The sequence below is a fragment of the Lactuca serriola genome, chromosome 3 (assembly GCF_051521515.1).
Source record: "Lactuca serriola cultivar US96UC23 chromosome 3, Lser_US96UC23_V15, whole genome shotgun sequence".
NCBI classification, from domain to species: domain Eukaryota; kingdom Viridiplantae; phylum Streptophyta; class Magnoliopsida; order Asterales; family Asteraceae; genus Lactuca; species Lactuca serriola.
Window position 1 is genome coordinate 213,184,316 of NC_136410.1, and position 144,179 is coordinate 213,328,494.

Consider the following 144,179-nt stretch of genomic DNA (forward strand, 5'->3'; position numbering starts at 1 on the left):
TATATATATATATATATATATATATATATATATATATATATATAATACGGGACTTGACAAGTATTTAAGAGGATGTGAATGACGAGGGGATAGAGCCCCAATCCCATCTTTTTGGGTGAGACAGAGGATTGCATTGACATCTGCCTCAATCCTAGTCCAATGTGCATATAATACATACAACCATACTTGATTGGTTATAGTTAAAAATGTTTGGTTGGTGTTGGTGTGATTAAAAATATGACAGGTTCTTGAGGGAAGATCCTACAAGCTTCAACATCCATGGGTTGGAATTGTAAACCGTTCACAAGCTGATATCAACAAGAATGTTGACATGATGGCTGCTCGACGAAAGGAACAGGAATATTTTGAATCTAGCCCCGACTATGGACACCTGGCACATAAAATGGGTTCAGTATATCTTGCAAAGCTTTTGTCCAGGGTCAGTCTTCACTCTTTAATCTTCATTCATACATATTTTCTTAGCTTACCCTAGCAGTCCAAAGGTGGTAACCCGTAAGGTTTTACTGTATGTCTAATGTCTTACTAGAATTAGGGGTGAAATTGGTACGGTACCAATTCATTTTTCTGTAAACCGTGTACTGTACCAACTATAATTGGTATAAAAAAATTGCTACCGCTACCGTACCAAGTATACTTGGTACCAATTTATTTGGCTACCGACATGTTTGGTTGGTACAAATTGGTAATGGTATATACCAACTTCTTTTAATTTTCTATTATAAGATTTAAAAATAAGCAATGACATCGGGATTTTGATGTGTAGTATAGAAATTAGTTGCGTAGTTCTTTTAATTTACAAAAGAATTTTACTGAAGTAACGCTAAAGTAACGTTTTAATATTGTGCTTTAACGTGGTAATAATTATTGACCAATACGACCAAATGACTAATATAATGTTATTAAACACTAAATACAATTAATGTTGATATATATATATATATATATATATATATATATATATATATATATATATCAAATGAATTGGTTGGTACGGTATTACCATGGTATTCCAATTTTTATACTATTACCGTACCAACATCGATCAATTGGTACGGTACTACCAACTAAACATGTTAGCTACCAAATATCTTGGCTACCAAGTTTCTTGGTTCGGATGGTAACATATTGGTTGGTTTTCCATGGTACAGTTTTGTGAGCCCTAACTAGAATAGATATATTTATTTGCATATGGATTTTACTGTTTGACAAGTTTGCGGTGGTGTTTCTGTTTTTCCTGAATCAGCATTTAGAGAGTGTTATCAGGCAGAAGATATCAAGCATAGTTGCTTTGATAAACAGAAATATTGATGAAATCAATGCAGAGCTGGACCGTATTGGCAGGCCAATCGGAGTAGATGGAGGGGTATATTATTTACTTTTTTTTTTTTTTTTAATACTTGCTAAATATTCATTTTTGTTTTTTGTTTTGTTTTTCCTCAACAGGCACAACTTTATACTATCTTGGAAATGTGTCGTGCATTTGACCGCGTGTTCAAAGAGCACCTTGATGGAGGGTAATGCATGAATGATATTTACTTGACATTTTCTGTAGTTGTTAATTTAGTCGACTGCAAATTTCAAAAGTGATTATTATTATTATTCTGGGAGAATTTCAGGCGAGCAGGTGGAGATAGGATATATGGAGTGTTTGATCATCAACTACCAGCTGCTTTGAAAAAGCTTCCTCTAGAGCGCCACCTGTCTACCAGTAATGTGAGAAAAGTAGTTTCAGAGGCTGATGGTTATCAACCCCACTTGATCGCCCCTGAGCAAGGATACAGAAGACTAATAGATGGATCTCTTGGATACTTCAAGGGACCAGCTGAAGCTTCTGTGGATGCCGTATGTACATTTTCCATCTTATATACCTATTGCTGTTTCTTACACAACACAACACAACACAAGCTCGGGGTTGCTTCCCTCTCATTGAATTAACTTATTAACTGTATGTAGGTACACTTCATTTTGAAAGAACTTGTGAGGAAATCCATGGCAGAGACGGTGGTAAGTAAATCGTATACAGACACGATCTAAACCCTAAAACCTACCATGTATAACCTGAGTGAAATATTTGAATTTAAGTTATTTATGCCACTGCACCCAAATTTAGCTTGCTTGCATCTAGAAAAAGCTCATAGCTTGAACGATAACTCATGGGATGAGGTTGAGGGGTCGTCTTTTGCATATGCAAAAGATCAAGAGGGAGTTTCTGCCTTTACTTTTCTATACCTAATTCTTTTTGGGTGGGACACAAATTGTCGAGTGTCCAGTATAATCACAATCACAAACACAAGCACTCTTGTTTGCAACCAAAGAGCAAGCAAATATTATTATATTCTCAGAAGTGAATAATACTTGATGATATGAATATGATGTGTGTTGAACACAGGAGTTGAAGCGGTTCCCATCACTCCAAGCGGAGATAGCAGCTGCTTCAAATGAAGCACTGGAAAATTTCCGTGATGAAAGCCAGAAAACAGTTAGCCGCCTCGTGGAAATGGAATCAACTTATCTGACCACCGAATTTTTTCGTAAGATTCATGCTGAATCAGATAACAACCCCAGAGACATCCATAATAACAAGCATTCAACCACATCCCACCCAAATGCAGATCGTTACAATGATCATCACTTCAGAAAGATTGGTAAACACCCTACCCTATCCATCCATGTTCCCATTTGATCTATATATATTTGACTTTGACCTGTAGTGTTGTTATTTTTCAAATGAATGATTGTGATCAGGATCAAATGTGTCTGCTTATATTGGAATGGTTTGTGATACTCTGAAGAATACCATCCCCAAGGCTGTTGTTTATTGTCAAGTCCGAGAAGCAAGGAGATCTTTGCTCAATCTCTTCTATGCACAAATCGGTAGAAAAGAGGTAGATATCTTTTTTTAGCAAACATTTGTTCCAATGCCGTAATATACTGTATTAGGTGGATCATATGGCAACCTATATATTATAATCAAAAGAAAAAAAGTCCATGATTGTTAGTTAAGTTGGTTATAATAAGCATCATACCATTTAATTTACTAAATGGTGATGAATGTTTTAATGCAGAAAGAGCAACTTGGTAGAATGTTAGACGAAGATCCAATGCTCATGGAAAAGAGAGAGACTTTATCCAAGAGACTTCACCTCTACAAGTCAGCAAGAGACGAAATCGATTCAGTCTCATGGAAGTGAGAAAGTAAGCGCCTTGCCTCGTCACGTTTACAAATCTGTACAACTAACTCTCTCTACTTTCACACAAGTTAATGTTCATTTGTACGTCATCATCTTATGTTGTGTACTAAGGTTGAAAAGACAAGAACTTGATTTGCTAAAAAACAATTTGTTGTGTTACGATAGTTACTGTTTTCAGCTTCAAATACATATACATATCAAAGTTTTATAAACATACAACGGAAAACCTGTGGTAATTATAAAACTTGGAAACAAAATCCTATATTATAGTAATAATTAAGAAAGATGAATATTCATTGGTCCACATCCTGCCTGCTTGCCAAACACAACTCATGCAACTCATTAAGCACCCACTCTTCACCGGTATGACCACCCAACACAAGAACCCTGGTACCCCCAACAACACAAGTACTATGACCCCAAGCAAACTTGGGAGGTTGACCAGGCACATTCAAAATTCTCCAAGATGGTTTCTCCTCGGCAGGGTCCAACAAAAACACCTGAGAAGGGGAGTGCAGCCCCGCAATGGAACCACCAAATATTATAACCCGCCCGCATGGCATACTCATGGCTACGTGGTCAAGCCGTGGCGGTGGGACAACAGCACTCTGGGTCCCAACACCTGTGAACCCATTGCACTCCAAAAGCCTCCATTCTGGCTTCTCATCCATTACATCCATCGTATATGCCTCACTTGATCTTAACCTTAAGTGACCACTGTTTGCCAGACCCCCATACATGAGAATTTTTGTTCTTCCGAAAACAGACAGCGAGTGTCCCAGTCGAGAGGGTGGGACCGGTGAAGCCGGGATTTCTCGCCACATCGGTTTTTCCATTGTCAGATCAAGGATAAACGTGTCATTCAGAAGGACTCCTGCGTCTGTGCACCCGCCTGAAGATAAAGATATAATAAGAAACCAACTTTAACAACATGTTTAAAATAAAATTAAAATTAACTGCGGACCTGAAACAACTAATTTTGATCCTTCTATGGTGCAAGAGCTGTGCCAAGATCTTGGCGGGGGTGGACCAGCGCCAAACACTTGTATCCAGGTTGGTTGTTTGGCATCCAAGTCAAGAACAAACACATCATTCAACAATCCTTGTTTCCCACACCCACCAAACACCACCAACCAGGAGCCATTAAGTGAGGAAAGTGTGTGCCCCCATCGCCCTGGCGGGGACGACTTGACGCTCACCTGCCGCCACTCGGGATTGACAGCATCAAGATTAAGAACAAACGTATCGTCCATTGGCTCCATGTTAACTCCTTCACCACCAAATAAAACAAGCCGGTTTCCAGCTGCACATGCGCTAAAATTACAACGAGAAGGCTCGACTGTACCTCCGACTCTTAGTTTCTTCCAACAAACAGCCTCAAGAGTGGTGAGCTCACGAGCAAGACGGCCCCACCCTAATTTATTATTAGTCATATGTTCTAATGCACCTGTCACTTCTCTTCCCCAAGCATTCTGACAAACCATTTTTCTAACATGCTCGTTCTTTGTAAGTAGGCGGATCCGCCTACAAACAGATCCGATTGAAGCAACATCTCTGGGTGTCAATCGAGACAGAATGTCTTGAGCCATTACTTCATCTGAAAGTTGAAGAATCCCACACTCGATTTGTTGTTGTTGCTCGATGTTTGGGGAGTGGAATTTATCACTTACTTGTTGATTAGATTGAGAGTGAGACAGAGATTGAGATTGAGATTGGACGTCGTTGTTGTGAGTCTCTTTGAAAACAGGGTAGGATATGGAATTTAGATCGATTTTGGCTTCTGTGAATACTTGGATGCCTATTACGTGTGTGACTATGCCATCATCACCATGAATTGGAGCAAGTCTTAGTCGGTTGACCAATGGAGTTCCGTCTTTTCTGAAATTGAGAAGCTCTCCCTGGAAATCGATTCCTTCTTCCAGACATCTTCTGATCTCTGATACACACACAGGGTCCACCAACGGGTGCCGTCTTTGGGCTCGGGGGTCTCTGTACTGCAAGAAACGACTGAGGCAAAACATTTCCAAATAAGTACATTTCTCAAACTACAAATAAAAAGAAATAAAAGTGAAAAATACATTGCATTTAACTCTATTAATTATGCTTTTCAACTATCATGCAAAATTTCTCCCTAGAACTCCTACTGTTGGATTCGATATCAATCAACCTAATTGTAGCCAACTCTCAAGTTCCAGTTGGAAAATAACTGAAATTGGGAGCCAGATCCAACAATTTGATACAAATGCAAAAATAAACCAAGCGACGCATAGATTCAATAAGTAAATCTAAAACACAGAGCTCGTTAAACCTCTTTTCTATGAGATCTACAAGAAGAGCACATGTTTTCCGTCCACTCTCATATGAGCGTCTAATTTGATAACCGGAAGGGAAACTTTGAACTAAAAAAAATAACAAGCAGTAAATCGGAATGAGAAAGTGGAAATATACCAGTTCCGACCAAGGACTTCATCGGCACGATAACCGGTGGTGGATTCGAATACCTTATTAACGTAGATTATAGGAAAATCTGGTTCCATAGCATCCGAAACCACAATTGAAGTCGGAATCATCGGATTGAAAAACTCGCCTAACCTCAACGAAAATCCACCACCGCTCTCCTCCTCCTCATCGTCTATGTCGTCGTAGCAGTAGTCGTCGTCATCGGTGGCGCTTTTTAGCCTCTTGATCCTCTGAAGATCGTCTGATTCATCGTCTATAGGCATCCCCATGGCTAGTCAAGCAAGGAAAAGATAGAATGGTGAATGGAAGGTGAGAGATAGATATTTATTGAACTTTCAAAAACCCATCAAAATATCCCACTTTTAAAATATCCGCCGGAAGACATACATAAATAAATTAACTTTTTTGTTTTTTCTTCCTTCATGTTACCGAAATTGACGCGTCGTAAAACAGGACACGTGTTGCTTTATACATCACTCTCATATCATAATACTATTTTATTACCAAAGTCATCTTACATACATGTCGATCGTTCGTTTTATGACATAAAACAATAAATGCAATACTTGCAATGTATTTATTTATCAAGAAGAGCATTATATATTTTTATCATTTTGATAGCAGGCTTTGAATTCAGTTTGTTTATTAATAATGATTTTTTGTTATCTTAATTGTACTTGATCTATATCAAAATTTAGTAGTAAACAATTTGTAACAGTTTTATCATATAACAAAATAAAAAACGATTGAACATGAAGATATTTAGGGTGTGGGGCGGTGCAAACGCAATTGACAAGATGTGACGTGTATCGTAGCCGAAGATATTTTTGTATGTCTACCACAAAATATCTAATTTAAACAGCGAATTATCTTCATCTATATCACCTTAATATTTCGATATTTAGATATTTCGATCGCGAATATTTGTTTGCGATTCAGATTCTGTTTTGATACTTGAAGCCCTAAACCCAATAACAGATTCTGTTTTGATACTTGAAGCCCTAAACCCAAAAAGACTTTTGGCCCAATAATATCCCAAAACTTAGGGTCTAATAGTTGCCCAAAACCTAAGACCTAAAATAGTTCATGGTGATGACCTTAAGCGTACCACCTAAGTACGCCTAACGTACAACTTGTTGGCATCAAGGGAAAATGTAACATCTTAACGATATAACTCAAAAAATTTCAATTTAAAATTAATAAAATGGTAATCGGTTCGTCGAGAACCTTCTCTCATAGATTCCCTTTACCAAGTCATCGCCAACAATTCGCTCTTATCCCTTGGTGTCAAAGGGCGAGTTCCTTTCTTGTCTTGCCCAAAAACTTTCTTTATTCTCATTGGAGAAAGACTCTCCCTCTACTTTCTTTAACAGGGGTGGAGAATATCACTCTATCAATAACAAGAAAAAAGTAGCAATTTTGTTTTAAATGGTTTGAGCTTGGAAGCAACCTGCTATCTATCGATAGGTGAGAACAGACTGCTATTGGCTGCTTCGCCTATCGATTCTATTATGTCCGGCTTGGATACATTAGAGGAAGACTATCATCTCTATCCAGGTACGATCATACATGTACGCTGTAGTTACTTCTGAGAGTCAGCTTGTCATTATCCTTACCACTTAACAATTATCCAAAATAAAATCATCCTTCAACTATGTTTCATAAGTGAGTCCCTTGCCAGCTTTTTTTATGTCTTTCAAGCTAAGCGTTGACAACATTTTGTTGGATTAATGTCTAAGTCCATAACTATATTTGGTATGTACTTGACCCGACCCGGCATGGTCCATTTGGGTTGTACTTTACCGACATAATTTATATGGATAGTCTTTTGAGAATAATATATTTATGATTTATATTAATATATTATAAGTTCTAATATATTAATATATAATCATATTATTTAATTAGTATTGTTCAAGAATTAATTTATAATTAATTAAGTGATCAAAAGGAACTAATTAAATATGGACTCTTAGATATATGTGTAGTGGGCCAAGTTCATTTAGGTTGGGCTAAGTCTTCATGGATAGTCCATGGAGCTTTAACCCATGGATCCTAGGAATTGAAAGGTCATGGGTATTAGGGTTTAACCCTAATCCTCCACACTATATAAAGGGTCTTATGGTTCATGAAATTAGGCTAGTGGCTAGTGTGGATACACTAAAGAGGGCAATAACCGATTTCATAAGTGTGAGCCAAGTATCCATATTCTCTAAAGTCTTCCAAGGTGTTTTGGTGATTTGTGATTCCACTTGAGGCTTCCATACTATTGGGGCTAAGCTCTTAAAGTTGGAAGACATCATGCTACATCAAAAGATATGTCATCTATCTAGAACTTTGTAGTATAGGTGCTTCATAGCATGCTAGTTAGGATGAAACCTAGGATAATATAATATTTGTATGTATAATAGAGAAAACATAGATCCAAGGTTTATAGAGTTGCATGTACACCATAGGAGTGTTAGTGTCACACCCCCGAACCAGATGGCGGAAACGTCCGAGGGCTCGCGTGAGTTAAATTGAATATCATCACAATGAATATACATGAATCATAACATAAACATCACCATGCACCAATATATTACAACTGACGTTGTTCACATCAAGTACATTGTTTTAACATTACAAATCCATAACATAAAATGTTTGATAGTTTTCAAAAGCACAACACACTAACATACTTGGTACTACTCCTCAACCTACCTGTTACCTGAGAATACAAGTTATTTTGAAAACGGTCAACATATGGAATGTTGGTGAGTTCATAAGCAGGTTTGATATGAAAATGTTTTGTGTAGTTTGAACGAAAATAACCCAGAAAATCTGATATTTTCTGAAAAGACCATTATTTATATAAAAGTGTGAAGATCCGTAAATATATGCATGATGATTTCAAAACGTGTATAATTGAAAAGCTTTGTATTAAAAGTACCAGTGAAAAATGTTGAACTTCCCCAGAAAACCAGATGTTTTCCAAAAATAAAAATATCATATAACGGTTCGAATTGTTATCCCATCGCGTGAATGATTTTGACTTAGTTTGATTACTTGATTTATATTGGATTTATTTATGTGAGTCGTTATAACCATGCATGATAATGACTAGTTCGTCTATCTTGGCACTCTGGTGAACGCCGTAATTGATCTTAAGATTTTGTCACCCTAGACTGACCGAGTCTAACTGTAGCGAACAGCTGAGGTGTGGGGAGTCAACCTTGTATAGATCTATACACAAACTCTCGCTCTCCCTCCAGGAGACTTTGATTATAACTACAGACTACGACCGACACACGTTGGTGCCACCCGTTATTACTCACTAAATCCCAATTGACTTTGATTACTATTGATTATCGACCTGTATTTGTTTACTTGGACCTTACTAGCAATACTAATGGGCCACTAAGGCCCAATAATACTTAAAAGCCATTGAGGGTCCCTTAAATATGAAATTGGGTCGTAGAAGGCCCAATAACATTTATTATTATCCCTTGGGCCCAAAAATCATGTTAATGGGTCACAAAGGCCCAACAAGCATGATTGGACTTTCAAGCCCAAAGTTTTGAATGTTTACTTGTTTTAGGAATTGTATAATTGTTGGAAGGTTCGATTGAACGATTGTTATTTTTTTTGTATCGATACGAGACCGGTCGATTTATTTATAACGATATTTGGATTATACGTATATTCATCTCTCTATTTTCATGAGTTGTAACTTTTGGTATTTTTTTTTACTCAAATATCTTAAAAATAAAATAATTGGTTCAAAATGTTGGTTTGACTCCTTTTCAGCCATTCTTTAATAAAATAACAATTTTAGTCTTTTATACAAAAAAAAGACATTTTAAGCCCTTAAATCATTTTCTTGACACATTTGACCTATATACTTGTTCAATTGATATTTTTAGCTCAAAACTTATTCTTTGGCAGTTTTAGCCCTTCCAGAAAAGTGTTTTTCGGTTAAAGCCCAAACTTTTTGCAACTTTTACAATTTTGGCCCCAAATCCAAAAACTTTACATTTTTTATCCTTTTTGGAAAAGAAAAGTATTTTAACCCTTGAAATAGTCTTGTTTAACTTTTTATCCCCTGTTTTGAAGAATTTATCATTTCAGCCCCTTGAAAATCATGTTTTTCGCAATTTTGGGCTTAGTGGGCCAAAAAGCCCAAAAATTAGCCCTTTAAGCTACAATTTACATTTCAAGTCCTTTGAAGAGCATAATATTCATAAAAACATTTATTGTAACTGTTTTGACTCTTTTGGTCCTTAAGAAAAACCATGAATGGCAAATTTTAACCCAACTTTTGTTTATTTGACAATTTAAGCCCAAAAATTGGTTTTATGTTACAATATGTTGATTTTAATCATAGAGGGTATTTTTCTTAACTTGTTTAGTGTAGTATACCTTATATCATGTTTTTTTTCCTTCTTATGTCATAGATCTCAAGATTTCTTTCCTTTTTGTTTACATAATCAACACATAAGCACATAAATTCACACATACATACATGAAATCATACACAGCATACACATACACATAAATATACACATTTTACTTGTATTCTCCTCCATAAAACTTGTAAAAACCGAAAAGAGATAGGTATGAACTCACCTTTTCTAGTTGATCATGGTTTTGAAGAAAAATGGAAGAAGTTTGATGCTATTCTCGGCCTAGTAAGCTTCTTGGAGGATCTTTGGCTTAGATGTGTTCTAAGAGGCAAGATTCACGAATTTTATATGAGTTAAGGAGATATTTTTAAGGAAAATAAGAAGTTAGAGTATGGATCAAGCAACATCTTACCAAAGATTTGTGATATTAAGAAAAGATCTTCTTGTAGCCCTTGTGATTCTCGAAATTTTGAGGGAAAATGTGAGAGTGTTCTTGTGAGTGTTTGAGAGAATTTGGAAGAGCGTGGGTGTGTGTGATGTGTTCTCGGCCGAAGAAGAAAAGAGAGGGGAGAAGAGAGAGTGTGAAGTGATAGATGCTTGGAAGTATGGGATAGTTGCATGGATATCCCATGTAGGTGGCAAGTAAAAAGTCAACTCATCCTCCCTTTGTTTTGTGGTTGGGCCAAGAGAGAGAGAGAGAGAGAGAGAGAGAGAAGGAAAAAAAAGAATTTGGGCCTTTTTGTGCTTAAGCCCATATTATGGCCCAATTAGATGATTTTGGCCCACTTGGTCTTTGGAGAGGGTTTACGGCCCAAAATAGATTAAGGGATGGGTTTTATGGCCCTTTAGAGCTAATTAAGTTTGTTATGGCTCAATAAGGGTATTTTATTTTATTCTAGGCCCATTATGGCCCAAAATGTTAAAATAAATAAGGGTGGGTCCAATTAGAGCTCATATAAGAGTTTTAAGCCCAGAAAGTCAAATTGGAAGCTTATTGGTCCATTAGGCCCAATAAGAAAATCCTAGTCCATAATGAACTTAAACCAGGGTTTCTAGGGTTTCCAATTCTTTGTTGACTATTTGAAGTGCCTGCACAGAGTGTTTGATGGAAAATTTGTTGTCATTGAATAAGCATCATACATGCTTTCATATTTTTGGTTCACAAATGTTATCATTGTTGTTGTTACAAAGCATCAAAATTCCTAGTTGTGACAGTTAGAGTGCTCAAAAACCCAACAGTGGTATCAGAGCCAGGTTGTTTTCTGTTATATTCATGCAAATGTTTGATTTTCAAAGTTGAAAAAAAAAGAAAAAAAAACGTGTAGTTTGTCAAATTTTAAGATAATTACTTGTTTTGTGAAAACTAATTATTTGTAAAATTTATATCATTTGCTATATGAGTTGAATTAGGTCAAATTTAGTAAAAGATAAAATAATATGATTATTTTATTAGTTTTAAAAGTTTGATCTAAATGTTTTAAGGAGTTACAAATTTTGTCATAAAATTTTGGATCTCAAAAGTTTTTTTTTTTTTTTAAAGTTGTGATCTTAAGTGTTTTGAAACCTCCATAAGTTATGGATATGAAAAGGTTTTAAAAAAAATTGATTCAAAGTTTTTATGGAGTTACAAAATTTGGTGTTAATGTTTTAAAGACTTCCATAACTTATTCTTAAGTTATGGAACATGAAAAGTTTCATCATAAAACAAGCATTTAACTCCATAAGTTATGGATTACCAAAAGTGTTTATGTTTCCTTGATTTATGAGTTAGTTTAGATTAATGAAAAAAAATTATGTTTTAGTTGTTTTAAATCCTAATTAATCTAGAGGTGGTTCATAAAATGTGTTTTTGTAACTTGTCCTCAAGTTACATAAAAGGTCACATTTATGAATCTTAAAACTCATAAAAGTGCCATAGGTTACATAAAAAAAATGAAGAGTCTTTTTCATTAAATAGTATTATGACTTCATAACTTTTCCTCAAGTTATGGATGTTTAAGAGTCACTTCTTTAAAAGTGTTATTAAAGAATAAGAGGTTACATAAAAAATGAAGAGTCTTCATTTTAATGAACCATTAAACTCATAAGTTATGAAATGAAAAGTTTTGAATAGTTTCAAAAACGTGCCCTCAAGTTTTGGAATTTGTAAAGTTTTCACTTATGAATACGTTAATTCCAAGTTAAGCCCTTAGACTTTTAAAAGTTAAAATTCAACCCTTATACTTTATTATATTATAAGTTAATAATATATATATATATATATATATATATATATATGTGTGTGTGTGTGTGTATGTATAAGAGTAAAGTCGTCTTACCATTAGTAGGCCTCATTCACGAAGCCGATCTATAAGGGGGTATAAGCTTACTGCCTATAAAATGGCAGTTTAATGGGTGTCCACTCTCACCCACCGCTTCCTTGACCAGTGGAGGGTCGTGAGCCGAACGGGCAGGACAAGGACTATAATTCTCCCTTCATTATAAGTATAAATGATAAATACTAAGTAACTAAACTCTTAATAATACCTAATCTTAGTTACTTAGGAAAATGTGAATTTGGTGCTAACCCATGAAATTACCCTTTGCACTTTGCTTAAGTCAATTAGTAGAGTGTGTGTGGTTAACCGTCACACTAGCTTGATTTAACAAGGTAGGCAAAGGGTAACTTAATGTTTATCATAGTATCAGTGGAGCGTGTGTGGTTAACCGGCACATCGATTGAGGGGTAAATATTAAGGGTACCAAGTATATTTGCATGGTTATTCACACCTTGTTTTGTGATCCTCGGCATCCCAGTCACAAAACCTGAAGGGCACACTCAAGATTAAAACATGCCTTTGAAAAGTTCAATGAATCTCAAAAGAATCTAGGAGTTTCAAAACCAATTAAAACCTAATAATACATTTCGTTTCTCTTGGTGGAAATTGGTGAATCATCATTCACCTACCTTCAAATACTTTATAGCTTGGATTACACATCCCTCTTCCAAGTTATAAAATAGTTTGTTGGGTCCTAGCCTTAATATTTCATATTGGGTGTTATATTAAGGACTTTAGATCAACTATCTTGAATATCTCCCAAAAAGATGTCTGGTTCAGACATCTATGATCCTCCCAAATCTCTTGGAACTTCACTTCCTCCACCTCCTCCAATTATTCTCCCTAACCCATAAGTTCAAGGTCACTCAAGCCCTATTGGCAAGCAAGGTCTATGTGTGATTGCATCTTGGAGATGAAGTCACATATTGACAAGCCGGGAGAGTTGGGTGTCAAACTCTTGAGAAGGTTGGTGGTTCAATCACTTTCTAAGTCACATAGTGAATTCCTTTGGGACTACTATGAAACAGACTATGACATGAACCTTAATGATCTTATCTATTTTCTTGGTGCTGCTGAATCAACAATAATTTGGAGCACTGGGAGAGCAAATTTGATTAGTAGATCAACTTCCGAAACTACCATGGACATTGACAATGGTAACATTGGATATCTAGAAAAGCCTTCTCTTCCCAAGGAAAGGGATTGACCATAGTCAACTAGGTTCACCAAATGGTAAAGAGAAAGACTAAGTCTGTGATAGTCCCATGTACCATTCCCAAAGAGTCCCTATGTTTCTCTTGCCAAAGGAAGGGGCATTGATTGCGAAGCAGCCTATTTACCTGAAAGATAATAAGGTTGATCAAGTCAAGAAGATTGACTTTACTTCAGGTAAAGTCCACTATCTAACTCTGTTAAGTTTCTATTCTGAGATTCTTGTTACATGATGTGACTGGGTTACATGTTGATGTTTTAAGAATCAAAGAAAAGTGAAGAATCTTAAAGGAAGTATATGCTGATTCTGATCACGAAGATGGATCTCGATCGCATGGTTCTGTGATTAGAATTTTGAGCTGTTGCTTAGGAGTTATGATATATTGCTTAGGAATAGATAACAACAAAGTTTTTCATGTGCTTTTGCACTGTAAGGATAGTTTTTCCGCAAAGTTTTTAAAATAAAAGAAAAAAAATTGATTTTATTTATTTTAAAATATCCTTACAATGGCATTTGTGAAAAGGAAAAAAATTGTTGCTTATATGATTCCATTAATAGCAAGAGTGGAAATATGAATTTGATTCTTTCATTTGTGGTAGTGTCTAAATTTTCAAAATAAGGAAAGATTCTCATCACCCAAGTTTCAGTTGGATAGAAACTTGGAATCATGAAAGCTGTATAAGTATGATGAATGAGAACTTTCAAGCATTGAAAAATTAAGACTAATTACTTGTTCACATGGATATGTGAGTCAAGTAAAGGACTAAGGTATCGAGTACACGTTCTTGTGCACTGATCAAGCCCACCACAAATGTAACTTGAGTGACACATATTAAAGAAGATTTATTAACACCAGTGAAATGTAAGAGTAAAAGGTTTTCTACTCTTGTACATTTTAATTTGGTAAGTTGTGATGTTTTGGATAAGACAGAGACCAACTTAGGTCAATTGTGTTAAGTGTTTGTCTTGATTAGAATCCACACTATCTCTTGAATATTTGGAAATAAAGTCTTATAGGTCAAGGAGACAGAGGGAGTCTAAAAGATCCTGAAAGGGTTTCAAGAAGTAATCAAGAATAAAACCTGTATTTCATCACTAGCACACAACTAGAGGTTTATAAACTATCGTGTTGACATTTCTGTACCCATTCCAGTTAAGTTGGCTATATATATATTTGAGTTCTACATGTTCTCAATTATTTCCATAACTACTTAGAAGCAATGGCAGACCCTTGTGCTGCCAGGTGGCAAGAGGTTAAGATTGCACAAGTTCAATCCATATGAGTTAAGATTTGTCACTAACCTAGTCTTGTGATTATGGTTTGACAAATTCACATGGATAAGAACACATACACCATAAAATCTAAGTGTCATAAGGTTTCTCTCCGATTCATGAAATTGATGGTGAGGAAATTCTTTCACTAAGTAGATTTTAAGTAGATAGCAATTGTGATATTTGCAGTTCTCAAAGTCGTTAGTGGAGCGTGCGTGGTTAACCAACACACTAACATGGACTTATGAGAAATGGAAAAGGTCTAAACAATTGAGACTATGATTATGGTATCCCTTTTCATAGTTCTAAAATTATTTAGATACACCTGTGAGCTATCTAAGATAAGGTGTGTAATTTTGATAAAACCTTATCAAAGCAATCTAGTATCAGAAATCTGAACTTTAGTAAGAATGTCAATAAAGTATTGACTTCTAGAGGTCCAGCTGTTTTCTGGATACATGTCAAAGCTAGTGGGAGCATAAGTGTTATGCTAATAATCATCATGTTAGTGGGAGAATGATAATTATGATAAGTATTGCAAGTTAGAAATGTTAATTATAGAAAACAAAAGTTTCAATTCGTGAGGTTGCAGGGGTTGAAAAAGTAGTTTTGCTATAATTAAGGGAGAGGAAATTATACTTCATTTCAATTCTAAAAAGCTTAGATTGAGTTTATAATCATTCTAAAGAGCTTATAAAATTATTATGGCAAAAGAGTGGTCTAGAACCATGTCTTTATGTGAAACATCATGAATCGTGTCCCATTTACTTTGGGTACAGGATTGATTACATGTGCTATAATATTTATTCTTTCTGAATTTTCCAAATGCCTTGGGGCATTAAGGAGGATAATGTTTAGAATTGGATATGACTAAAGTGATTAAGAAATTGTCGAGGACAATCTAAGGTTTACCAAATATTGGTTGCTCAAGGACAGTTGAAAGTATAGTGTTAATATTGGAAGGACCATATTGACATAGTCTGAAAAGAGGCAACTCTTGTTCAGAAGTGGTAGTCAAAATGGGAATATAGAGTTGTCTTCATAGGTGGAAGCAATCTGTGTAAGGTTAAAGAAACTTAATGCAATAAGCATGTTCAAAGCAATGCGCTTCGAATTTGAGACATCGTTTCCATGGAATTGCTCTCCATTGGAACACTCTGTAATGATTGTTGCCAAGTCTTTGTGGCTTTGTGCATAATCATTACAAGAGGAACAATGCATATAAGTTTAAAATCTAAACAGATTTTGATAAATGATAGGAATTTGGAATTCTTACATTTAAGACAAGGATTTGGGGTGTGAAAAGAGAATCATTGAAATTATGTTCAACTGATCTAGTTCACAAAGAAAAGGATCATAGACAAACATAGAGTGCATACTTGGTGTATGGCAAAGCTATTGTTTAGAAAAACATAGTGTACATACTTGGAGCATGGGACAACTAGTGTTTTTAATTCAGGTATAAAGTTGATAAAACCGAAACAATGATTAATGTGACAACCCAAAAATTTCCGTTAATTTTAAAGTCGAAATTAATTACGTCAAAAATTAGTCAAATTTATCCCGAAAATATTTTTGACCGGATATAAACCCGTTGGAATATTTTAATTAATATTCGTCAAGCGAAAATAAAAACACGTAAATTATCTTTCCATTTATTTGGAAAAAATTTATTTTTATTCGCGGCCATTTAACCGGGTAAAATTTTAAACCTCGTTAAACATAAGTATCGGGTAGTCGTATACCGGGTACAACACCCAAGCCCTATATAAGGGTGGGTGGACACTCCTTAGAAGCCTTTTTACCACCTTAGAACTCTCTCTCTCTCTCTACAAACGGGTTTTGGTCAAAAATCGCCCCTCCGAGCCTCAAATCGGTAAGTAAACCTTCCTAGCTTGTTATCTAACTTGTTTAGCTTGCAAATTCGTGACTTAATCATCCAAAAACCCCAAGAACATGAGTTTACGGTCTTGGGAGCATCCCAAAACCGTAAACCCCTTGGATGTGGGTTTTAATGCTCAAAAACCCTTCTAAAACACTTCTCATGCTTAGCAATGGCTTAGAGGCTTACCCGAAAGGACTTAGAACACCAAAATTGGACCAAATGGGGAGTAAACATGAGTTTACGGTCCAAGGATGTTCTTAGACCGTAAACCCATCTTTATGGACCATAAACAGTTGTTTAAGTGTTAAACTACCCCTCAAACACCTCCAAGAGCTTCCATGAACTTCCTAGAGTGCATAGAACCTTATTTTCCTTCATTATATGCACCAAAGCATACAAATATGTGTCCCACTTGAGTTTACGGCCCAAGAAGGGTCTTGGACCGTAAACACCCATTCTTAGACCATAAACACCCCAAAGGGTGTTAAAGTGCCCTTAACACTTTGTATGGCTTGGAATTGGACCTAGAACTTCGTATGCTTAACCTACAACCACCAAAACATAGGATTGAGTACCACTTCGGTACTCCCCATAATTCGCTGACCGACCTCAAACCAACAAATCAGGGTCCTGTATTTCCTCCCACAAAGTATCTCAAGAGGAGATCGATCGAGGTTGGCGAGATAGCTATTGTTATACGAAAATTCCTCTAATGGAAGATACGTATTCCAACTCCCACCGAAATCCAGAACATATGTCCAAAGCATATCTATAAAGTCTGAATAGTCTGCTCTCTCTGACCATCGGTCTGCAGATGGAATGTTGTGCTAAAATGGAGACAAGTGCCCAAATCATCATGAAACCTCTTCCAAAACCTGGATGTATACTGGACATATCTGTCTGAAACCACCAAAACCGACACCCCATGTCATGCCACAACCTTCCCGATATACACCTCATCCAATTTATCCGTAGAAATACTCTCCTCAATCGGGATGAAATGTGCGCTCTTGGTCATCCGATCCACGATGACCCAAATAGAATCCACTAAGCACACGGTCTGAGGCAACTTCGTGATGATATCCATGGTGATCTCCTCCATTTCCATACGGGAATATCCATTGGCTACATCTTGCTGTGAGGTCACTGATGCTCACATTGACTTTCCTGTAAGTCAAGCACCTCTCCACATACCAAGACACATCCCGCTTCATATTGGGCCACCAATAATCAGGACGTAGATCTCTATACATCTTCATCGCCCCCGGATGAATGGAGAACCTATACTTGTGCGCCTCCTCCATTAAAACCTGACCCACACCACCCCCAATACGGAACATATACCCTCCGATGAAGAGTCAACAACCCACGACTATCATAATCAAAAGAAGCCACATAACCCATAATACACCCACTCTTCCGGTGCTCTTCCTTCATAGCCTCGATCTGAGCCTCCCGAATACGCTCTAATAATGGAGTAATCACGGTTATCCTAAAGCATATATCTCTCATTGGAACCGCGACAGCCTTGTGGCTGAGAGCTTCGGCCACCACATTGCCCTTTCCCCGGTGGTATAAGATCTCACAATCATAATCCTTCACCACATCCGACCACTAGCACTGCCTCATATTTAGATTTGGCTGATCCATCAGATACCTCAGGCTCTTGTGACCCATGCAAATAATATAGCGGACCCCATTGAGGTAATGATGCCAAATCTTGAAGGCGAAAACCACAGCCTGCAGCTCCAAATCATGCATTGGATAGTTTGCCTCATGAGGCTTCAACTGCCTCGAAATGTAAGCGATCATGCGACCCCTCTGCATCAACACTGCCCCCAAACCTGTGATCGGCGCGTCACAATAAACCAAAAAATCCTCAACACCCTCTGTTAGGGTCAAAATCGGCGCCTCGCATAATCTCTGTCTCAGGGTCTCAAAAGTTGCCTGATGCTTAGGCCCCCAACGAAAAGTGACCGCCTTCTTTGTCAACCAAGTCAAAGGAACAACTATATTGGAGAAATCTTTGATGAATCTCTGATAATAACCTGCTAAACCAAGGAAACCATGAATCTCAGATGGAGACCTCTAAAGCACTCACCACATCACGACCTCGACCTTGGTCGGATCAACCAGAATACCATTGTGGTTGACAAGGTGCCCCAAACACTGAACTTCACGCAACTAGAACTTACACTTGGAGAACTTTGTGAAAAGTGTCTCCCTCTTCAAACTCTCCAGCACCTCCCTCAAGTGCTCCTCGTGCTACTCTTGAGTCTTGGAATAGACCAAGATATCATCAATAAATACAATCACAGACCGATCCACCATCAGCCTGCATACGCGGTTCATGAGATCCATGAACGTAGCTGGAGCATTGGTGAGCCCAAAAGGCATCACCACGAACTCGTAATGACCATAACGAGTCGAAAATTCGTCATCTGCACATCCTCGTCTCTAACCCTCATCTGATGATAAACAAATGCAAATTAATCTTGGAAAACCAAGATGCATCCTGAAGTTGGTCTAACAAATCATCAATCATCGAGAGTGGATATTGATTCTTCACAGTTACCTTATTTAGCTCTTGGTAGACAATGCACATATGAGGAGACCTATCCTTCTTCTTCACAAACAAGATCGATGCTCCTTATGGCGAACTGCTCGGTCGAATGAATCCCTTGTCTAACAGCTTCTGCAGTTGTGTAGACAACTATTGTGTCTTAGGAGGAGCCAACCAATATGGTGCTTTGGCTATTGGAGCAGCACCTGGAACCAGATCAATCATGAACTCAACTTGCCTCTTCGGAGGCACCCAGGCAAATCCTCTAAAAACATATCTGGATACTCCCGTACAATCGGCACATCATCCACCGTCACCTTACCCTTATCCCGGGTATCCATAACATAGGCGACAAATCTGGAACAATCTTGCTGAATATAGCGTCTGGCCCTCATCGCTGAACGAAAACCGGCCCACGCTAAGCTCTCTCCCCCTGAACCACTAACTCTCCCCCACTTGAGGTTCAAATCCGAACTAACTGCTGCTTACACTAGATCACCACCCCATTGGGTATCAGCCAATCCATACCCACAATAACCTTGTTCAAATGCAAAGGAATGGGAACCAAATCAATCGAATACTTCTTGTTGAACATCTGAAGAATACAAACCTGATGAACCCTCGCTACCCGGACATATCAATCATCTGTAATCTCGACATCTAAAGGACAATCCAGCTCCTCTGGAGCTCCAGTGCAACCTCTTGCTCCACTGAATCAAACAATACCAAAGCAGAAATACCATTCATGAGGAACGATACTAAAATAAAACACATACATATAAGCAAGCAATTCAATATAAATAAAGAGATAATAAGAAGATACATACTCATCACCACATCAGTTGTCGCGCGAGCCTCCTCGACCGTCAACTGAAAAGCCCTGCTCTTCACCATAGGTGCATCCGCCGTACCCTAGCGGCCGTCAGTGATCCGAATAGTCGCAGGAGCGAGTGCTAATACCGACCCTACTGCAGCTAAACTCAAACATTGGGCCTTCTTGTGGCCCCTTTGATTGCAATGAAAGCAAATCATATTAGATCCGATCAAGTTCATGTCAAAAAATATTGTTACTAGGTTCGGGATACCCAAACTGCTTGTCAGCGATAATGGGATGCAATTTGCTGAGAATCCGTTTCGGGATTGGTACGCTGACAAAGGGATCAAACAACGATTTATATCAGTGGCATACCCCCAAGAGAACAGCCAAACAAAATTATCTAAGAGAACACTAGTGAATGGGATCAAAAAGCGCCTCGGGAAAGCCAAGGGCAAATGGGTTGAAGAGTTGCCAACCATGCTCTGGTCATACAGGACGACCTCGAGAGTAAGCACGAAGGAAACATCGTTCAGCCTAACCTACGGCATGGAAGCAATGGTGCCAATAGAATTGACAGTGGGATTGTTGCAAACAACCCATTTTGAAGAAGGAAGTAACAATAAGGATATGAGGGCGAATTTGGATCTCATTGAGGAATGATGCAAACAATCAAACATTCGATAGGCTGCTTACAAATATGCCGTTGAAAAATACTACAATCAGAGGGTCAATGAGAAGGATTTTAGAGTAGGAGACTACGTTTTAAGGCGAAATGAGGCAAGTCGAGCCCAACCACAAAGGAAGCTGGGCCCTATTTGGGAAGGATCGTATATGATCATTGAAGCCAACCGTAGTGGTGCATACACATTGGAGACGATAGAGGGCAGATGAATCCAAAGAACCTGGAACGCAAGAAACCTAAGGAAGTTCCATTTCTAACGCATATCCAGGCCCGACCATCCTAAAGACGCCAAACGTCGAAGACTCAGAGTGGTGAGGCATGCAACTTTATTTCTTTTTTTTTACCGATCAGTGTACCGTGGCGCCAATTAGCCTCCTCCCTACTTAAAAATACTCCGTGTATGTGAATAGTCTTTCTATTATAATACTCAATGTATTAAACTCAAATACTTAGCGTATCCACAAGGCTGAGAATAGCCATAGAATATGAACACTTAATGTATTCAGAAGGCTCGAAACAAGCCATAAAACCTAAATACTCAGTGTATTTATAAGGCTCAGAACAGGCCATAAACGATTAAATACTTAGTGTAGTTACAAAATTAAAACACCTAGTGTTCTTATACGGCTTAGAGTCGTACTTGAAGTAGCCACAAAGCCAAAAAGGCCTAACAAAGGGTAATAAGGAAAAACACACAAACGCATAAACGTCGTTCCAATTACAAAAGATAAGGTTATTACAAACAAGACCTGAGAGACCACTACCATCAAATCTATCCAAACACAAGACAACGGGTCACAAAAGCTTCAAGTTTTTTTTCACACCCTTAAGGGGCAGCAAAACGGTACAAAGTACCCTATGAAGCAGCGGGCTCGGCGCCACCAACGTCGTTCCTTACCACTACATCATCATCACCACCAACACCATCACCACCAACATTACCACCGCCACCACCAACACCACCACCGCTTGCAGCATCGTCATCACCACTGCCACCATTTCCCTCACCACCGCCACCAGCTCCATCAACTAGCACGCCTTCATAAATTTCATCAGCATCCTCCAGGGCACAAGGATGTCGCATTCCTTCCATATCCAAATTCCCCAGGCCCAGAAGAGATGCATGACCCATGGTAGCAAACGCCAACAGAGCCTCGTTAACACTCATAGTATGGCCGGATTGGGAGTCGCTGGCATCAGGATCGTAGGAACCAAACTCCATCGTAGCTTTCAAACTGTTGCAGGCAGATTCCTCCCCAATAACAAAAACTGGATGCCTAATCAGACTCACAGCGCTAATGAACTCAGGATGCTCGATCAACTTGTCCATATGCGAACGACCCCAACATGCAAAAGCCAATCCTAGTCGCGCTGGGCAGCCTACACCTCTGCCCGAACATCCATAATTAGCTTATCAGGGTCACCAACATCTCGCTCAAGGATTTTGTTATGAATCATGTGTTGGATTAGTGTCTAAGTCCATAACTATAAATGGTATGTACTTGACCCGATTTGGCATGGTCCATTTGGGTTGCATGGCATCAGAACAATTGGATAGACAAAATGAGAAAAAGGATACTAGTGATTTATATTAATATATTATAAGTTCTAATATATTAATATGAAATCGTATTATTTAACTAGTATTGATCAAGAATTAATTTTGTGATCAAAAGGAACTAATTAAATATGGACTCTTATATATATATATATATATATATATATATATATATATATATGGTGGGCCAAGTTAATTTAGGTTGGGCTAAGCTTTCATGGATAGTCCATAGAGTGTTTAACCCATGGATCCTATGGAAATGAAAGGTCATGGGTATTAGGGTTTACATGAATGTAACCCTAATCGTCCACACTATATAAAGAGGTCCCTAGTTGATGAAATGGGTACTAGTGTATGTACACAAGAGGGCAAAACCAATTTTGGTGTAAGTATCCTTACTTTCAAGTTAATCCAAGAGTTCTTGGTGTTGTGTGAACCATTTGAGGTGTAACACTTGGGGCACTAGGCTCTTAAAGATTCAAGACTTCAAGCTCCATAAAATGGTATGTCATTCTACTAGATTCTTGTAGTTTAGTTGCTTCATATTATGCTAGTTAGGATGAAACCTTGGAATATTGAATATTTGCATGTGTAATAGAGAAAACATAGATCCAAGGTTTTTCAACCCGAAATTTCTATCTTATAAGCCAAACAAATCATTCAAAGTTAGACGTGTTTCTGTTACCTTTTAGCCGTGCTAAGGGTTATTCTATGAGTCGTTAAGCCTTGAACACTTAGGATTTGATGCTATGAAGTTTGAGTAATGGATCTAGGGTTTTAAGTCAAGCCAAGAACATCAACAAAGGATGTTCACAGCCATAAATTAGGTTCACGACCGTGAACACCCTTCTAGCCGTGAACCCCTCATTACTTAGATATATTTCCTTCACTTTTCTTCATTTCTCACTTCTTTCATCCAAGAAAACTCAAACTCTCTCAAGTATCATCAAGGGAATCCATACTTTCTCTTCTTGATCATATGAATCCTATGAATCACATCCTTGAATTCATCACTTTTTCTTCAAGATCTTCAAATCTTCATCCTTTCACCAAGAACACCAAGAACACACACTTGTTCTTGGTGGCCGTAAACACCCTCAAGGCTTCCAATTAGTAAGTATCCTTTCCATATTCTTATTATCCATTAAGAGCTCTTGGGTCCCCATGAAACAAACACCTTTTAAAGCATCATATAGGCATCATCTTCAAGAGTTCACGACCGCAAACCCTTCTTATCCCTTCAAGTGATCTTGTTAGGGCCGTAAACCCTCCTTAGTTCATGCCTTGGCCATAAAAACTTAAGCATTTTTGGCCGTGAAAACACTTGGTGTGCCTTGAACTCCCTTAAATCAATCACATATGATTGGTACACTCCATTGTGAGTGATTCCTAGTCCTTAGGGGTGTTTCCAATACATGATTAGTTGTTATACACTAATTGTATGCCTATATATGTGATTATATTTGTAATAGCATCAAACTGTGCTTCGGGACTCCTTTTGTGATCTCCAGCATTCTATATCTACCACCATTCGAGTCACTCACTGCAGGTGAGTTCATACCCCTAACTTACCTTTTAAATGATTTTAAATGCTTTTATGGAGGGGGGGGGACACAAGTAGAAAACCATATAGTTGTATAATCAATCACACGTGATTGATAACTATCAAAACAAGAGATTTATTATACTTCAAACTGTGTTATCAAAAAAACTATTTCAAATCATTTTATAAATTGACATCAAGTTATTAATAACCATTCAAATGGTTAAAACTCCTTTATATAATAAAACTCTTTATCGTTTTACAAAACTCTTTTAAACTTGTATATTGTCAAAAATCATGTCTACCTAGATATAGTTATATAAATAAGGTTGAAAGGACTTAGGGCTGATAACTAGCTTTATTTCCTGTTCCTTGTTTGTTGTGGACTTAGGGTATCAGTTATTTATCCGATTGCCGTTTAAATCTTATATATATATATATATATATATATATAATGTATAATGTATGTAGATATAACAATACTTACAATCAGTTGAATACCTTTGAGTAGCAAAGGTGTTAAAACATGAACAATCATTCAATTATAGAGCTTATTAGTAAACTATAATAGTTATAGTTTAGGAGAATAATACTTACTATTTCTAGAACAATGAAACTTACAAGAGTCAGTTCATACATGAGTCATTTCAAACATACAATAACAAGAACAGAAAGGAACATACGATAACAAGAACAGAATGGAACATACAATAACAAGAACATAAAGGAATATACAATAACAAGAAACAGAAAGGAACATGCATCCTTTTACAAGAACAAGATAACATTAATGTGAAACTACTTCACGGCTTAGCAATATACTTGTTAGGTCGAGTTTTGTAACCAGAGTCTACTGGAGGGAGAACGGACATTGTGTGTATAGATCTATACAGGACTGACAAGCCCGCATCCTGACTGTTCGCTACAGTTTGGCCGGCAAGGCGAAGGGGTGACAAATGTCACATCAGTTTCGACGCCAGTAGGTCATCGTGTTAAACACTTGTCAATCAGTATGGTTACAACCACATCACATTTTAACCTTAATTAAACAAATTTGTTTGAAGGTATTTAGTGTTTTAGTAGTTACTTACTACAACATCACTGTACACTGTTATTTTTCCCATTACATTCATATAGTGATATTCTCACATAAAAGGTAATGTAAACTATTTTCAGGTAATAATAGTCATATAATTGGGAAAATTCTCACTTTTACAAAAGAACAAACATACGGAACAGTTGGGTCTTGGTAGAAGACTACTCTCCATTTTAGTAGAAAATATAGGATTTTCTAGGAAGTATACAAACTTTACATTAAATACTTACAAGCTTTACATCAAACATTTAGAAACTTTACATCAAACAATTACAAACATTTTCTTCAATCTTATACACACATTTGACACTAAAATAATTATGAACTCTCCAGCTTTAATGCTGATCTACTCTTTCAAAATAACTTGTATTCTCAGGTCACCAGTAGACAGGTACATTGGACCAGGTTTTGAGAAAACGGAGCGTGTCCAAGATCCGTCTTTTATTTTGATATATATATTTTGGTGTCTTACATATACATTCAGAACACACTTGTATTAACTATATTATTAATGCAATGGATGATGTTGTTGCTTGTTTTACTATTGTGCATTGTTATGATACTGAACATGACGTCCTCCGCCCCTAAACGTTTCCTCTGTTCCGGTTTGGGGGTGTGACAAATTGGTATCAGAGCTTTGTTTATAGTGAGTTAAGTATATCAACCCATAAAAGATATACAACTATAAATACATCGGGATTAAAATAATCTGACCAAGAGTTTATACTTTTAAATAATAAAATATTTAAACAAAGTATACATACTTGCATTCATACTAAAATCAGTGTCATACTAGAACAAAACAAAAGTATTGCGATTGTTGGACAACATAAGTAGGCGTGGGGACATATGATCAAATCTGGGAGTGATATAGCCTGATCAACTATATATTTCCAAGAAGTGATTAGCATGTGCCTAGGAATGGTTGTGGTGTTGCAGCAAGTAAAAAAAAACTTACCAACACTACTACAATGAACATTCTAGAACAAAACATAAACTTAAAATACTATATGAGTATTTTGTGTTACTATAATTACTTATTTGAGAACTAAAAGGTCTTTATTAGTAGGTCAATAATTGTTGAGTGGATACGCTAAGGTTATATGTGACTAGGGTGTCATAGACTTAGAATTTGTGATCTTTGCTTTACTTCCTGTTCCTTGTTTGGTTGTGGACTTAGAGTTAGGGTCACTTATTCGAAGGTCTATTCTGTTTTTGTTACATATGACTGGTATGCACTACGCATGTATTGAAGTAACTGTTAAGGATCACCCTATAATTATCTTTAGTAGTATGTCTACATCCCTTTTCTCGCTTAGATAACATGGATGGATTCCATCTCCTTGGCGACCCGTACTTCCCCGAGCAAGGAGTCGGTGGATGGCTCGAGGTTGAACCCAAGAACGAGAACCCGGTGGTCCCAGCTGAAGAAGACCCCGAAGAGAGTTCTGATAAAGAGAACGAGGAGGAAGTCCAAGAAGACTCGGACTCAGAACCGGAGGTCTACAATCCACCCCAAGTTGCAGAAAATCCTAACCCTCGTCTGGCTTTTCAAGGCCCGACGCCTCTGTGGGCGGTTGTGACAACCATCAAAATTCGAGTCGGTTCTAGATTTGATAAACTTAGTTGTACGTGTAGGGACGACACATACTAGACTTAGTAACTAGAAACTAAGTTATAACCTACTAGAAACTTGGATACAATTAGAATCAATGGATAGTATACATAGACTTCACATTGATATGTGAATTCTACAACTACTTAACTATAGTGAATATCCATATTTAGGTCTCTCTTTGACTCGAACACCTTTTCATGAATCATATACACACATCATGCACTTGACCTAGTGGTAGAAATTAGGTCTGAGTCTCATTGGAACTTAAGTCAGAGTTGAAAACTATGACTAGTATACTTGGTTCCTCCATCAAGGAAAACAAAAATTAAGTTAATAACATTTACCCTTAATTTATAAGTCAAAAATCAAGGTTTCATGAATAAAAACTTGATTAGGTTGTATATTTTATTAATAGCTTCATATTTTTATAAAAGAATTGAAATTTTTATAAAAGTAAAAGAGATGGAGGGAATTATACCCTCAAAATTCGTCCACCCACTCTCATATCTCAAAAATTGGGTTCCCAAAACAAGTAATCACTTTATACAAATTTACACTCTTCCCTCATCTCTCTCATTTCTCTCTCACACACTCTCTAACACCAACTCCATTTTCTCTCTTCCCCTCTCTATAACCACAAATTTTTTTCCAGAAAATGAAGCCGAAAACACACCTTAAACTCTAAATCTTCATCATCTAGGGTTGTTCTTCAAGGTAATCACGAAAATCCTTCAATCTTCCTTCCAAATCTCAAGTTTTCTTACACTTTCTCCTTCTTCTACCCCATTCTATTGTAAAATCATGAACACTTGCCCACAATCATGGTTTTGATGATGATGGTGGTAGGATTTCACCCAAAAACAACATTCATGTTGTAAATGGTGAAATCCAAGGACCAAAACTTAAGTCAATATCAACATAATGCACTTTTCTACAAGTTTTGGGGGAAGATCACCACATACACCCTAAGTTTTCATTCCAAAACGATTTTTGACCATTTCAAACTCATGAATGGCTTTCAAAACAACATATAATAGGGCAATGAATCATATAAAATAATTTCTGACGTCTATAAATCCTAGGTAAATTTGTGGATGACCCCTAAAGTAAATGATGACATGTCAGTGAGTTTCATCGATTTTGGTTACTGTTTGGTATGGTTTTGAATTTTCTTTTTGTTTAATTCAAATAAATCATAAAACCACTTTAGGGAATGTTAAAAGGCTACCTAATATTTTTTTCAGATCCTACTTCATGTGGAGTACTAATAAAATTATTTTCAGAATGTTTCATAATGCATACCTGTTTTTCCATGATTTTTGTATGTATAATGGACTAATAATAGGAAAATAGTTCTACTAATCCAAAATTTATGAAAATTTACCAGACGACCTTATAATATATTAGAACACTAAATAAAAATTTGTATGATTTTTCAATTTAGTATGTTATTTGTCTTCTATTTTCTAAGATTAAACACACTTAAATCCACAAAATCGGATTACAGTATATGAAAATCGCCATTGGTATTTTTCCCGGATCATGTACACTGCAAATGAAGTTTAAATTTTTTTTGGTGATTTACTTTAACGTTTTAATAATTATTCTCCAATTAATTATTATTTAAGAGGATAAAACAAATAAAAATATCAAGACTAATTAAAAAATATCTTTTATATTTTTTACAGCTTCTACTTACATAATAACTGTGTTAAAAAAGGTTTGGGAAATTTTAGTAACTGTTTTCTATTTATTTCAAAATTTATTAGAGAAAATGTACAAAAATCATAAAATTTGGTTAAACAGTTTAGAAATTCATTTTTATATTTTTCCCAGCTTAATAACATTTAATAAAAGTAATACAAAATTTTTGGGAAATTTTGGAAACTAGTTTCTATTTATTTCAATTTTTATTACAATAAATGCACAAAAATCATAAAATTGGGTTAAACAGTTTAGAAATTCATTTTTATATTTTTCTCAACTTAAGTATCTCTAATGGCAGTATTATAAAAAGTTTGGGAATTTTTATCATCCGGATTCTATTTTTCACGAATTTATATTGTTATGAAGGCAAAAAAATTTGGAAAAATAGTTAATCCCATCACAAATTCAAGGGAAAATTTATTGAAGACCTGTATTGTGTTAAGAATGAAAAAGAAAAGTTTGAGAACTTTTGGTAACTGTTTGATAATATTTTGGATTTTTAGGAGCTTAGAACACCTTTAAATGTATTGAAATACCCTCAATTAATATTACAAAAATCTGGAAAATAATATCCAAAATTATCTTAATCACATGAGTTATAAAATTTCACCATTTTAGAAAAATGTTGTAACTTATCAATATTAAATTTTGATACAATATTGGAATAATTCTATAGTAGTAGTAAGTATACTAGTGTTAGATTTCGATTAGAGACTCACTAGCGAATACCATTATTGTAGGGATCGATAGTGGTACGAGTGGATCGTAATCAAGGCACCATTTGCATCATCTCAATGCCAAGAGATTTATTATACTTCAAACTGTGTTATCAAACAAACTATTTCAAATCATTTTATAAATTGACATCAAGTCATTAATAACCATTCAAATGGTTAAAACTCTTTTATATAATAAAACTCTTTATCCTTTTACAAAACTCTTTTAAACTAATATATTGTCAAAATCATGTCTACCTAGATATAGTTATATAAATAAGGTTGAAAGGACTTAGGGCTGATAACTCACTTTATTACTTGTTCCTCGTTTGGTTGTGGACTTAGGGTATAGTTATTTGTCCGAGTGTCGTTTAAATCTTATATATATATATATATATATATATATATTATGTATATGTATGTAGATATAAAAATACTTACAATCAGTTGAATACCTTTGAGTAGCAAAGGTGTTAAAACATGAACAGTCATTCAATTACAGAGCTTACTAGTAAACTATAATAGGTATAGTTTAGGAGAATAATACTTACTATATCTAGAACAATGAAACTTACAAGAGTCAGTTCATACATGAGTTAGTTCAAACATTCAATAACAAGAACAGAAAGGAATATACGATAACAAGAACATAAAGAAACATACAATAACAAGAACAGAAAGGAACATACAATAACAAGAATAGAAAGGAACATACAATAACAAGAAACAGAAAGGAACATGCATCCTTTTACAAGAACAAGATAACATTAATGTGAAAATACTTCACGGCTTAGAAATATACTTGTTAGGTCGCATTTTGTAACCAGAGTCTACTGGAGGGAGAGCGGACATTGTGTGTATAGATCTATACAAGACTGACAAGCCCGCATCCCGATTGTTCGCTACAGTTTGGCCGACAAGGCAAAGGGGTGACAAATGTCACATCAATTTCGACGCCTGCAGGTCATCGTGTTAAACACTTGTCAATCAGTATAGTTATAACCACATCACATTTTAACCTTAATTAAACAAATTGGTTTTAAGGTAGTTAGTGTTTCGGTAGTTACTTACTACAACATCACTTACACTGTCATTTTTCCCATTACATTCATATAGTGATCTTCTCACATAAAAGGTAATGTAAACTATTTTCTGGTAATAATAGTCATATAATTGGGAAAATTCTCACTTTTACAAAAGATCAAACATACGGAACAGTTGGGTGTTGGTAGAAGTCTACTCTCCATTTTAGTAGAAAATATAGGATTTTCTAGGAAGTGTACAAACTTCACATCAAACACTTACAAACTTTTTCTTCAAACTTATACAAACATTTGACACTAAAATACTTATGAACTCACCAACTTTAATGATGATCTACTCTTTCAAAATAACTTGTATTTTCAAGTCACCAGTAGACAGGTACACTGGACCAGGTTTTAAGAAGACGGAGTGTGTTCAAGACCTGTCTTTTATGTATATATATATGTATGTATATATATATGTGTGTGTGTGTATATATATATATATATTGGTGTCTTACAAATACATTCAGAACACACTTGTATTATCTATATTATTAATGCAATGGATGATTTTGTTGCTTGTTTTACTATTGTGCATTGTTATGATACTAAACATGTCGTCCTCCACCCCCGAACGTTTCCGCTGTTCCGGTTTGGGGGTGTGACAAAGGTTTATAGGGTTGCATGTACACCATAGGAGTGTTAGAATGCTCAAAACCCATCATCAGGAGCCCCTCATTGGCTTGGGTTAGGGCATCCAACTTCATCTCCAGGGCAGATAGAAACTCCTCAACAACAACTTTCTCTGATGCAAGCAGTGTATACCTTTGCTCCAGACCATGAACATCATTCTCAAGCTCGGCAATCTGGCGCTTGAGGCTAGCCTCACGAATGCTACAGCCCAAGTAGGCAACCTCCATCTAGTTGAGTAATTAAATCCAGCGAGCATCGGCAACCAGATAGAACATAGCCTGAGAAACAACATAAGACATATTATGAGATAAAGCGGGAATACTAATAGCTTCCATATCAGAAACAACAGCGGGCGGGAATGCACGATAGGAAAATTCCACAACATTAGCACGAACGAACAAGCGAGATTCATTCCGTAGACTCCAATCAGGGACAAAAGCATGGGAACGAGGATCACCTCTAGAAGTTTCCTCTCAAGGAGGGGTCTGATACAACCCAGCATCCCCAAAACCCCTAGGGGGAGAAAAAACAAAAGAAGGCTAAGAAATAGGTTGAGTAAGAACTATGGGTTGTTTGATCACCCCGGATCCCCCTCGAATTGTTGAATGTCGTCATTAGGGATCACAACAATGGCCTCCGACGTCGAAGATATCGAGTTCATAACACGAGCAAAGTTACGCCTCGATTGAATCCGCCTCCCAATATTGAAAGCACCGGTGGATGCCTCACCCATAGCCAAGTCAACTTTTCTCTTGGCAATTACCCGAGGAGCATTGGAGATAATACTATACTTGCTATCCTCAACTATCTCTGTGTGACCAGAACAGGAAGCGGAGGAAGGAGCCACGATTGAGATCGGCTGGGGAGCCAAAGGAGATTCTCCGGTAGACGCCAACGAACCTTCCGCTACCGGCGATACGGAAGTGGAAGAAGTTAAGGCAAGATGATCAGCCCGATAAGGAGAAGGAAGAGTCTCGACTAGATCAGTTTCTCGATGTTTCAACTTCCCCTGATAACACTTGTGCAAGACCTCATCCATGGATAACGAGGATTCCATACCCATTCAAACAACAATGAATCAGAAACATAAATAATAAAGCAGGCTCATTATCCCTTCCCTGTTAGAAAAGGGGGGGGGGAGAAAGAGAACAAGAGGACTAGTTACCATCAACAACAATATAGAAGATAGGCATTTTCCCTCGATGCCTCCAAGAGGGACTCATTCTTACACCAACAAGCAACGCCTCAAAGTATTCTTCAGGAGCAACTTGGACGCCTTTTAAGAGATTAGCAACGGCTTGATTATGGGGATACAGCTTAGGGGTGACGTCAGCAAGAGTGTTAGCCCGATACCGACCATTGCCAATCAAACCACAGTTAACCCACAACGATTTATCCTACTAGTTGTTAGGGGTTTTCCCATCGAGAACCAAGGTATGCCCCCACACCGGACAGAGAAGGTGTACTTATCACCGGTAGCACAAAACCTGAAGAAGTACTTGAGGACAAAGTAGTATGGGAGTAAATCATTAGCTCAACAGATCATCTCGAAGGCTACTACCTTGTTCACAACGTTGGGAGTAAGCATTTGAATGCTGCCCCACTTTTCTATAGAACCTCTTCCTAAAAGTCTGAAAGAGGAAGACACAAGCTAGCGTCAAGGGTCTTCAAGTAGATGCCCACCTTTCCCGGTGGAGGAGACAAGATCATCAATTTAGGTGAAGGAAACTCAACCCCATCTGCCGGCGAAAGACCATAAGCATCTCCAAGAAGCTTAAATTCGGCCTCAAACGGAGTAGAACCAGATTGAGCAGCCATGAGGACGAACGGGGGAAAACCCCTAGAAGAAAAGAAAAGAAGATGGGAAAAGATGGCATAGAAAAGGAGACACTTTATAACCTTATAAATAATGGGAAAGGGCGGGATATTCAAAATCCCTGAGATAATGATGTAACTGACTACCATGATGGGTAGTCATGTCGCCGTAAAAATCGAAGCGACAATTGAACTAGGGACTGACACGTGTACTGAGCACTTGAGTCCAAAACATCATAGCTAGCCTAGAAACTCTATGACTACTGGACTAGGGAACTTGATGAAGTGTAACAACCCGAAGTTGTCCATCGCCGAAATCTGTTCCGCGTGTAAAAATCCGCCTTTATCGATTCATCCCGTTTTCGTTTTTGGGCTAAGATATATAAACTTATAAGTTTATTTTAATCTCGTGAGTGTTCAAATCCATTTAAAAACTCATGAAAATGGCCCAAAATCATTAATTTGAAATTTCTAAATTCTATCCCGTCGAATTACGAAAACTTAATCGGGTGCGACCAAAAGCCCCGTTTAATGCCGGTATCAGGTAGAATTTCACCATGTCCATGTTTTGGGACATATATAAACGTGTTCAAGCTTTCATTTGAAGCTTTTGCTTCATCTCTCTACTCTCTCTCTAACCTCTCTCCTAAATTCAAGTTTAAGGGTCCAAATCTCAAATTTAAGGCTTCTAATCACCAAGGTACCTTCCCTAACTTGTTATGCAACCCCTCTAGCCTTCAAATTCGAGTTTAAACCATGGATTAGGACCATTATCATGAGTTTACGGCCCTAGAACTGTCCTAGGCCGTAAACTCATATAAATGGGGTTTTTGGAGCAACAAAACCCTTCCAAACCACAATTAGACCTTAGATATGGCTAGATGACTTTACGGAATGGACTTAGAATGCCTTAAACCATGATTTAGAGCCTTGTTCATGTGTTTATGGCCCTGGAGCATGCTTGGGCCGTAAACACATATAAATGGGGTTTTTATGCCCTTAAACTCTTCCAAAACACCAATAAGGCTTAGATACGACTTGTAGAATTATGGAATTGGCCTTGGAACACCTTGAACATCAATTTAGAGGAGTAAACTTGAGTTTACTGCCCAAGAACATTCTTGGGCCGTAAACTCATATTCTTGGGGAGTAAACTCCTCTAAATGTGTTAAGATGCCACTTAAACACACCTTAAGCCTTGGGATAAATTCTAGAAATGTCTACCATCAATTTAGAAGCCTTAAAACATAATAAAACACCCATTTAGGGAGTTCATGGCCATGAGGGGGTTCATGGGCCGTAAACTCCTAAAGTCATGCCAAAAGTCCCCCAAAAATTGATATAAGGCTTGGGAAAAATCATTGGAATCACATGTGATTGTTTAAGGACCAAAACTTTAAGGATTGGATGTGAGGGGGGAGTTTACGACCGTAAACTCCATGTTTACTGCCGTAAACTCCAATAAATGGTATTTAAGTAAGTCTAAATTCATCCTAATGCCCTAGATAAATTCCTAGCTAAATTATCCTTGTATTTTGAAGCCATTTTGCATCCAAAAGCACCCTCCATGAGTTCATGGCCGTGAACTCATGTGGATGGGGTATTTAGGGCAGTAAACTTCTTAAGGAGTTTACTCTTGAAGAGTAAACTCCATTCCCTAGTCATACAAGTCCTTAAATGCCACCCGGGTCCTTCCAAACACTTGTAATGGGGTGTTTCCGCAACTAGAAGTGTATGTCCCTATCAAATAAATTAATCATGTCCTAATTAGATAAAAATATATATCATTCATAATCCACAGGAATCTTGTGCGTTCGCGAACCCAGAACTGACGTTTAGGATCCAAACTGACACATTTCTCAACCGGTGAGTTCATACCCCTACACTTTTTCAAATGTTTCCAGGGGGAATACAACCAAAAGTACAAGGAAATCTTGTACTTAAACTTATTTTCATTTCAATGTTTCATTTTATGTATGTTTCAAATTTCAAAATTTGTGTTAACTAACGGTTCGAATTGCAGGGTAAACAGTTAGACTAAAGTCATATTTCTTTAAAAAGTATTCTAAACTATATTACTTTTTGTAAAAGAAATCATACTAATCATAACTAAGATTAATACTAAATGAATACGAATGCGAATATGAATATAACCAATAGGATAGTACGAATACGAATACGAATATAACCAATAGTATATTACAAATACGAATACGAATACGAATATAACCAATAGTATAGTACGAATACGAATATAACCAATAGTATAGTACGAATACGAATATAACCAATAGTATAGTACGAATACGAATATAACCAATAGTATAGTACGAATACGAATATGAATACGAATATAACCAATAGGATAGTACAAATACGAATACGAATACGAATACGAATACGAATATAACTATTAGGTTAGTACGAATACGAATGCGAATACGAATATAACTAATAGGATAGAACGAATACGAATACAAATAGAAATAGGACTACGAATGCGAATTAACGCCTTTGGATGACACCAAGACTTCGAATATACAGTTAGTGTACGCCTTGAATGTTACCAGAGTTTCGAATTTAGTACGAAAGTACGCCTCTGGACCTCTACTGAGTTTCGAATACATCCGCCTTAGAATGTCGCCAGAGATACGAAAATACAACTAATGTACTCTTTTGGAAATCATCAGAATAATCGAAAATACTGTAATGTACGTTTCTGGTGAATCCAGATATTCGAAAATACAACTAAGTTAGTAGATGATAGACATTCGAATGTAGGATAACTAAGAGTTTAGAATACTTAACTAATACTGCAAGTATGGTAATCATTAGTACTTCGAAATCAAACTGAAGAACCAACCTCAACACATAGGAAAATATGGGATTTTCCTGAAGTAACATAACAACTAGTAACGAAATTAGAAACGAATAGACAACACATCACATAGGAAAATATGGGATTTTCCTTGGGTAACATAACCACTCATATACGAATAAAGTAACAAACGAATAACTAAACTATTAGGAAAATATGGGATTTTCCTGGAATGATATAACAAACCGTTTTCGAATTTGTAACAAAAGATAACTAAACTGTTTTCATAAGAAAATATGGGATTTTCTTGAACAACAACTTTTTCAGAATGCAAAGGAAACTCGTTCTTTTCAAAACTAAACCGCTTATGAACTCACCAGCTTTATGCTGATTTTCAAACTGCTTGTATTCTCAGGTCAGCGTTAGACAAATACACCACCATCTTTTGGAGAAGACGGAGCGTTCCGAAGACTCGTCTTTTCTTTTGTTCATATGATATATGTATATAACACTTGTATAACCTTTCTTTAAAACAGATGTAAACAATATTATGTAATGTAATGTTTTGTGTTTATTGTTTTACTATGTGCATTGGATTTGATACTCAACGTGGAGTCAACCCCGAAAATGTTTCCGCCTTTGGTTTTCGGGGTGTGATAGATTGGTATCAGAGCCCTTGTTTATAGTGAACTAGTATACCAAAGCTTACATGGTATAAGACTATAAACATTAAGGGGCCTAAGTGCTCTGAACTAAAAGTATATGCTACAAATACAAGTATTTTCTAAAGTATATAAGTAGACCGAACCGTCGAAATTTGTAACTACAAGTAGAACAAAATATAAGTAAATGGGTGTTGTACGCTGCGGTTAAACCTGGGCAGTTATGTAGTCGTGTCTAGGATCAATATAGCCTGGCCAACTATATTCATTCGAGACACGGCCAACATGTGCTTGGGAGTGACTGTGGTACGCAACATACCTAAAACTTACCCAATACCCCAAACAACGAGCCGTCGTTGCAACGAATCATGAAATAATATGGGAGTATTTCTCGAGCCGATCCATTATAGAAGTCCTCGTTCAAGCATTGTTCCTTGATCATTCCTTTAGCGATAAATTATCTGCTTTGATAACTCCTTCCTGTTTTATCGCTTAATAGAATATCTGTCTTAATGAGATATCCCCTGTTCCGTATCTCTTGATTCAATTCAGAGGACTTATGATCCTCTATTTCCTGGTTATTCTAGATCAACATGCCTCCAAGGAAACGACCCAGCTCAAAGACCAACAACAGTCCACCGCCACCACCTCTTATTCAAATTGATCTGGAAACACTTCAGGCAGCCATTACTGCCACAATATCAGCCACCCTATCTCAACTAAACCCTAGTGGTTCAGGGGGTAGTACCCAAACCCAAAACCTGGAAGGTAATCAGGGACACCGGAAGGAGTGTTCCTATAAAGAATTTATGAACGCAAAACCCACGTTCTTCGATGGCACAGGAGGTGTCATTGTTCTAACTCGATGGTTAGAAAAGATCGAATCTATCTTCGAGATTTGTGCCTGTTCGGAATCCGACAAGGTAAAATTTTCCGCCTGTACGCTCACCGATAAAGCTTTGACTTGGTGGAACGGCCGAGTCAAATCCCTGACTCTACCTGTAGCCAATGCTATGGGATGGGAAGTTATGAAGGAACTTCTGCGTGCGGAGTATTGCCCTCGGGGTGAAATCCAGAAGCTGGAGCATGAAGTCTGGAACCTAAAGATGAAGGGTTCCGATATCGCCACCTACACATCCAGATTTGATGACTTAGCACTGCTTTGTCCGGGGTTAGTTACACCGAAGAGCAAAAAGATCGAGAGGTTCATCTGGGGATTAACCCAACCAACAAAAGGGAACGTTTTAGTTGCGAAGCCGGATACCTATGACAGTGCCAAATGTCTAGCTCAAACCCTGATCGATCACAATGATGACCAAGAAGAAGCAGAAACCACTCCCGAGCTAACAGAAAAGAGTGGAGAGAAAAGAAAGTTTTGGAAAAAGAAGAAGAAGAGTCAGTCTTCCCCAGAACCCTCGAAGAAACAGCAGATAGTGGCAGTCCATGCTGCCACTACCCCTGTTGCTGTATCTGTTGTAGGTTCCTCAGCCCAAGCACCTGTCACCGGATATGCCGGTATCCTCCCGTGGTGTAACCGATGTAGCTACCACCATTGCATCCCTGGCCCCTGTCGTGCAAAGTTTTGTAAAAGCTGTGGCCAGGAAGGTCACCTCGCGCGAAGCTGCAAAACCCCAACCCAACCAACTAGTCAAGCTTCTGGAGCTGGTATCGGTCAAACCTGCTACAGTTGTGGAGAGGTAGGGCATTATGGGCGAAACTATCCTAAGGCAGTAATATCTGGCAACACCAGGAGAGTCTTAACTATGGGACAAGAAAGGACAGCCGTTGACCCCACCGTTGCCACAGGTGTATTGTTTCTCGATGAATCTTATGTCTGTGATCCTTTTGATTCTAATGCCGGAAGAATTTGCTAACCATTCATTCAAATATCCTTCTAAACTAAATCCTTCATTAGTAATCGAAACGTGTACCGTCGAGATGACCAATCAATGAGAAAGAGAACGTTAACGTCATACCCTTAGATCGTATCCTCAATTCGGATGATTATTCCTTTCCATTCGATCTAATGGTAAACTTTTCGTGAAAAGCTTTGATACGATCATTGGCATGTAATGACTGAATCTCATTCATGCTGTTATTCTTTTCTTCAAAAGAGTCGTCCGTCCGAAAGTTTCCTCTGACCCAACTGTCATGATTTTCGGCATCAAACCTAAATCCAAACTTCGCATCTTCGTACATCAAAGCTTAGGAAGTTTCCCATGCATTCCCCGTCCGTGTGATATTCGGGAAACTGGAAGTTTGCAACTCTTTCCCCGATGCCTTTCTCAAAAATTCTCAAGAATTCCTTCCGAACGTCTAGTCAAGTCTAGTATCAACCTAATTCCTGGAACTACCTAGTAGCCGAACCTCCGGGAGGATGATGTATCCAATACAGCGACCAGGACCTTGCATGATCACCACGAGTTTGTAGTGGTGCCCTTTGGTCAACCATCTTCCCTGGTTATGTAGATAAGCAAGGCCATTATACCCTTGGACCTTTCCAAAAGCTAAGACGATAGGGAACTAGTCGGCACCAGAGATACCTATAGAAACCTGTAACTTAGTAACATTAGACCCTTCGCGATACTTGTAGGAACGATTCCGTAACCTTCAAACTCCGGTTACCCTTGGAAGTTATTAACACCCATATGATACTTCACGTCTCGGTCCTTAAGAAGTATCTACCCAACGAAACCAAAATGCGTCCCGATAGTGAGGGTTCGCTGGAACATCAAGCGGAGACCCGATGTCACTTGGGAGCGTGAAAACTCAGAGCAGCTGATCCACCCGCATCTCTTTTCATTTCATGAGCTGTATCGTAACCTTTGAATTTCGGGACGAAATTCCCTCTAACGGGGGGATAATGTAACAACCCGAAGTTGTCTATCGCCGAAATTCGTTCCGCGTGTAAAAATCCGCCTTTATCGATTCATCCCGTTTTCGTTTTTGGGCTAAGATATATAAACTTATAAGTTTATTTTAATCTCGTGAGTGTTCAAATCCATTTAAAAACTCATGAAAATGGCCCAAAATCATTAATTTGAAATATCTAAATTCTATCCCGTCGAATTACGGAAACTTAATCGGGTGCGACCAAAAGCCCCGTTTAATGCCGGTATCGGGTAGAATTTCACCGTGTCCAAGTTTTGGGACATATATAAACGTGTTCAAGCTTTCATTTGAAGCTTTTGCTTCATCTCTCTACTCTCTCTCTAACCTCTCTCCTAAATTCAAGTTTAAGGGTCCAAATCTCAAATTTAAGGCTTCTAATCACCAAGGTACCTTCCCTAACTTGTTATGCAACCCCTCTAGCCTTCAAATTCGAGTTTAAACCATGGATTAGGACCATTATCATGAGTTTACGGCCCTAGAACTGTCCTAGGCCGTAAACTCATATAAATGGGGTTTTTGGAGCAACAAAACCCTTCCAAACCACAATTAGACCTTAGATATGGCTAGATGACTTTACGGAATGGACTTAGAATGCCTTAAACCATGATTTAGAGCCTTGTTCATGTGTTTACGGCCCTGGAGCATGCTTGGGCCGTAAACACATATATATGGGGGTTTTTATGCCCTTAAACTCTTCCAAAACACCAATAAGGCTTAGATACGACTTGTAGAATTATGGAATTGGCCTTGGAACACCTTGAACATCAATTTAGAGGAGTAAACTTGAGTTTACTGCCCAAGAACATGCTTGGGCCGTAAACTCATATTCTTGGGGAGTAAACTCCTCTAAATGGGTTAAGATGCCACTTAAACACACCTTAAGCCTTGGGATAAATTCTAGAAATGTCTACCATCAATTTAGAAGCCTTAAAACATAATAAAACACCCATTTAGGGAGTTCACGGCCATGAGGGGGTTCATGGGCCGTAAACTCCTAAAGTCATGCCAAAAGTCCCCCAAAAATTGATATAAGGCTTGGGAAAAATCATTGGAATCACATGTGATTGTTTAAGGACCAAAACTTTAAGGATTGGATGTGAGGGGGGATTTTACGGCCGTAAACTCCATGTTTACTGCCGTAAACTCCTATAAATGGTATTTAAGTAAGTCTAAATTCATCCTAATGCCCTAGATAAATTCCTAGCTAAATTATCCTTGTATTTTGAAGCCATTTTGCATCCAAAAGCACCCTCCATGAGTTCACGGCCGTGAACTCATGTAGATGGGGTATTTAGGGCAGTAAACTCGTTAAGGAGTTTACTCTTGAAGAGTAAACTCCATTCCCTAGTCATACAAGTCTTTAAATGCCACCCGGGTCCTTCCAAACACTTGTAATGGGGTGTTTCCGCAACTAGAAGTGTATGTCCCTATCAAATAAATTAATCATGTCCTAATTAGATACAAATATATATCATTCATAATCCACTCCAAGAGTGAGTCAAGGAGGTCATCAACCACTCCAAGGACTCAAAAAAGGTTAAAATAACAACATAACTAGATCTACCATCATGGATCATCAAGATATGAGCTTTTTACCTCAAAAGCTTGCAAAGAATGAGCTAAACTCGGATCTTCAAGCTCAAGACACTTCTCCAAATGGTCGTCTTCTTATTCTCCTTCACAAATCATTAAAAACACTCTTTAAGGCTCGAAACTCACAAATACACACTAGGGTTTCGATTTCTGGACAAGGGAGGGTGGAGGCTGGCTAGGGTCCAACCACTAAAAATTAGTGTTTCATTAATGCTCATGTACGCCATGCGTACTCCAAGTACGCCCAACGTATGTGGATGAGCTCCACAATCATGAATCAGGCTAGTACGCTAAGTGTACCACCTAGTATGCCCAACATACTAGCTTAAGGACCAAATTGCAAACTTTTTAGATAAAAGAGGTTAAATTCGAAACTTACCAAATTCAAGTGTTACAAAATACGGGGATTCAGCCGTGTACGCTCAACGTACACTTAAGTACACCCGACATTCACTCTAGCATGCGAAAACATCATTAAGCACTTAATGCTTTAAGTTGAAACGTCCATTTTGCGGATCTAGCTCTTGGGGAATGTCATAAACGATAAAGTCACCAACTTGATGCCTTTTCATGGCTTAAAGAGACTCAAATACTAGATTTACCATTCTAATTCCATCAAATGATCATTAACTCATTCATGGTTAAGCTACAACCATCAAGATGCAACAACTCAAAACTTCTGGAGCAACATTTACTCACAAGAACTCATTCATGGGACAAAAATATGCTCAAATCTCAACCAGTCCTAGATCTAAGCATCGAATAACCAAACTCGAGACTTTATACCTTTATGAAGTTGAGAAAGATGAATAAACCCTAGATATACAAGCTCCAACTTGATCAATGCTCCTCCAACAAGCTTTTTATTCTTCAGTATGCACCAAACACACACCAAAACACACACAAGGATCAATGCTCTCTAAAAATGGGCTAGGGTTGCAAGATAATGCTTTTAGGGACAACTCAAAACTTCTAGAGTAACATTTACTCACAAGAACTCATTCATGGGACCAAAATATGCTCAAATCTCAACTAGTCCTAGATCTAAGCATAGAATAACCAAGATCAAGACTTTATACCTTTATAAAGCTGAGAAAGATGAATAAACCCTAGATCTACAAGCTCCAACTTGATCAATGCTCCTTCAACAAGCTTCTTCTTCTTCTTCTTCTTCAATATGCACCAAAACACACCAAAACACACACAAGGATCAATGCTCTCTAAAAGTGGGTTAGGGTTGTGAGATAATGCTTTTAGGGACAACTCAAAACTCCTAGAGTAACATTTACTCACAAGAACTCATTCATGGGACCAAAATATGCTCAAATCTCAACTAGTCCTAGATCTAATAATAGAATAACAAAGATCAAGACTTTATACCTTTATGAAGCTGAGAAAGATGAATAAACCCTAGATCTACAAGCTCTAATTTGATCAATGCTTCTTCACCAAGCTTCTTCTTCTTTAATATGCACCAAAACACACACAAGGATCAATTCTCGCTAAAAATAGGTTAGGGTTGCGAGATAATGCTTTTATGGACATTGGAGGATGGTAATGAGAGAGGGCATAAGGTTGCTTAAATAGCGTCCAAACCCTAAAATTTAGGGTTTGCATCTGGCTTAGGTATGTCCAACGTACTAAGGGAAAACCCTATGTCGAAGGCTCGCCATGGTGTATCCGGCATACTGGGTCAACCCACAAACTCAATAACACTTGTATTTTTAAGAAATTTTACATGGCAACCGAGTGTTATAATTCTCCTCCACTTGAATCAGACTTCGTCCTTGAAGTTTTCCTCCGCAAACAACTCTGGGTAGTGCTCTCTTATCTCCTCCTCAGGCTCTCACATCCATTCTGACCCTTTTTGTGCTGTCACTGCACCTTTACTAGATCCACATCCTTGTTTCGTAGAGTCTTCGTCCTCTGGCCTAGGATCACAATCGGTCTCTCCATGTAATTTATGCGATCATCCACCTGAATGTCCTCCAATGGAACTACTAACGAATGGTCAACCAAGCATTTATGGAACTGAGAGATATTAAATTTATTGTGAGTCTAACTGAGATCCTTGGGTAGATCCAAATGATACACAACCCTGCCCAACTGAGCTAAAACCCTGAAAGGACCAATATATATGGAGCCCAGCTTACCCCACTTCCTGAATCGTATGACACCTTTCCAATGTGACACCTTCAGGAGTACCATGTCGGGGTCCTACACTTCCTCCTAATGCCTATCAACATAACTGTTTTATCGACTCTGCGCTGTTTGGAGTCTACTGTGAACCTGCTGAGTCAATTTTGTTGTCTTGAGTACCACTTATGTACTCCCCATGATAACTATTGTTATATGAAAAATCAACCAAAGGGAGATACCTATCCCAACTCCCACCAAAATCGAGTACACATGCCTGAAGCATGTCCTCCAAAGTTTGAATTGTCCGCTCACTCTGATCCATTAGTCTGTAGATGGAAATTCATGCTGAAATGCAGAAAAGTACCCAAATCCTCATGAAATCTCTTCCAGAACCTGGAATTAAATGAAACATCCCTATCTGAAACAACCGAAACTGGCACCCCATGTCGTGCCACAACCTCCTTGATGTAGATGTATGCTAGCTTCTCCGTAGAGATACTCTCCTGAATTTTAATGAAGTGCGCGATCTTGGTAAATCGATCCATGATGACCCATATCAAATCCACTCCTTGCGCCGTCTGTGGTAACTTCATGATAAAATCCATCGTAATCTCTTCCTATTTCCAAACGGGAACACCCAATGGCTCCATTTTTCCATGAGGTCGCTGATGCTCGACGTTGACTTTCCTTCAGTCAAGCACCTCTCCACATACCAGGACACATCCCGCTTCATGTAGGATCACGAATAGTTAGATCAGAGACATATGTATATCTTTGTTGCACCCAGATGAACAGAAAATATCGACTTATGTGCCTCTTCCATCAAGATCTGATGCACACCCCTGTAGTATGGAATCCAGACTCTCTGATGAAGGGTCAACAATCCTCGACTATCATAATCAAAAGAAGAAACATGACTCACTATACACTCACTCTTCCTGTGTTCCTCCTTCATAGCCTTAACCTGAGCCTCTCGAATCTGCTCTCAGAGTAGGGTAATCACAATAATACTCAAACACACATACCTGATCAGGGTGGTAGCCATCTTGCGTCTGAGAGCATCAGCCACCATATTGGCCTTCCTCGAGTGATAAATGATTTCATAGTTATAATCCTTCACCACATCCAACCACCTATGCTGCCTCATATTCAGATTCAGTTGATTCATCAGGTACCTCAAACTCTTATGATTCATGTAAATGGTACAACGGATCCCATATAGGTCATGTCCCTAAATCTTAAGGGTGAAAACGACATCCTCCAACTCCAAATCATGTGTAGGGTAGATCGTATCATGTGCCTTCAACTGCCTTGAGGCGTAAACGATCACATTACCCCGATGAATTAACACTACACCCAAACTTATGATCGACGTATCACAATATACTAGAAAATCCACGACACCCTCTGGCAGGGTCAGAATCGGTGCCTCACACAATCTTTGCCTCAGGTTCTCAAATGTTGCCTACTGTTCAGGAGCCCAACAAAAGCTAACAGTCTTCTTTGCCAATCGTGTCAAAGGAATCACTATCTTGGAAAATTCCTTAATGAATCTCTAGTAGTAATTATCCAATCCAAGGAAACTATGAATCTCGGATGGAGACCTCGAATGCTCCCACCTCATCACTGCCTCAGCCTTGGCTGGATCGAGTAGGATATCGTTCTAGTTGACAAGGTGCCCTAGAAACTGCACCTCATGCAACCAAAACTTACACTTGGAGAACTTCACATATAGCTTCTCCCCCTCAAAGTCTCCAACACCTCTCTTAGATGCTCCTCATGCTGCTCCTGGACGTGGGATAGATTAGGATATCATCAATAAACACAATTACAGACAAGTCCAACATAGGTCTGCACATGAGGTTCATGAAATCCACGAACGCTGATGGAGCATTGGTGAGCTCGAAGGACATGACCAAAAACTTGTAATGACCATAACGAGTTTGGAAGGCCGTCTTCAACATACCCTCCTCTCAAACCCTCATCTAATGATAGCCCGAACACAGATCAATCTTGGAAAACCAATATGCGCCCTGATGCTAGTCAAACAAATCGTCAACCCTCGGGAGTGGATAACGGTTCTCCACCGTTAATCGATACACATATGATGTGACCCATCCTTCTTCGTTACAAACAACATCGACGTTCCCCATGGTGAACTACTGAACACCTTTTCCAATAGCTTCTGCAGCTGGATGGACAACTTCTCCATCTCTGGAGGTGTTAACCGATAAGGTGCCTTGACTATCAGAGCCACACCTGGAACCAAGTCAATCCGGAACTCCACCTGTCTCTCTGATGGCACGGCAGGAAAATCCTTCGGAAAAATTTCTGAGTGTTCCTAAACAATTGATAAATCATCCACAATCACCTTATCCTTTTCTCGGGTATCCATCACATAGGCCACAAACCCGGAACAACCCTGCTGAAGATAACTTCTGACCCTCGTTGCCGAACAGAGAGTCGGTCCATACTGAGCACGCTCATCGTGTATCACCAACTATCCCATACTTGGGATTCGAACACGCAACAACTGAAGCCCACAATCAATCATCGCCCCATTGGGCTCAAACAATCCACCCCCACAACGACCTTGCTCTCACGCAGGGGAATAGGGACCACATCAATCTATTACTTCTCGTTAAGTAACTCCAAAGTACATCCCCGATGAACCCTCAACACTCAGGCAGGGCGATCTTCGACAATCTCCACCTCTAACAGGTAATCCGTCTCCCCCCAAAACATTGTCAAACCTCTTTCTAAGCGCGAGAGATGAAAAGGATCGGGTAGCCCCTGAATCAAACAAAACCAATGCATGAATACCATTCACAAGGAACGGATCTAAAAAATAACACAAATATATAAGCATGATAAACACTATAAATAAAGAGATAAGGAGCAGATACATACCCGTAAGAACATTAGGTGTCGCATATACCTCCTCGACCGTCAGCTGAAAAGCGCTTCTCTTCACTACAGGGGCCGCCTGCTTGCCTTCTCAGCCATTAGTGATCCTTAACGTCGCCAGAGCGGGTGCTGCAACCGCTCCTATAGTCAAACTCGGGAAATCGACCTTCTTGTGGCCCTTCTGATTGTAATGAAAGCAGATCAGGCCTGAAACATAGGTGGTGGTGGCAATACAATCCTTGCCGAAGTGCTCCATCTTGCTGCACTTATAACAGCCCGAACCACCCACCCTGCAAAATCCATCATACGTCTTGCCATACTTGTCATAGCGGCCCCGATCCTGCTGGCCCCTCGATCTAGAGTTAAAACCATTGGGTTTCTTCGCTGAAAACCGAGCGTTTGCACCTTCTTTCCCTTCCTCTTCCTTATGTGCTCCAAATCAATTTCCCATTCCCCGACCATAGATATATTGTCAACCAATGTCGGATAGACTGAAAAACTGACAAACTCCCTGATATCTGATCTCAACATGTCATGGTACCGAGTATTCCTTATCTCCTCTTCTACACAATACTAGGGTACCAATAGAGATCTCTCTCGAAACTTAGCGGTGATCTCTACCACGGTCTCAGTCGTTTGTCACATATCCAAGACCTCCCTCGCCAACTACTATACCTCAACAGCCGATGCAAAATTCACTCGGAACCGGGTCAAAAGCTATGACTAGGTCATGGCCTCAATGGTTGGGGCTCCTAGGGCATAACCAACATCCTCCCACCAATCCCTCCCTCCCTCCCTCAGACCGCTTGCAGTGAATCTCACCTTCGACCCCTTGGGGCAGAAGTTAGTCATCTGGGCACACTCAATATCTACTATCCATCGTATGGTGGCAATGGTGTCCTTTTCCCTAAAGATGTAACATCCCCAAAAGCAGGTATAACTTCTTAAACCTTAATCTTTTATGTGTATGTCAAGACTAATCCTTATTGTGAAAAAGGTGGCATCTAAGTATGCTGGGCATACGCTTGTGTACGCACAGCGTACTCATGTATGTGGCATGGACGCGGAGGCCAGCTAGTACGCTGGACGTACTAGCGGGCACACTAGGCATACTAGGCTCAGAATAGAACCCGGATATCTTCTTGTGTCCCAATTTAAAGAACATGATGGCCTAATTTCTAGCCACCATTATCAGCTTCCAACCTCTTTCAAACCCTAATCTTGTTTTCATATCTTGTGTGAGTGCTTGTGGCTCATTTAAGTGTTCCTGTGAAGCTTTTGGTGGAGAAGGAAGCTTGAATGAAGGATAGGTTGTCCTTTTAGCTTGTGGATACGAGTTCTAATTTAGCTTGCGCATCTTCCAGAGGTATCAAGCTCAAAAACTGTTCATTGTATGTTCTAGTTCTTGTTTTTGGGTCTTTTTTAAGGTTTTAGGTCCTATGTTTGGAACTTTGTGAGTTTGGTGAACTCCAGAGCTATTCTTCTGTCCTTTTAGGTGTATTAGAGTGTTCTAGCTCATAAAAATGAGTGCTTGGACGTCTTAATCTCTTCATGCATGAGTTGTATGACCTTTTGTGTTGAGAAAAATAGAGTTTTTGAGATTGGGTCTTGACTAGCCATGCAAAGGCTTAACGCCAGTAACTTTATGAAGGAATAGGTCTTATTTAGCCCAGATCCATGGTTGGAATGCTTGTCTTAAAGAGTTAAGAACAAAAGAAGTGAGAAGAGGGAGATCGAGGAGAATATCGTGCGTACTCCCAACTATGCGCAACGTAGGGTGGAGGATCCCTGTTGCATGCTTAGCCAGCTGTATGCCCAATGATCTCTACTCGACGAGTTGGAGCTCCCCAACTCGTCGAGTTTCAGTCAAAACCCTAAAATTCTGAAAAGAAATTGATACCTGAAACGAGCGTTACAAATCTCTCCTACTTTAACTAGACTTCGTCCTCGAAGTCTGCTGATCCGAACAAATCCGGGTAGTGCTCCCGCATCTCCTCCTCCGGATCCTAAGTCCATTCAGAGCCACTTAGGTGCTGCCATTGCACGTTTACTAACTTCACATCCTTGTTCCGAAGAACCTTCGTCTTCTTATCCAAAATTGCAACGGGCCTCTCGATGTAGTTCAGCCTCTTGTTGACCTAAATGTTGTCTAGAGAAACAACCGCGGCCTCGTCTGAGGCACAGTTCCGAAGTTGGGATATGTGGAAGATGTTGTGTATCTGACTAAGCTCTGATCTAAGCGATAGGCCACCTTGCCCACCCAAGCAATAATCCTGAACGGTCCAATATATCGGGACCCTAACTTGCCCCTCTTTCGAAACCTAATGACACCCTTCCATGGTGACACTTTTAGCATGACGAAATCCCCCACCTGAAACTCAAGATCTGATAGGCACCGGTAAACATAGTTTTTCTGACATCTCTATGTGACTCATAGTCTATCATGCACCTACTGAATCAACTCAGTCGTCTTGAGAACCACCTCGGTGCTCCCCATGAATCGGTGCCCTACCTCACCCCCAACAAACAGGGGACCTACACCTCCAACCATACAACATCTCTAACAGTGGTCGGACGATACTAGCATGATAACTATTATTGTATGAAAACTCTGCTAGTGGGAGGTATGTATCCTAACTCCCTCCAAAGTCCAACATGCATGCCTGAAGCATATCCTCGAGTGTTTGAATCGTCTTCTCACTCTAGACGTATGTTTAGGGGTGGTACAACGTGCTGAAATGTAACTGAGTGCCCAGTTCCTCATGGAACTTCTTCCAGAACATAGATGTAAATCGAACATCTCTGTCAGAGACTGCCGACACTGGCACCCTGTGTCTAGCCACCACCTCTCACACATAAATATCTGCCAATTTTTCAGCGGAGATGCTCTCGGAGATCGGAATAAAGTGGGCACACTTCGTCAACCTGTCCACAATCATCCACATGGCATCCACACCCCTCGCTGTCCTTGGTAACTTCGTGATGAAGTCGATGGTGATCTCTTCACACATCCACATAGGAATGGGTACCGGCTGAAGCTTGCCATACGGCTGCTGATGTTCGGCTTTGACCATCCTACAGGTCAAGTACCGCTCCACGAACCAAGCGATCTCCCGCTTCATGCAGGGCCACCAATAGCCCAGTCTCAGATCTCTATACATTTTGTAGCTCCCGAATGTATAGAGAACTTGGACTTGTGTGCCTCCTCCAATATCTTCTGTCTTACTCCCCCGATGACCAGTACCCACACCCGACCATAATGTGTCAAGAGCCGCAGACCATCCCGAACAGATAAGGGAAACTACCCCCCGGATCTGCTATATCTTCCAATTCATTTTCTTCAAAACCTCCATTTGAGCCTTCTTGATCATATATATAGTAGTGGAGAGACCACCGACGTCATCAGACAAACATTCCCGATCGGAGAACCTGCCGTCTTGCGGCTCAAATCATCGGCCACCACGTTGGCCTTCCCTGGATGGTATAAGATCTCGCATTCATAATCTTTCAGCACATCCAACCACCTCCTCTATCGCATGTTGAGGTTCTTCTGATCCATTAAATACTTCAAACTCTTATGATTAGTATAAATGGTGCACCATACTCCATACAAGTAGTGTCTCCAAATCTTGAGGGCAAACACCACTGCCGCCAATTCCAGGTCGTGAGTGGGCTAATTTTCCTCATGAGGCTTCAATTGCCTCAAAGCGTACATGATCAGAGTACCTGCCGTATTACGGCTCAAAGCATCGGCCACCACGTTGGCCTTCCCTAGATGGTATAAGATCTCACATTCATAATCTTTCAACACATCCAACCACCTCCTCTCGCATGTTGAGGCTCTTCTGATCCATCAAATACTTCAAACTCTTATGATTAGTATAAATGGTGCATCGCACTCCATACAAGTAGTGTCTCCAAATCTTGAGGGCAAACACCACTGCCCCCAATTCCAGGTCGTGAGTGGGGTATTTTCCTCATGAGGCTTCAACTGCCTCGAAGCATATGCGATCACATGCCCTCTCTTCATCAATACAGTGCCTAACCCCGAGATTGATGCATCACTATACACTACCAAATCATCCAGCTCCTCAGGTAGTACGAGAATCGGAGCCTCACATAACCTCTGTCTCAAGGTCTTGAAAGCCAAATGCTGATCCGGGCCCCATCGAAATGTCACATTCTTCATGTTCAATTGGGTCAAATGCACCGCAATCTTGGAGAAATCCTAGATGAATCTCCGATAGTGGGCTAGACCCAAGAAGCTACGAATCTCAGATGCGTTCTTCGGTACTTCCCACCGCATCATTGCCTCAACCTTGGCTAAAACCACTGAAATACCCTCCTGGTTGATGATGTGCCCCAAAAACACCGAACAACCCTGATGAAGCAATCTCCTAGCCCTCGCAGCTGAATAGAGGGTTGTCCCCTGTGAGGCCCTCTCTCCATGAATAACAAGTTCTCCCTTAATTGGGGTTCGAACCCTCACCAACTGGCGCTTGCAATCGAACATGGCCCCATTGGCTCCTAACGATTCCATCCCGATGATCACCTTCAACCCTCGCAACGGTATCAGGACTAGATCAACACGAAATGTGACAACCCAAAATTTCTATCTTGTAGAAATCATTGACTTCAATCGAAGTAAAACTCGTTTCTGCTAACTTTTAGCACTATTTAGAGTCTGTTTGAGCATTCTGAGCTTAGTACATCAAAGGAATCAGTATTTGGAAGTGTCGGTTTAAGTTCTAAACTACCTAGGAACCGTAAACCTCCTTAAAAAGGAGTTTACGGTCGGGACCTTGAGTTTACGGTCAAGGTGGCTGTAAACGCCATGCTATATATATGACACTTAGTTATTTTTCAATCACTTTTACAATTCCAAGCCTAGAACTCGATTTCTCTGCCAAGGATCTTAAGGTTTTGCTTCCAAACTTCAATAATGTAAGTGATTCCTTCCCTTTTGGAGTTAATACTTCTCTTCTTCTTGATTCACTCTTGAATTCATCCTCAAATCTCATCTTTTGAGTCTAGATCTTCAAGATCCTCAAGAACATCAAGAACACTTAAGTGTTTTGGGCCGAAAACACCCTTCTTTGCTTCCAAATTGTAAGTATCTATCTTCTATACTTATTATCTAATTAGGATTCTTGATTAAGGCCTTGAAATCATCATTTATCCAAGAACAAAAGGTGTTTACGGTCTAGTGCATCTCCTTAGACCGTAAACCTTTATAAATGGTGCATTGTGACCATTAAACCCTCCTAAAGCCTAGAATGGAACTTAGAACCCTTCGAAATGCTTGGAAAATCATCCTATGCACAAAAGGAAGTGAGTTTACGGTGGTAAACTCACTAGACCATAAACCTTATGACCCTAAGGTCATAGGACCATAAACACATGGGACCGTAAGCCCATTGAACCATGAACTCAATGAACTGTAAACCCATTGAACCGTGAACCCATTGGACCATAAACCATTGGACCGCAAACTCACTTGGTCATGCCATTTGGACTGTAAACTCTTTAGGGTGGCCATACACCCTAAGTGTGCAATCATATGTGATTGTATCCCTTCAATCTAAGAATTTCCTAGTCTATTAGGGTGTTATCCCTTATAATTAGTTGTTTAAAACACTAACTAGATGCTTATATGTATCATTATTTGATAAATAGGATCCGTGTGTGTGCTCAAGTCTTCACTAGGCACTTATCGTCCTATACCACTCGTTCATCCAAACCACTCACTACAGGTGACTTCATACCCCTTAATATACCTTTTAAATGATTTTAAATGCTTTTAGGGGGGATACAAGTTGAAACATTACAGTTATTATATCAATCACATGTGATTAATAACTATCAAACAAATGGATTTCCTATACTTTTAGCTGTTTTATCAAACAAACTACTTCAAAATGTTTATCAAACTCTTTTACATGTTAAATTTTTTATCAAACTTGTTCTTACATACCAAACCTTTTCTTTTAACTCTTTTAAACTTATATATTGTCAAAACCATGTCTAATGCGTATATACTTATATATGTAAGGTTGGAAGGAGTTAGGACCGATAACTCACTTTATTCCCTGTTCCTTGGTTGGTTGTGGACTTAGAGTACCCTGTTGTTTGTCCGAGTGTCGTTTAATCCTTATTTATATATTATGTATATATGTTTAAGACATAAAAGCTTTTGTCTCAGTTCAATACACATAGTTATACAAACAACTTTAATAGTAAACTAAAATAGGTATAGTTTAGGAAGTCACTACTCACTATTTCTAGTACAATGAAACATACAAAGAGTCAGTTCATACATGAGTCAGTACATACTATAACGAGAAACAGATAGAGAATACTATAACGAGAAACATTACATACTATACACTATACAAGAGAACATACTATGATGTGAAACAAAGAGAACATACTACATACTAGACAGAGAGACCATACATTACAATAGTACATACAATATATAAACAAGAATACTATAACATAAATGTGAGCCACGGTTTCGGGGCATGGCATCACCTGTCATGGCTCGTTTTGTATCCAGAGTCTCCTGGAGAGAGAGCGTGAATTTGTGTATAGATCTATACTGGATTGACTATGCTACACCTTGTTGTTCGCTACAGTGGGACTTGCAAGTCTACGGGTGCCAAATGTCATTTCTTCCGACGTCTTTCATCGTCGTGTTTTTAGTCGATAGTTTGGTACAATTATATCACATTATACCTTAATTAACAACCGATTTAAGGTAGTTAGTACATCAGTAGTTACCATAATACAACACTACAGTACTTTATTATTTTCCCATTGCATTCACATTGTGATCTTCTCACATAAACGGTAATTTAAAAACTATATTTTGGTTAATGATAGTCACACTTGGGAAAATGCACACTTTTACAAGAAACAAACATACATAACATTTGATGCCTTGGTAGAAGGCTACGTTTAGTAGAAAATTTAGGATTTTCTAGGAGATACAAAAATTTACTACAAACATTTACAAACTTATACATTAAGCACTTACAAACATTTTCATACAAACAATGACACTAAAATGCATATGAACTCTCCAACTTTAAAGCTGATCAACTCTTTCAAAATAACTTGTATTCTTAGGTCATCAGTAGACAGGTACCGATGCCAGGTTTTGAGAAGATGGAGCTTGTTCAAGACTCATCTCTTATTTTGATTTGCATTTTTGGTGTCTTATAAACTTCACAGAACACACTTGTATTAAATTATATTATTAATGCAATGGATGATGTTGTTGCTTATTTACTATTATGCTTTGTTGTGATACTGTACATGACGTCCTCCGTCCCCGAACGTTTCTGCCGTTCTGGTTTTGGGGTGTGACACGAAACCACTCCCCAAGCACATTCAGGACACATTCCCAATACACTCTCGTAGCACTCACAGCGCGGTCATCTACAATCTCAACCTCAAGCGGGGACTCCAAAGTCCCCGATGCATCCCATAACTTCTTGCTAAGCGCAAGAGTTACAAATGATCGGGTAGCACCTGAGTCAAATAGGACGTGAGCCGACATACCATTAACCAAAAACGTCCCTATACATGGGAACATATATATACATAAACAATACAAATCAATATCAAATAAGAAAGATAAAACACATACCAGCCACGACGCCTGGCGCTGCCCGAGCCTCCTCTGTAGTCAACTGAAATGCGCGACACTTTACTACAGGAGCATCTACCTTAGCAGGGCATCCATCGGTGATCCTCATTATGGCGGGCACAGGCGCCACCACTGCTCCTCCCCCTCCTTCCAACCTCGGACAATCGGCCCGCTTATGGCCGGTCTGGTTGCAGTGAAAACAAATCAAGACCTTCTTGGGGCAGTCCCTACTCACGTGGCCTGGATGACCGCAAGTATAGCATACTGTGCCTGTCACCCGACATACTCTACTGTGTGATCTCCCACATTTGGCACACCGGCCACGACCCTGGTGTCCCCTACCAGAAGACTCCGAGGTCTTAGGCTTTTTAGCCTAACCTACAGCTGTCTGACCCTGCTCTGGTTTCCGCTAGGTGTAGAACTCCAACTCCATCTCTGTAGCATACTGCGGGATCAACAATGCTTGTTCCTGAAAATTGGCGGTGATCTCTGCCACGGTCGCGATGGTCTGCTGGAGCTCCTCGAACTGCCTCTCTAACCGCTACACCTCAATAGGTGGTGCAAACTCTAGATCAAACCGTCTGACATACTCTGTCCATGTCATCTTGTCACACCCCGAAAACCGAAGGCGGAAACATTTCCGGGGTTGACTCCACGTTGAGTATCAAATCCAATGCACATAGTAAGTAAAGTAGAACAACCATTACATTACATATAGAAAAGTTTTACGTTTGTTTCAAAAGATATAGTTATTAAGTTGTGATACATAGTATAAACATAGACAAAACGAACGGGTCTTGTACACACTCCATCCTGGATCAAGTGGATCTTCGGGTACCTGTTCTATCAATGACCTGAGAACACAAGCGGTTTGAAAATCAGCATAACGCTGGTGAGTTCATAAGCAGTTTTTATTTTGTGAAAATGTTCATGTTTCCTTTCTGTTTCTGAAAATGTAACACACGCCAAGAAAATCCCACATTTTCTTGAAAAGGTTGATTGTTGTTTCACAATATGTAATGTAAACTTGTACACTGAAAACATGTTTACTCTTGTGAAAATGTACATTTAGGTTATCTGTTTTGTTATTCTGTTCTTATTATGTACCAATGGATCCCCAGGAAAGTCCCATACTAACCTGATTGTATATTACCAATTGTAAAAGATGTAGGGTTATCCAGTTTGTTACATTTTTCTAGTTATGTAAATGTTTTCCCCAGGAAAGCCCCATGATTTCCTGAATGTTGGTTACCGTTTGTAAAAGATGTAAAAGATGTATTCTGGTTAGACCTGGTTATGTACAAGATTTCCTAGGAAAGTCCCATAATTTCCTGAATGTGAGTTATCAATGTAAAAGATGTATACCAAAAACCTGGATATCTTGTGAAGTGTATGAAGTTGTTCATTATTACTATAAGTAAATCTCTGTTATCCTAATTGCGAGTTCCATAACCATACGATAGACTGAACCTGTGGCAATAAGTAGTCCACATCCTTATGACTTTCGTCACCCTTGAACCATTTTGGTTCAGATGTAGCTAGCAGCCAGGTGTGGGGTAGTCAGCCCCGTATAGATCTATACACTCAAGTCACGCTCTATAAATTCCAGAGATTCTGGTTACGGGTGTAGTCCTCCACTCGCATATCTCTGTGGAGTGTTCGCCGAGGACGTGTCTCCAATCATACAGGAATAACAAATTTACTAGTAATAATATGATAGTCCTCCACTCGCGTATCTCTGTGGAGTGTTACCGAGGACAAAATAGTGTACAAGTTTCATGTTCATATGTTCTAATGTCATGCTTTTAACTGATAAAATGTGGAAAACCATTTGTGAAATATATAAAACATAACAGTTTATAAAATCCATTTCACAAATAATATGTTACGTAATCTGCATGTTCATACGGTTATCAGTTGTGTATATCAGTGTTAAAAGCATATGAAATGTGAAACACACACACGAAAATAAGTTTTGAGTACAAGAAACCCTTGTACTTTGCTTGTGTTCCCCCCTGAAAACAGTTAAAAACAGTGAAAAGGGTAGGGGTATGAACTCACCAGACTCGGGAATGCGACAGTTGCGGACACTAGATGTTGGTTTGGGGCTTGATTACTTGCGATGTCCCTATGTAAAATGTAATAATATCCATATATATCCAATTAGATTTACAATTACTAATTATATGGAACATTACACTCCAACGAGGTTAAACACCTCAAAACGAGCGTTTGGAGTGACCCGGGTGACATCTACGGACGTGATATGGTACTAGGGACTTGGGATTTGAGTTTACTCCCCAAGAGTAAACATTTTATGGAGTTTAAGGCCATATAACACACACATACATGAGTTCACGGCCGTGAACTCATGTTTGGGTAGTTTTGGGTGTTTTATGGCTTGAATGGACATGGGGATTGCTAGAATGGATTTATCAAATGCCTTGGATTAATTTGTTTGGACTTATACACCATTTATGGGAGTTCACGGCTGTAAACATGGAGTTTACGGCCGTAAACTCCCCTAAGCCTAAACCAAAATTAATTTGAGGTGCTTAGGACAATCACATGTGATTCTAGTTAATTTTCCAAGCCTTGGTATGAATTTTGGGCATGAAATGACATATAATTAGGAGTTTACGGCCTTGGAGTATGTTCTATGGCCGTAAACTCTTATATATGGTGTTTTGTTATGTTTAAGGTCTCCAAACTATTTTTAGATGGTTCTATGATTTATTCCAAGGCTATTGGTTAAGTTTCAAGGCAAACTAACATGTAAAAATGTGTTTACTCCCCATGTTTGAGGATTTTACGGCCCAAGCACATGCCTTGGCCGTAAACTCTCTTTTGTCCCTCAAAATTCATGTTTAAGGTGTTCCAAGTCCAAGATTGAAAGCCTCAAAGTCGTATCTAAGTCCCAACAATGATTTGGAAGGGTTATTTGGCTCAAAAACCCCATTTTTAAATGTTTACGGACCAAGCTTGATCCTTGGCCGTAAACACATGTTCCAGGTCCTAAATCCTTGTTTAAACATCAATTTGAAGGCTAAAGAGGTTAGATAACGAGTTAGGGACGTTACCTCTTTGATTTGGAGCCTTAAATCTTTGTTTTTGGACCTTTGATTATGGATGAGGAGAGAGGTTGGAGAGTGATTAAGGAAAGATGGCCAAAAGCTTCAAATGGAAGCTTTGAGTCCTTTATATTAGTGCTTGGGAATTGGACACGACGAAATTCTACCCGATACCGGCGTTAGGCGGGGCTTTTGGTCGCACCCGACCAAATTGCCGTAACCCGATATGGTCGATTCTAGAATTAATCCGATAACTATTATGGGGTGTTAGAATGATTTCAAATGGCATTAAGACACCCATTAAGTCATTTTAGGTCGATACAATTTATTGACTTAATTAAACGGCGAAATCGGAAACGGATTTGGAAACGGCGTTTGGTTGTTCGAATTGGATTACAATTTGAGTTACAAGAAGTGATATGGAATTTCGGGTTGTTACATTATCCCCCCCGTTAGAGGGAATTTCGTCCCGAAATTCAAGACAAGATACAAGACAAAATACAAATCATGGATCTAGAAAGAGTTGCGGATACTTCTGCTTCATCGAGTCTTCCCGCTCCCAAGTGAACTCCGGTCCCCGCTTGGCATTCCAGCGAACCTTCACTAACGAGATGCGAATTTGTTTCGTACGTTTGACTTCTCGATCCATGATTTCGATCGGTTCCTCCACAAAGTTGAGGTTTTCATTGACCTCGATCTCGTCTAAAGGAATCACTAGAGTTTCATCGAATAGGCACTTCTTGAGATTTGAAACATGGAAGACAGGGTGGACGTTACTGAGCTCGTGAGGTAAACTAAGTTTATAGGCTACCGGACCGATCCTGGCGAGGATCTCGAAAGGTCCAATGTACCTCGGATTAAGTTTCCCACGCTTACCAAAGCGTACAGTGCCTTTCCAGGGCGAGACTTTCAACAGGACACGGTCTCCAACCTGGAATTCTAGTGGTTTTCGACGGTTATCAGCGTAACTCTTTTGGCGATCACGTGAAGCTTTCAGTCGTTCTCGAATTTGGATGATCTTCTCGGTGGTTTCACGGATGATTTCAGGACCAGTGAGAGCACTGTCCGGGATTTGACTCTTGGCTATCTATGTATCCCCCACCTCGGCCCAGCACAGATGGGATCTGCACTTTCGACCGTATAGGGCTTCAAATGGGGCAGCCCTAATGTTGGTGTGGTAACTGTTGTTGTACGAGAATTCAATCAAAGGTAGATGTGTGTCCCACGACTTTCCAAAGTCAATGACACATGCCCTAAGCATGTCCTCCAGGGTTTGGATTGTTCTCTCACTTTGTCCATCAGTCTGAGGATGATACACCGTGCTCATGTCTAGTTTGGTTCCAAGAGCTTTCTGGAGAGACTGCCAAAATCGGGTGGTAAACCTACTATCTCGATCAGAGATAATGGACACAGGTACACCGTGCAGTCGGACTACCTCTTGGATGTAAATCCGTGCGAGTATTTCCATCCTGAATGATTCTTTGATCGGAACGAAGTGAGCAGACTTTGTCAAACGATCGACAATTACCCAAATGGCATCATACCCACTCGAACACTTGGGTAGTTTGGTGACGAAATCCATGGTAATCATCTCCCATTTCCATTCGGGTATGTCGGGCTGCTGGAGCAGACCCGAGGGTTTCTGGTGCTCAACTTTAACCTTGGCGCAAGTCAGACACTTGCCCACGAACGTAGCTATCTCAGCTTTCATGTTTGGCCACCAGTATTGTTTCTTGAGATCCAGGTACATCTTGTCAGACCCCAGGTGAACATAGTATCTGGTTTTGTGCGCTTCCTCCATAACTATTTCTCTGAATCCTCTGAACTTGGGAATCCAGATCCGATCCATGAAACAATAGACTCCATCACCTCTGATCTCAAGTTTCTTTTCCATTCCTCTCAAGGTTTTGGTCGACATGTTCTCGGGTTTGAGGGCTTCTAACTGGGCTTCTCGGATTTGTATGGGTAAGTTGGAATGGATGGTCATCGTCTGGTTCTTCACTTTGTGGCTTGCACCCTCCTTTCGGCTAAGGGCATCTGCTACCACATTGGCCTTGCCGGGATGGTAACAGATTTCACACTCATAATCACTGAGTAGTTCTACCCATCTTCGTTGTCTCATGTTCAAGTCTTTCTGGTCAAAGATGTGTTGCAGGCTCTTGTGATCAGTGAAGATTGTGCACTTGGTTCCGTAGAGGTAATGTCTCCAAATCTTCAACGCAAAGACTACGGCTCCTAGCTCCAAGTCGTGTGTGGTATAGTTGGCCTCGTGTGCTTTCAACTGTCTAGAAGCATATGCAATCACCTTTCCTCTTTGCATAAGCACACGGCCTAAGCCTTGAGTAGACGCATCGCAGTAGACAACGAAGTCCTCTGTCCCTTCAGGTAGGGACAGAACAGGCGCGCTGCATAAGGCTTTCTTCAGCATCTGGAATGTGGTTTCTTGTTTATTACTCCAACAAAAGGGTACACCTTTCTGTGTTAGAGTGGTTAGAGGTTTGGCGATTCTGGAAAAGTTCTGGATGAATCTTCGATAATAGCCAGCGAGACCCAAGAATTGCTGGATTTCTGTGGGTGTCTTCGGTGCTGACCAATTCTCTATCGCCTTTATCTTGGAAGGATCGACATGAATACCCTCCTCGCTTACTACATAACCGAGGAAAGTTACCTTCCGAATCCAGAACTCGCATTTGGAAAATTTCGCGTACAGCTTCTCGGATCGAAGGGTTTCCAACACTAGTCTCAAGTGCTGTTTGTGATCTTCTTCGCTTCTGGAGTAGAAAAGTATGTCATCAATGAATACAATAACGAACTTGTCCAGATAGGGATGAGACACCCGGTTCATCAGGTGCATGAACACCGCCGGTGCGTTGGTTAGACCAAAGGGCATCACTACGAACTTGCAGTGTCCATATCGAGTCCTGAAAGCTGTTTTGGAAACATCACTCTCATGAACTCGTAGTTGATGGTACCCTGATCGAAGGTCTATCTTGGAGAAGTAACTGGCTCCCTGGAGTTGATCGAAGAGGTCATCTATTCGCGGAAGAGGATATCGGTTTTTGACGGTCAACTTGTTCAGCTCGCGATAATCGATACACATCCGAAAGGACCCATCTTTCTTCTTGACAAACAGTACCGGAGCTCCCCAGGGTGAGGAACTCGGTCTAATGAATCCTTTACTGAGAAATTCATTGAGTTGACTGGATAACTCCTGCATTTCTGCTGGAGCTAAGCGATACGGAGACTTCGCTACGGGAGTAGCTCCAGGAATTAGGTCAATACGAAACTCGACCTGACGCTCGGGAGGGATTCCTGGAAGCTCTTCGGGAAACACATCAGGAAAGTTACAAACTTTGGGGATGCTCGCGAGGTCTTTAACTTCCTGTGTCTCGTTGATTACATGGGCTAAGAATGCAATGCACTCCTTTTGCAGGAGCTTTTGAGCTTTGATGCAGGAAATGATACGAAGGTTGGAACTGAGTTTATCGCCATAGATTACGAGAGTTTGACCCGTGGGAAGGTTGAGACGGATGGCTTTTTCAAAAACAAAGGATATCAGCATGATTGGGACTCAACCAATCCATGCCAATGATGACATCAAAGCTCTTTATGGATACCGGCATGAGATCGATAGGAAACGAATGGTCGTTCAGAGTAAGGGTACAACCTACGAACACTTCGCTTGCGTTTTCTTTCTCACCGTTCGCCATCTCGACGGTAAACGTTTCGGTTAAAGGTTTGGAATTATGTTTTAGGTTATGTTTGAATGCATGACTAATAAAGCTCCTCTCAGCACCCGAATCGAAAAGAATATTAGCATATGAGTTGTTGAGAAGGAACGTACCCGAGACAACGGTGGGATCGGCGACCGCTTCCTCCCGTCCCATGGCGAGGACCCTTCCAGTGTTGTCAGCTGTAGACTTCTTAGGGCAATTTCTTTTAAAGTGCCCGACCTCACCATAGTTGTAGTAGGCTTGACCAACGCCTGCTCCCGAAGATTGATTGGCCGATTGGGCCGGAGCTTTGCAGAATCGGACGGTGTGCCCCTTCTTACCACAATTGGTACACGACAGTTCTCGACAGGGGTCGGGGTTGTGGTGATACTTGCACTTGTCACAAAGGGGAAGATTACCAGCATACTGGCTGGTAGGAGTTGGAGCTGTGGATCCCACAACAGAAGCAGCGGCAACGGGGGTAGTAGCAGCATGAACTGCTACTGTTTGCTGTCTTTTGGAGGATCCTTGGGAAGATTGACCCTTCTTTTTCTTCCAGAATTTTCTTTTCTCACCATTCCTTTTGGTCGATTTAGGAGCAGTAGTGGTTTCCTCGACATCATCATTGTGGTCAATTATGGCTTGGGCTAAAGTCTTAGCACTATCATATGTATCCAGGCGAGCAGCTAAAACATGACCCTTTGTTGGATTGGTTAACCCCTAAATAAACCTCTCGATCTTTTTGCTTTCAGGAGTGACCAGACCAGGACAGAGAAAAGCAAGATCATCGAATCGGGAAGTGTATGCAGCAATGTCGGAACCTTTCATCTTCAGGTTCCAGAGCTCGTGCTCTGGCTTCTGCATTTCACCACGGGGACAATATTCAGCAAGGAGGAGTTCTTTCATGGCGTCCCAGCCCATGGCATTGGCTACGGGTAGGGTCAAGGATTTGACTCGGCCGTTCCACCAAGTCAAAGCTTTATCACTGAAGGTACATGCTGCAAATTTGACCTTATCGGACTCAGCACAGGCACAGATTTCGAAAATGGATTCGATTTTCTCGAACCATCAGGACAAGGAAATGACACCACCAGTGCCATCGAAGGATGAAGGCTTCGCATTCATGAAGTCCTTGTAGGAACCCTCCTTTCGGTGTTCCTGGTTACTTTCTTGATCTTGAGTACCACCTCCCGAACCACCGGAACCACCGGTGTTCAATTGGGACATGGCAGCTGCCACCGCGGCGGTAACAGCTGTTTGGAATAACACGGGATCAATTTCAGGAGGAGGTGGTGGCGGAGGGTTGTTGGTCTTTGAGTTGGGTCTCTTTCTAGGAGGCATCTTGATCTAATAAGATCAAGAAAGAGAGGATGATAAGTCCTCTGAATTGGATCAAGAGATATGACAGATATTTATTCCAAATAAGCGATAAAGCAGGAAAGAGTTATCAAAGCAGGTAAACTATCGCTAATGGAATGATTAAGGATCTATACATGAACGAGTATTTCTACAAAGAATTGGCTTGAGAAATACTCCCATAGTATTTCATGATTCGTTACTACATTGGCGCGATGTTTGTGGTATTAGGGCAAGTTTTAGGCATGCCGCATACCACAGTCACTCCCAAGCACATGTTGGCCGTGTCTCGAATGAATATAGTTGGCCAGGCTATATTGATCCTAGACACGACTACATAACTGCCCAGGTTTAACCGTAGTACACAACACCCATTTACTTATGTTTTGTTCTACTTGTAGTTACGGATCTCGACGGCTCGGTATACATATATATTTTTGAAAATACTTATAGTTTGAAGATACTTTTATTTCAGAGCACTTAGGCCCTTTAGTGTTTATAGTTTTATACCATGTAAGGTTTGGTATACTTTATTCACTATAAACAAGGGCTCTGATACCAATCTGTCACACCCCGAAAACCGAAGGCGGAAACATTTCCGGGGTTGACTCCACGTTAAGTATCAAATCCAATGCACATAGTAAGTAAAGTAGAACAACCATTACATTACATATAGAAAAGTTTTACATTTGTTTCAAAAGATATAGTTACAGACACAAAAAAGGATCAAATAGACTTTCGAATAATAGATTCTACCCCATTTTTAAGTGTTTACGGCCCAAGCTTGATCCTTGGCTGTAAACACATGTTCCAGGTCCTAAATCCTTGTTTAAACATCAATTTGAAGGCTAAAGAGGTTAGATAACGAGTTAGGGATGTTACCTCTTTGATTTGGAGCCTTAAATCTTTGTTTTTGGACCTTTGATTATGGATGAGGAGAGAGATTGGAGAGTGATTAAGGAAAGATGGAAAAAAGCTTCAAATGGAAGCTTTGAGTCCTTTATATAGTGCTCGGGAATTGGACACGACGGAATTCTACCCGATACCGGCGTTAGGCGGGGCTTTTGGTCGCACCCGACCAAATTGTCGTAACCCGATATGGTCGATTCTAGAATTAATCCGATAACTATTATGGGGTGTTAGAATGATTTCAAATGGAATTAAGACACCCATTAAGTCATTTTAGGTCGATACAAGTTATTGACTTAATTAAACGGCGAAATCGGAAACGGATTTGGAAACGACGTTTGGTTGTTCGAATTGGATTACAATTTGAGTTACAAGAAGTGATATGAAATTTCGGGTTGTTACACATCTCAACTACACCGGCTGCCCCACCTGGTTAGTCACCTCTCCCCACCAGTCTCGGTCCCGATCACTCAGCATGCACGAAGCAAACTCAACCTTTGCCGCATCGAGGCAAAAACTCGTGCGATGGGCATTCTCCATGTCTGTCACCCAGCTTCAGCTCCCCACACACATTGAACTCTTGGAACGAGGGAGTTTGAGCCCTGACTTGGCCCGTAGCAATCTCGACTCAGAATGACCTGAGCCTCTCCTCCATAATCTCCATCATACCTTCCTTGACTGTCCCAAAAATCACTGGGGTAGCATCAAGGATGCCTCTCGTAACCTCGACGGCAATAAGCTCGCACAACCTCTCATCAATAGGCTCGGTAGTGTCGCCCGACCCAGATCCGGATCCGGATCATGATCCTGATCCCCGTCCTCCAAATCGTGTCACCACCATACTGAACTGCAATGTCATAAATCATAATGATCTAGATGTCCAAAAAAGGGGATCCTACCACACCGGTTCTCCTTAGAGCTTCCAGATCTAACATCAGTTCGGGTACATGTTATTGTTGGATAAGGTGTCTAAGTCCATAACTATTTCTGGTAAGTACTTGACCCGACCCGGCATGGTCCATTGTGGTTGCATGGCACCATGGAATTGGATAAACTAAATGAGAGAAATAACACATATGATTTATTAATATATTATAAGTTCTAATATATTAATAATATTGTTTAATTAGTTTTGATCAAGAATTAATTTAGAATTAATTAAGTGATCAAAAGATAACTAATTAAACATATGGGTAGATTATGTAAATCTACCATATCTTATATAGTGGGCTAAGAGGCTCCATGGATTATCAAGTTGGGTTCCACCCATAGGATGCTCCATGGATGCTCCATGGAGTTAACCCATGGATCAAGAAATGAAGAGTCATGGAACATTAGGGTTTACCTAATGCAACACACTATATAAGCAATGTAACTCTCCCTAAAATCTGCTACACTAAGAAACAAGAGGGCTTGGCCGATTTTGCATGTGTTAGAGTATTCTCTCAAGTTTATTCTTTGAATTTGGTGTTGTGTGAAGCATTTGAGGCATCACACTTGAGGTGCTGGGCTCACAAGGTTTCAAGGAACACTTTCAACAAGGTATGTAGTTCTATCTTTTATACAAAGAAAATTGTACCCCATGTATGGTAGATAGGTTCATAACCTTGGTAAAACAACTTTGCATGATTATTAGACAAACATAGATCCAAGGTTATTAGGGTTGCATGTACACTTAGGAAGTGTTAGAATGCTCAAAACCCATCAGTCATATCAGAGCCTAGGCTTGCTTGTTTGATTTTTTTGCAAACTGCTTGAAAAATTGAGTTTTCTGCTTTCTGCCCATATGAACTCGCTGAGTCCATGGGGGGACTCGACGAGTCCATGACCAAATGCAAGCTACTTGTCGAGTCAGTTCGTGCACTCGACGAGTAGAGGCTGCAGTTTTCAGAATTTCGATTTTTGTTGCTGGAAATGGACTAGGAACATTACCCTAAACTATTTTGGTGTTTTAAAATTTGTTTTAGTTGGTGTAATGTTCATGTTAATCCATTTACAATGACAAATCATCAAAATTACAAGTTTTTAAGTGTAATTTTTGATTCATGAAAGTGTTCATATTCATGTTCTTGATCTTATGATGTTTAGATGATCATAAGAATTGTTTGTAACCTATGTGGTAGATTAATTCATGATCATTATGTGTTTTAATGGAGTCCATAACTTGTCCTCAAGTTATGGAAAACCAAAAGTCACTTTGCTTTAAAACCATTAAAAGAACACATGGGTTATAAAAAATGAAGAGTCTTCATTTTTAATACTCTAATTAACTCATAAGTTACAAGAAATGAAAAGTTTTGAAAGTTTACAAAACTTGCCCTCAAGTTTTGGAACAAGTAAAGTCATATTAAAAACTTTAGTTCCAACCCTTAGAATTTTAAAAGTTAAAATTCAACCCTTATACTTATAATATTATAAGTTAATAATAATATATATATGTATAAGATCAAATTCATCTTACCACTAGTACGCCTCATTCACAAAGCCAGTCTATAAGGTGGGTATAAGGTTGTTTCCTATAAAATGGCAACTTAATGGGTGTCTACTCTCACCCACCGCTTGCTTGACTGGTGGAGGGTCGTTAGCCGAATGGGTAGGACAAGGACTTATAAATTCTCATTAAAAGTATAATGATAATTATAAAGTAACTAAATGATTTATAAATTCCCAATCTTAGTTACTTTAGGAAAAATGTGAATAAGGTGCTAATCCATGAAATTACACTTTACACTTTGTTTAAGTCATTAGTGGAGCGTGTGTGGTTAACCGGCACACTAACTTGAACTTAACAAGGTAGATAAAGGGTGACTTAATGTTTATCATAGTATCGATGGAGCATGTGTGGTTAACCGGCACATCGATTGAGGGGTAATACATTAAGGGTACCAAGTGATTTGCATGGTTACTTCACACCTCGTTTTGTGATCCTCGGCATCCTAGTCACAAAACTTGGAGGGCACACTCGAGATTGAAACATGCCTTTGAAAAGTTCATTGAATCTCAAAAGAATCTAGGAGTTTCTAAGAACCAAATTAAACATGTTTAATATTTCTTCTTTGGTGGAAATTGGTGAATCGTCATTCACCTACCTTTCAAATATGTTATTACTTAGATTACGTCATACCTCTTCTAAGTATAATATATTGTGATTGGGTCCTAGCCTTAATACTACATTTGAGTGTTTTATTAAGGACTATCTCTATTTCTAAGCTAAACTTTTCTTCACTTCAGATGTCTGCAAACACTACTGCTTCTGGCTCTAATCCTAATGGCTCCTTTTCTCTAATGAACTTGTGTGGAAAAGTCACTTTCGATGGATCCAACTTTAATGAATGGATCAGAAACATCCGAATGATTACTCGCTATGAGGAAAAAGAATATGTACTCGATAAGGAGCTTAAGGAGATTGATGAGACAGTTGCTACTCCTCAAGAGATCGCTGACTTTAGGGCACATGAAAAGGATGCCACCAAGGTGGCATGCATCATGATGGCCACTATGACAGCCGACCTCCAAAAGTCCTACGAGGACTACTACCCTTTTGAAATTCACCAAGATTTGATGGAAAGATACCATCAAATTGCAAGACAAGAGAGGTATGAAATCATCTCCTCCATGATAACAACCCGAATGAAGGATGGTGAACCCATCACGGGCCACATGCAGAAAATGCAAAGATTGGTGAACCGCTTGCTGAAGCTTAATGTGAATTTCCCCGAGGAGCTAGCAATAGATATCATTTTGCACTCCTTACCTTCATGTTATGATCAATTCCACATGACATACCACATGAACAAGGAAGAGGTCACTCTTAGCAAACTTCAAGGACTCTTAAAGACCGCGGAAAGTGGTCTTAAGGGTAAGGCGGTTGTTACTACTCCTACTCCTACCAACTCCGCCCCTATCTTGACAATCGGGAAAGGACGAGGGAAGAAGAGAAAGAGTTCTTCGAAGGGTACCAAGGCTAGGACCCTTGAAGGCTCTTCTTCAAGTGGAAACAAGAAAGGTTTCATCACTCCTTCTTCTGGCCCAAAAGAGCCTGAATGCTTCTATTGCCATGAAAAGGCACATTGGAAGCGGAACTGCCCAAAGTACCAGCAAGATGTGAAGGATGGGAAAGTTAAACCCAACCATGCAGGTATTTACACTATCTTATCTAATAACTCACCCCATTCTAACTCATGGGTCCTTGATACCGGTTGTGGTATTCATATCTGTTCTGATGTGCAGGGACTAAGAAGAAGTGAGAATGTGGAGCAAGGAAGAATAAACTTGATCATAGGAAACAGGAAAGCTTCACCTGTCACCAAGATTGGAGTTTATACTTTACCGCTAAGTAGTGGGTTTAGCTTAGATTTGAAAATGTTGTTATTCGCCAGAAATGGCAAGAAATATTATTTCCTTTCATGCATTGTATAAGCAAGGTTTTACCTTTTCATTTGATAATGAAGTTGGTTCGATTAATGCTTTCTTTAATAATATTCTTTATTTTAAAGCATTACCTTGTGCTGGTGTGTATGAAACTGTATCTGTGGTTGATAATTTAGGAAATAATGTTTTTTGTATTGATTCTCTTAATAATAATAACTTGGATAAAGCATCATTATGGCATTGTCATCTTGGACATATAAGCAAGAAACGCATAGGACAACTCTAAAAGGATGGAGTCTTGGAGTCATTTGACATAAGGTCAGATGATAGTTGCGAATCATGCTTACTTGGAAAAATGACAAAGTCACCCTTCACAGGTTCTTGTGAGAGGGGTGAAGGTTTGTTGGACCTTGTACACACGGATGTGTGTGGACCATTCAAACATGCCACAAGAGATGCTAATCGTTATTATTTGACTTTTACTGATGATTACAGTAGATATGGATATGTCTACTTAATCAAGCATAAGTCAGAGACTTTCGAAAGGTTTAAGGAATTTAAACAGGAAGTCGAGAATCAGTTGGGCAGGAACATTAAGATGCTTCGATCCGATCGAGGTGGTGAGTATCTTAGTTCAGAGTTCCTCGACTATATTAGGGAATGTGGGATTGTCTAACAATTGACACCTCCCAGGACACCGCAGTTGAATGGTGTAGCTGAGAGGCGTAATCGAACTTTGTTGGATATGGTTCGTTCCATGATGAGTCGAGCTTCGCTACTGATCTCATTCTGGGGGTATGCCTTAGAGACTGCCGCCCATATCCTTAATCTAGTCCCTACAAAGAAAGTTTCCAAAACTCCTCACGAGATGTGGACCGGTAAAGTACCCATACTAGACCACATCAAGATTTGGGGTTGTGAGGCTTTCGTGAGGCGCGAGTCTCATGATAAGCTAGAACCCCGAAGAGAGAGGTGTATTTTCATCGGCTACCCACAAAGATCCTTTGGTTACCTCTTCTACAGACCTAGTGATAATTTGGTCTTTGTAGCAAGAAGAGGAGTCTTCTGAGAGAGAGAGCTTATAAGCCAAGGAGACAGTGGGAGGCAAATTGACCTTAAAGAACTTCAAGAGTCAAGTGGTGAAGGAACTTCAAACCCTAGCCCTCAACTTGAGGAGGAAACTCCTATTGAGCCAATTGACAAGTCTGTACCTCTGAGGCGTTCCACGAGAGTTAGGAATGCACCTGAGCATTACTATGGTTTCCATATTACTGCGGAAGGTGAGACACTTATTAGTGATGAGACACTAGTAGGTCTGGATGAACCTAACAGCTACGCGGAAGCCATGGTAGGCCCTGAGTCTGCTAAATGGAAAGAGGCTATGGATAGCGAGATACAATCCATGTATGACAATCAAGTTTGGAATTTGGTTGAGAATGTAACAGGTCGTAAGACTGTAGGGTGCAAATGGATCTTCAAGAAGAAGACCGACATGGATGGCAATGTACACACTTATAAGGCTCGACTGGTTGCAAAGGGCTTCTCTCAAACTCCTGGAGTGGATTATGATGAGACCTTTTCTCCAGTAGCCAAGATTAAGTCTATTAGGGTTATGTTAGCCATAGCCGCATTTCATGACTATGAAATATGGCAAATGGATGTCAAAACTGCTTTCCTTAATGGAAAGTTGACTGAAGATGTTTGCATGAGTCAGCCAGAAGGTTTTGTCAGTAATGAGTACCCTAATAGAGTGTGTAAGCTTGAGAAATCCATTTATGGATTAAAGAAAGCACCTCGCAGATGGAATCTTTGCTTTGATGAGAAAGTCAAGGAATTTGGCTTTTCTAGGAGTGAAGATGAATCTTGTGTGTATGTCAAGGCTAGTGGGAGTATAGTTAGCTTTTTGGTATTGTATGTGGATGACATACTACTCATAGGAAATGACATCCCAACTTTGCAGGAAGCTAAGTACTGGCTTGGGAAGTGTTTCTCTAAGAAGGACCTCGGAGAAGCTACCTATATTCTAGGGATAAGGATCTTGAGAGACCAGAGTAAAATACTAATTGGACTTAGTCAGAGTACCTACTTGCATAAGGTGCTGAAGAGATTCAGCATGCATAACTCCAAGAAAGGAGAGTTACCCATCCAGAGTAATGCCAGATTGAGTAAGACACAAAGCCCTAGTACTGAGGCTGAGATAGCAGAAATGAGTCGAGTGCCTTATGCTTCGACAGTAGGCTCGATCATGTATGCTATGACTTGTACTCGACCTGATGTAGCCTTTGCCTTGAGCATGGTTAGCAGGTATCAGGGGAACCCTGGCAAGGCAGACTGGACTATGGTAAAGAATATCCTCAAGTACCTACAGAGGACTAAGGACTGGGTCCTTACCCTTGGTGCGAGTGATGACTTGAGAGTTGTAGGGTATTGTGATGCTGGCTTCCAGACTGATAGGGATAATTTTCGCTCTCAGTTGGGCTGGGTCTTTACCCTAAACGGAGGAGCAATCACTTGGAAGAGTTCCAAGCAGGAGACAGTGGCTGATTCCACTTGTGAATCAGAGTATATAGCAGCGAGCGAGGCAGCAAAGGAGGCTATATGGCTGAAGAACTTCATAGGAGACCTTGGAGTAGTACCAGCTATAAAGGAGCCCATGGAAATTTTCTATGATAGTGAAAGTGTTGTTGCCTTAGCTAAGGAACCAAGGGATCACGGGAGATCTAGACACATCGATAGAGAATATCATTTTATCAGACATCGCCTAGAATAAGGAATCCTCGTGGCAAAGAGGGTATCATCGGATGAGAACCCAGCAGATCCCCTCACAAAGGGAATGAGTAGGGTTAAGCATCTCCAGCATGCTCGGAGCATAGGGCTGAAGGATGATATAAGTTTTAGTAGTTAGATAAATTATGAAATTTGTAAAGTGTAATTGACATTTGATGATGAATAAAAGTTGTGTTTATTTATGAGTAAAGTGTTACTATCTTTTGTCAATCGTTTACTATAATTTCTTTTGCATGTTTTGACTTCCATAATTGTATGTTGTGGTTTCACATATTATTCAAATTTTCCACAGTTAGTCATATGTTGGAAGTAGATATGAAGTAAGACTGTCATGAAGTTGGTTGTAGGTGTCAGGATATAAGACAACACTTCATGAGTGCTCATAAGTTCTGAGTATTGGAATCAACCCACGCTCACTGGAATCACTTCATGGAATTTTATCTCGAGTGATCGTGAGACGGTAATATCATATAAGTCTTCAAACCTAGAGATATGATTTGTTGCCTATGAATTGGTTATGCATTGATTGTACGAATACGCATTAGTAACTCGATGTTATAAAACGTGATTTTGTGTATAATTCAACTAGTAGTAGAACAAAACATATGAGTCGAAGTTTATCTGTTCCTTCTTGGATTAGAAGCTGATATCTGGGCCCCTTGATGATTTTGTTTTGACCTATGTACCGGGCCCGGTCGGAACTAAGTTGATGTGTTCAATTAAGTTCTTTGTCAAACAAATCGGAAATCAGGAAACTAACTGCTGGACAATAAGTCAGACATTGTTCCATGTATTTGTCTGGCTGATATCTAGAACAGAGGATTATATGATCACTTATCTTAAATGGCGTATCAACATCTTCTCAGTTCCGAGAGACCTTGAAAGAGCTACAATTGCCGATCGGTTCCTGAAGTATTGCAGTTATAGTTATTAGACTTATCCAAGTGGGAGACTGTTGGATAAGGTGTTTAAGTCCATAACAATTTCTGGTAAGTACTTGACCCGACCCGGCATGGTCCATTTGGGTTGCATGGCACCATGCAATTGGATAAACTAAATGAGAGAAATAACACATATGATTTATTAATATATTATAAGTTCTAGTATATTAATAATATTGTTTAATTAGTTTTGATCAAGATTTAATTTAGAATTAATTAAGTGATCAAAAGATAACTAATTAAACATATGGGTAGATTATGTAAATCTTCCATATCTTATATAGTGGGCTAAAAGGCTCCACGGATTATCAAGTTGGGTTCCACCCATAGGATGCTCCATGGAGTTAACCCATGGATCAAGAAATGAAGAGTCATGGAACATTAGGGTTTACCTAATGCAACACACTATATAAGCAATGTAACTCTCCCCAAAATCGGCTACACTAAGAAACAAGAGGGATTGACCGATTTTGCATGTGTTAGAGTATTCTCTCATGTTTATTCTTTGCATTTGGTGTTGTGTGAAGCATTTGAGGCATCACACTTGAGGTGCTAGGCTCACAAGGTTTCAAAGAACACTTTCAACAACAAGGTATGTAGTTCTATCTTTTATACAAAGAAAATTATACCCCATGTATGCTTGATAGGTTCATAACCTTGGAAAACAACTTTGCATGATTATTAGACAAACATATATTCAAGGTTATTAGGGTTGCATGTACACTTAGGAAGTGTTAGAATGCTATGTGCTTTTAGTAGTACGATCCCAATACTATATTCCCCAAGGTTCTACCTGATAACTCTAATTTGTCCAGAAGAAAACATATTCCATAGGCTACAACATAACTCAAATCCTAGGTTATCCTAAGATTTTCTCTACCCACGTCAAACCAGAAATCAGACCAATCATAACAGGTTGCCTTTATGCATGCAAATTATACACAAAAAAGGATCAAATAGACTTTCGAATAATAGATTCTACCCTAGGACCACAACCAAATAAGGAACAAGAAATAAGGCCAAATCAATCATTCTAAGGCTATAAGCTCCTAACCGTATACAATTTTAGAAACATACACATAGCAAAATCCATCCGAATATCGTAACTCAAATATCAGTATAACATGGCTAACATATTGGGGAACTACTTACTTGGCTCGGCCGATCACGTGCATTGCACTCTCCCCTTTTCCATTTTAAGAAGTTTTTAACTTTTATTTTTGAATTTTTTTTTTAGCATTTCCTTAGTTTGAGTCCTGACACACCCAAGAGTGTGCCCGAATCCCTCAAACCAAGGCTCTGATACCAACTTGTAACGACCCAAAATTTCAAATAAAATTTTCATTTTTGATTAACCAATACATTTTATTCAAAACATCAGAGTGTCCTATAAAATCAAATATCGGAGAGTGCATGCCGCGCCATCAAGCCTTGCCCTTGCCCTTAGGTTCAGAAGTACCTGAAACAAATCATCAAACTATAAGCTAACGCTTAGTGAGTTCCCCAGAGCATACCCCACACAGACCACATAATCACATAATCCATATTAGCTTAAAAGCTACATAAACCATATAAGCCATGCATACAACATATAAGCATGGCCTGGAAACCCTCCAAGGTCTTACTCCAGGTGCCTCGAGAACCCCTCGAGGTCTTAGCCCAAGGATGCCTTGGAAACCTTCCAGTGTCTTACTCTGGGTGCCTCGGGAACCCCCCGAGGTCTTAGCCCAAGGATGCCCTAGATATCCTCCAAGGTCTTACACCTAAATGCCTCAGGAACCCCTATAGGTCTTTACTAAGGGTTCCTTGGAAACCCTCCAAGGTCATACACCTAAGTGCCTCGGGACACCCCCGAGGTCTTTCATGCGAGTATCACAAATAAATAGCTTACCACATATACCATAACCAACTAGCATATCACATTGCAAAAAATGGGTCGGCCTTGGTGCCTTAGACCCATTGGTTTGGTGAGGAGACTCACCTCTCAAGAATGTTGAACTGATAAGACCGGATCAAATAAATCCCAACGCGCATCTCCAACTCAACTGCCTATAACCACCATGTGATTAACTTGTCAAAATCCTAAAATACCATAATTACCCTCAAAGTCAAACTTGGTCAAATTCCAAGTCAACAGTCAAGGTCAACAGTCTATGTTGACCCTAACTCGTCGAGTGCATCTAGCAACTCGTTGAGTCCCTTTAGAGTCCAGAAAACCGTGACAAACCCTAGCCAACTCACCGACTTGTCTCATCAACTCGATGAGTTTACTCGATATCCAGAAGACGGGGAAACCCGATCCAACTCGTCGAGTTGTCAGAGCAACTCGTCGAGTCCCCTCCTTTGCTTGCTTAATCCGATGACACGTCAATTACAGGGACTCTAGGGCTTAGATATGAAACATAAAGGTGTCTAGAAGGATAAAGTTTCCAAATTTATCCTCTATAACCACTCCAAAAGCTCTAAAGCCCTTAACAAAGGTTGGAAAGCTCAAAAGTTTAGTCATGTGGTTCAAGACTCTAGGGATCTGGAATCCCTCCTTTCCAGAAGAGGTCCTAGTCCTCAAAACATTCCAAAGAGAGAGGTTTTATGGACATGCATGTCCAATGCATGTTTTAAAGTAAAAAATGGCCAAAAAGAGAAAATATACTCTAAGATCCATGCATGGCATCCGTGCTTGACCAAAAAGCTAGATCTAGCCCACCATGGGACCATTTTTCCCTGGAGATTCATAAAGTTGCAAACTTTATGAATACCATGCATGCAATCAACAAGAATGATGGGAAATGAAGAGTAAAATCAAGATCTAATCATATTCTTAGATAAAAATCGAATCTTGAATGCTTACAATAGTCCACAAGATGGTCAAGCTCAAGAGTGAAGGCTTTGTTTGCTGGATCTCCTCCTTCTCCTCACTATCTTCTTCTTCTATGCTCCAAAAGTCACTCTAGCTCACAATATGAATGAAAATGGGGATTAGGGTTTAGCATAGACGTTCTTAGGGTTTGGAGGCTGGTGAAAGGTCAGCCTCAAGGTTTTAAGGAGATTATATAGGGTGCCAAACCCTAAAATTTAGGGTTTTCCTTTACAACGCCTACTCGTCGAGTTGGGCCTTCCAACTCGTCGAGTAGGTCCTAAATTCTATGTCCCACAATGATCTATACTCGACGATTTGGAGCTCCACAACTCGTCAAGTTCCAGTCTAAAACCCTAAAATTCTGAAAATAAATTGATACCCAAAACGAGCATTACAGTATGTTGTAGCTTGGGAAACTCACTAAGATTTGTGATTACAGTGTTTGTGTAAAAGTGTTTCATGTACATCTCAAGATCGTAGGAAGGCGCCGACATGATTGTACATACTCGTTTGCTGATGGGGATATTTATGGATTCTGGGATATTATAACTTTGTTTTGTGCTGTTATCTATTTTACAATTATATTCAAAATGAGATGGTATTATAAACTATGTTTTTGGGAATTTTTAAAATGAAAAATTTGGTTAAAAAGTTCGAGTGTTACAAGTTGGTATCAGAGCCTTGGTTTGAGGGATTCAGGTACACCCCGGGTGTATCTGGACTCAAACCGAGGAATTGATTAAATTTTTCAAAAATAAATGAACTTTTTTCTTAAAAAGATTTTTTTTAAGGACTAAAGAACTATAAGAGAAAAGTAGGGTGAAGCAGTGTGTACAATCAGTCAGTACCGGTTCGGTGATTTCGCAAGATACCCTTACTTGATTATATTATGAAAATGAGTCATTCTTGAGTTGTTAGAACTGCATGCTATATATTAGGATAGGTATCTCCATGAGTATGAACTAGATTTGCCTGATTCGTGATGCCTTAGTCTAGGAGGTCGTTTCTTTGATTGAACCTATCCTTGCTATTTGATCTATGTATGTTGCTTAGTTGTACATGGTTAAGACTTTATTTCCTTAGAATGCATGATTTAGCCTTTCTTCCTGTTCCTTGTTTGGTTGTGGACTTGAGTAAGAATCATTTATTCGACTATCTATCGAGCCTAATACCATGTACGATTGGTGTGCGTGGAGCAAATGGCGAGGATGGCAGAGATCCTTGCGAGGCGGTTTGGCGATGAGGAGTAGTCTAGTTTGAGTGCCTAGATATCTAGTTGAGAAGTCCGTTGAGCGATTAGTTAGATATCCATGTGGGATAGAGTACTTGTGATTTAGGATCTTAAGAGGACGACTTGGGACCAACACAGGTTGGTATGGAAGGTAGTATTGGGTTGTACTACGGAAAGCACCATATCCATACGCGACTCAAGAAGGAATATTAGAATGCTAAGGAGATTACAGGGATGTATAAGTGTTGTGCATGTGTTTTACCCTATCCCTAATGATTTCCGTGTTTCTGTTTCAGAGAATATGGTGGTTACCCGAGGTTTAGGTTCTAGTAACCCTGAGAGGTCGAGTACTAGTGATGATGAGATCTACAGGATCATTGTTGACGAGGTGGCTGCAACAATCAGGGAGGCCATCCCAAAGATGTTCAGGTCTGTTAAGACCACGCTTATCGAGACTTTTGACTAGCGCTATGCTTCCGTCACTGAGGTTGTCGCTGCCTCAGCCACCGCCACCCTTGTAGCTACGAGGCCTCAGGGAGATGATTCTTTGATGTTCTGAGAGTTCATCAACACGAAGCCACCAGAGTTTGATAGGATCCAAGACCCGATTGCTGCGATGAGATGGATCTCTGATGTTGAGGGATGTTTTTATACCTGTTCATTATGGCAAGTGCGGTAAGAGTCACGAGGGACCTTACCGATCAGGGATTTGTTTGAAATGCTGAAAGGAGGGGCATATCGCAAAGGATTGCCCCAAGGGATTTTCGATTTGCTTTCATTGCAACCAGACTGGCCACATGAAGGCTAAGTGTCCTCTGCTCACTCAGGATTCAGCTTAGGCCTCTGCTCCTGCTACCTTGTGTATTACTGATGGTTGGCCAGGGATGGCCGAGGCTCCAAGAGCTTGCAGGAGAGATTTTCAGCTGACTGCCGAGGAGGTCCGCGCTTTACCTTATGTTGTTGCCGGTATGTATTCATGTAACAACGGAAAATTTAAAACAAAATTTTCATTTCTTAAACTATATTTCCATCACATAAGTCATCAAGATCCAATGTATCATGTCATAATACAATCATATAAACCCCAAGATCATAAATCTTCCATCAGTGTGTACAGATCATGCCGGCGCCTTCCCACGGTCCTCGCTAGTACCTGAAACACATATCACAAAATCCGTAAGCATAAATGCTTAGTGAGTTCCCCAAAATACAACTTACACACATACGCCTTTCCAGGCCCTGACCTTCCGGTCCATGTGTCTCAGGGGACTTCCGTCCCGACTGGGTAAACCTTTCGGTCCTACCCACGCCAACCTTACGGTTCACAATACAACGCCTTCCGACCCACAACATATTCGCCTTCCGGCCCATAACATAATGCCTTCCGGCCCATATCAAGCATATCATACATGGCACATATAACAATTAACTTATCACATATAACACATATATCTCATATCATATGCGACCTTCCGGTCACACAATCAACCCTTCCGGGTATAGTATAGTGAGAAGACTCACCTCGAGTATCCCGATAACTTGCGAATCCTGGAAATCACTCGTGCTCGATCCTCCGAGCTATAATCCTCCTATAACATTATATGTCTCTTAATTAACACTTTTGCCACAAAGGTTGACTACCCCTATGAAGTCAACACTGGTCAACTCTGGTCAACGGTCAACAGTCAACTTTGACCGGACTCGGCGAGTGCACTAGGGCGACTCGGCGAGTCTTACGTATCCACCAACTCTCTTAGGATTCTCTTTTGACACGTCGAGTATTCCCCTGACTCGACGGGTTCCACCTGGCATGAATCATGGGGCCACCACGACTCAACTCGCCGAGTCTCAAGAACAACTCGGCGAGTCCCAGCTCGACTCAGTCCACCTGGCAACCCTCTCTAACTCTCCCTGACTCACTGAGTCAACTCATAACTCGGCTGGACCACTCACTGAGTGGTCAAGGACATTCTTCAAGCTACTCGCCGAGTCTGTTCTTCAGACTCGGCGAGTCCATGCCATGCATTAACTCAAACGTGCTTCTGAGGTCAGATCCGCTCCAACAATTCATAGATCTGGCCCTCCTAAGCTTATTTATCACGTAAAGTTCATGTCTTGGTGCTCATAACACATTCCATGGCTCATAAATGGTGTTTTGACTTTAAGCATAAAGATCCCAATCCAAAACCCCCATGGATCTATAAAAAGTTGGGACAAAGGGACACTCTGGACCTCCAAGGGTCCAGATCCAGAACCTAAGTCACTAAAGGGACCAAGGAAGCACTAGATCTAGCCACAAAAGGCTCAATAAACCTTAAATCAATACAAACATCAACATAACAGAGAATAGCTCGAAGGTAGTACCTCAAATGTGATGTTCTGGACCTCAAATCTTCAGGAAGTGGCTCCTCTTGATTTCCCTTAGCTATTGCTTCCTTTTCCTTGCAATGAAACACCTCCAAGTTTAATAATGGCTCCTTGCTTTGCTCCAAACGCTCAAACTCGCTAGGGTTTCACTCAGGGGGCTGGTGGGTACAAATGACGGCCTTAAGGCCCTTTAAATAGGTCCCAAACCCGAGAAATTAGGGTTTCATTAAACAGTGCGGACTCGCCGAGTCCATACCCTGGACTCGCCGAGTCCAGGCGCGAACCCGCGTCCAGAACTGCGATCCTACTCGGCGAGTCTGAGCACCAACTCGCCGAGTCCCCTCACAAAACACCAAAAACATAAGCATAAAAGATACCTGGAAATCCGGGGTGTTACAACTCTCCCCCAATAGAACTAGACTTCGTCATCGAAGTCTCGCTCTGAAAATAGCTCCAGATGTTGCTCTCGCATTTCACGCTCCGGCTCCCAAGTCATCTCTGATCCCTTCCGGTGTTGCCACTGAACCAACACCAGGGGTACCTCCTTGTTCCTCAGAACCTTGATTTTCCGATCTCTGATGGCCACTGGTCTCTCGGCATAATTCAGGCTCGCATCCACCTGAATATCCTCTAATGGAACCACTGCCGACTCATTGGCTATACACTTCCTCAGCTGCGACACATGAAAAGTGTCGTGAATCTGCCCCAAATCTGCTGGCAAATCCAAACGATAGGCTACCCGGCCTACCCTCGCGACCACACGGAATGGACCAATATACCGGGGCCCCAACTTGCCCCTCTTCCTGAATCGAATCACTCCTTTCCAAGGAGAGACCTTCAGGAGAACAAAGTCGCCGACCTGAAACTCAAGCTCGGTCCGGCGTCTGTCTGCATAACTCTTCTGTCGGATCTGAGCGGTCAACAACCTCTGTCTAACCTGTTGAATCTGCTCTGCCGTCTGAAGCACGATCTCTGTACTGCCCATCACTCTCTGCCCAACCTCTCCCCAACAAATGGGGGTCCGACATCTCCTCCCGTACAACAGCTCAAAGGGTGGCATACCAATGCTCGAATGATGGCTGTTGTTGTAGGAAAACTCTGCCAAGGGTAAATACGCATCCCAGCTACCCCCGAAATCCAACACACATGCTCGAAGCATGTCCTCAAGCGTCTGAATCGTCCGCTCACTCTGACCGTCTGTCTGGGGATGATATGCGGTACTAAAATGCAGTCTAGTACCCAACTCCTCATGAAATTTCTTCCAGAATCTGGAAGTGAAACGCACATCACGATCTGAAACAATCAAGATCGGCACCCCATGCCGAGATACCACTTCCCTCACATATACCTCCGCCAATTTCTCTGCTGAAGAACTCTCATTGATGGCAAGGAAGTGAGCGCTCTTCGTCAACCTGTCCACAATCACCCAAATTGCATCAACTCCTCTGACAGTCTTTGGCAATTTGGTGATAAAATCCATGGTGATCTGTTCCCACTTCCACTCGGGAACCTCCAATGGCTGCAACATGCCATGCGGCCTCTGGTGCTCGGCCTTAACCCTACGGCAGGTCAAGCACCTCTCAACAAACCACGCGACATCCCTCTTCATACAGGGCCACCAATACTCGTTTCTCAAATCCAAATACATCTTTGTGGCCCCCGGATGGATCGAAAATTTCGACCGATGAGCCTCCTCCATCAAAGTGGTACACGTTCCTCCCATAAACGGCACCCAGATACGCCCCTGAAATGTCATAAGCCCTCGACCATCAGTAACGAATCCTGATACCAAACCAACAACTCGTTCCCTCTTCTGCATCTCCGGTTGCACAGCCTCGGCCTGTGCCCCACGAATGGCATCTAAGATCGGGGTCATCACCGTCAACCTCATACAAATATCTCGGATCGGGGTGCTTTCCGCCCTACGGCTCAACGCGTCGGCTACCACATTAGCCTTACCCGTGTGGTACAGGATCTTACAATCGTAATCCTTTACCACATCCAACCATCTCCTCTGCCGCATATTCAGGTTTGGCTGATCCATCAAGTACTTCAGACTCTTGTGGTCCGTGTAAATGGTACACCGAACCCCATAAAGATAATGCCGCCAGATCTTGAGGGCAAACACCATAACCCCCAATTCCAGGTCATGGGTGGGATATCTCGACTCATGAGGCTTCAACTTCCTCGAAGCATACGCTATCACATGCCCCCTCTGCATGAGCACCGCCCCTAATCCCGATATAGAGGCATCACAGTACACCACAAAATCCTCCATCCCTTTCGGGAGTGCATGTACTGGAGCCTCGCACAATTTCTGACGAAGGGTCTCGAATGAGGACTGCTGTTCTGGTCCCCACGAATATGCAACACCCTTCTGGGTCATCCTAGTAAGTGGCATGGCGATCTTGGAGAAATCCTTGATAAACCTGCGATAATATCTAGCCAAACCCAGAAAGCTCCTGATCTCGGTGGGCGATCTCGGCACTTCCCATCTCATCACCGCCTCTATCTTGGTCGGATCGACCAAAATCCCTTTTTGGTTAACGAGGTGCCCTAGGAACTGGACCTCTCGTAACCAGAAATCACACTTGGAGAATTTGGCATACAGCCTCTTCGATCTCAGAACTCCAAGAATCTCCCTCAAATGTTCCTCGTGCTGCTCCCTAGATCTCGAATATACCAGAATGTCATCAATGAATACGATCACCGACCGATCCAGCATCGGCCTGCACACCCTGTTCATGAGATCCATGAATGCAGCTGGGGCATTGGTGAGCCTAAAAGGCATCACCACAAACTCATAATGTCCATAACGAGTTCTGAAAGCAGTCTTCTGAATATCTTCATCCCGAACCGTCATCTGATGATAACCCAACCTCAAGTCTATCTTGGAGAACCAAGATGCCCCCTGCAACTGATCGAACAGATCGTCGATCCTAGGTAACGGATACCAGTTCTTAACCGTCAACTTGTTCAACTCCCGGTAATCGATACACATCCGGTGTGAACCATCCTTTTTCTTGACGAACAAAATCGGCGCTCCCCAAGGTGAGTTAATCGGTCGGATAAACCCCTTCCCCAACAGCTCCTGAAGCTACGAGGATAACTCCTGCATTTCCGGTGGAGCGAGACGATAAGGCGCCTTGGCGATGGGCGCCGCTCCCGGAACTAAATCGATACGGAACTCCACTTGCCTTTCCGGAGGCACACCTGGTAACTCTTCGGGGAATACATCCGAAAACTTGCATACCACAGGAACGTCATCAACTGAATTGGGCCTCCCCGCGGCCACTTGAGTATCCGTCACGTAGGCTATGAATCCTTTGCAGCCCTGCTGCAAACTCTGCCTCGCCCTTGCAGCCGAACAAAACGCCGACCCACACCGGGTCCCCTCGCCATGCACCGTAAGCACTCCCCCACTAGGGTCTCGAATCGTCACCCGCTGTCCCTCGTAGTCAATAACTGCCCCAAACTTACTCAACCAGTCCATGCCCACGATAACGCAGACATCCCCCATCGGTATAGGAACCAAGTCTATAGGGAATTCGACACCGAAAATCTCGAGCACACATCCTCGAATCACGTCTGCTACATATATCACTTTCTCATCAGCTATGGAAACCCTCAAAGGTCGACTCATCACTTCCCGGTCAATACCGAGATGCTGACTAAAAGCCAGAGATACGAAAGACCGACTCGCACCCGAGTCAAATAATACTAAAGCAGGCACATAATTCACAAGAAAAGTACCAGCCACAAAATCCGGCGCTGTGTGGACCTCCTCCGCAGTCAACTGGAACGCTCTCCCGCGAGCCCTCGGGGCCTCGGCCTTCATTGGTCGACCCTCAGCAGCCCTAGCAGCAGGTGCGGATCCCTGGAGAAGCTGAGGGCACTCGGTCTTCCGATGGACGGTCTGGTTGCAATGAAAGCAAACCATAAACCCCTTGGGGCAATCCCTAGCAATGTGCCCCTCCTTGCCACACTTGTAGCAAGCACCTGATCGACATATCCCCTCGTGTCCCTTGCCGCACTTTCCGCAAGTGCGGCCCTTCTGACCTCCCGTCCTCGAATCGGCGGACTTAGTTCGCTTGGCTGCCGGTTGAGACTGAGCCGGCCGCCGATCCACCCGTTGAGACTCGGCCTCTTCCCTGGCCTGGGTCTCCAACTCGATCTCGCGCTTCCTGGCATTCGCCTGAAGCTCAGCAAAAGTCTGATATGTCAAGTTCGATACGAACTCCTGGATATCCCTCCTCAACACTCCCAAATACCGGCTCATCCGAGCCTGCTCCATGGACACCTGCTCGGGGCAGAACATCGCCCTCTCATGAAACTTCCGTGTAATCACCGTGACAGAATCATTACCCTGCTTGAGGGTCAAGAACTCCTGAACCAACCGTTCCCTCTCCACTGGGGAAACGTACTCGTCTCTGAACATAGTGGTAAACCTCTCCCATGTCACAGCTGAAATCTCTGCCAGAGTGAAGTTCGCCGTCACGAACTTCCACCAATCCTTTGCTCCCAGGCGGAGCTGGTTCAAGGCGAACCGTACCCTCAGATGCTCCGGACATGAACAAGTGTAGAAGCATCCCTCGATATCAGCAATCCATCTCATCGCAGCGATCGGATCCTGCGTCCCGTCAAACTCAGGTGGCTTCGTGTTGCTGAACTCCCGAAATAGCAACGAGTCACCTCCCTGTGGTTTGGCAGCGGCCACAACTGCGGTAGCTGCAGCGGCTGCAGCCTCAGTCAGCGCGGCGTACCGCTCATCAAATGTCTCCATCAGAGTGGTCTTAATAGACCCAAACATCTCCGGAATCTCAGCCCGGATCGCTGCAGCCACCTCCTCATGAATCATCTGACGAATCTCCTCGTCGCTCACACTGCTCGTACTGGGTCTGTGGCATGGTCCAACCATGATGCCTCTGAAATACAACATAGAAATATCAGAGATTCTATCGAGCATAATCGCACTCGATAACTCAACCCTACTCAGTCTCCGATACCCAGGGATTATTACTTGGGTTGCCCACTGACCCGGTGTCTTCGGTAGTACGGGCCCAATACTACAGACTCCACCGCATCAGCATTCACCCCAAGTCCTCCTCCCCAACCCCGGATCATGAGTACTCTATTCCTGCCATGCACTAGCTATCCGCTCGCTCTCGCAGCATCTCATAGCAACAGATTTCCCTAGACTAAGGCATCACAAATCAGGCCACTCTAGTCCTAATATGAATACCTAGTCTTATATCATGCATTTCATATCATAACTCATAACACATATTATAAGGGTATTTTGGGGATTTTACCGTTCGGGCGCTGGCTGATCGTACACACTGCTTCATCCTTGGTAACCACAAAATCCTTTATAAAAATTTTTATGATTTTGTTTTTGAAATTTTTTCTCAAATCCTCGGTTTGAGTTCAGTTACGCCCGAAGGTGTACCCGAATCCCTCAAACCAAGGCTCTGATACCAACTTGTAACAACGGAAAATTTAAAACAAAATTTTCATTTCTTAAAATATATTTCCATCACATAAGTCATCAAGATCCAATGTATCATGTCATAATACAATCATATAAACCCCAAGATCATAAATCTTCCATCAGTGTGTACAGATCATGCCGGCGCCTTCCCACGGTCCTCGTTAGTACCTGAAACACATATCACAAAATCCGTAAGCATAAATGCTTAGTGAGTTCCCCAAAATACAACTTACGCACATACGCCTTTCCAGGCCCTGACCTTCCGGTCCATGTGTCTCAGGGGACTTCCGTCCCGACTGGGTAGACCTTCCGGTCCTACCCACGCCAACCTTACGGTCCACAATACAACGCCTTCCGGCCCATAACATAATGCCTTCCGTCCCGTATCAAGCATATCATACATTGCACATATAACAATTAACTTATCACATATAACACATATATCTCATATCATATGCGACCTTCCGGTCACACAATCAACCCTTCCGGGTATAGTATAGTGAGAAGACTCACCTCGAGTATCCCGATAACTCACGAATCCTGGAAATCACTCGTGCTCGATCCTCCGAGCTATAATCCTACTATAACATCATATGTCTCTTAATTAACACTTTTTCCACAAAGGTTGACTACCCCTATCAAGTCAACACTGGTCAACTCTGGTCAACGGTCAACTTTGACCGGACTCGGCGAGTGCACTAGGGCGACTCGGCGAGTCTATATGTATCCACCAACTCTCTTAGGATTCTCTTTTGACACGTCGAGTATTCCCCTGACTCGACGGGTTCCACCTGGCATGAATCGTGGGGCCACCACGACTCAACTCGCCGAGTCTCAAGAACAACTCGGCGAGTCCCAGCTCGACTCAGTCCACCTGGCAACCCTCTCTAACTCTCCCTGACTCACTGAGTCAACTCATAACTCGGCTGGACCACTCACTGAGTGGTCAAGGACATTCTTCATGCTACTCGCCGAGTCTGTTCTTCAGACTCGGCGAGTCCATGCCATGCATTAACTCAAACGTGCTTCTGAGGTCAGATCCGCTCCAACAATTCATAGATCTGGCCCTCCTAAGCTTATTCATCATGTAAAGTTCATGTCTTGGTGCTCATAACACATTCCATGGCTCATAAATGGTGTTTTGACTTTAAGCATAAAGATCCCAATCCAAAACCCCCATGGATCTATAAAAAGTTGGGACAAAGGGACACTCTGGACCTCCAAGGGTCCAGATCCAGAACCTAAGTCACTAAAGGGACCAAGGAAGCACTAGATCTAGCCACAAAAGGCTCAATAAACCTTAAATCAATACAAACATCAACATAACAGAGAATAGCTCGAAGGTAGTACCTCAAATGTGATGTTCTGGACCTCAAATCTTCAGGAAGTGGCTCCTCTTGATTTCCCTTAGCTATTGCTTCCTTTTCCTTGCAATGAAACACCTCCAAGGTTAATAATGGCTCCTTGCTTTGCTCCAAACGCTCAAACTCGCTAGGGTTTCACTCAGGGGGTTGGTGGGTACAAATGACGGCCTTAAGGCCCTTTAAATAGGTCCCAAACCCGAGAAAAGGGTTTCATGAAACAACGCGGACTCTCCGAGTCCATACCCTGGACTCGCCGAGTCCAGGCGCGAACCCGAGTCCAGAACCGCGATCCTACTCGGCGAGTCTGAGCACCAACTCGCCGAGTCCCCTCACAAAACACCAAAAACATAAGCATAAAAGATACCTGGAAATCCGGGCTGTTACAATTCACTTATTTATGTTGTTGATTTGATCTATTTATGCTTATCTTGTGTTTCATGTATGTACTTTTCTTGTTAATTTTATGCCTGCTTTAGTGCTATTTGACTTGTGTGCGATTCAATCCTTTGTGTACTTATCCTTTAGTCGCTACTTTAGCATCAGGCGTGAGGCCTGGAGTCGGCCACTAAGGGTTTCCATAACTGATGAGCACGCGGTCTTTCCTACCGATGTCTTTTGTGGCCGTGTTTTGGAGATTTATGGTGTTGAGTTTTCGATTAATCTTGTGTTGATAGCGATGGGGGATGTCTTTATTATAGTGGGGATAGATTAGTTGAGCCTATTTGGGGCTTTGATTGACTGCGAGCGACAGCTGGTGATGGTTCGTGATGTAAGTTACTTATGGCGATGGTACTAGATCGGGATCAACTTTCTGTTATGTTGCCAGGTATGGAAGAGTTTACAACATGGGTGTATGGGTTTTCTAGTATATGTGGTAGATACTCGAGTTGTGAAGAAGGGGTCGGTTTCTATTTTCGATGTTCCAATGGTATGATATTTTTCTGATGTTGTCCCCGAGGAGTTACCGGGTGTACCTCCTGAGAGGTAGCTGGAGTTCCGGATCGATCTGATTCCGGGGCAGCACCGATCACCAAGGCATCATATCATCTTGCACCGGCCGAGATGCAAGAGTTATCCTCTCAGCTTGAGGAGCTATTGGGGAAGGGGTTCATTCGACCGAGTAGTTCATCGTGGGGAGCCCTGATCCTTTTTTTTCAAGGAAAAGGATGGTTCACACCGGATGTGCATTGATTATCGGGAGTTGAACAAGTTGACGGTGAAGAACCGCTATCCATTGCCTGGGATCGGTGATCTCTTCGACTAGTTTCAAGGGGCATATTGGTTTTCCATGATTGATTTGAGGTCTGGATATGATCAGATGAGGGTTCGAGAGGAGGATATTCTGAAGACGGCCTTTCAGACTCGTTATGGACATTACGAGTTTGTGGTGATGCCTTTCCGGCTCACCAATGCGCCAGCAACGTTCATGGATCTCATGAACCGGGTGTGTAGGCCAATTTTGCATTGATTGGTGATCGTTTTCATTGATGGCCTTTTGGTATATTTAAAGACCAGAGAGCAACATGAGGAGCATCTTCGGGAGATTCTTGGGGTGTTGAGGATGGAGAGCCAAATTCCCCAAGGGTGCTTTCTGGCTACGAGAGGTCCAGTTCTTGTGATATTTCGTCAACCAGAACGATATTTTGGTTGACCCAACCAAAATTGAGGCAGTAATGCAATGGGAGGTAGTGATATCCCCATTCGAGATTAGGGGTTTCCTTGGTCTGGCAGGTTATTATCAGAGATTTATTAGAGATTTCTCCAAGATTTTTGTTCCGCTTACCAAGCTGACCAGGAAGGATGTTGTTTTTGTTTTGGGGCCTGAGCATTATGCATCATTTGAGACCCTTCGCTACAGATTATGTGAGGCTCTGATTCTAGCCCTCCCGGAAGGGGTGGACGACTTCGTGGTTTATTATGATGCATCGATATCAGGATTGGGTGTTGTGTTGATGCATATAGGGCATGTGATCTCATATGCATCGAGGCAGCTGAAGCCTCACGAGACGAGGTATCCCACCAATGATTTGGAGCTGGGGGCAGTGGTATTTGCCCTTAAGATTTGACGCCTCTATCTCTATGGTTCCCACCACATACCATAAGAGCCTGAAGTACCTTATGGATCAACCCAACCTGATGTCACAACCGACAAAATTAGGTCAAGATGTGAATTCCTAAAACAATATAATATCCTTGTATAAGCCCAAAACTCGATCCAATAAGCCAAACTCAATCATTTTTGGGCTTTAACCTATAAATTCTAAAAATAAAACCCTTATTGAATCTAGACTCACTTATTGGGCCCAAATGGGCCGATAACCCCTCCTTTAGGGCCCCAAATGGGCCGAAAAATATTATTAAGCTCCATAAATTCGAGCAAGCCAAGAAAAAGGAGCCCAAAACCATTTCATCTCCATCCTTAAGCCCAATTCTCGGCCCATTTAGTTAATTAAACAAAAAAAAGAGAAAAGAAGGGATTTTGATGCATATGACACCTCCATATTATACATCATATATGAATGTATTTACACACCATACATCTAGGCACACTTGTATTAAACAACATGCATTATACATTAATTTCTCTCCCCCTCCTCCTTAAATACATCCAAACCACCCCAACCCTCCCTATTTTCACCTCATTCTTCCCTTCAAACAACACAAGAACTCTCTCATATCCCTCTCTAGAACACAAAGAAGTTCTTCCTTTTCACATTTAAAAATCGTGACTTTGGTGGGTTATTTCAAGAGCTTTGCATCAAGTATTATCATCTTGGTAAGTTTACTTCACACTTAAGATGTTTAACTCCATTCTATGGTAAGATCTTTCCTTAAAATCCACTTTATTTTCGGGTTTATGCTCTTAGATCCACCACCATTTTGAGATGTCACAAAAAACTCAAGCTAGGTTCAAAGTTCCATCTTCTTCTTCATCCACATCTCAAAAACCGCCAAGGTGAGTTAATACCCCCTTGTTTTCGGTTTTATAATGTTTTTGGGGGAGAATACAAGTGCTTTTGTGTTAGATCTATGTATATATGCATGTTTATGTGTTTAACTTTTAGATCTTTACATGAAAATGAAGTTTATCACTTGGATCTTCATAAAAACCTTGATAAGAGTATGTGTCGTCACATATAATACATGTAAACTTGTAGATCTGAGATTTATCCACTTAAAATAGCAAAAACAAGTGTTGTGAACAAACTTAGATAACTTAAACTCAAAAACTAGCCCCTGACAGAAAAGTTTTAGTCCAATCTCGATCTGTTTTGACCTCCTTAATTGTAATATTTTTCAAAACTGTTTTACATGCAAAAAGTTCAGGTTATTACCTTTAAAATGACTACTGTCACGTTTTCATATGATTTGCCTACTATTTTTGGTGAATTTTACAAAACTGCCTATCAGCTTTCAAATAATTTCGGACCAACCTTTGAAGGTGAGCAATTTCACACTTGTTATAGGCCGATAAAAATTATGATAAAAATTGCGAACAAAGTAGACAAAATTTCCAAACTTCTAGAATTCACGGATCCAAATTTCAACTTAGGATGATTTTTCTACAAATTTTCCAACAACTATGTCAGAAAAGCCAAAAACCAGAAAAATGTGTATTTCACAAAAATCAAGACAAAAATGATATTTTTGACAAAAATGGGTTTAAAATGTTATTTTTACAACAAAGTAGTCAAAAACACAAGTTTTGAACAAAAATCGGGACTAAAGTGTTATTTTTACTATAATGGGGCCTTAATTGAAAATTTTGTGGCTTATTGGGCCAAGAACGTCATTTTTACAAAAAGTGGGCTTTTTATATCAATTTTGTAAATAATCGAGCTAAAATAAACGAAACAATAACAAACGGGTTAAAAACGATATTCATATCCTTATTAGGCCTGAAAATAATATATATGTTTAGTAGGCCATAGTGTCCTTTTACATGTATATTGGGCTCAGGATAGACCTTCATATTTCTTTTGAGCTTGGAAATAATAGACAAGTATAGTGGGCCTTAGTGGTCCACTTACATGTTTATTGGGCCTATGAATGAGTGTTATATGTGTTCTTCTTTCTTTTCCGTGTAAATTTTCGATTAAGGATCTAGTGAGACTTGTCGGTTGGCACCTTTGAGTGTACAATCGTAGCCTATAGTTATAACCACAGTTTCCTGGTGGGAAAGCGGGAGTTTGTGTATAGATCTATACGGGGGTGACACCCCACACCTGAGTTGCTCGCTATAGTTAGACTAGGCCAGTCTTGGGTGACAAAAACCTTATCCTATTCCGTTGGCATCCCAAAGACGCAAAGACAGGCAAAATTGTCATTATTTAGTATGATTATAACGACTCACTTAGAGGAATTAACGTTACAAGATTTACGGGAAACCATTCTATTTTCTTTTTTGGATAAAATGGGAAACCTTCTTTTTGATAAAACGGTAATCTATACGCACTGGTACTCAACCATGGGGGTTGAGATTTCAACATTATATATTGCAGACACCATCGGGTTGTCTGGAAATCATTCTCTTTCTATTTTCGCAAACATTAACACACATGCATTAATATAAGATCAAACACAAATATTTCAAACCATTTCTTTTTAGAAAATATCGGATTTTTTGAAAGCACAATGAAAACTATTCTAAACAAGTACAAAAACCATTTTTATACAAAACTGCTTATGAACTCACCAACTTTTTAGTTGAAGCTTTTCAAAACGACTTGTATTCTCAGGGATCCAGTAACAGGTAGTAAGTTTGACTAGGAGATCAAGTGGTGCAACTTCAAGAAATTTTACTTTCTTACTTTTGTGTAACTGATGAACAAATTCAATATGTAAACTATGTAAGCATGTATCTTCAATGTATGATGTTTGGTTGCTATGTTTCATTCATATTCAATTGTTATGATACTATACACGAAGTCGTCCAACCCCCAGACATTTCCGCCATCCAAGTTTAGGGGTGTGACAGGTTGGTATCAGAGCAATGTTTATAGTGAACTAGTATATCTAACCATACAAGATATACAACTATTAATACAATGGGACTAAAAATACTCTGACTAAAAGTATACCTTAAGAATATAATTATTTACTAAAAGTATACATACTTGCTAGAATTGTATCATAATAAGAACAAAACAAAAGTATTTAGATGTTGAACACTACAGTCAAACCTGGGCAGTTATTTAATCATATCTGGAATAAATAGAGTCTGATCAACTGTATTTATTCGAGATATGTCACACCCCAAAACCAAGAACGGCAGAAACGTTCTGGGGCGGAGGACGTCATGTACAATATCACAACAATGAAAAGTAGTAAACAAGCAACAACATCATCCATTGCATTAATAATATAATTTTCATACAAGTGTTCTGTCAAATTATAGTAGACACTAAAGTATAAAAAAAATGAAAGATGGTTCTTGAACGAGCACCATCTTCTCTGAACCTTGTATCGGTACCTGTCTATGGTTGACCTGAGGATACAAGTTATTTTGAAAGAGAGTATCAGCTTTAAAGCTAGTGAGATCATAAGTATTTTAGTGTCTTAATTTGTATGTAAGTATTTGTATGTATATGAATTGTGAGTATTGAAAATGTATATGAACTGTAAGTATAAAAATGTATATGAACTGTAAGTATAAAAATGTATATGAATTGTAAGTATAAAAAATGTTTTGTATGATCCTAGGAAGCCCTATGTTTCCTACTAATCGTATCCTTCTACCAAGGCATCTATCTAGTGTCTGTGTGTGTGGCTCTTGTAAGAGAGTGTATTTTCCCAAATCTGACTATCATTAACCAAAAATATAGTTTCTACATTACCGTGCGTCATGTGAAAATTCACGAAGTGAATGTAATGGGAAAATGAAATAGTACTATGGTGTAGTGTCGAACTACAACCGTACTAATTACCTTAAGTCTAGGGTAATTTTGTTAGCACTATAGTATTTGTAATAAGTGACTACTTCTGTACTCCTATTGCCTTATTTGAGGGATAAGGCATAATGTGATTGCTAGATCCCAGGCTAGACGCTCCCCTGTCAAAGGGATTTTGAGACCTTTACACGCCCATGCATATATGCATGCCGTGACACATCCACATTACTATGATCATGTATACCCGATATAACTATCATAATTATGTTGTGATTCATCGGTATAGTTAGATCCTTAACTCGTTCCATGCTATAACACCTAGTAATGTCTGTCCTATCACCGTATATGTAAGCGTACTCATGTAAGTGTGATCATGTAAATGTATTCATGTAAGTGTAATCATGTAAACATATCCATGTAATAGTATAGTAATGTACTGTAATATGTGTTCTCTCTCTATCTAGCATGTATAGTAATGTACTGTGTGTACTATATGTAATGTATGTTCTCTCTATCTAGCATGTATTGACTCATGAATGAACTGACTCATTGTATGATATCGCGTTCTAGTATCTTCCTAAACTACCCATATGGTAGCTCACTAGTAATTTAACTGGTACGTATGAACATGGATGTATACCCTTGCTACCCAAGGGCATTGGATGAACTGGAAGGACCTTTATGACTATATATGTACATAATATATATATATATATATATATATATATATATATATATATATATATATATATATATAACTAATATTTAAACAACCTTCAGAATCATACTGAAACTTAAAGACATTAGATTTGAACATAAGACGTTTACAGACAAAACACAACCGTGTAACTATGAACAGAGTTACAGTACTTTAGATTTACTACAAGACTATTGCTGCGAATAAGGTATACTACAAAAGACAAGTATACGCAGCACGAGCATCCCTATACAGACAAGATCTCGCAAAGGTAAGACTCTAGTTGCACTATATTTGGATGGGTTATAAGTCTGTTACAACAAAACGCCTAAATTACGTCTGACATAGTTTCTCCTGCAGCTGTGATCCTGAGAATCTTCCCAACAGCACCCGAGTTCTTCGCTATCGGGCAATCCTTCTTGAGGTGTCCAATTTCACCGCATTGGTGACATATCTGGACAACACCAACATTGGTGGTGGAAGTGAGGTGTTTAGCCAGTGTTATGTGGACACGAGTGCCTTCCTCATTACTCCACCTTGGAAATTGCTTCCTAAAGCGTTCGGCTTTATCACTACTTTTATGTGTAGGGTTGGTCCCGATGATAGGGACTTGAGTGATGGGTCGTGATGGTGCTCCACAGCTACGAGCATGGTGCCCTATTTTTAGGCAATCGCAACATTACATCTCATGGCAAGCCCCATGATGATGGAAACTACACTTATCACACTTCGGGAGTTTTCCCTCATATGGTCTGCTCAGTACGGGGATGGCAGGGGTTTCCACTTGCTGTTGTTGCATGGCCAGCCTTTGGGATTTCTTGAGTTCTTTTCGGGCTTGGCGCTTCCATTTCTTGTTCTCCGCTTTTCGGCTTTGTGAGCCTGATACTGTTACTGTTTGATGACTTCCTGGATTGATACTACGATCGGAATCTTCAACCCCAACATCAACATTGCTTGCGCTGATAGCGCTATGGTGCGCAAGGACAGCTGTCACGACAGCCATCACGGCAGTTGTAATTGTGGTTTGAAAGGTAGCGGCGTCCATAGGAAAGGCAGGGGTTTCATTGTTCGGATGACTGTTTTCCGGATGACGACATGATTTTGTAACACGAAAGATAAGGATTTTGTGAGCGATTCTGGTTGACCCTAGATATACTTCGATTGTTCAAGTAAAGAGTAAGACTATGCTCTCGAAAGGTTGACCTACATCCCTATGATGCAGTCCTAGTACTGAGTGGACGTAAGTTCGTAGAATGGTCTCAAGACGTTTGTCGTTCAAGCCGAGGTATCGTTGGTTGGTGAATAACATGATCCAACCACTGAAAGAGACATGGAAATGTCTCCGGAGTTAAATTACTATAGTCCAATGACTTGATTAAAGCATGTTTTAGATAGACTCCAATGAAAGTATGATAAGAGTACTTGAATAAAGAATGACACAGAAGTTAGCCGACTGTCCATATCTTTGATATTCATGACGTAAAAGTTCGGGAAAATGACCTTGCAAAAGGTCTTACATCATATATAGAGAAGATAGTTCTTGACAGCATAAAGACCCAACCAAAAGTACTTATAGTACAAAATAGTTTCATAGAAAATGCCACATTGGGCATAGACAAAAAAACGATTCCTCTTAACAAGGAAAATAAAGTAAAGCCTCTACTACTGGCGACGGTCATCCCTCTGGTGAACTCTCAGTTCAGTCAGTTGACGTTCCACATCAAGTAGGCGTCTTTCGTACACCCTCTGGCATACTCGGAGCTCTATGACTTCGGCCAGTGCTTGCAGCAGGGTTTCATGGTTTCTCTCAGATCTCTCATGAGCATCTTCTAGAAGAATGATGCGGAGGGTATGCATGCTCGCATCGACGACAACTTCGGTGATCTGATGTAGGGTTGTCCTGCCTTGAATCTCATTTCGGGCCACTCTGCGGACCAAGATCGGCAAGATTCTGTCTGCTTAGCCCCCATTGCTTAGGTCATAAAAGCTTCGATCACCATTAAATGGCATGGGCTGATCTTGTCCTTGGCTCCTTGTTTCCAAGCATTCCACCCACTCAGGCGTCGGGCCATGAAAAGCCGGACGAGGGTTAGGAATTTGAAAGGGAGCTACCTGGGGTAGGTTCTCAACCTCGGGTTCGAAGTTAGCATTGTCCGAAAGGTCTTCATCATGGTGATCATTCACAGGGATAGGATGATCATTCTCTGGTTCTTCTTCAAACCATCCAGCAATGACCTCATTCGGAAGGTACTGGTTGCCGTGGGGATGGAGTCCAACCATGTTATCCACGCGAGAATTGGGGTAAGAAAATAATCATTAGACGAACTATCTAGATAATTATTTAGAAAATCTTCATTAGTTACATTGCTATTTGCGAAGTGCATACTAGTTATATGTAATCGAAACAGGATAGGCCTTCGAATATGTGACCTTAACTCCAAATTCACACAGAATAGGGGTAAAGTAAAATTTTCACAGATTCTAAGTCTATAACATCCTAATTACATATAGCCTTAGTGTATCCAGTTAGCAACTATCAATTTAGTATTGAAGATCCCGTTTTAGTTCTCAAGTATAAATTACTTATAGTAACACCAAATACTCCTATAGTATTTTAAGTTTAATGTTATGTTCTACTGTTCTCATTGTGGTAGGGTTGGTAAGATTTTTGACTTGTTGCAACCACACAACTACACTTAGGCACATGCTAGTCAACCCTCAGATAATATAGTTGATCAAGCTATATCTTCCCAGTTTTGACTATATGTCTCTAAGTCCACTTGTGTTTCTCAATAATCGTAATTCTTTTGTACTGTCCTAGTGACACTGATTTTAGTATGAATGCAGTCACGTATACTTAATTAAATATTTTACTATTTAAAGTATAAACTCTTGGTTAGAGTATTTTGAATCCCTATGTATTTATAGTTAGTATATCTTTATGGGTTGATATACTTAATTCACTATAAGCAATGCTCTGATACCAATCTGTCAAAGGGATTTTGAGACCTTTACACGACCATGCATATATGCACGCCGTGACACATCCACATTACTATGATCATGTATACCCGATATAACTATCACAATTGCATTGTGATTCATCGGTATAGTTAGATCCTGAACTCGTTCCATGCTATAGCACCTAGTGATGTTTGTCCTATCACCATATATGTAAGCATACTCATGTAAGTGTGATCATGTAAATGTACTCATGTAAGTGTAATCATGTAAACATATCTATGTAATAGTATAGTAATGTACTGTAATGTTCTACGTGTGCTAGCTGTAATGTGAGTTTTCTCTCTATCTAGCATGTATAGTAATGTACTGTGTGTACTATCTGTAATGTATGTTCTCTCTATCTAGCAAGTATTGACTCATGAATGAACTGACTCATTGTATGATATCGCGTTCTAGTATCTTCCTAAACTACCCATATGGTAGCTCACTAGTAATTTAACTGGTACGTATGAACATGGATGTATACCCTTGCTACCCAAGGGCATTGGATGAACTGGAAGGACCTTTATGACTATATATGTACATAATATATATATATATATATATATATATATATATAACTAATATTTAAACAACCTTCGGACGGATACCCGATGTCCCACCAGACCACATCTCAAGCGCGAAAAGGAAATAGGGTGGATAGCCTTCCTAAGTCTTTTAAACATTTCTTATATAACTATACATATAGAGGCATGCAATTGATAATATAAAAGCATAAAATAAGTTTCGTAAAACCTTTGATCATAATTATTATCTAAGAAAAGATCGACTTGATGTCAATCTATAAAACGGTTTGAAAGCATGGGTTTGATAAAACAGTTTAAGTATAAATAAACATTTATTTGAAACACAATTGTAAATGAGTTTGAAATGGAACATACAGAGTAAAAATGTACAGTTTAATAAGGAGTTTTAAACATATGAAGTGTTTATAAAAATCATTTGAAGGAAATTGTTTGGTAAAACGGCTAATGAGTAGCCAATCATTTGAATGATGCTTATCAATCACATGTGATTGATATAATAACTAGCATGATTCTACTTGTATCCCCCCATAAAACATTTAAAAAAAGTTAAAACATTGATTAAGGGGTATGAACTCGCCTGTTGCGAGTGGATCGGAAGGAAGTGTCGGATAAGTGCTTGGTGTCCATTGAAGACTTAGACATGCACAAAGATCCTAATTACATATGAGGACATATGTATATAAACAATTAGTCTTTAAACAACTAATAAACAAGGTCAAGACACTCTAAGGCATGAAAAACACTTTTTATAAGTGTTATAAGTATTAAGGAGTGCATCTAAGTGTTGTAGGGAAAGGCTAGTATGATTGGGGTTCAAGGAACACTCTTAAAATGAGTTTACTCCCTAAGGACCAACACCCCTTGAGTTTACGGTCGTAAACTCCTAACCTTTTGACCATTTGTTGGTTTGAAGTCTTCTAAGCTATTCTAAGCATTCCTACTTCATGATTTAACCTTAGGAAGTGTTGTGTGGCATCAAAACACTCCTAAATGGAGTTTACGGTCTAAGGACCATTTCTCCATGAGTTTACTACCTTAAACTCATGAGTTTGCTACGTTAAAATCACAAGTTTGGTATTTGAGGGTTTTCAAGTCCTTAGCTCAATCATGGCACTAGTCTAGGTTAGATTCTAGGCATAAGGAACAACCATGGGACATTTATACAACTTTTAAGGTGTTTACAGTTTTGGGAGATCCCCAAACCGTAAATACATATAAATGTAGGATTTTTGTGCTTTTTGTGTGATACACTCATCAAGGATGGATCTAGACAAGTCCCTAAGGCATTGTGAAGCATCTAGACACCCTAAAGCACTATATTTGGTGTTTACGGTTTTGGGAGCCTCCCAAAACCGTGAACACCTTGTTCTTGGTCTTCTTGGGACTTTTCCTTGGTATAAACATGTATAGCTAGCTTTAAATGACTCTAGGATAGAAGTACTTACATTGTGGAAGCTTGAAATGAACTTTAAGTCCAAGAACACTAGTATGTGTTCTTGGTGTTTTGGAAAAACTAGTCAAAACACATAAATGAATGGATTAAAGGATGTACAATCACTAGATTAAGTATTAAACCAACTTGAAATGGTTAGAACACTTACTAGTTTGAAGATCTAGAACAAAATCAAGGGTGATACTTGAAAGGATATTTTGGAGTTTACTCTTTTGGGTATTTGGGGAGTAAACACAAATGGCTAGACTTGGGGAGTAAACTCGTGGATAAGCATGAGTTTACGGATTTTTGGGATGATTTTTCGACCCAAACATAATAGTTTTGCCGGGAACTTCTAAGACGCGAGGTGTTTGCGGTTTCTAAAAATTAAAACCCGAGGCGACACTTTCTTTCACCTGTTCGTTTAAAAATAATATTAAAATAATCAAACGAACTTTAAATTTCTTAAAAAATAAGAAATAATGACATTTACTTATTATACGAAGTGGTTGACTTTTAGGGTTTGACTGAATGAAAATTTCGAGTTGTCACAAGATACGATCAACATGTGTTTGGGAGTGATGGTGGTGTTGCAACAAGTCTAAAACTTACAAACCCTACATGCAAAGGAGCATTAGAGCCAAACCTAAGGTTTAAAATACTATAGGAGTATTTTATGATACTAAACAATAACAACAAGTATAAAAACGTATTGATTTCGTTCATCAGGAACTCTTAGGATCAAACATGTAATACTATAGTAGCATTTTAGAATACCATATGACCTCCACACTTAAATCTTCTACATGTATCTCATACCTCCACTCTCGCAAAGGCAACATAACTAAGCTTCACCCCGAAAACCCTACTACCCTACGGTGATAGCCAACGAATGGACCGAAGGAGAACCAGAGGAAGTGCAAAGGGAGAACCCAAAATTGGGTCCTAAAGAATACCAAGAGAGGAACCCCGAGGGAAAGGATTCTAATGAGGAGTCAGACATGGATGAAGGCGCCAGAGAGTTCCTTAGCGAGCTTTATCCCCTCGGAAGCAATACCGAACCAACACACAAAACAGGAAGACCTTACCATTCATATCTGCCCCTTAGAAAAGGAGGTGACCACCCTAAGGCAATAGCTCATGGAAGCTGAGGCTAGGGCAGCCTTAGCAGAACAGAGAGCGGAAGAGGCCACTCGTGAGATGAGCGAAATGGTTGGACATCTTTACACTATTTTGGCATATGAGAGTCATCACACTAAGTCCTAGGTCTACCATGTAATTCGTCATAACTAGTAGTAGTAAATCGAGAGAGGTATGCCCTACAAGAACTCATGTAACTTGAGCCAACTTAAGGATCTGATATCTATAATCTATTAGGGTAACTTAAAATTTGTACAATACCTATTTCTACATACTACCATTAATATATCATACAGATGTAGGTTGAAACCACGAGAATCTGTAACATCCATAAAATTTCACATCAAATTTAAACTTTTTCAATCATAATTAAAAACCACATAGCATTGTTTACAAAATGTTTTCAAATCATTTTCCATCAGAGTGTCCCAAATATCATAACATAAGGATGAGGAGCGATACGGTCATGCCTTCGCCTTTCCACGATCTCCTGAAGTACTTGAAACAGTAAACTGAAACTGTAAGCCTGAGGGCTTAGTGAGCTACCCCTAAAATACCAACACCACAATGACAATACCATAACAGTAATGATCAACCAATCAACATGCATACTGGGGCATCAGCCTGACTGGACCGCCCTATGGGGCCTATAGTCTGTCCGAATCTATCCCGAGCCTTCGGCATGACTGGTCCGTCACGTGGGCCTACAGTCTCCCCGGGCCGCTCATAGGGTATGTTGGCCTTCAGCACAAAGCAGCACCGCCTCAACCCAACCAACAAGCAAATAACCATGTGCGCATAGCTATCATATACTGGCATATACAAACATCAAACATATCTATCTCACTGATCACAATCATAGAATTCTCCTGTAACTAGAGTACCGACCTAACAGGTCACTAACACACCAATCCTTACTGTCTACCTCGATTCCGAACTAACAAATCATAACCACTTGCAACATACCGTAACCATAACAACTAAAGGGCCGACCTTGGTGCCGTAGACCCTATCTATATAGTGAGGATAACTCACCTCGCAGATGTCGACTCGGAAGGTAAACTCCAACTCTCGGATCACTCGACACAGGCCTCACCACCTATAACCATAGTTCAACATACACATAAGTCTTTAACCTTATAAGGTACTCCATAACCCAATCATCAACCCCTGATCAAGGTCAAAGTCCTTAGTCATGGTCAACAGTCCATGTTAATCCCAACTCATCGAGTACACCCAGCTACTTGCTGAGTCCCTTGAAGCACAATCCAACTCGCCGAGTCATCGAGGTGACTCGTCGAGTTCCTTCGAATTCCGATCAGACCTTAAGGCCACCCATCCAGTTACCTCCCTGTAACTCGATGGATATACTTGAGAACATATTATTGGTTGAAACTCATCCGACTCGCCGAGTTGTTCTTCAACTCGTCACGTCTCATGACAATCTTCATCAGACTCGCCGAGTTGTTCAACCAACTCTTCGAGTTCAATGGCCATCTTCATTCGGCTCGCCGAGTCGACCTTGCGACTCGCCGAGTCCATTCAGTCCTCTTTCCATACATATCCATTTTGAGCCATGCAGCGGCTCCAAATCACAGATCCAAGCTTCTAGGGCATGCTTATCACGTAAAGTTGCAAACTTTACGTGCATCCATGGCTTTAAAGGCTCAAAATGGCAAATCTAAGCTATTGATGGGTCTTTATGCACAAAGGGGACCTCAATCATGACTAAAGCTACAACTTTATGCTTCTAGAACCCAAAGAGAGTCTAGATATGAAGTTACAAGTTCAGATCTAGCCCATAACTCATCATACCAACTTGATATTCCATGAAAACCCTAAAACTCACCCAATAAAGGAGATCTATAAGGAGAATGACGGTTTGGGTACCTTTTGAAGTTGATATCTGAGATGAGTGTTGATTCCCACACTCCAATTGCTTAAATCTCCTTCTCCTCCAAGTCATCTCCCTCCAAAGACTCTCTTTCAAGCTTCAAAAACACACACAAGGCACACACACATGAATAAGGCTCTCAAGGGTTATTTGGAACTGTAAGGAGGTCTAAGGGAGGCTAAGGTCCCTTTAAATAGGGTTGCAAACCCCGAGAATTAGGGTTTCACTTGCCAGCTCCTACTCGCCGAGTCCCAATATGGACTCGTCGAGTAGGTCACTTAACCCGCGATCCTTCTCGCTGCTACTCGACGAGTAGGTAAACAAACTCGTCGAGTAGGGCCTAATCCAAAAACTCATATTAACAATACCTGAGAATCGGGGCGTTACAACTCTCCCCACTTGAACTAGACTTCGTCCTCGAAGTCGCTGGAATAAACAATGTCGGGTAATGCTCGCGCATCTCCGCCTTCGGCTCCCATGTCTACTAGGATCCCTTCCAATGTTCCCATTGTACCTTTACTAAAGGTATTTCCTTGTTCCGCAAAATCTTCTTCTTCCTTTCCAAAATCGCCACATGCCTTTCCACATAGTTCAGGCGCTCATCGATCTGAATGTCATCCAACGATACCATTGCCTCCTGGTCCATAATGCGTTTTCGCAATTGCGAAACATGAAATGTGTTGTGGATCCGGCTAAGCCCCTCCGGAAGCTCTAGCCTATAAGCCACCCTGCCAACCCTGGCGATAATCCTGAATGGCCCAATGTAACGGGGACCCAATTATCCCCTCTTCCTGAAGCGGATCACACCCTTCCAGGGTGAGACCTTCAGAAGAACCATGTCACCCACCTGAAATTCCAGCTAAGATCGGCGTCGGTCGGCATAACTTTTTTGCCGGCTCTGAGTGGTCTGCAGTCGCTGTCTAATCTGCTGTATCATTTTCGGTAGTTTACAAAACTACCTCTGTCCGACCCATCACTCTGTGCCCAACCTCGCCCTAACAAACTGGGGTCCTACACTTCCGCCAATACTGGAATGATAGCTATTGTTGTAGGCGAATTCTGAAGCGGTAAGTGGGAATCCCAACTCCCATCGAAATCAATAATACACACCCTCAACATATCCTCGAGGGTCTGAATGGTCCGCTCACTATGCCCATCAGTCTGCGGATGGAATGCCATAATAAAATGTAGTCGTGTACCCAGTTCCTCATGGAACTTTTGCCAAAAACGGGAAGTAAACCTGACATCTCGATCGGAAATGATAGAAACTAGAACTCCATGGCGAGAGACAATCTCTCTGACGTATAGGTCGGCCAACTTCTCTGCCGGCAAACTCTCCCGTATGGCTAGGAAATGGGCACTCTTGGTCAATCGATCCACGATGACCCATATAGCATCGAACCCCCTTGCCGTCTTCGGCAACTTTGTGATGAAATCTATTGCGATCCTTTACCATTTCCACATGGGTTTCTCCAGAGGCTGTAACTTACCATTCGGCCTCTGATGCTCGGCCTTGACCATCCTTCAGGTCAAGCACCTCTCAACAAGCCAAGTGATATCTCGCTTCATACCAGGCCACCAATAACTCAAACTCAAATCACGGTACATCTTGGTGGCTCCCGGGTGAATCGAAAAACGAGACTTATGAGCCTCCTCCATCACTGTCTATCGGACCCCTCCAGACATCGGAACCCAAACCCGACCGTAACGGGTCAACAATCCGCGGCTATCCTGAACAAACTGGGCGCTTTCGCTCTTAGTCCTCTCCAACTTCCAGTTCTCTGGCCTCATGCCCTTAATCTGAGCATCTCTGATCAAACCCACCAGTGGGGAATCCACTGCTATCCTCATACACTTGGATGGGGTCGAGGACCCAGCTGACTTGCGGCTCAGAGCATCCGCAACCACATTCGCTTTACCAGGATGGTAAAGGATCTCGCAATCATAGTCCTTGACCACATCCAGCCACCTGTGTTACGTCATGTTCAGGTTCGACAGATCCATGATGTGTCTCAGACTCTTGTGGTCTGTGTATATAGTACAACGGACCCTGTACAGATAATGCCTCCAAATCATGAGAGCGAAAACCACTGCTCCCAACTTAAGATCGTGAGTAGGGTATCTTGTCTCATGCAGCTTCAGCTGCCGCGACGCGTAGGCTACCACTCGTCCCCTCTACATGAGGACTTCCCCCAAGCCTGTGATGGATGCATCACAAAATACCACAAAATCCTTCACTCCCTTGGGGAGTGTCAACACCGGCGCCTCGCATAAACACTGCTGGAGGGTCTCAGACGCCCTCTGCTGCTCATGGCCCCACCTGAAATCCACCCCTTCCTCGTTAGACGAGTGAGGGGTACGACAATCTTGGAGAAATCATGAATGAATCTCCAATAATACCCTGCTAAACCCAAGAAACTCCTGATGTATGAGGGAGATTTCAGAGTCTCCCACTGCATTATCGCCTCCACCTTGGCCTGATCGACCAACATCCCCTCCTGGTTAACGAGATGTCTGAGGAACTGGACCTCTCGTAACCAAAACTCACATTTCGAGAACTTGGCAAACAGCCGTTCTCGCCTTAGAACCCCTAGCAGCTCCTTAAGATGCTCCTCATGCTGCTCCCGAGACTTGGAATACACCAAAATATCATCTATGAACACAATGACCAAGCGATCGAGCATCGGTCTGCAGACTCGGTTCATCAGATCCATGAACACCGCTGGCGCGTTGGTGAGCCCAAATGGCATCACCACGAACTTGTAATGATCATAACGATTCTGAAACACGGTCTTTTCCACGTCCTCCTCCCTCACCTTGACCTGGTGATATCCTGACCTCAAATCAATCTTGGAAAACCAAGACGCACCCTGCAGCTGATCAAAAAGATCATCTATCATCGGGAGTGGATAACGGTTCTTCACCGTTAACTTGTTCACCCCCCTATAGTCAACGCACATCCTGTGTGAATCGTCTTTCTTCCTGACGAAAAGGATCGGTGCTCCCCAGGGTGAACTTCTCGGACGAATAAACTGCTTGCCCAGCAGCTCCTGCAACTGAGATGATAGCTCCTGCATCTCAGACGGTGCCAGTCAGTACGGAGCCTTGGCGATAGGGGCCGCACCTGGCACTAAGTCGATCCTAAACTCAACCTGCCTCTCCAGAGGCACTCCGGGTAATTCCTCCAGAAACACATCAGCAAATTCCCTCACCACCGGGACCTCAGAAACTGAGTGCTGCTCTCTAACCCGCGTATTTACCATATACGCAAAATAACCGGCACGCCTGTGCTGAATATACTGTCGAGCCCTGGCTGCTGAACAAAACCCTGATCCAACCTGGTGCCCTCACCATATACTACAAGTTCTCCCCCACTTGGAGTTCAAACCACCACCCGCTGTCCCTCGCAGTCGATCATGGCGCCAAAACGTCTAAGCCAATCCATCCCTACAATCACGCATACATCCCCCATGGGTATAGGAATCAAATATATCGGGAATGACACCCCGAAAATCTCTAACTCGCATCCCCGGTAGACCGAAGAAGCAGAAACCCCATGCTCGTTGGCGATTGAAACTCGCAACGGATACTCAAGATCATCTATCGGCACACTGAACCCTCTAGAGAAGGACTGAGATACAAATGACCGACTCGCCCCCGAGTCAAATAATACTAAAGCGGGCAAAGAATTTACTAAAAACGTACCTAATCACAGGTACAATCAATAAGCATAACACAATACACTAACTGAGACAGAGAATAGAAACATACCAGCAACCACGTCTGGTGTTGACTTGGCCTCCTCGGCCGTGAGCTGGAAGGCGTGACCCTGAACCTTCGAAGGATCCACCTTGACTGGCCTCCCATCTCCAATCCTCGTAGCAGCTGGCGCGGAACCCTGCGCCGGCTTGGCGGCAAGCTGAGGACAGTTGGTCTTCACATGACCAACCTGATGACAATGGTAACAAATCCTCATATCTACGGGAGAGGCGGACTGACGGCAGTCCCTGGCATAATTCCCCTCTTTGACACATTTGTGGCACCCACCTCCTGCTCTACAAACTCCCGAATGAACCCTGCCACACTTTCCACAAGTGCGGCTCTGCTGACCCCCAGACCGTGTATCAGCGGTCTTAGACCGCTTAGGCGCCTGTTGAGACTGTGTCGGTGGCTGGCGCTGCTCCTTCAGCTGCATCTCTATCTCCAACTCATGCCGCCTCGTGGCTTCTTGAAGGTACAGGAGGGTATCACGTCACTGTGTAGACATGAACGGTCGAATATCAGTCTTGAGCATACTCAGATAACGAGTCATCTGAGACCGCTCTGAAGCGAACTCCGGGCAAAACATAACCCTCTCCGTGAACATACGGGTAATATCCATCACAGACTCCCCATCCTGTCTCAAGGTCAGAAACTCCTGCGTAAGCTGCTCTCGCTTAATGCGTGGAACGTAGCGGGTGCGAAACATATCTCTGAATTTCTCCCAAGTAAAAGCAGCCCGCATATATGTTGAATAAAGTGTTTAAGTCCATAACTATTTCTGGTATGTACTTGACCCGACCCGGCATGGTCCATTTGGGTTGCATGGCCCCATGCAATTGGATAGACTAAATGAGAGAAATAACATTTTTGGTTTATTAATATATTATAAGTTCTAATATATTAATAGAATTATTTAATTAGTATTGATAAAGAATTAATTTGGAATTAATTAAGTGATCAAAAGATAACTAATTAAATATATGGGTTGATTATGTAAATCATCCATAACTTGTATAGTGGGCTAAGAGGCTCCATGGATTATCAAGTTGGGTTAAACCCATAGGATGATCCATGGGAGTTACAAACCCATGGGTCATGGAAATGAAGAGTCATGACACATTAGGGAAACATGGTGTAACCCTAGATGTGTCAACACTATATAAAGAACCCATTCTCCACCAAAATGGGCTACACATGAACAAGTGAGGGCTAGGCCGATTTTTGCAAGTGTAAGATTCTTTCAAAGTTTACTCCTTTGCATTTGGTGTTGTGTGAAGCATTTGAGGCATCACACTTGGGGTGCTAGGCTCACAAGGTTTCAAGGATCATAAGCAACAACAAGGTAAGTTATTCTATCTTTCATTCAAGTTAAAAATTGTTCCCCATGTATGCTAGATAGGAATATAACCTTGGAATTCAACTTTGCATGATAATTAGACAAACATAGATCCCAGGTTATTAGGGTTGCATGTACACTTAGGAAGTGTTAGAATGCTGAAAACCCATCAGTGGTATCAGAGACTAGGCTTGTTTGTTTGTTATTTGTGCAAAATTGTTGAAAAAAGTCGATTTTGTGTTGTCTGCCTGCTGAACTTGCCGAGTCCATTGGGGGACTCGCCGAGTTCATGTGCAAATTCATCCTACTCGCCGAGTAGGTTCGTGCACTCGACGAGTAGGAGCCTCAGAATGCAGATTTTCGACTTTTGCTGCTGGAAATGGACTAGAAACATTACCCTAAGTTGTTTTTGTGTTATAAAACTTGTTTTAAATGGTGTAATGTTTATGCTAATCCATTTACAATGGCTATAATAAAAAATTACAAATTTATGAGTAATTTATGATTCTTGAAAGTGTTCATATTCATGTTCTTGAACTTATGAAGATTAGATTATCATAAGAATTGCTTGTAACCTACATGGTAGTTTAACTCATGATCATAATGTGTTTTAATAGAGTCCATAACTTATCCTTAAGTTATGGAAAATCAAAAGTCACACTTTTATTAAAGCCATTAAAAGATCACAAGAGTTATAAAAATGAAGAGTCTTCATTTTTATTACTCAATTAACTCATAACTTATAAGAAATGAAAAGTTTTGAAAGTTTACAAAAATTTCCCTCAAGTTTTTGGAACTAGTATAGTCTTGACTAAAACTTTAGTTCCAACCCTTAGAATTTTAAAAGTTAAAATTCAACCCTTATACTTTATATTATAATTTAATTTTATATATATATATATATATATATATATATATATATATGTATGTATGTATGTATGTATGTATAAGATCAGGTCATCTTACCGCTAGTATGCCTCATTCACGAAGCCGGTCTATAAGGGGGGTATAAGGTTATTGCCTATAAAATGGCAACTTAATGGGTGTCCACTCTCACTCACCACTTCCTTGATCGGTAGAGGGTCGTTAGCCGAATGGGTAAGACAAGGACTTATAAATTCTCATTAAAAGTATGATCAATATTATAAAGTAACTAAATGTTTTTATTAAATTCCCAATCTTAGTTACTTTAGAAAAAATGTGAATAATGTGCTAATCCATGAAATTGCACTTTACACTTTGTTTAAGTCGTTGGTGGAGCGTGTGTGGTTAACCGGCACACTAACTTGGACTTAACAAGGTAGGTAAAGGGTGACTTATAGTTTATCATAGTAGCGGTGGAGCGTGTGTGTTTTATCGGCACATCGATTGAGCGATAAACTTTAAGGGTACCAAGTGATTTGCATGGTTACTTCACACCTCGTTTTGTGATCCTCGGTATCCCAGTCACAAAAATTGGAGGACACACTCGAGATTGAAACATGCCTTTGAAAAGTTCATTGAATCTCAAAAGAATCTAGGAATTTCTAAGAACCAATTAAAAACCTAACATTTATATTTCGTTTTTCATGGTGGAAATTGGGGAATCGTCATTCACCTACCTTTCAAATATGTTATAGCTTGTATTACGGCATACCTCTTCTAAGTTATAATATATTGTGATTGGATCCTAGCCTTAATATTACATTAGGGTGTTTTATTAAGGACTCTCTTAATATCTAAACTAATCTTGTCCTCTTCTTTCAGATGTCTTCAAACAACGCTGCTTCTGGCTCTAATCCTAATGGCTCCTTTACCCTTATGAACTTGTGTGGGAAAGTCACTTTTGATGGATCCAACTTCAATGAATGGATCAGAAACATTAGGATGATTACCCGCTACAAGGACAAAGAATATGTCCTTGACAAGGAGCTTAAGGAGATTGATGAGACCATTGCAACTCCCCAGGAAATCGCTGACTTCCGGGCACATGAAAGGGATGCTACAAAAGTGGCATGCATCATGTTGTCCACCATGATAGCGGAACTTCAAAAATCCTATGAGGACTTCTACCCTTTTGAAATGCACCAAGATCTAATGGAAATATATTATCCAAGTGCAAGACAAGAGAGGTATGAAATCATCTGCTCCATCATAACAACCATGATGAAGGACGGGGAATCCGTCACGAGCCACATGTAGAAAATGCAAAGGTATGTGGATCAGTTGCTGAAGCTTAATGTGAACTTCCCCGAGGAGCTTGCAATAGATATCATTTTGCACTCCTTACCATCGTGCAATGATCAATTCCGCATGACATATCACATGAATATGGAAGAGGTCACACTCAGCAAACTTCAGGGACTCCGCAAGACCGCAAAAATAAGTCTTAAGGGTAAGTCGATTGTTAACACTCCTACTCCAAACTCCGCCCCGTTTTGGCAATCGGGAAAGGTCGGGGGAAGAAGAGGAAGAGCTCTTCGAAGGGTACCAAGGCTAGGACCCTTGATAGCCCTTCTTCAAGTGGAACCAAGAAAGGTTTCATCACTCCTTCTTCTGACCCAAAAGAGGCTGAATGCTTCTATTGCCATTAAAAGTCACATTGGAAACGGAACTGCCCAAAATACCAACAAGATGTGAAGGATGGGAAAGTTAAACCCAACCATGCAGGTATTTACACTATCTTATCTAAAAACTCACCCCATTCTAACTCTTGGGTCCTTGATACCGGTTGTGGTATTCATATCTGTTTTGATTTGCAGGGACTAAGAAGAAGTGAGAATGTGGAGCATGGAAGAATAAACTTAATCATGGGGAATAGGAAAGCTTTACCTGTCACCAAGATTGGAGTTTATACTTTATCGCTAAGTAGTGGGTTTAATTTAGATTTGAATAAATGTTGTTATTCGCCAGAAATGGAAAGAAATATTATTTCCTTTCATGCATTGTATAAAAAGGGTTTCACCTTTTCATTTGATAATGAAGTTGGTTCGATTAATGCTTTCTTTAATAATGTTCTTTATTTTAAAGCATTACCTTGTGATGGTGTGTATGAAATTGTATCTGTGGTTGATAACTTAGGAAATAATGTATTGTGTATTGATTTTGTTAATGATAATAACTTGGATAAAGCATCATTATGGCATTGTTGTCTTGGACATATAAGCAAGAAACGCATAGGACAACTCCAAAAGGATGGAGTCTTGGAGTAATTTGACCTAAAGTCAGATGATAGTTGCGAATCGTGCTTACTTGGAAAAATGATAAAGGCACCCTTCACAGGTTCTTGTGAGAAAGGTGAAGGTTTTTTGGATCTTATATACACACGGATGTGTGTGGACCCTTCAAACATGCCACAAGGGATGCTAATCGTTATTATTTGACTTTTACTGATGATTACAGTAGATATGGATATGTCTACTTAATCAAGCATAAGTCAGAAACATTCGAAAGGTTTAAAGAATTTAAACAGGAAGTCGAGAATCAATTGGGCAGGAACATTAAGATGCTTCAATCCAATCGAGGTGGTGAGTATCTTAGTTCAGAGTTCCTCGACTATCTTAGGGAATGTGGGATTGTCTCACAATTGACACCTCCCAGGACACCGCAGTTGAATGGTGTGGCTGAGAGGCGTAATCGAACCTTGTTGGATATGGTTTGTTCCATGCTGAGTCGAGCTTCGCTACCAATCTCATTTTAGGGATATGCCTTAGAGACTGCCGCCCATATCCTTAAATCTAGTCCCTACAAAGAAAGTTGCCAAAATTCCTCATGAGATGTGGACTGGTAAAGTACCCAAACTAGACCACATTAAGATTTGGAGTTGCGAGGCTTTCATGAGACGCGAGACTCATGATAAGCTCAAACCTCGAAGTGAGAGGTGTATTTTCATCGGCTACCCACGATAATCCTTTGGTTACCTCTTTTACAGACTTAGTGAAATTGTGGTATTTGTAGCTAGGAGGGTTGTCTTTCGAGAGAGAGAGAGAGAGAGTTCATAAGCCAAGGAAACAGTGGGAGGCAAGTTGACCTTGAAGAAATTCAAGAGTCAAGTGGTGAAGGTACTTCAAACCCTATCACTTAACTTGAGGAGGAAACTCATGTTGAGCCAATTGACAAGTCTGTACCTCTAAGGCGTTCCATGTCACACCCCAAAACCATGAACGACAGAAACGTTCTGGGGCGGAGGACGTCATGTACAGTATCACAACAATGAAAAGTAGTAAACAAGCAACAACATTATCCATTGCATTAATAATATAATTTTAATACAAGTGTGTTCTGTCAAATTATGATAAACACTAAAGTATAAATCAAAATGAAAGATGAGTCTTGAACGAGCACCATCTTCTCTAAACCTTGCATCGGTACCTTGTCTACTGTTGACCTGAGGATAAAAGTTATTTTGAAAGAGAGTATCAGCTTTAAAGCTGGTGAAATCATAAGTATTTTAGTGTCTTAATTTGTAAGAATGTATTGGTATGTATATGAAATGTAAGTATTTGTACGTATATGAAATGTAAGTATCTATACGTATATGAAATGTAAGTATGAAAACGTTTTGAACCTCCAAGAAAGCCCTATGCTTCCTACTGAAAGTAGCCTTCTACCAAGGCATCTAGTAACTATGCGTGTCTCCTGTAAGAGTGTGTATTTTCCCAAATCTGACAATCATTAACCAAAAATATAGTTTCTACATTACTGTGCATCGTGTGAATATTCACGAAGTGAATGTAATGGGAAAAATGAAATAGTACTATGGTGTAGTACCAAATAACTACAACCGTACTAACTACCTTAAATATATTGTAATCTCGTAAGTACTGTAGTATTTGTAATAAGTGACTACTTTTGTACTATTTTGCCTTATTTGAGGGATAAGGCATAATGTGATGGCTAGATCCCAGGCTAGACGCTCCCCTGTCAAAGAGATTTTAGGACCCACACACGACCCCTGCATGTTTGCAAGCCGCGAACATCCACATTACTATGATCATGTATACCCAATATAACTATCACAATGTGTTGTGATTCATTGGTATAGTTAGATCCTGAAATCGTTCCATGCTATAGCACCTAGTTATGTTTGTCCTATGATCGTCTATGTAAACGCACTCATGTAAGCGTATCTATGTAAACGTACTCATGTAAGCGTATCAATGTAAACATACTCATGTAAGCGTAATCATGTAAACGTAATCATGTAAACGTATCTATGTAATAGTATAGTAATGTATTGTAATGTTCTGCGTGTGCTAGCTGTAATATATGTTCTCTCTCTATGTAGCATGTATAGAAATGTACTATGTGTACTAGCTGTAATGTGTGTTATCTCTCTATCTAGCAAGTATTGACTCATGAATGAACTGACTCATTGTATGATTCCGCATTCTAGTAATCATATTAGTATCTTCCTAAACTACCTATATGGTAGCTTACTAGTAATGTAACTAGTACGTACAAACATGGAAGTATACCCTTGCTACCCAAGGGTATTGAACTGACTGGAAGAACCTTTATGACTATATATGTACACATGATATATAACTGATATTTAAACAACCTTCGGACGGATACCCGATACCCTACCAGACCACATCCCAACGGGGAAAAGGAAATAAAGCGGGTTAGCCTTCCTAAGTCCTTTAAACATTACTTATATAACTATACATATCTAGGCATGCAATTGACAATATAAAAGCATAAAAGAAGTTTTGTAAAACCATTGAAAAGTTTAGTATCTACAAAGGATGACTTGATGTCAAATTGTAAAATGATTTGAAAGCAGTTGGTTGGATAAGAACATTGTAAGGTATAAGGAAAACATGTGTTTTGAATCACAACTCTAACAGGGTTTGAAAAGATACACTCAGTATGCAAGATAGTTTAACAAAGAGTTTTAAATGAGTAAAATTGTTTTGGAAAGCCATTTGAAGTAAACTGGTTGGTAAAACAGCTAAAAGAGCAGTAAATCCCCCCATAAAAGCATGTGATTAATATAATATCTAGCATGATTCAGCTTGCATCCCCCCATAAAAGCATTTAAAAACATTTAAATAATTGATTAAGGGGTATAAACTCACATGTAGCGAGTGGTTGGGATGAACGGACTGTATAGGATGTTAGGTGTCAAGTGAAGACTTGCACACACTCTATGATCCTAGTAAACATATAATATCACATATATGTAACTAATTAGCCTTTAAACAACTAAATAACAAATTTAAGACATCCTAAGACATTTTAAACACTTTATATAAGTGTTATAAGTGCTAAGGATTGCATCTAAGTGTTGTAGGACAAAGCTATTGAGCTTAGGGTTCAAAGGAACCCTCTTTGTGAGTTTACGGTTTGGAGACCATAACTCATTGGGTTTACGGTCGTAAAATCTTGAGTTTACGGCCGTAAACTCATTTTTGTGATTTGAAGTCTTCTAAGTCATTCCAAGCATTCCTACTTCGTGTTTAAGCCTTAGGAAATGTTTTGTGGCATCAATACACTCCTAAAAGGAGTTTACGGCCCATGGCCAATTTCTCCAAGAGTTTGCTGCCGTAAACTCCTATGGAACATGATTTTATGATGTTTTCAAGTCCTAAATACTTCAAGGTAAAAGTGTAGGCTTGATACAAGGCATATGGAAGGAATTTGGGCCATTGGTGTTTACGGTTTTAGGAAATCCCCAAACCGTAAACCCATATTCAAGGGGGTATTATGGTGTTTTTCATGTGCTAAAACCATCAGGGAAGAGTTCCATACTAGTTTCTAAGCATAAGGGAAGAGTTGGGAGCACTTTGGCACCCAAAATAGAGTTTACGGTCCAAGGAGATCTTGGGCCGTAAACTCCTTCTTCTTGTGATTCTGGAGTGATTTCTATCATATCTAAACATGTAGTAAGCTTTAAAACACTCTAGGGTAGAAGTACTTACAATCCGAGGCAAAAGATTAAAGATCCTTGGGAGAGAATTCAGACTTTTCTCTAGTTGAAATGGGAGAAATGTGTCACACCCCGAAAACCGAAGGCGGAAACATTTCCGGGGTTGACTCCATGTTGAGTATCAAATCCAATGCACATAGTAAGTAAAGTAGAACAACCATTACATTACATATAGAAAAGCTCACATTTGTTTCAAAATTAAGTTGTACAGTTGTAATACATAGTATATATATATAAACAAAACGAGACAAGTCTTCTGCGTACTCCGACCTGGAACAAAATGATCTTCGGGTACTTGTTCTAACGCTGACCTGAGAACACAAGCGGTTTGAAAATCAGCATAACGCTGGTGAGTTCATAAGCGGTTTTTGTTTTGTGAAAGTGTTCGAGTTTCCTTTCTATTTCTGAAAATGTTACACACACCAAGAAAATCCCATATTTTCTTAAAAAGATTGGTTTTTGTTCTCAACATGTAAAGTATAGTTGTACACTGAAAACACGTTTACTCTTGTGAAAATATACAGTTATGTTATATGGTTTGTTATACTGTTCTGGTTACGTACCAATGTATCCCCAGGAAAGTTCCATACTTTCCCGATTGTGTTTTTACCAATTGTAACAGATGTAAAGTTATCCGTTTTGTTACACTTTTCTAGTTATGTAAACGTTTCCCAGGAAAGTCTCATACTTTCCTGAATGTTGGTTATCAATGTAAAAGATGTATTCTGAAACCTGGTTATCTTGTAAAATGTGTTGAGTTATTCATTATTACTATTAAGTAAATCACTGTTATCCTAATTGCGAGTTCCATAACCATACGATAGACTAGATATGGCAATAAGTAGTCCACATCACCTTATGACTTTCGTCACCCTTGAACCATTTCAGTTCGGCTGTAGCTAGCAGCCAGGTGTGGGGTAGTCAGCCCCGTATAGATCTATACACTCAAGTCACGCTCTCTAATCCCCAGAGATTCTGGTTATGGGTGTAGTCCTCCACTCGCGTATCTCTGTGGAGTGTTCACCGAGGACGTGTCTCCAATCATACAGGACTAACAATTTACTAGTAATAATATGATAATCCTCCACTCGCGTATCTCTGTGGAGTTTTACCGAGGATATACAGTGTACAAGTTTTATGATAATAACATGCTTTTAACTGATAAAATGTAGAAACCATTTGTGAAATATATATAAAACATAATTGTTTATAAACCCATTTCACTAATAATATGTTTACGTGATCTGCATGTTCAAACGATTATCAGTTGTATCAATCAGTCTTAAAAGCATATAAAATGTGAAGCACACATGAAAACAAGTTTGAGTACAAGTAACCCCTTGTACTTTGCTTATGTTCCCCCTGAAAACAGTGAAAAACAGTGAAAAAGGGTAGGGGTATGAACTCACCGCTTAATGTAGAGATCGAGTGTCAACGGATGCCCTGAACTCCTATGGCCCCTATTTTACATGTGATGACACATAAATGAGTTAGAACTAAGGTTTTTCCATGACTAAACATGATGGAAAAACATCCTTAGGGCTTGGAATTACTAAGAATAAGTGTCCTATGATCCAAAATTAATGATTTATGCAAGTTTAGGGCCAAAAATGGGTATTAGAGTGGGTGTATGGTCTTGAAAATGAGTGTGCGGCCAGGAGTGTGTGTGAGGCAGCACACAAGAGTGTGCGGCCGTACAGAGGGTGTGTGCGGCCGTACACAGGAGTGTGCGGCCGTACACTCCTCATTTGAGTCCATATGTTGATTTTGAAGTGTATGCTCTTCATACTTGGGAATTTTGAATGTATGCTGCCCCCATTTGAAGGTGTGCGGCCGTACACCTTCATGGGATGATGAATATGATGAATATAATGAGTTTTAAGCTTGGGATTCAAGTGTTTACCACTACACTTAGCTTGAAGATGAAGTAGATCACGATTATGAAGCCTTCCAAGTGTTCTTGGTTAATGATTTAGAGAGAGAAAGTAGAGAGAGGGAAGAGAACATCTAAATGAACGAATGAAGAGGTATCCATCCATAAATTGAATTGGGTGTGAGGTTGAGGGTGTTTGCGGTTAGGTGTGTGGCCGTACACACAGGTGTGTGGCCGCACACACCTTATTTGGTGAGTTTTGGCCCGATTTTTGTGATACTAAACACTCTCCAACCCTTCCTAAGACTCATATCTAAATTATACTAAGTCTAAAGCACCCATATGAAATCACAAGATTTAATAGAAGACAATGAACTCAAGTTTTAGTGCTGAAAAACAGATCAATTACATGGGTTAGAAGTTTCGGGTTGTCACATTATCCCCCTGTTAAAGGGAATTTCGTCCCGAAATTCAAAATTAAGATACAAGTCAAGATACAAATCATGGATCTGGAAAGAGATGCAGATACTTCTGTTTCATCGAGTCTTCACGCTCCCAAGTGAACTCCGGTCCTCGCTTGGCATTCCAGCGGACCTTCACTAACGGAATGCGGCTTTGCTTTGTACGTTTCACTTCTCGATCCATGATTTCGATCGGTTCCTCCATGAAATTGAGGTTTTCATTGATCTCGATCTCGTCTAAAGGAATTACTAAGGTTTCATCGGATAGGCACTTCTTGAGATTTGAAACATGGAAGACGGGATGAATGTTACTGAGCTCATGGGGTAAACGAAGTTTATAGGATACCGGACCGATCCTGGCGAGGATCTCGAAGGGTCCAATGTACATAGGGTTAAGTTTCCCACGCTTTCCAAAGCGTACCATGCCTTTCCAGGGCGAGACCTTCAACAGGACACGGTCTCCAACTTGGAATTCCAGAGGTTTCCGACGGTTATCAACGTAACTCTTTTGGCGATCTCGTGAAGCTTTCAATCGTTCTCGGATTTGGATGATCTTCTCAGTGGTTTCGCGGATGATTTCAGGACCAGTGAGAGCATTGTCAGGGATTCGACTCTTGGCTAGCTGTGTGTCCCCCAACTCGGCCCAGCACAGAGGGGATCTGCACTTACGACCGTATAGGGCTTCAAACGGGGCAACCCTGATGCTGGTGTGGTAACTATTGTTGTACGAGAACTCGATCAAAGGTAGATGTGTGTCCCACGACTTTCCAAAATCAATGACACATGCTCTAAGCATGTCCTCCAGGGTTTGGATAGTTCTCTCACTTTGTCCATCGGTCTGAGGATGATACGCTGTGCTCATGTTTAGATTGGTTCCAAGGGCTTTCTGGAGAGACTGCCAGAATCTGGAGGTTAACCTGCTATCTCGATCACAGATAATGGATGCAAGTACACCGTGCAGTCGAACTACCTCTTGGATATAAATTCTCGCGAGTCTTTCCATCTTGAATGATTCTTTGATCGGAATGAAGTGAGCGGACTTTGTCAGACGATCGACAATTACCCAAATGGTATCGTACCCACTCGGACACTTGGGTAGTTTGGTGATGAAATCCATGGAAATCATCTCCCATTTCCATTCGGGTATCTTAGGCTGCTGGAGCAGACCCGAGGGTTTCTGATATTCGACTTTCACCTTGGCGCAAGTCAGGCACTTGCCCACGAATGTAGCTATCTCAGCTTTCATGTTTGGCCACCAGTATTGTTTCTTGAGATCTAGGTACATCTTGTCCGAACCCGGGTGAGCAGAGTATCTGGTCTTGTGTGCTTCCTCCATAACAATCTCCCTGAATCCTCCGAACCTTGGAATCCAGATCCGATCCATGAAGTAGTAGACTCCGCCATCCCTGATCTCAAGTTTCTTTTCCATTCCTCTTAAGGCTTCGTTCGACACGTTATCGGGTTTGAGGGCTTCTAACTGGGCTTCTTGGATTTGCATGGGTAAGTTGGAATGGATGGTCATCGTCTGGTTCTTCACTTTGCGTACCGAGCTTTCCTTTCGGCTAAGGGCATCTGCTACCACATTGGCCTTGTCGGGATGGTAATGGATTTCACACTCATAATCGCTGAGTAGTTCTACCCATCGCCGTTGCCTCATGTTCAAGTCTTTCTAATCAAAGATGTGTTGCAAGCTCTTATGGTCGGTGAAGATCGTACACTTGGTTCCATAGAGATAATGTCTCCAAATCTTCAGAGCAAAGACTACGGCTCCTAATTCCAAGTCATGAGTGGTATAATTGACCTCGTGTGTTTTCAGTTGTCTAGAAGCATAAGCAATTACCTTTCCTCTTTGCATAAGCACACAGCCTAAGCCTTGATTAGACGCATCGCAGTAGACAACAAAGTCCTCTGTCCCTTCGGGTAAGGACAGAACAGGTGCGCTGCACAAGGCTTTCTTCAACGTCTGGAACGCGGTTTCTTGCTTGTCACTCCAACAAAACGGTACACTTTTCTGCGTTAGAGTGGTTAAGGGTTTGGCGATTCTGGAAAAGTTCTGGATAAATCTCCGATAATAGCCGGCGAGACCCAAGAATTGTCGAATTTATGTGGGTGTCTTCGGTGCCGACCAATTCTCTATTGCTTTTATCCTGGAAGGATCTACATGAATACCCTCTTCCCTTACCACGTGACCAAGGAAAGTTACTTTCCGAATCCATAACTCACACTTGGAAAATTTTGCGTACAACTTCTCGGATCTAAGGGTTTCCAACACTAGCCTCAAGTGTTGTTTGTGATCTTCTTCGCTTCTGGAATAGGCAAGTATGTCATCAATGAAGACAATGACGAACTTGTCCAGATAGGGACAACACACCCGATTCATCAGGTCCATGAACACTGTCGGTGCGTTAGTTAGACCGAAGGGCATCACTACGAACTCGTAGTGTCCATATCGAGTTCTGAAAGTTGTTTTGGACACATCACTCTCATGAACTCGTAGCTGATGGTACCCTGACCGAAGGTCTATCTTGGAGAAGTAACTGGCTCCCTGGAGTTAATCGAAGAGGTCATCTATTCGTGGAAGAGGATATCGGTTTTTGACGGTCAACTTGTTCAGCTCGCGATAATCGATACACATCCGAAAGGATCCATCTTTCTTCTTGACAAACAATACAGGAGCTCCCCAGGGTGAGGAACTCGGTCTAATGAATCCTTTACTGAGAAACTCATTGAGTTGGCTGGATAACTCCTGCATTTCTGATGGAGCTAAGCGATACAGAGACTTCACTATGGGAGTAGCTCCAGGAATTAGGTCAATACGGAACTCGACCTGACGCTCGGGAGGAATTCCTGGAAGCTCTTTGGGAAACACATCAGGAAAGTTACAGACTTCGAGGATGCTCGCGAGGTCTTTAACTTCCTGTTTCTCGTTGATTACATGAGCTAAGAATGCAATGCACTCCTTTCGCAGGAGCTTTTGAGCTTTGATGTAGGAGATGATACGAAGATTGGAACTGAGTTTATCGCCATAGATTATGAGAGTTTGATCCAAAGGAAGGTTGAGACGGATGGCTTTTTCGAAACAGAGGATATCAGCATGATTGGGACTCAACCAATCCATGCCAATGATGACATCAAAGCTCTTTATGGAAACCGACATGAGATCGATAGGAAATGAATGGTCGTTCAGGGTAAGGGTACAACCTACGAATATCTCGTTAGCGCTTTATTTCTCACCATTAGCCATCTTGACGGTAAACGTTTCAGTTAAAGGTTGGGTATTATGTTTTAGGTTATGTTTAAACAAATGACTAACAAAGCTTCTTTCAGCACCCGAATCGAAAAGAATATTAGCATATGAGTTGTCGAGAAGGAACGTACCCGAGACAACAGAGGGATCAGCGACCGCTTCCTCCCGTCCCATGGCGAGGACCCTTCCGGTGTTGTCAGCTGTAGACTTCTTAGGGCAGTTCCTTTTAAGGCGCCCAACTTCACCACAGTTGTAGCAGGCTTGACCAACGCCTGCTCCTGAAGATTGATTGGCCGATTGGGCCGGAGCTTTGCAGAATCGGACCGTGTGCCCCTTCTTACCACAATTGGTACATGACAGTTCTCGGTAGGGGCCAGGGTTGTGGTGATACTTGCACTTGTCACAGAGGGGAAGATTACCAGCATACCGACTGGTAAGAGTTGGAGCTATGGATCCCACAACAGAAGCAGCAGCAACGGGGGTAGTAGCAGCATGGACTGCTACAGTTTGTTGTCTTTTGGAGGATCCTTGGGAAGATTGACCCTTCTTCTTCTTCCAGAACTTTCTCTTCTCACCACTGCTTTTAGTCGACCTAGGAGCGGTAGTGGTTTCCTCGACATCATCACTGTGTTCAATTATGGCTTGGGCTAAAGTCTTAGCACTATCATATGTATCGGGGCGAGCAACTAAAACATGACCCTTTGTTGGATTGGTTAACCCCCAAATAAACCTCTCGATCTTTTTGCTTTCAGGAGTGACCAGACCAGGACAGAGAAGGGCAAGATCATCGAATCGGGAAGTGTATGCAGCAATGTCGGAACCTTTCATCTTCAGGTTCCAGAGCTCGTGCTCTAGCTTCTGCATTTCACCACGGGGACAGTATTCGGCAAGGAGGAGTTCTTTCATGGCGTCCCAGCCCATGGCATTGGCTACGGGTAGGGTCAAGGATTTGACTCGGCCATTCCACCAAGCCAAGGCTTTATCACTGAAGGTACAGGCTGCAAATTTGACCTTATCGGACTCAGCACAGGCACAGATTTCAAAAATGGATTCGATTTTCTCGAACCATCGGGACAAGGAAATGACACCACCAGTTCCATCGAAGGATGAAGGCTTCACATTCATGAAGTCCTTATAGGAACCCTCCTTTCGGTGTTCCTGATTACTTTCTTGATCTTGAGTACCACCTCCCGAACCACGGGTGTTTAATTGGGACATAGCAGCTGCCACCGCGGCGGTAACAACATTTTGGAATAACACGGGATCAATTTCAGGAGGAGGTGGTGGCGGAGGGTTGTTGGTCTTTGAGATGGGTCTCTTTCTGGGAGGCATCTTGATCTAATAAGATCAAGAAAGAGAGGATGATAAGTCCTCTGAATTGGATCGAGAGATATGACAGATATTTATTCCAAATAAGCGATAAAGCAGGAAAGAGTTATCAAAGCAGGTAAACTATCGCTAATGGATTGATCAAGGATCTATACGTGAACGAGGATTCTTACGAAGAATTGGCTCGAGAAATACTCCCATAGTATTTCATGATTCACTACTATACTGGCGCGATGTTTGTGGTATTAGGGTAAGTTTTAGGCATGCCGCATACCACAGTCACTCCCAAGCACATGTTGGCCGTGTCTCGAATGAATATAGTTGGCCAGGCTACATTGATCCTAGACACGACTACATAACGGCCCAGGTTTAACCGTAGTACTCAACACCCATTTACTTATGTTTTTTTCTACTTGTAGTTACGGATCTCGACGGTTCGGTATACTTGTATACTTTTGAAAATACTTATAGTTTGAAGATACTTTTAATTCAGAGCACTTAGGCCCTTTTAGTGTTTATAGTTTTATACCATGTAAGGTTTGGTATACTTTATTCACTATAAACAAGGGCTCTGATACCAATCTGTCACACCCCGAAAACCGAAGGCGGAAACATTTCTGGGGTTGACTCCATGTTGAGTATCAAATCCAATGCACATAGTAAGTAAAGTAGAACAACCATTACATTACATATAGAAAAGCTCACATTTGTTTCAAAATTAAGTTGTACAGTTGTAATACATAGTATATATAAACAAAACGAGACAAGTCTTCTGCGTACTCCGACCTAGAACAAAATGATCTTCGGGTACTTGTTCTAACGCTGACCTGAGAACACAAGCAGTTTGAAAATCAGCATAACGCTGGTGAGTTCATAAGCGGTTTTTGTTTTGTGAAAGTGTTCGAGTTTCCTTTCTGTTTCTGAAATTGTTACACACACCAAGAAAATCCCATATTTTCTTAAAAAGGTTGGTTTTTGTTCTCAACATGTAAAGTATAGTTGTACACTGAAAACACGTTTACTCTTGTGAAAATATACAGTTATGTTATATGGTTTGTTATACTGTTCTGGTTACGTACCAATGTATCCCCAGGAAAGTTCCATACTTTCCCGATTGTGTTTTTACCAATTGTAACAGATGTAAAGTTATCCGTTTTGTTACACTTTTCTAGTTATGTAAACGTTTCCCAGGAAAGTCCCATACTTTCCTGAATGTTGGTTATCAATGTAAAAGATGTATTCTGAAACCTGGTTATCTTGTAAAATGTGTTGAGTTATTCATTATTACGTAATGTGAGCAGTGTTTCCACTCGCTCGACAAATTAAGAGGATTAATATTTATTAGTGTGACGTGTAAGACGTTTTGGTTACTCCGGCTGATCTTTCCTTGAAAACTTCTCATGAACTTGTGCTTGTTCCTCATGGACTCTTCTGTTGTATATTATGAGGGAGTGGTTACGTTTATCTGGGCTTGTCGTGCGAGAATGGAAGTGACTAAAGAACCTATGAGATTTAAGGTAACTTTATGGGGCGATCCTTACGGAATCCTCTTATAATTGTACAAGGTACACAAGCTTGTATATAATTGAAGATCAAATATGCTTTCAAATAATTGATCCCACCTCAACACTACACCCTTAAGAGAAATGGATAGCAAAGTGTAGGCCATAGATTCTATGTCTATAAGATCCTGATTATATATAACACTTTAGGAATATACCTTGCAAGATTATAGACTTATCCGTAAGTGTCCTTTAAATTCTCACATAAGTTTTAACTCTGTTGCAACACCACATCATTCCTAAACACATGTCGGTCACATCTCGAATGAATATAGTTGATCAGGCTATATTGATCCTAGCTATGATTACATAACTGTTCAGGTTGACGACAGTGTCCAACCTTTAAATACTTTAGTTTTGTTCTCCTCGAGACACTAGTTCTTTTATGTACATGTATGAGCAAGTAGGTATATTTTTATAACTTGTAGTTATACTCCAAAATATATCATTATCCAGAGCACTTAAGCCCCATTGTATTTATAGTTGTATATCTTTTATCGGTTGATATACTTAGTTCACTATAAGCAATGCTCTGATACCAATCTGTCACACCCCAAAACCGGAACGACGGAAACATTCAGGGGCGGAGGACGTCATGTTTAGTATCACGAGATATGTATATGGTAAGCAAGTAATGAACAACCATTTCATTTAGAAAGAAAGTGTTTACAATGTGTGTGTTCACAAAACATAGAAGTCATAAACAAATAACAAAACAAGACTTGAAGCTATAATGCTCCATCTTCTGAATTCCCAACACGAGCACCTGTCTAATAGTTCCCTGAGAATACAAGTTATTTGAAAGAGTTGATCAGCAATTAAGCTGGTGAGTTCATAAGATTTTAGTGATGTGAGTAAGCTGTAAAATGTGGTTGAAAAGGTATATGTAAAAGTGATGTAAGTTGTAAGTTCTGTTTTGAAAAGTTCGCCTGTTACTTTAGAAAATCCTATATTTCCTACTTGAATGAAAGTTAAGTAAAATAACACTACAAGCCTTTCTATGGGTACTAAGTGGATACAAGTTATATAAGACTCAGAGTAAACAAACAATCAATTGTGCGCATCTACCCTAAGCTCACAACCCAACGACGAACAGAAAGTAAGGTGGAGAGCACACATCCCATTGGTTGTTAGATCGTTGTCATATATAACCCTGGTGTATTCACTTGTTACTCATGGAGTTAGTTGTAATGATTCCTTTGATGGGTTTTGAGCATTCTAACACTCCTATGGTGTACATGCAACCCTATAAACCTTGGATCTATGTTTTCTCTATTATACATGCAAATAAGAGCTTTCCAAGGCTTTAATCCTAACTAGCATATTATGAAGTTCTTATACTACAAAGTACTAGTTAGATGACATACCTTTTGATGTAGCTTGATGTCTTCAAGCTTTAAGATCTTAGCCCTAATAGTGTGGAAGCCTCAAGTGGAATCACAAATCACCAAGACACCTTGGAAGACTTTAGAGAATATGAATACTTGGTTCTATCTAGTGAAATCGGCTAGCCCTTCATAGTGTACCCACACTAGTGCTAATTTCACCAACCAAGGACATCTTTATATAGTATGGAGACTAGGGTTAAACCCATGACCTTTCATTTCATATGATCCATGGGTTAAAAACTCCATGGACTATCCATGAAAGCTTAGCCCAACCTAAATGAACTTGGCCCATTCCATATATATAAGATTCCATATTTAATTAGTTCATTTTGATCACTTAATTAATTATAAATTAATTCTTGATCAATACTAATTAAATAATATGATTCCATATTAATATATTAGAACTTATAATATATTAATATTAATCATAAATATACTATTCTCAAAAGACTATCCATATAAATTGTGTCGGTGAAGTGCAACCCAAATGGACCATGCCGGGTCGGGTCAAGTACATACCAAATATAGTTATGGACTTAGACATTAATCCAACAGTCTCCCACTTAGATAAGTCTAAAACTATTATTGAGTATGACTTCAAAACCTAACTGGCAATCGTAGCTCTTAAAGCCGCTGTCGAACTCTGATCTTGTCAACAAACTTGTCCATTAGATAAGGGATCATATATTCCTCCATTCTAGATATCATATGGACTAAGACATGGATTATAATCATTCTCTCTATCCATTTGTTGTTTCCCGATTTCCAATTCATGACGACTGACTGATTGAACAAATCAAATCAGTCCTGGCTTGGCCAAGCACTCACATGTGTCATCATTAAATCATCGAGGGGCCTACATATATAGCTTTTATCCCGAAGGTAAAAGGAATGGATAAACTTCGACTCATATGGCTTGTTCTGCTACTTGTTGAATCATACACAAAGGCACATTTTATAACACCGAGTTACCGAATGCGTTTTTGTGCAATCAATGTACAACCAACTCATAGTAACAACTCATATCTCTAGGTTTGAAGAATATAAGATATTATCGTCTCATGATCACTCGTGATAAAATCCATGAAGTGATTCCAATGAGCACGGGTTGAATCCAGTACTTAGAACTTTTGAGCACTCATGAGTGTTGTAGCCCTTTATCCAACATCTTAGACCTCTACAAGCCAACCCATGACAGTCTTAATTCATATCTACTTCCAGCATATGACCGACTATGGATGGTTTGAATAGCTTAGTCATTCCGGAAGAATAACCTAGTTTATTCTGGAAGTCAAAACATGCAAAATGAAACACAATAATAATATAATCTAATATGGTCTCAGAACTTATGAATATAAATAAAACACCTTTTATTTATTACCATATGATTACACATTATTCATTGTATACTGTTTCAGCTATCAACTTTATTCTTGGATTTAAAACAATAGTTGTCCCATGCTCCAACCATGTATACTATGTTTTCTAAACACTAGTCATGCCACACACCAAGTATGTATACTATGTTTGTCTATGATCTTTACTTTGTCAACTAGATCAATTGAACATAACTTCAATGATTCTCTTTTCACACTCCCAAATCCTTACTACAAATGAAAGAATTCCAAATTCATGCCATTTACCGAAATCTATTAGATTCTAAACTTATATGCATTGATCCTCTTGTAATGATTATGCACAAATTCACTAAGACTTGGCAGCAATCATTACAGAGTATTCCAAAGGAGATCAACTCCTTGGAAACATCCTTCTTGCCTTAAGTTTCCTAATCATACAGATTGAATACTTTCTAACTTTGAAGCATTTCCATATTCTATTTTGACTATCACTTCTGAACAAGAGTTGCCTCTTTCCAGAATATGTCATTATGGTCCTTCCACCAATTAACACTACACTTCCAACTATCCTTGAGCAACCAATCTTTGGTAAACCTTAGATTGTCCTCGACAATTGTTTAATCCTTTTAGTCATATCCAATTCTAGACCTTTTCCTTCTTAATGCCCCAAGCATTTGGAAAATTTTAGAAAGAATGAATATAGCACATGTAATCGATCCTATATCCGAAGCATATGGGACACAATTCATGATGTCTCACATAAAGACTAAACCAGTCTTTTGCTATAACATTTCCATTTCTATTTGCCAAGTTCTCATAATTCAGATTATGAAAAGGGATGCCGTAATCATAATTGAATTTTAGAACGCAAATAATGGACCCATATACAGAATTTCCTTATGTTGAGCCATTCCAACATGAAATTCATATATATATCCTTGACTAAATATGATTAAAACCTCAATCTAAGCTTTTTAGATTTGAGATGAAGTATAATTTCCTCTCCCTTAATTATAGCAAAACAACTCTTTCCCAATTGAAACTTTTGTTTTCTATAATTAACATTGCTAGCTTGCAACCTTTATCATAATTATCATGCTCCCACTAACATGATGATTATTAGCATAAAATTTATGCTCCCACTAGCTTTGACATGTACCCAGAAATCAACTGGACTTCTAGAAGTCAATACTTTATTGACTTTCTTCCCAAAGTTCAGATTTCTGATACTAGATTGCCTTGATAAGACTTTATCAAAATCATACACCTCTCTTAGATAGCTCACAAGTGTGTCTAAACAATTTCAGAACTATGAAAAGGGATGTCGTAATCATAGTCTAAATTGTTTAGACCTTTTACCATTTCTCATAAGTCAATGTTAGTGTGCCGGTTAACCACGCACGCTCCACTAACGACTTTGAGAACTGCAAATATCACAATTGCTATCTACTTAAAATCTTCTTAGTGAAAGAGTTTCCTTACCATCATTTTCATGAATCAAAGAGAAACCTTATGACACTTAGATTTTATGGTGTAAGTGTTCTTATCCACGTGAATTTGTCAAAACCATAATCACAATACTAGGTTAGTGACAAATCCTAACTCATATGGATTGAACTTGTGCAATCTTATCTTCTTGCCACCTGGCAGCTCAAGGGCCTGCCATTGCTTCCAAGTAGCTATCCAAACAATTGAGAACAAGTAGAACCCAAATGTATAGCCAACTTAACTGGAATAGGCATATAAATGTCAACACGATAGGTTATCAACCTCAAGTCGTGTGCTAGTGAAGAACTTCAGGTTTTATTCTTGATTAGTTCTTGAGACTTTCAAGACCTTTAAGACTCCCACTGTCCTCTTGACATATAAGAATTTCTTGTCTGATATTCAAGAGATAGTGTGGATCCTAATCAAGACAAACACTTCATACAATTGGCCTAAGTTAGTCTTTGTTTTATCCAAAACATCACAACTTACCAATTTCAAATGTCCAAGAGTAGAAAACTTTTACTCTTACATTTGACAAGTGTTTTAAACCTTCTTTAAGATATGTCACTCAAATTACAATCTTGGAGTATGGCTCTAAGACTTGTATATGACTCATCTTCTTGATTTAACCATTTCAACAATTCAAGATTCCTCTTCTTAGTCATGAGAATGTCCTTAGAGAATTAATTGTGCTATGGTTTCTTAATCGTTAAGATGATCACAAAACTGATACTAAAGTACTTTCCCATCTTTTCGGATTTGAGAAACTTTTATCTTTCTGCCTAAGTTGATTCTTCTTACTCGCTCTGCCTTACATTGGAACCTTTTCCAATGTCTCAGAATTACACTTAAGCTTGTAAGTATAATCATATTTACTAAGCTTTAGTAAACTATGACGAATAGTCTTATCGATCTTTTGTGGTGGACTTAATCAGTGCACAAGAATGTGTACTCGATCCCTTAGTCCATTACTTGTCTCACTCTTCCATGTGAACAAGTAATTAGTCTTAATTTTCCAATACTTGAAACTTCTCATTCATCATGCTATACAACTTGCATGATTCCAAGTTTCTATTCAACTGAAACTTGGGTGATGAGAATCTTTCCTTATTTGGTAAATTTAGACACTACCACAAATGAAAGAATCAAATTCATATTTCCAATATTGCTATCAATGGAATCATACAAACAACATCTTTTTTTTTCCAAATGCCATTGTAAGGATATCTTAAAATAAATAAAAATTAAAAACTTTTCTTTTATTTTAAAACTTTGCGGAAAAACTAATCCTTACAATGCAGATGTAAATGAAAACTTGTTGTCATCTATTCCTAAGCAATCTATCATAACTCTTAAGCACGTGCTCAAAATTCTGATCACCGAACCATGCGATTGAAATCCATCTTTGCGATCAGAATCAACATATACTTCCTTTAAGTTTCTTTACTTTTCTTTGATTCTTAAAACATCAACATGTGACCCAGCCACATCATATAATAAGAATCTCCAAGTAGGAACTTAATAGAGTCAGACAATGGACTTTACCTGAAATCAAGTCAAAGTTATTGACTTTATCATCCTTAGGTAAGTTTGGCAGCTTCATAACCAAAGCCCCTTCCTTTGGCAATAGAAACTTATGGACCCTTAGGTAATAGTACATGGGACTATCTCAGACTTAGCCTTTCTCTTTACCATTTGGTCAACAAATTTGACTATGGCCAATCCCTTTCCATTGGGAAGATAATGCATTTCTGGATTTCCTGTGTCACTATTGTCCCTGTCCATAAAGTTTTGGGAAGTTGATCTCCTAATCAAATTTGCTTTACTAGTACACTAAATCATTTCTGATTTAGCAGCACCAAGCAAATAGATAAGATTATTAAGGGTCTTGTCATAGTCTATTTCATAGGAGTCCCAAAGGAACTCACTATGTGACTTAGAAAGTGATTGAACCACTAACTTTCTCAAGACTTTGACACCCAACTCTCCCGGCTTGTCAGTATGTGACTTCATCCCCAAGATGTGATCACACCTAGACCTTGCCTTGCCAATAGGGCTTGAGTGACCTTGAACTTGTGGGTTAGGGAGAATAATTGGAGGAGATGGAGGAAGTGAAGTTCCAAGAGATTTGGGAAGATCATAGATGTCTGAACTTGACATCTTTTGGGAGATATTCAAGATAGTTGATTTAAAGTCCTTAATATAACACCCAATATGAAATATTAAGGCTAGGACCCAACAAACTATTTTATAACTTAGAAGAGGGATACCGTAATCCAAGCTATAAAATATTTGAAGGTAGGTGAATGACGATTCACCAATTTCCACCAAGATAAACGAAATGATTTATTAGGTTTTTATTTGATTTGAAACTCCTAGATCTTTGAGATTCATTGAACTATTCAATGACATGTTTCAATCTCGAGTGTGCCCTTCAGGTTTTGTGACTGGGATGCCGAGGATCACAAAGCAAGGTGTGAAGTAACCAGGCAAATTACTTGGTACCCTTAAGTGTTTACCCCTCAATTGATGTGCCGAATAACCACACACGCTCCATCGATACTATGATTAACATTAAGTTACCCTTTGCCTACCTTGTTAAATACGAGTTAGTGTGCCGGTTAACCACACACGCTCCACTAACCGACTTAAACAAAGTGCAAAGTGTAATTTCATGGATTAGCACCTTATTCACATTTTCCTAAGTAACTAAGATTGGGTATTATTAAGAGTTTAGTTACTTAGTATTTATCATTAATACTTTTAATGAAATGGAGAATTATAGTCCTGTCAAACCCGTTCGGCTAACGACCCTCCACCAGTCAAGGAAGCAGTGGGTGAGAGTGGACACCCATTAAACTGCCATTTTGTAGGCAGTATCCTTATACCCCCCATATAGACCGGCTTCGTGAATGAGGCCTACTAACGGTGAGACTGACCTGCTCTTATACATATATATATTATTAACTTATAATATTATAAAGTATGAGGGTTGAATTTTAACTTTTAAAATTCTAAGGGCTAACTTGAAATTAAAGTATTCATAAGTGAAAACTTTTCAAATTCCAAAACTTGAGGGCAAGTTTTGAAACTATTCAAAACTAATTAATTCCATAACTTATGTGTTTAAAGTAGTTTTAATCCAAAAACTCTTCAAGTTCCATAACTTGAGGAAGTTATGGAAGACTTTAAATTATTAAAGAATGTAACTTTTCCTTTATTTTGTAACTTATGGAATTAATTAAGGTTACATATTTTATTACTTAATGAAGTGACTCTTGAACCTCCATAACTTAAGGACAAGACTCTTCATCTTTTGTAACCATTGCCAACTTTTATGAGTTTTATGAAACTTAAATGTGACTTTTCATATAACTTGAGGACAAGTTACAAAAACACATTTTAGAATCAACTCTTAGATTAATTTGGATTGAAAACAATAATTTCACTCAATTTTTCTTTTAATCTAAACAACTCATAAGAACAAGATAATTCAAATCAAACTTTTTCATGTAATTAGTCTAAACCTTAAACCAATACAAAACATGAATATACTGACAATTATCTTTTAAATTGGATTAGCATGAACATTACCACATCAAAAATAAGTTTATAAGTCCAAAACATCTTAGGGTAATGTTCGTAGTCCATTTCTAGCCAAAAAAGTCGAATTTATGCTGTCTGGGGGTCCAACTCGTCAAGTGCACGAACCAACTCGACAAGTTGGATGCATTTTGCCTTGGACTCTATGAGTCCATTCATGGACTCGACGATTCTGCTGGGTAGACAGCATCAAAACTCGATTTTCCAGCTTCTTTTGCAAGTATAACAAGAAAACAAACCTAGCTCTGATACCACTGATGGGTTTTGAGCATTCTAACACTCCTATGGTGTACATGCAACCCTATAAACCTTGGATCTATGTTTTCTCTATTATACATGCAAATAAGAGCTTTCCAAGGCTTTAATCCTAACTAGCATATTATGAAGTTCTTATATTACAAAGTACTAGTTAGATGACATACCTTTTGATGTAGCTTGATGTCTTCAAGCTTTAAGAGCTTAGCCCCAATAGTGTGGAAGCCTCAAGTGGAATCACAAATCACCAAGACACCTTGGAAGACTTTAGAGAATATGAATACTTGGTTCTATCTAGTGAAATCGGCTAGCCCTTCGTAGTATGGAGACTAGGGTTAAACCCATGACCTTTCATTTCATATGATCCATGGGTTAAACACTCCATGGACTATCCATGAAAGCTTAGCCCAACCTAAATGAACTTGGCCCATTCCATATATATAAGAGTCCATATTTAATTAGTTCATTTTGATCACTTAATTAATTATAAATTAATTCTTGATCAATACTAATTAAATAATATGATTCCATATTAATATATTAGAACTTATAATATATTAATATTAATCATAAATATACTATTCTCAAAAGACTATCCATATAAATTGTGTCGGTGAAGTGCAACCCACATGGACCATGCCGGGTCGGGTCAAGTACATACCAAATATAGTTATGGACTTAGACATTAATCCAACATCCTTTATATCTAATGAAAAGTTCTTTAAGAAAACCTATATTTCTTATAGTAAAAATAGTGACCACAGTGACTACTTTTATAATAGCTTAGTTTATACTGCTATATATAATCTAATATCGATTAGAAAGTTAATTGGGTGAATCTGCCCTAAGCCCACAACCCAACGAGGAACAGGAAGTAAGGCAGAAAACACACATTTAACTACCTATTGGGTATTAGTTTTATATATAAACATGGTGTACAAACTAAGGTATTATAGAGTTACTCACCTAAAGTCTTTAAAATTGTACCGGTTTAATAAAATGGATTAAACCCTTTACTAGGAAGTTTCTAGTTTTAAATACTCAAAAGTACTGACTTTGGAAAGTATGTTTTGTACTAGAAAACCCTGCTCTGACTTTGTGTCCTATAACCTGACCCATACCTGGTACTCTTATGATGACTTAATGTATACTAAGCATACATATATATAGATTCAGATAGATAATAGATTGGGTAAATCTGTTCCAAGCCCACAACCCAACGAGGAACAGGAAATGAAGCGGAGAGCACACATCCTATTAGCTGTCGGAACCTATTGGTATATATGTATCCTGTGATGTATACATTAAGGAATCATAAGACTAGCATTATGGTCCTATCCTTTAATCGTAGCCTTCTACGAAGGCATCTTCTATTTTGGGCTAGACTCGACTGTTCCTTTGTCGATTTGTAAAAGTATATTTTCCCTAGTTTATAAGTATCTTGACTAGAAAATAGTTCAACTTTCAAGTGGTACTGTTACTTTATGAAAGTAATGGGAAAAGTAAGTACACATATGTCGTTTATAATGACATACGTATGTACTAAATAACCTAAAAACATATTTGTTTTATTACAATCATAATGTGAAGGCTAGAACCCCTTCTAAACGCTCTCCATGTCAAGAGATTAAGGGAACCAAACACGACCCCTGCAAATTCTTGCAAGCCGTGTAATTCACATTAAAGTTATATGATCATGTATACCCAATATAACTATCACCTTTTGTTTAAAACAATGAGTTAGTGATTCATTGGTATAATTAGATCCTGTTTGTGTGTTCTCATGCTATAGCAACCTAACTTGTTTGTTCTGTATGGTATTGTTCTGTATCTCTTTACTACATGTTCTGTATGGTATTGTTTGATTCTCTTCACTGTTTGTTTGATTCTTACATGAACTGACTCTTTGTGTACTTCATTGTACTAGAAGTAATGAATAGCATTCTCCAAAACTATACCTATTATAGTTTACTAATGTTCTACTTGGACTGTTATTGAAAAGACTCATTTATCTACTAAGTTATGCTTGTACTTTAAAAACGGAGTTTTGTGTAACTATAAAGTAACATAACTTTAAAGAGTTTTGAAATGTTTTGACAACTTATAAATAACATAAGTAACATTTTGAAAGATGTTTAACAACAAACGCTTACACAATTATCATTGTGTTCAACTTGTATTCCCCCCTTAAACAGTTAAAACAGTTAAAAGATTCATTATGGGGTATGAACTCACCTGATGTGGGTGATTCAAGCGGGTATGCGTGTAAGGATGAGAAGCTCCACGAATGATGTCTTGTGACACAATAAGTCCTAAATGACATATAAGGACACATATTGACATGAATATAGTGTTTATAAACAACTATATGAAAGGAAACACCTACCGGTACTAAGAAACACCTTGATCGAGTGTTGGAATCACATGTGATTCATCAAAGGGAAGTGGAATGACCAAAACATGAGTTTAAGGTCTTGTGACCATCACTCATTGAGTTTACAGTCGTAATGTAACTGCCCGGAATTTCAAATATTGATATAATTATGATTTGGGGGTGTTTTAAGAAGGGACTCGGCGAGTTGGAGCCTAGACTCGCCGAGTAGGATCGCAGACCGGGTCGCGGGTTCGCGACTGGACTCGACGAGTCCAGATATGGACTCGGCGAGTCTGCGCTGTTTGGTGACAACCCTAACCGTTCAGGTTGGAACGTATAAGAGGCACTTATTGGCCGTCATTGTTCATTTTGGCCTTCTGAGAAGAACCCTAAATCGATTGGGTGCATCTGGAGCAAAGTTTAAGGGCCATTGTTGATCTTGGAAGGGTTGTGGTGCAAGGAAGAGAAGGGCTTGGCTAAAGGAATAGCAAGGGAGTCACGTTCTGAGGATTTGGGGACACAGAGGGCACATTATTCAGGTAAGAATTCGAATTATGCTCTGCTATGTTGATGTGTCATGGAATTAGGGTTTATGGAACCCCTTTGTGATTAGATTAAGTGTTACCCTAGTCCCCAAACGACTATAACCCTGTATTAGGACCTTAGAGGTCCAGAAGGTCCCATGCTTGTGTATTTCGGGACAATACTTATCTCAGGAAGCAGTTTGATCGACTGCATGGCATGGACTCGACGAGTCTGATGAACAGACTCGGCGAGTAGCTTGGAGATTGACTGGGACTCGTCGAGTTGTTCTTCAGACTCGGCGAGTTGAGTCGGGGTGGCCCCGCGATTCTTTCAGGAGGAACTCGTCGAGTAAAAGGGGGATACTCGACGTGTAGAAAGGGTGTCTTAAGGAATCGGTGAGTTAAGGGCGAGTGGACTCAGAGTCGTTGAACTCGGCGAGTCTTGGGGTGACTCGGCGAGTTAGGTCGTGGGTTGAGTGAAGTTCTGAGTATGGGGACTCGGCGAGTCATAGGGTTGACTCGGCGAGTAGGGTCAGTCAGGGGTTGAATTTGACCTTGTCTTTGACCAAGGATTTACCAGTGGTTCCAGGGGTATTTTGGTAATTGTTGTTATTGTTTGAGTTCAGTGCATTGGTGACTGTCCAGAGGTGGAGATCGTATCAGTGATCGGAGCAGCTTGAGCTATCTATTCAGTCGGCAGTTTCGAGGTGAGTTATCCTCACTATATCGCTAGGGTTTATGGCACCAAGGCCGACCCTTTTACCGGATGGAAATCCGGGTAGTTGTCATTATATGTTACAGGCCGGAAGGCATTACTATGTGGACCGAAAGGTCATGGCCTGGAAAGGCGTATGTATGCATTTAGTATGTTGACTGACTGATAGAGTAATGTTATGATAGTGACCGGCTAGACCGGTATCTTGTTAGAGTAATGCTATGATATGTGATCTGTTGATCGATTGTTGTCTATGTACTGCTATACGATTGTTTGTTATTTTATATATGCATTTTATGCTTATGGGCCGGAAGGCAATATGTTATGGGCCGGAAGGCGATATGTTATGGGCCGGAAGGCGATTATGTTGTGTGATGGACCGGAAGGTCGGCGTGGGTAGGACCGGAAGGTTTACCCAGCAGGGACGGAAGTCCCCTGAGACACATAGACCGGAAGGTCAGGGCCTGGAAAGGCGTATATGTGGTTGGTATTCTGGGGGTATCTCACTAAGCTTTCGGGCTTACAGTTGTGGTTTTATGTTTCAGGTTCTCAAGAGTCTGTGGCAAGGCAAAGGCGTGATCGTACCGTTCCTCGCGTTGGTGTTTTATGATACGAACCTGGGAAAATACTTTGTTAAATAATGTATTGAAAACCTTTTTGTAACAATGTTATTAAAATGAGTGGTTTTTGAAAAGTTTTAATTGTTTCGAAATTTTGGACGTTACAAGTTGGTATCAGAGCCTTGGTTTGAGTGAATTGGGGAAACATTCGTGTGACTCCAGTCTCAAATCGAGGAGGATTTTAAAATGAGAAATTAAAATGGTTTTCAAATTTGGTAAAAGGGAGGACGCGGAGGTACGATCAGCCGGAGCCAGTAAGTAACCCCAAGATACCATGCATGATATTGTTTATTTGAGCTTGATAGAACAGCATGCTAGAGTTAGGCTAGGGATCTTCAGGAATTCATGATAATGTTGCCTGATATGTGATGCCTGTAGCCTAGGGTCCCTTATGGGATGTTCTCAGTGTTCCTCTAGTGGTGAGGGTTGATAGTTGTTATGCATGTTCCCTAGGGTATTGTGGTAGTACTTCATACAAATATGGGTAGGTGTGGAAGGTAGTATGGGCCCGTACTACTGAAAGCACAGGACCCATACGCGTATCAGGGAAACCATGGTCTCTAGGGTAGGGTTGCGAGAGTTGGGTCCCAGAATTTTGGGAAGTGTCTGAGATTGGTAGGGTGTCTTCATTATGGAGATCTCGAGGCATGACGATAGTGGATCCGGATCAAGATCGGGAGCTGGAGAGCGAGTTCTGGGTGGATCGGTGCCGTCGGAGGTTATCGATCGGACGAGCACGAGCAAGCGGGATGCGAGGATTCGCGAGATCCTGCGTGATGAGGTTGCTGCATCGTTGCGGGCTGAGTCGCCAGAATTGTTTGGGGTCGATCAGGACCGCTATGATTGAGTAGTTTGATGAGCGATATGCGGCTCTCGCAGAGACGGCTGCCGCGGCAGTTACAGCGGCTGTAGCAACGACAAAGAGAGGAGCTAGTCGGGGTTTTCAGTATCGGGACTTCTATTATGCGAAGCCTCCTACATTCGATGGAGTTCAGGACCCGATTGCTGCTATGAGATGGTTATCAGACGTGGAGGGGTGTTTCTCCACGAGTTTATGCCCTGCTGATCAGAGGGCGAGGTGTGCTCTGGACCTATTGGTGGAGATTGACCATGGGGTCATATTCCGACGCGCAGAGGGCTGCGGTTTCAGGGAGATCAGTTAGAGAGATGTTCAGTACTCGCTATGTTCCGCGAGATGAGAAGGAGAGATTTGCTCGGGAGTTCCTTGAGCTGAAGCAGGATTCGGAGTCGGTGACTGAGATCACCAGGATGTTTGTTGAGAGGGCGATGTTTTGCCCTGCGTTCGCTTCGGAGCGGGCTCAGATCTGAGCATGCTCAAGAGGGATATCAGACAGTTCGTGTCTGCGCAGAAGTGTGAGACTTTGTTGGAGTTGCAGGAGGCCGCCATGTGGCGTGAGTTAGAGGTTGAGTTGCAGTCGCGTGAGCTGAGGCAGGCCCCGATGCAGTCGCAGTCGGCGCCGAAACGGTCCAGGACCGTAGATGTTAGAATGGGGGATCGGAGCGGCCACACTTGTGGGAAGTGTGGGAGGGGTTACACTGGAGCTTGCTGGTCTGGTGGTGCATGCCGCAAGTGCGGAAAGGAGGGGCACGATGCACAGGACGGTCGGCAGACAGTGCCAATTCGGGATTTGAGGATTTGTTATCAGTGTCGGCAGGTTGGACATTTGAGGGTCAACTGTCCACAGCCTTCTGCAGGACCGGTGCAGGCTCTAGCACCGGCCACCTTGAGGAGTTCAGGAGGAGGACAGGATGGAGCGGAGCCCTAAGGGCTTAGGGTCGTGCTGATTAGCTTGCGGCAGAGGGAGACGGAGCAGTGCCGGAGACAGCTGCGGGTATGATGCTTTCTTGATGTCTTGATTAGCTTGCGTTGATTGTGGCGTATTGGTTGTGCTGGTAGTGTGGATTTCGATGCGGTATTCGTTGTTTCGCGGGTTTGGCATGGTTATGGATTGGTGTTTCAGGTTTTCACTTTGGCATTCGTTGTTCCCTGATGGTTTGATATGAAGTTTGGTGTTTTGGTGCCGGTAGCCTTGTGCGGTTTTTGATGTGGTATTCATCCTTTGGCAGGTTGTGGGTTTGGTTACGGGTTATTGTTGGGAATTCTGTTGGTTATCGTTCGTGAGAGTCGATAGTGGTAATGCGGCACTGGGTTGAATGTCGGGTAGCATCTGCAGTCGTGGAGTGGATAATTGAAAGACCAGATTCTTTTGAGCGGATTGATCAGGGAGGAGATGTGCTTTGCTGAGGGTTGCTTATGCTTGTGGGAAGCAGTCAGTGGCTAAATGTTCTCTTGTGCAAGATTGTTCTGAAAGGTCGTTAACGACGATCGGTGGCAGTTAGTCAGTGCTTTAGTGGGGGAGAATTGGAGAATTCTCCGGGAGATCGATGAGTATGTGAGGGTGCTTAGCTGTTGGGATTCAGCAGTGTTTGTCAGCTCAGAGTATAGGCCGACGAGAGCGAGTGTCGGGTATGTGGGGCGGGATACAGACCTAGGGCATTTGATTGTGGAGGCCTGAGAGAAGGCCGAGATCAAGATTGAGTAAGTAACCGGGATTATGTTGTGCATGTTTCTAGAGCTGGAACCGGAAGGTTCCCAGAGTTAGAACCTGAGGGTCCGCAGAGTTTGGGTGTACGGACCCACAGAGATATAGCCTCGAGTGGCTAGTATGTGTTATGAGAGTCGGTCCAGTCATGCTGGAGACTCTGGTGGTATTGTTGGATCAGTTTGAGATTGCGGATTGTGTATGTTGCAGTGTGATTGCATTGGAAGGTCTGGCCCCGGGTTAGTGATCTTGTTTAGCTGAGGCAGTGATTTTGATGAGTGAAGAGAGTGCATGAGATTGAGAGCCCCTGCAATGAGAGCCAGAGTATGTGAATAATGGTTACGCAAAAAGGGTGGTGTCGCTTTGGGCGAGCACCGTGACACTGGTTGGAGTGGCATTATGGCCAAGAGGGTTCCTTGGAAAAGGAAAAGAGAAAGGTGTGCAACTCCGAAGGGGAGTGCAAGTCCACGAAAGTGAAAGCTGCAGAGCAGAAGTTATGGTTAGAGTATTTCGAGTATGGCTTTGAGCATCGTGTTCGCGGCAACGAAGTAGGAACCCATCCGGTTTGGGATGTCTGTCGAGGCTCAGAAGGGATGCAGGGGGAGAGAGAATCTTGAATTCTCAGTGTGATTCTGATCAGAGTGTAAGGTGGAAGTAGTGGTTCATCTTGGGAGATGTTCGAGGATATCATCAGTGTGTCGGGTCTTCCAACCTGCGGGTTTTGGAGGCTAGTTCAGAAGGTGTAGGTGATTGCAAGAGGAGAACTCGTGAGAGTTGCTCTAAGAGTGAGAATGGGTCTCTCAGTCGGTCCGGAATGGACAAAGTGGGCTTTGGATCGGGGATCCGGTGGTTCATGTTGGGATTTAGAGCAGGGTTGCATCTTGGGTAATTTCGGTTACAGAGAGTGATGTGCAATACAAAGATCGTGCTTCAGTCGACAGAGCAGATTCAGCTAGATAGGCAGAGGTTATTGACTGCCCAGAGCCGACAGGAAAGTTATGCAGACAGACGCCGGTCCGAGTTTGAGTTTCAGGTCGGTGACTTCGTACTCCTGAAGGCCTCTCCTTGGAGAGGAGTGATTCGATTCAAGAAGAGGGGCAAGTTGGGGCCCCGGTATATTGGGCCTTTTCATGTGATTGCGGGGGTAGGCCTGAGGGTCTACCGGTCGGAGTTGCCCACGGATTTGAGACAAATCCACGATATTTTCCATGTATCGCAATTGAGGAAGTATATAGCCGATGAGTCGGCAGTGGTTCCATTAGGAGACATTCAGGTGGATGCAAGCCTGAATTACACCGGGAGGCCAGTGGTCATCAGAGAACGGAAGATCGAGGTTCTGCGGAATAAGGAGATACCTCTGGTGTTAGTTCAGTGGCAGCACCGGAGGGGATCGGAAATGAACTGTGATCTGGAACGTGATACGTGGGAGCAGCATCCGGGACTATTTTTCAGAGTGAGACTTCGAGGGCGAAGTCTAGTTCTAGTGGGGGAGAGTTGTAACAGCCCGGAATTTCAAATATTGATATAATTATGATTTGGGGGTGTTTTAAGAAGGGACTCGGCGAGTTGGAGCCTAGACTCGCCGAGTAGGATCGCAGACCGGGTCGCGGGTTCGCGACTGGACTCGACGAGTCCAGATATGGACTCGGCGAGTCTGCGCTGTTTGGTGAAAACCCTAACCGTTCAGGTTGGAATGTATAAGAGGCACTTATTGGCCGTCATTGTTCATTTTGGCCTTCTGAGAAGAACCCTAAATCGATTGGGTGCATCTGGAGCAAAGTTTAAGGGCCATTGTTGATCTTGGAAGGGTTGTGGTGCAAGGAAGAGAAGGGCTTGGCTAAAGGAATAGCAAGGGAGTCACGTTCTGAGGATTTGGGGACACAGAGGGCACATTATTTAGGTAAGAATTCGAATTATGCTCTGCTATGTTGATGTGTCATGGAATTAGGGTTTATGGAACCCCTTTGTGATTAGATTAAGTGTTACCCTAGTCCCCAAACGACTATAACCCTGTATTAGGACCTTAGAGGTCCAGAAGGTCCCATGCTTGTGTATTTCGGGACAATACTTATCTCAGGAAGCAGTTTGATCGACTGCATGGCATGGACTCGACGAGTCTGATGAACAGACTCGGCGAGTAGCTTGGAGATTGACTGGGACTCGTCGAGTTGTTCTTCAGACTCGGCGAGTTGAGTCGGGGTGGCCCCGCGATTCTTCCAGGAGGAACTCGTCGAGTAAAAGGGGGATACTCGACGTGTAGAAGGTGTCTTAAGGAATCGGTGAGTTAAGGGCGAGTGGACTCAGAGTCGTTGAACTCGGCGAGTCTTGGGGTGACTCGGCGAGTTAGGTCGCGGGTTGAGTGAAGTTCTGAGTATGGGGACTCGGCGAGTCATAGGGTTGACTCGGCGAGTAGGGTCAGTCAGGGGTTGACTTTGACCTTGTCTTTGACCAAGGATTTACCAGTGGTTCCAGGGGTATTTTGGTAATTGTTGTTATTGTTTGAGTTCAGTGCATTGGTGACTGTCCAGAGGTGGAGATCGTATCAGTGATCGGAGCAGCTTGAGCTATCTATTCAGTCGGCAGTTTCGAGGTGAGTTATCCTCACTATATCGCTAGGGTTTATGGCACCAAGGACGACCCTTTTACCGGATGGAAATCCGGGTAGTTGTCATTATATGTTACAGGCCGGAAGGCATTACTATATGGACCGAAAGGTGCCTGGAAAGGCGTATGTATGCATTTAGTATGTTGACTGACTGATAGAGTAATGTTATGATAGTGACCGGCTAGACCGGTATCTTGTTAGAGTAATGCTATGATATGTGATCTGTTGATCGATTGTTGTCTATGTACTGCTATACGATTGTTTGTTATTTTATATATGCATTTTATGCTTATGGGCCGAAAGGCAATATGTTATGGGCCGGAAGGCGATATGTTATGGGCCGGAAGGCGATTATGTTGTGTGATGGACCGGAAGGTCGGCGTGGGTAGGACCGGAAGGTTTACCCAGCAGGGACGGAAGTCCCCTGAGACACATAGACCGGAAGGTCAGGGCCTGGAAAGGCGTATATGTGGTTGGTATTCTGGGGGTATCTCACTAAGCGAAGGCTTACAGTTGTGGTTTTATGTTTCAGGTTCTCAAGAGTCTGTGGCAAGGCAAAGGCGTGATCGTACCGTTCCTCGCGTTGGTGTTTTATGATACGAACCTGGGAAAATACTTTGTTAAATAATGTATTGAAAACCTTTTTGTAACAACGTTATTAAAATGAGTGGTTTTTGAAAAGTTTTAATTGTTTCGAAATTTTGGACGTTACACGTAAACCCATGAGTTTACGACCGTAAACTCATTACACTTTGACCATTTTGAGTTTTGAAGCCTTCCAAGTCATACTAAGCATTCCTACTTCATGGTTAAGCCTTAGGATGTGAGTAGGGCATCATATCACCCCTTTATGGGGTTTATGGTTTTTGTACCATTTGCCATTGGGTTTACGGCCATAAACCCAAATGGTTTATGGTCATTTGAGTTTTTTAAGAACCTAGCACATCAAGGTAAGGTTCTAGGCTAGTTTCCAAGGCTTATGAAAGGATAAGGCACACTTTGGCACCAAAATTAGGGTTTACGGCCCAAGATGTTCTTGGACCATAAACACCCTTGATCCTTGGTTTCTTGGGTATTTTCTTGGTGTTTAGAAGTGTAACAAAGCTTATAAGACTCTAGGATAGAAGTACTTACAAGGTAGAAGCTTGAAAAGGTGCTAAAAGTCCAAGAACACTAGTTTGTGTTCTTGGTGCTCTTGGTGAAACTTGAAGATCTACACTTTTGGAATGATTTCGCGGATGAAATCATGTTAGATCACTAGATTAAGGTAGATATCAACTTATTAGGGCTTCAAAATACTTACAAGTTGAAGATCTTGAAGAAAATTGGGATGATACTTGAGAGAGAAATGGCTCTAGTCTTGGAAATGTGAAAAAGTGAGAAAAATATCTAAGTCTCACTTATATAGTCTTTAGGGTTTACGGTCCCCGTACCGTTTTGGATCGTAAACTCCAAACTCTAGAAGTTTTGGGCACTTATTGCTACATAATAAACCCTAGGGTACCCTCTCTCCCGATATCTATTGATGTGCTAACTATAAAATACTCAAACTTATTCCTAAGAGTTTGAAAGTTATCTGAAATTGTTCTGACTTCAACTGGATTGAATGACTGTACGAAATAGAAATTTCGGGTTGTCACACGATCAACAAGAGATCTCAACACTTTACTCATAAATAAAAAACCTTTTATTCATCATCTAATGTCAATTACACTTTACAAATTTCAAAGGTTATCTAACTGCTAAATCTAGTATCATCCTTCATCCCTATGCTTCGAGCATGTAGATGCTTAACCCGAGTCAGTCCCTTCGTGATGGGATCTGCTGGATTCTCATCCAATGATACCCTCTTTGCCACGAGGAGTCCTTCTTCTATTCGATGTCTGATGAAATGGTATTTTTTGTTGATGTGTCTAGATCTCCCGTGATCCCTTGGTTCCTTAGCTAAGGCAACTGCACTTTCACTATCACAGAAAATTTCCATTGGCTCCTTAATAGCTGGTACAACTCCAAGGTCTCCTATGAAGTTCTTCAGCCATATTGCCTCCTTTGCTGCCTCGCTAGCTGCTATATACTCTGATTTGGAACTCTTCCAAGAAATTGCTCCCCCGTTTAAGGTAAAGACCCAGCCAGACTGAGAGCGAAAATTATCCCTATCAGTCTGAAAGCTAGCATCACTATACTCAATAACTCTCATTTCATCACTCCCACCGAGGGTAAGGACCCAGTCCTTAGTCCTTCGTATTACTTGAGGATACTCTTTACCGCAGTCCAGTGTGCCTTGCCAGGGTTCCCATGATACCTGCTAACCATGCTCAAAGCAAAGGCTACATCAGGTCGAGTATACATCATAGCATACATGATCAATCCTACAACCGAAGCATAAGGTATTCGACTCATTTCTGCTATCTCAGCCTCAGTACTAGGGCTTTGTGTCTTACTCAATCTGGTGTTACTCTGGATGGGTAACTCTCTTTTCTTGGAGTCTTACATGCTGAATCTCTTCAGCACCTTATCCAAGTAAGTACTCTGACTAACTCCAATTAGTCTTTTACTCTAGTCTCTCAAGATCCTTATCCCTGGAATATAGGCAGCTTCTCCTAGGTCCTTCATAGAGAAACACTTCCCAAGCAAGGACTTAACTTCCTGCAGAGTTGGGATGTCATTTCCTATGAGTAGTATGTCATCCATATACAATACCAAAAAGCTAACTATACTCCTACTAGCCTTGACATATACACAAGATTCATCTTCACTCCTAGAAAATCCAAATTCTTTGACCTTTTCATCAAAGCAAAGATTCCATCTGCGAGGTGCTTGCTTTAATCCATAAATGGATTTCTCAAGCTTACACACTCTATTAGGGTACTCTGTCGTGACAAAACCCTCTGGCTGATTCATGTAAACATCCTCAGCCAACATTCCATTAAGGAAAGCGGTTTTGACATCCATTTTCCATATTTCATAGTCATGAAATGCAACTATGGCTAACAAAACCCTAGTAGACTTAATCTTGGCCACTGGAGAAAGGGTCTCATCATAATCAACTCCCGGATTTTGTGAGAAACCCTTTGCAACCAGTCGTTCCTTATAAGTGTGTACATTACCATCCATGTCGGTCTTCTTCTTGAAAATCCATTTGCACCCTACAGTCTTACGACCTGGTACATTCTCAACCAAGTTCCAACCTTGATTGTCATACATGGACTGTATCTTGATGTCCATTGCCTCTTTCCACTTGGCTGACTCAGGGCCTGCCATGGCTTCGGTGTAACTGTTAGGTTCATCCTAACCTATCAGTGTCTCATCACTGATAAGTGTATCACCTTCCGCAGTAATATGGAATCCATAGTAATGCTCAGGTGCATTCCTAACTCTCGTGGAACGCCTCAGAGGTACAGACTTGTCACTTGGCTCAACAGGAGTTTCCTCCTCAAGTTGAGTGCTAGAGTTTGAAGTTCCTTCACCACTTGACTCTTGATTTTCTTCAAGTTCAACTTGCCTCCTACTGTTTCCTTGGCAGATGAACTCTCTCTCTCGAAAGACAGCCCTCCTAGCTACAAAGACCACATTTTCACTAGGTTTGTAGAAGAGCTAACCAAAGGATTTATGTGGGTAGCCGATGAAAATACACCTCTCTCTGTGAGGTTCGAGCTTATCAAGAGTCTTCCGTCTCACAAAAGCCTCGCAACCCCAAATCTTGATGTGGTCTAGTTTGGGTACTTTACCAGTCCACATCTCATGAGGAGTTTTGGCAACTTTCTTTGTAGGGACCAAATTAAGGAGATGGGCGGCATTCTCTAAGGCATACACCCAAAATGAGATTGGTACCGAAGCTCGACTCATCATGGAATGAACCGTATCCAAAAAGGCTCGATTATGCCTCTCAACTACACCATTCAACTGCGGTGTCCTAGGACGTGTCAATTGTGAGACAATCCCACATTCCCTAAGATAGTCTAGGAAATCTGAACTAAGATACTCACCACCTCGATCAGATCGAAGCATCTTAATGTTCCTGCCCAATTGATTCTCGTGTTTAAATTCTTTAAAACTTTCAAAAGTCTCTGACTTATGCTTGATTAAGTAGACATATCCATATCTACTATAATCATATGTAAAAGTCAAATAATAACGATTAGCATCCCTTGTTGCATGTTTGAAGGGTCCACACACATCCATGTGTATAAGATCCAATAAACCTTCACCCCTCTCACAAGAACCTGTGAAGGGCGACTTTGTCATTTTTCCAAGTAAGCATGATTCGCAACTATCATCTGACTTTAGGTCAAATGACCCCAAGACTCCATCCTTTTTGAGTTGGCCTATGCGTTTCTTGCTTATATGTCTAAGATGACAATGCCATAATGATGCTTTATCCAAGTTATTATTATTAACAGAATCAATACACAATACATTATTTCCTAAGTTATCAACCACAGATACAGTTTCATACACACCATCACAAGGTAATGCTTTAAAATAAAGAACATTATTAAAGAAAGCATTAATCAAACCAACGTCATTATCAAATGAAAAGGTGAAACCCTGTTTATATAATGCATGAAAGGAAATAATATTTCTTGCCATTTCTAGCGAATTACAACATTTATTCAAATCTAAACTAAACCCACTACTTAGCGATAAAGTATAAACTCCAATCTTGGTGACAGGTAAAGCTTTCCTATTCCCCATGATTAAGTTTATTCTTCCATGCTCCACATTCTCACTTCTTCTTAGTCCCTGCAAATCAGAATAGATATGAATACCACAATCGGTATCAAGGACCTAAGAGTTAGAATGGGGTGAGTTATTAGATAAGATAGTGTAAATACCTGCATGGTTGGGTTTAACTTTCCCATCCTTCACATCTTGCTGGTACTTTGGGCAGTTCTGCTTCCAATGTGACTTTTCATGGCAATAGAAGCATTCAGCCTCTTTTGGGTCAGAAGAGGTAGTGATGAAACCTTTCTTGGTTCCACTTGAAGAAGAGCCATCAAGGGTCCTAACCTTGGTACCCTTCGAAGAACTCTTCCTCTTCTTTCCTCGACCTTTCCCGATTGCCAAAACCGGGGTGGAGTTCAGAGTAGGAGTGTTAACAACCAACTTACCCTTAAGACCTGTTTCTGCGGTCTTGAGGAGTCCCTAAAGTTTGCTGAGTGTGACCTCTTCCTTATTCATGTGATATGTCATGCGGAATTGATCATAGCACGATGGTAAGGAGTGCAAAATGATGTCTATTGAAAGCTCCTCAGGGAAGTTCACATTAAGCTTCAGCAACCGATCCACATACCTTTGAATTTTTTGCATGTGGTTCATGACGGATTCCCCGTCGCTCATCATGGTTGTTATGATGGAGAAGATGATTTCATACCTCTCTTTTCGTGCACTTTGATGGTATCTTTCCATTAGATCTTGGTGCATTTCAAAAGGGTAGAAGTCCTCATATGACTTTTGGAGTTCCGCTGTCATGGTGGCCAACATGATGCATGCCACTTTGGTAGCATCCCTTTCATGTGCCCGAAAGTCAGCAATCTCCTGGGGAGTTGCGGTGGTCTCATCAATCTCCTTAAGCTCCTTGTCGAGGACATATTCTTTGTCCTCGATGCGGGTAATCATCCTGATGTTTCTGATCCATTCATTGAAATTGGATCCATCAAAAGTGACTTTCCCACACAAGTTCATAAGGGTAAAGGAACCATTAGGATTAAAGCCAGAAGCAACATTGTTTGAAGACATCTGAAAGAAGAGAACAAGATTAGTTTAGATATTAAGAGAATCCTTAATAAAACACCAAATGTAATATTAAGGCTAGGATTCAATCACAATATATTATAACTTAGAAGAGGTATGTCGTAATCCAAGCTATAACATATTTGAAAGATAGGTGAATCACGATTCACCAATTTCCACCATGAAAAACGAAATATAGATATTAGGTTTTTAATTGGTTCTTAGAAATTCCTAGATTCTTTTCAGATTCAATGAACTTTTCAAAGGCATGTTTCAATCTCGAGTGTGCCCTCCAAGTTTTGTGACTGGGATACCGAGGATCACAAAACGAGGTGTGAAGTAACCATGCAAATCACTTGGTACCCCTTAAAGTTTATCATTCAATCGATGTGCTTGTAAACTACACACGCTCCACCGATACTATGATAAACCTTAAGTCACCCTTTACCTACCTTGTTAAGTCCAAGTTAGTGTGCCGGTTAACCACACATGCTCCACCAATGACTTAAACAAAGTGTAAAGTGTAATTTCATGGATTAGCACCTTATTCACATTTTTCCTAAAGTAACTAAGATTGGGAATTTAATAAAAACATTTAGTTACTTTATAATATTCATCATACTTTTAATGAGAATTTATAAGTCCTTTTCCTACCCGTTCGGCTAACGACCCTCCACCGATCAAGGAAGCGGTAGGTGAGAGTGGACACCCATTAAGTTGCCAATTTTTTGGCAACAACCTTATACCACCTTATAGACCGTCTTTGTGAATGAGGCGTACTAGCGGTAAGATGACTTAATCTTATACATATATATATTATTAACTTATAATATTATAAAGTATAAGGGTTGAATTTTAACTTTTAAAATTCTAAGGGTTGGAACTAAAGTTTATTAAGTGACTTTACTTGTTCCAAAACTTGAGGGCAAGTTTTGTAACTTTACAAAACCTTTCACATTCATAACTTATGAGTCATTAAAATGAAGACTCTTCATTTTATAACTTATGTGTTCTTTTAATGGATTTTAACACAAAGAGACTTATGGTTATCCATAACTTGAGGACAAGTTATGGACTCCATTAAAACACATAAAGATCATGAATTAATCAGATAAACAACTAACTCCTATGATCTATCAAGAACTCATAAGAACATGAATATTCATATCAACATTTCAAGAACATATGAACACATATCATCATTAAAAATTTTGATATTGGCCATTGTAAATGTATTAGAACTACCATTACACCATCTAAAACAAGTTTTAGAATACCAAAACAGTTTAGGGTAATGTTTCTAGTCCATTTCTAGCAGCAGAAATCAAATTTCTGCATTCTGCATGACCAACTCGTCGAGTACACGAACTGACTCGCCGAGTTGGTTGCATTTTCACTTGGACTCGTCGAGTCCTCCCCATGGACTCGTCGAGTCCCCTGAGCAGACAGCAAAAAATCGATTTTTAACACTATTTTGCATCAAGTATTCACAAACAAGCCTAGGCTCTGATACCACTGATGGGTTTTGAGCATTCTAACACTTCCTAAGAGTACATGCAACCCTAATAACCTTGGATCTATGTTTGTCTAAATACATGCAAAATTTGGTTTCAAAACGTTCATAATCCTATCTAGCATACATGGGGAACTTTTATCCTAAAAGGATAGCTAGAAATACATACCTTGTAGTTGATTTCGATTCCTTGAAACCTTGTAAGCCTAGCACCCCAAGTGTGATGCCTCAAATGCTTCACACAACACCAAATGCTTTTGGAATGACTTTAGAGAGAATGCACACACTCTAAAAATCGTCCTAGCCCTCACTTCTCTTTGTGTAGCCGATTTTGGTGGAGGAAATGATCCTTATATAGTGTGACACATCTAGGGTTACACCATGTAAACCCTAATGTGTCATGACTCTTCATTTCCCTGACCCATGGGTTTGTAACTCCCATGGAGCATCCTATGGGTTTAACCCAACTTGATAATCCATGGAACTTCTTAGCCCACTATACAAGTTATGGATGATTTACATAATCAACCCATATATTTAATTAGTTATCTTTTGATCAATTAATTAATTCCAAATTAATTCTTGATCAATACTAATTAAATAATACTTTTAATATATTAGAACTTATAATATATTAATAAACCACA

General features: G+C 40.4%; 2 protein-coding genes across 2 annotated transcripts in view; one reads left to right on the forward strand and one right to left on the reverse strand.

Annotated features, from left to right (window-relative positions):
* Positions 1–3,347, forward strand: part of DL1C (DYNAMIN-like 1C) — a 7,196-nt gene extending 3,849 nt beyond the window's left edge. The window contains exons 9-16 of the mRNA XM_079031749.1: positions 245–439; positions 1,265–1,384; positions 1,465–1,535; positions 1,638–1,863; positions 1,975–2,025; positions 2,411–2,666; positions 2,767–2,906; positions 3,087–3,347. Of these exons, the coding sequence (XP_078887875.1) occupies positions 245–439; positions 1,265–1,384; positions 1,465–1,535; positions 1,638–1,863; positions 1,975–2,025; positions 2,411–2,666; positions 2,767–2,906; positions 3,087–3,212 (1,185 nt within the window). The 3' untranslated portion in view covers positions 3,213–3,347. The remainder of the gene's footprint in view (positions 1–244; positions 440–1,264; positions 1,385–1,464; positions 1,536–1,637; positions 1,864–1,974; positions 2,026–2,410; positions 2,667–2,766; positions 2,907–3,086) is intronic.
* FKF1 (flavin-binding, kelch repeat, f box 1) lies at positions 3,345–6,024 on the reverse strand. Its single transcript, XM_079031747.1, has 3 exons — positions 5,661–6,024; positions 4,177–5,219; positions 3,345–4,104 (listed from the first exon to the last, which is right to left on the reverse strand). Exons 1-3 carry the CDS (start codon positions 5,939–5,941, stop codon positions 3,506–3,508), a joined length of 1,923 nt encoding a protein of 640 aa, XP_078887873.1. The 5' UTR covers positions 5,942–6,024; the 3' UTR covers positions 3,345–3,505.
* Positions 6,025–144,179: the final 138,155 nt, after the last annotated feature.

What these genes read in the sequence shown, in the direction of transcription:
- FKF1 (XM_079031747.1), bottom strand. Translation starts at nt 5,941, where the DNA reads ATGGGGATGCCTATAGACGATGAATCAGACGATCTTCAGAGGATCAAG. An exon ending in GAAGTCCTTGGTCGGAACTG is followed by an intron (nt 5,220 to 5,660) that starts GTATATTTCCAC and finishes GTTTTGCCTCAG; the next exon opens with TCGTTTCTTGCAGTACAGAG. An exon ending in ATCAAAATTAGTTGTTTCAG is followed by an intron (nt 4,105 to 4,176) that starts GTCCGCAGTTAA and finishes CTTTATCTTCAG; the next exon opens with GCGGGTGCACAGACGCAGGA.